General features: G+C 39.4%; 10 protein-coding genes, 1 long non-coding RNA gene, 1 other non-coding gene and 5 pseudogenes across 16 annotated transcripts; 7 read left to right on the top strand and 10 right to left on the bottom strand.

The window, feature by feature from the left end:
- Positions 1 to 8,542: 8,542 nt before the first annotated feature.
- On the bottom strand, positions 8,543 to 25,144 carry pank4 (pantothenate kinase 4 (inactive)). 2 transcript variants are annotated; one of them, XM_061726964.1, is made up of 19 exons: positions 25,020 to 25,144; positions 24,625 to 24,707; positions 23,875 to 24,083; positions 21,684 to 21,867; positions 21,077 to 21,169; positions 20,809 to 20,962; positions 19,547 to 19,728; positions 19,339 to 19,420; positions 18,957 to 19,057; positions 17,101 to 17,256; positions 15,274 to 15,386; positions 14,753 to 14,840; positions 14,328 to 14,479; positions 13,236 to 13,291; positions 12,890 to 12,939; positions 11,788 to 11,892; positions 11,606 to 11,706; positions 10,922 to 10,990; positions 8,543 to 10,705 (listed from the first exon to the last, which is right to left on the bottom strand). In XM_061726964.1, exons 1-19 carry the CDS (start codon positions 25,141 to 25,143, stop codon positions 10,471 to 10,473), a joined length of 2,337 nt encoding a protein of 778 aa, XP_061582948.1. In that variant the 5' UTR covers position 25,144; the 3' UTR covers positions 8,543 to 10,470. The 2 variants fall into 2 exon arrangements, with proteins under 2 accessions (XP_061582948.1, XP_061582949.1); XM_061726965.1 differs by lacking the exons at positions 8,543 to 10,705; positions 10,922 to 10,990 and having other exon boundaries at positions 11,788 to 11,858.
- A 3,298-nt stretch (positions 25,145 to 28,442) lies between these two features.
- LOC133449318 (transcription factor HES-5-like) lies at positions 28,443 to 28,998 on the bottom strand (annotated as a pseudogene).
- Positions 28,999 to 33,189: 4,191 nt separating this feature from the next.
- Positions 33,190 to 34,401, top strand: LOC133449319 (transcription factor HES-5-like). Its single transcript, XM_061728461.1, has 2 exons — positions 33,190 to 33,280; positions 33,394 to 34,401. Exons 1-2 carry the CDS (start codon positions 33,218 to 33,220, stop codon positions 33,814 to 33,816), a joined length of 486 nt encoding a protein of 161 aa, XP_061584445.1. The 5' UTR covers positions 33,190 to 33,217; the 3' UTR covers positions 33,817 to 34,401.
- A 6,855-nt stretch (positions 34,402 to 41,256) lies between these two features.
- On the bottom strand, positions 41,257 to 42,424 carry LOC133449323 (transcription factor HES-5-like). Its single transcript, XM_061728465.1, has 2 exons — positions 42,335 to 42,424; positions 41,257 to 42,222 (listed from the first exon to the last, which is right to left on the bottom strand). The coding sequence occupies exons 1-2, from the start codon at positions 42,395 to 42,397 to the stop codon at positions 41,896 to 41,898; spliced, it is 390 nt and encodes a 129-aa protein (XP_061584449.1). The 5' UTR covers positions 42,398 to 42,424; the 3' UTR covers positions 41,257 to 41,895.
- Positions 42,425 to 45,383: 2,959 nt separating this feature from the next.
- LOC133449320 (hairy/enhancer-of-split related with YRPW motif protein 1-like) lies at positions 45,384 to 46,169 on the bottom strand. Its single transcript, XM_061728463.1, has 2 exons — positions 46,050 to 46,169; positions 45,384 to 45,945 (listed from the first exon to the last, which is right to left on the bottom strand). The coding sequence occupies exons 1-2, from the start codon at positions 46,167 to 46,169 to the stop codon at positions 45,616 to 45,618; spliced, it is 450 nt and encodes a 149-aa protein (XP_061584447.1). The 3' UTR covers positions 45,384 to 45,615.
- Positions 46,170 to 48,646: 2,477 nt separating this feature from the next.
- Positions 48,647 to 51,434, bottom strand: LOC133449121 (transcription factor HES-5-like). Its single transcript, XM_061728253.1, has 3 exons — positions 51,309 to 51,434; positions 50,040 to 50,201; positions 48,647 to 49,940 (listed from the first exon to the last, which is right to left on the bottom strand). Exons 1-3 carry the CDS (start codon positions 51,432 to 51,434, stop codon positions 49,518 to 49,520), a joined length of 711 nt encoding a protein of 236 aa, XP_061584237.1. The 3' UTR covers positions 48,647 to 49,517.
- A 4,949-nt stretch (positions 51,435 to 56,383) lies between these two features.
- Positions 56,384 to 57,066, bottom strand: LOC133449321 (transcription factor HES-5-like; annotated as a pseudogene).
- A 2,535-nt stretch (positions 57,067 to 59,601) lies between these two features.
- On the bottom strand, positions 59,602 to 60,963 carry LOC133449322 (transcription factor HES-5-like). Its single transcript, XM_061728464.1, has 2 exons — positions 60,897 to 60,963; positions 59,602 to 60,786 (listed from the first exon to the last, which is right to left on the bottom strand). The coding sequence occupies exons 1-2, from the start codon at positions 60,957 to 60,959 to the stop codon at positions 60,379 to 60,381; spliced, it is 471 nt and encodes a 156-aa protein (XP_061584448.1). The 5' UTR covers positions 60,960 to 60,963; the 3' UTR covers positions 59,602 to 60,378.
- Positions 60,964 to 67,128: 6,165 nt separating this feature from the next.
- LOC133449122 (transcription factor HES-5-like) lies at positions 67,129 to 71,676 on the bottom strand (annotated as a pseudogene).
- A 3,796-nt stretch (positions 71,677 to 75,472) lies between these two features.
- Positions 75,473 to 75,545, top strand: trnak-uuu (transfer RNA lysine (anticodon UUU)). Its single transcript has one exon. It is a non-coding gene; the product is annotated as a tRNA-Lys (tRNA).
- A 9,373-nt stretch (positions 75,546 to 84,918) lies between these two features.
- LOC133449324 (transcription factor HES-5-like) lies at positions 84,919 to 86,449 on the bottom strand (annotated as a pseudogene).
- Positions 86,450 to 91,531: 5,082 nt separating this feature from the next.
- On the top strand, positions 91,532 to 92,515 carry LOC133449326 (transcription factor HES-5-like). Its single transcript, XM_061728466.1, has 2 exons — positions 91,532 to 91,612; positions 91,723 to 92,515. Exons 1-2 carry the CDS (start codon positions 91,550 to 91,552, stop codon positions 92,143 to 92,145), a joined length of 486 nt encoding a protein of 161 aa, XP_061584450.1. The 5' UTR covers positions 91,532 to 91,549; the 3' UTR covers positions 92,146 to 92,515.
- Positions 92,516 to 94,529: 2,014 nt separating this feature from the next.
- LOC133449327 (uncharacterized) lies at positions 94,530 to 97,206 on the top strand. 3 transcript variants are annotated; one of them, XR_009783026.1, is made up of 5 exons: positions 94,530 to 94,631; positions 94,889 to 94,923; positions 96,144 to 96,351; positions 96,497 to 96,575; positions 96,659 to 97,206. It is a non-coding gene; the product is annotated as an uncharacterized LOC133449327 (long non-coding RNA). The 3 variants fall into 3 exon arrangements; XR_009783027.1 differs by having other exon boundaries at positions 96,662 to 97,206; XR_009783025.1 differs by having other exon boundaries at positions 96,497 to 97,206.
- Positions 97,207 to 100,330: 3,124 nt separating this feature from the next.
- LOC133448438 (tubulin alpha-1B chain-like) lies at positions 100,331 to 101,587 on the top strand. The gene is made up of 2 exons (XM_061726966.1): positions 100,331 to 100,463; positions 100,533 to 101,587. The coding sequence occupies exon 2, from the start codon at positions 100,617 to 100,619 to the stop codon at positions 101,511 to 101,513; it is 897 nt and encodes a 298-aa protein (XP_061582950.1). The 5' UTR covers positions 100,331 to 100,463; positions 100,533 to 100,616; the 3' UTR covers positions 101,514 to 101,587.
- Positions 101,588 to 109,749: 8,162 nt separating this feature from the next.
- Positions 109,750 to 111,345, top strand: LOC133448439 (transcription factor HES-5-like). The gene is made up of 2 exons (XM_061726967.1): positions 109,750 to 109,833; positions 109,944 to 111,345. Exons 1-2 carry the CDS (start codon positions 109,771 to 109,773, stop codon positions 110,364 to 110,366), a joined length of 486 nt encoding a protein of 161 aa, XP_061582951.1. The 5' UTR covers positions 109,750 to 109,770; the 3' UTR covers positions 110,367 to 111,345.
- Positions 111,346 to 113,576: 2,231 nt separating this feature from the next.
- Positions 113,577 to 114,173, bottom strand: LOC133449328 (transcription factor HES-5-like; annotated as a pseudogene).
- Positions 114,174 to 133,421: 19,248 nt separating this feature from the next.
- hmces (5-hydroxymethylcytosine binding, ES cell specific) lies at positions 133,422 to 139,855 on the top strand. 2 transcript variants are annotated; one of them, XM_061726969.1, is made up of 8 exons: positions 133,422 to 133,514; positions 134,867 to 135,077; positions 137,595 to 137,738; positions 137,827 to 138,000; positions 138,583 to 138,737; positions 138,824 to 139,016; positions 139,114 to 139,298; positions 139,692 to 139,855. In XM_061726969.1, exons 2-8 carry the CDS (start codon positions 134,889 to 134,891, stop codon positions 139,768 to 139,770), a joined length of 1,119 nt encoding a protein of 372 aa, XP_061582953.1. In that variant the 5' UTR covers positions 133,422 to 133,514; positions 134,867 to 134,888; the 3' UTR covers positions 139,771 to 139,855. The 2 variants fall into 2 exon arrangements, with proteins under 2 accessions (XP_061582953.1, XP_061582954.1); XM_061726970.1 differs by lacking the exon at positions 139,692 to 139,855 and having other exon boundaries at positions 139,114 to 139,449.
- The last annotated feature ends 3,227 nt before the right edge of the window (positions 139,856 to 143,082 follow it).

The raw sequence follows: 143,082 nt of genomic DNA on the forward strand, positions 1-143,082 counted from the left end.
TAGGATGTATATATTCTTCTTTTTAATGTTCCTCTTTTAGCTGGTCACTGGCAGATTCTTATTCATTTAACATTCATTTAACATATATATATATATATATATATGTATGTATATATATATATATATATATATATATATATATATATATATATATATATATATATATATATATATATATATATATATATATATATATATATATATATATATCCTTAAAAGATAATGAACTTTTTTTAAACACTATATTTATTGACATTTTTTCAATTATTACAACAATACAGTTATATCTGTTAATAAAATGTACAATAAAATAGAAAAAACAAAGAAAAAACACACAAGTATAGCAGACATAAAGATACAGTGACAAAAACAACAGCAACATGAAAAAATGTGTAAATTACACACACAACTAAATAAAAAACAACAGAATCCTCCCTACATTATCATTCAACAGAATCATCCAGTACAGGTCCCAATGGATTACTCCTCATAAAACGCATTAACTGTCCCCAGATTTCCCAAAAGTCATCAGATTTCCCTTTCATGGCATATGTCAATTTCTCTAATGCAAGACAATTTGAGAGTTCTTTGTACCATTGCTTTATGTCTGGTTTGTCTGGGTTCTTCCAAAACAATTATATGTTTAGCCTGGAGAAGAGAGTAGGTTATCATACTCTTCTTTTTACTGTTTATTTTGAAGTTATTAGGAAATCTAAGATACACAATTGTGGACAAATAGGAATATCTTCTGAGATAATCTGAGATAAGATACCAAGTACTTCTTTCCAAAACTTTGCGATCCCTGGGCATTGCCATAAGCAGTGACATAATGTACAGTACCCCTCTCCACGTTGCACTTTACACATTGGTCCAGTATATTAGGATAAAAACAATTAAGTAGAGAGGGAGTAATATACGTTCGCATAAGCCATTTGTATTGTAATAACTTGTATCTGGTATTAATCGTCTGTGTTTTGGCTTTGTAGCAAGCCCTCTCCCAAACTTCAGCACTTATTTCTATATTTAGATCGTTACACCAGGCCAATCTTCTACACTCAGAGATTCCTCAGACAATCTCACAAACATATCATAAACTAGAGATACTTGACCACGACCTTCCGAATAGTTTACAATCATTTTTTCTAAAACTGATAGAGATGGCAGCTGGTTTGAGTTATCCTGGGAACTTAAAATAAAACTTCTTATCTGTAGGTACTTAAAAAAATGGTCTGATGGAATATCATATTCCTTGCGAAGTCCTTCAAAAGACATCAATACATCATTTTCATACATATCAGAGATTCTAGCAACACCCTTGATTTAAACCCCCCATCATGGATTCCTGGTTTAAAATTCTGGTTACCCCATAATGGAGAAAAACATGAAAGTTTATTATCTGACCCAAAGTACCTTTGAGTTTTAAACCAGGATAATTAACTTTTAAATAGCCTCGATTTAGGGTACATTTAAATTGGATAAAGACTTAAAGACATTTTAACTCTTTGCACGTCTTTGCACAAACAAAGTAAAGTGATCTTACAGTTTTTGTATCTGCTTTTACTGTGAGGGTTAATTTGGTCATCTTGAATTAAAGAATTGAAAAAAAAGTATTTACATTTTTTATAGGGAGAAAAAAAGGATGCATCATTTTTTATTGTTTGTTGTACTTATTTATTCATTTATTTTGGTTATTATATCTAATTTCTAATGTGATAGCTTTTTTTGCACTCCAACACATTACATGACAAGCAACATAAAAATGTACTGTACATGCATCAGTGTCCCATTCAAAATGATATTTGTGGAGTCTATCAGAGGCAGCGTCCTATGACACTTTTTGAGGTGAAAGTTTCTGTTTTATCATATTATGATACAGCACAAGACAAATTGATATTGCATGATATGATAGAATAAGATCCAATATAATACATTTAAACATGTGATACATTAAGTGACAATATGATATGATACAATACAAAACTGTATATAATACCATGTTATATAATATAATGAAATGAGCTATGATAAGATACGATGTACGATATAATACGATGCAATACAATACAATATGTTACAATGCAATACTTCTGATCCAGTGCAATAGGATGCAATAAAATATGAAAGGATACTACTGTACAATAGATATGGAAGTACAATGTTGTCTGATATTATACAAAATGATGTCATATGATGTAACATGATAAAATACAATAAGATGCAATGTGATAAGAACGGATATAATATGATGGGATGAGACAGTGGCATAAGGTATGATACATTGTGATAAGACACAATAAGATGTGATGAGACATGATGTGATTCATTACTATATAATGCAATATGATCATGTGATCGTATACCCTCTGAACATTGGGATGAGACATGACACCACAAAAGAAGGAAAAAGAAAAAAGGGGTTAGAAAACCAAAAAGGAAAAACAAAAAGAAAATCTGAATGATTTTAGCTTGACACAGATGTTCAAAATCTCTTCCATAAACCAAAAAGAAGGAAGCCAGCATCCACATTTATTTTTACAGATTTATAGCACCTACTCTTATTTTTCCCTTTCTTGGCATCGTGTTCTTCTAATGGCGAGAAAGAGCCTGCTTTTCTCGTTTGTTTCAACAGCCTGCGTTTGACCTCATTTTTAATCCAACATGACAGTACAAGTGTGGACAAAGTTTAGCACTTAAAGAAATGGTTTGCTTACTTTGATGCGGGTGAATGGTCCGTTTGGAGGGCTGAAAAAGAAACTCCCATCCATCTAGGGATGTAGCCATGATTTTAAAAACTCTAAGGTCAGAAACATATTAAACCCAGGTCACATCTGTATCAGGGCTAAGTGAAGTATTGAGGTCCACCCACATACTCTTCGTGGGATTCATCTTTCAGCGTGAAAATATGCCTTTCCACAGTAGCAGGAATACCATTTGCACGATAAACAGCCTGGATTCATGACCTCTGAGAGGAGAAGTGGACAAGGCCACATCAGTCATCTATATTAGTGGTCAACTTAGATGCTGCTGCTGTAGGTTAATAGGAGCATTTCTCTGCAGCCAATGAAAAGATTAATGATGACAGTTTTGGAATTTGAGCTTCTAAAGTCACATTAAAAAAGTTCTTGTGACTTTGACCAGGCAGTGTACCTGTCAGACCACAGGTAAATGTGTTTGATCGCTAAATTAAATGCATGTTTTTACTGCTCTAAACACTCTTGTCCCTGGTGAGTGTCGAGACAGATGACTGCATCCAGAGTAAGAAGCAATCTTATTGATAAACACCAGTGAGGGGAGTTTTTTATAGTGCATATCATCTGCAGTGAAACTCTGTGACTGAATCTCTAAAAAGACTGTCTTTACTCGAGCTGCGATTTCAAAGTCTGCAGAGGATCCAGATGCCTTCTGAATCTCCGCTACAAGTCTGCAGAGCACTGGCAGATTTAATGCTGCGTGTTTTCTGAACAATCAAGTACAAATTCCTTCTGGGAAATGGTTGACATTTAGAAACTGTGGTTAAAAATGTGCTTGTTAGCTTTGTCAAAAGCGGTGCGTAAACTTTGTGGTGGTTTTCATATGAATGGAGACAATGGTGACATGGAGAGTTGCAGAGGGACTGAGTCTGCAGGAAGAAGATAACAGTCAAGTATTAAACCCCTCTGAAATTAAAACCGCCTGTGCTTAGATATGTTCTTCTGAAAGTCTGATTTTGACTCTGATGCGCTGCATATAAGACATGCAGCCTGTGGGTTCGTTGCTGCATGCTACAAACACTCAGTGTGGTTTTTTATTTAGACACACGTTCATGATCTGCTTACAGGGTGTGACACTTTGTTTGCATTTCATCCTACAATGGACCACATTAAAATATATACTTTCTTTTTTTATATATATATTGCTTTTGCCCTAAAAATTATCAGGCACAGTTCAGAATAATATCAGTGATTTTTTTCAAGATGGCATTTAAGGGGCCCCCTGTAGCTTCAGTGGGACTTCTGTAAAAGTGAAAAAGATTTTTTGGGCAGCATTGCAGGAGCTGGTGACACATTTAGAAGGATCAAAACCTTTTTTTTGCACGAGCATACAGTCACACGTTTAGATTTATATGCAACATCAGCTCTTGAACAGTGGCTGCAGGTACTCCAGGTTTCCTCCACATCAAAGTCCGATGGTTGCTCTTTCTTGTGGTGATGCAATGCCTCCCTGCCAGGGATGCTAGAGCAGCTGCCACAGGATACCTGGAAAGATTTGTCATATTTATGTTTGTGCAAGAAAATAAACACACAAACTGGATCAAAACCTGTGAGGAAGCCAGTAAAATTACACCATTAATGTTATTCTAACAGTAACCAAATTATTTGCAGCTGCAGTATTTTTACCGCTCAAGACACACCTCCTTTCAGATCCAGTCGGTTGTAACAATTAAAGATCCTTCAACTTCCTACCACCAACAAATATTATACATGGTTTGCACTTGCAATGTATATAACATTATTTACCCGTATCAAAGTTTTACAAAGTGCTTTGCAATGTGCAATCTTCCACCCATCCACACACATTCACACAGAGTTTATTAAACATACAGCCGTGTGCAAAGGTAAGTACTTCCTCAGTTTTTTTTGTGTAAAAACATAATCAAATCTGATCAAAGTAGGTGTTAGTATTAGGCAAAAGCAGTTTCAGACGTCAACAACATATAATTTTACACACTGTGCCATAACTTAATGTGTGCAGTACTAAGTAGCACCTGTTTCCATAGAGTGGAAAGTTGTTGCCTGCTACTAGTAATCAACAATCATTGAAGAACTAGTCATCAGCAGGTATCCAGACCTTTATAAAAGCAGACATTTTGGCAGTTTGCTGGAGTATTCAGGTGTGTGTTAACACGATGCCAAGAGGGAAAGACATAAGCAATGGTCTTAGAGAAGCAATACTTGCTGTTCTACAGTGTACAAGATAATTCACAAGTGGAGAGCGTTCAAGACAGTTGCCAATCTCCCCAGGAGTGGACATCCCAGCAAACTGATCTTGAGGTCGAACTCTTCAGTGCTCAGATAAATAGAATTATGCCCAAAGAGATACATTTCCGCCCTGCAGGCCTTACTGAGCATGTTAAATGTTGAACGTCCATGACAGTGCAGTCAGAAGATGACTGAAGACGTATGGATTGTTTTCCAGGAGAAAAACTGCTTCTGTTTAAAAAGAACACCGAGGATCTGTTGAGGTTTGAGCAGCTGCATCTGAACAAACTACAAGACCACTTGAAAAATGTCTCATGGACAGAAGAGACCACAGTGGAGATGTTTGAGCTTCATACCATTGTCTGGTGAAAACCAACCATGGCATTTCAGCAGGAACACCTGATAGCTGCTACCAAGCACAGTGGTGGAAGTGTGATGGTTTAGGGTTGTTTTTCCTCCAGGGGACCTGGGTACCTAGCAGCCATCTAGTCGACCATCAACTCCTCTGTTTACCAGAGTATTGTAGAAGCGAATGTGAGGCAATCTACCAGACAGTGTTGAGAGAAGAGATTTTCCTATTTTACTCTACGTTACTACTCTATGGGCCTGATTTACTAAGATCCTAAATAAAGAGTACTAAATTGCGTGTGCACTGAAAAAGTTTGCACGTGCTGTTGTTGTGTGTTTTGCGGGTGATCAACTAAGAATGCTTGCGCAATTGATAACAGGTGCAAACCGCAGTATTTAAATGAGGTTTTGCGTGTCTTACGGTTTGCGCCATGGAGAGTCTGGATGGAAAGCAGGATAGTCGCAAGCGCAAAATGAAATTTGACGAGTTGGAGTTAGAGATATTAGTGGAAGAGGCAAATAAACACATTCATGAACTACAGCAAAGAAATTTAAACATTACCAAAAGAAACGCAATATGGGAGAAAATCTGCGATAGAATAAATGCAGTTGGTAAGACAAAAAGAACGGCAGATGAGGTTAAAAGAAGGTGGCAAGATATAAGGCGAAGAACTAAAGAAAAAGTGGCCTTTAATAAAACTTGTGCAACCATTTTTAAAATAGCATGCAGCAGAATAAAGACTCTCTCTCTGCGTATTCTTTGATTTTGGCGATGTCGCCTCCTTGCCACAATAACAGCAGCCATCGGTGCGTAATGCTGGGCAGATTAGCACCTTCCTTTCGAACGTATTAAATACAGACGCAATCACAATCCCCACAATTACTCTCAGGCTTGGTAAATCTCATTGCGTGTGGTAAATGAACCTATTTGCATTTTCCCCTCCCAGTATTTAGCGCTTTCTGGCGGGTACGCCCCATATTGATTATTCATCAGGGCAAAAGTACTAAATGAACAGCGTGTGCTATTTTGCTCATTTGAGAGGCGCAGTCCTCTTTGCACGCTGTTAGTAGATCAGCTTGCACATTGGTTTGCGGGTGATGTCAAGTTTGCACACGTTTTTACACACGCAAACCTTTAGTAAATCAGGCCCTATCTCTCTCATCAGCTCGTTGATGTGACAAAAGGAAGAACACAATTATGAGTCACAGACCAGATATTTCAAAATCAATCAACAATCATTTATTGAGAAATTCAGCTGAATGGAGAGCAAACTACAGCTGCGTCGTGTCTGAGCGCTGAATGCAATGCGCATAAACTTATAACCCAGTCTCAGAAACATGATAAAAACTCTAACAATTGGTGCCATACATATAATACAGTATCCATCCCCTTTCCTCCCTTCCATGAAACCTGCCGTTCCTGTTGATAAGCTTGAGAGGAGTTGATTTCCTCTCAGTTATGCAGGGAGTACTTTTCAAGGAGTCCACGACCTCAGTTAGTTGTTATCTGCGTTAAACACCTGCTGAACCTTCTGTCCTGTTGCACAGTTCTGTAACAATTGCTGTATTTATTAGCTGAACATTACATGCATGCAGTCATTCTACATTAACCTTACCTGCTAAGCAATCCTTTTTATAGGGGCCGAAAACAATTATTAATGCATAAGTAATTAGTTAGCAAAGTTAAAACACACAACTCAAAATTGGATGTTTTTCACACACATATATGACTTTTATTCTCCACAAAAGCCTAGTTGAAAATTAGCCATGCAACAGGAAAATGATCTGAAATACACCTGCAAATCTACGTTGTATTGCTTTAGAAATAAAAGAAAAAAGGCTTTGGAATGGCCATATTAATCAAAACCATGGTGTGTTAAAGAAAATGGGCCAAAAGTCCTCCACAGGCAACAATTACTTCCGTTATTAGTTACAGAAGGTGGATCTGTGACCTATTTAATGGGGTTACTTTGGATTGCCACATTTCTTTTTTCTGTTTGGCTCCATTTTTGTTTAGTAAATAATTTCACAGTGAAAAAGTAGATGTGTTGCCATTCATCTGAGGTAGTATCGGCCTAATGTGAAAACTCACCCCAGAAAGACAACATATTCTGTTTTCACACAAAAAACATGATTTTTTTTTTACCTTTTAAATGACGATAAACACTATTATATTGTGCACCTAGTCAACTAAAACCGAAGTTCTTGTCGGTCAAAGTGACAAAAGCTTCAGCTACAATGGGGAAATCAAAGTTCAAAGGGAAAAAAAACCTTCATTGAAATTGTTGTTTAGTGTGACGGCTGTAATTAGCGTTGTGTAAACAGTCGTAGTCAACGTTGCCCTGTTTTCTCAGGGGCGGTGGTAACTGCGTTCTGCGCCCCGTCTATAATTAGAATGTTATACAGTGAGAAGACGTGCGGCGAAGGGTCTGTGCCACTGCAGCTGCAGAAACAATTGAAATTGCCTTGGTGACTTGATGGAAGCGTTCAAGTGAGACACAGAAGGAGATATGAGATAAGTAACCGAGAAATGTAAATGTTAATTTAATGTCTTGCCTTTATTTGCACAAGATTGTTTTCCAACAATATGTCAGTGTTGAGATTTGATTCTCAAGGGCCAAGCAGCTCCTCCGTGAGTTTGTATTCATGCAAGAATGGGAATCACTTGCATTTGCGTTGTATTTCCCCCCCCCCCCCCCCCCCCCAACTATGCTCAATTTGGAAGATAAAAAGGGCCTATTTGAAGCAAAGCTTGAGTCGGTACAAGTCCAGAGCCTAATCCGTGGATATAATCCACATCTAATCCAATATATTACATCTGCAAGAGCGTTATGTGATAAAACTGTTTGACAGTTTTCTCCTCTAGCAGAGAACTGAACAGTTAAGAGTGGGTTTTGAACATAAATCGGCTAAGAAGACGTCTCTTTGACTGACTGAATGTCACTGACAAGTCGTGAATTACAGATAGAAACTACTAGATGGGATTAGATGTGCCCACTACCAAAAAGAATGAGATTTCAATATAATACTTCATAATACCAGCAACAAACAGTCAGATAAGAGAATGATATTATGATTGAAGGGGTTACTGCACTACAACGTGTTTTAACTACTACAAAATAGATGGCAGGACATGAAACATTCATTTTCATTTCACATGCATGTTTAACACACAACTGTTGAGACAAATACTCATTATGTGAGGTGATTACATGAACAAAGGAAGGAAACGTTGATTTATTGCAGGCTCAAAAGAGAGATTTAATGAGTGACTTTTTTAAAAAAAACCTGTATTTTTCATGGACACAGTCACATTGGCATGTCAGAACTTCCATCCATCCATTATCCATCCCTACTGGCTCTTGTTTCAGGGTCACGGGGATCTGCCGCAGCCTATCCCAGCCGTCTCCTGGAGACAGGTCGTCAGAATTTCATAAAACGTAAATGAACAAACACAGAAAATAAAACCAGGGCAGAGCGTTGCCGGAGCCGTGTGTGGTGGGTTTTGGCAGTCGGAGCGTTGCGAGGGAAAAGCAGGGGGGGCCCCCTGCCAGGCCCCCCCTCGTACATTATGGGCTCGCAGCTCCCCAGCAGGTGTCAAGCAGCACATACAGTACAAGGAGCTGAGCTTTCATACTGCCGGAAGCAGGTTCGCTTTTTAATATGGGGCAGCTCTCCTGCACAGATGAAAACTCTCCAGACACACCGACATGAACATGAACACACACACACGCACGCACGCACACACACACAATGATAAAATAAAGGTTTTCACCATTTAATTAAAACTGATTGTCATGAGAAGAATACACAAACATTGTGCTTCCTGTGTGTAACTGCAGAGATGTAACTCAATTATATATATGTATATGTATATATAGTATACATATACATATATATATATATATATTGTGTATATATATACACACACACACACATAATTATGTGTACAACTGTATATCACAAATGTACAAATGGAGATTGCAATATTTCAATGCGAGTCCATGTGTCAAGGATCTCTTAGACGGTTCCACATCAAGGCTTTTTTTTTTTTTTCTAATAAAACGTAGCCTTGAAGTCAGATATTTGCTATGAAGTTATAGAATCAGCCACTTCTCTATCACACAGTGTTTGATGTTTGGTGAAACTAGGTGCTGTGGAATTATTGCCTTCAGACAATTCTTATTTTTCTTTTTCGACAAATTAAAATGTGTGTATACACACACATGCACATGCACACACACACACACACGCGCACACACGCACGCACACACACACGTCGGTTAACTAGAGTGTATGTGTCAAGTCGTATCACTATCGTAATGCTTACAGAGCATTTGACCTGAAATATGCAGTGTTAATTTTGACACCAAGCACCTTAGGACAGATTGAAGATATGAAAAGAAAAAAAAAAGAAAATCGACATGACAGCAGAACACTGCCACCCTGTGGAAGGAAGCGTCCTCACCTCTCTGCTGCTCCGATAAAGTGCTGCTTTGCTTTGCTTTGCTTTCTAAATGAAACATCTTCCCTGATTGGACTTTGACAGCTACATCAGTGACGACAACAGTAATTCATGTAGTAATCCCAAGGAATTTGCTGGCAGTGGGAAAATTAAAGAAACTTTTCCTTGTCTGCAGCAGGTAAACAGAAGATGATGCTTGTGTGGTGCTGGAGCCTTCAACAGTAAGCGAATGGCGCTTATTTAACAATCAGGCCTAAGGCACATTAAAGATAATTCAGTGAAAAGTGTGTAAAGTCTATATCTGCTAATGCTCCGTCTCTCTTCAACATACAAACACACACCAGCCAGAAAACTTTCCCTGAGGTGTGTGTCGGTGACATGTCAATAACTGATGTACATTTATTTAAAGAAAAAAAAAATCAACTCCTGTCAGCGTTTACTGAATATGGCAGTAAACTCGGTGCTGGTGCAGGTTCATGAACTCGATGGAAAAATCAAGATTTAAGCAGAAAATAAAAAGTTAAATCCTATTAGTGATCAGTCTTAAAAACCTGTGTCACTTTCGCGTTCTGCGTTACTACGAATTGTTCATCTTGCTGCAATTTACAATCTCAGAATTTACATTTGGAGTTCAAGCCAAACTGTTCGGGTCGCTCGACGTCGGTGTTGGGTCCCGGCCGAGGGCGAGCTTCGCTGCGCTCATGAGGAGTCCTGGCTGGGCTTCCCGGCCGGCACCTCGTACTTGAACACCACGCTGAAGAGCTTCCCCCCCAGCCGGTCGGCCAGCCAGGAGTTTTTGATGACGGCCATCTTGAGGCTCTCGCAGCTGAGCATGGCGTAGTAGTTGGTGTGGATGGCTCGGCCCATTCCTTCGATGATCACGAGGTCGGTCTGCCGCTCCCGCACCACCGTTGCTAGAACTTTGTCCAGGCGGCTGCAGAATGATGCAGAATGAAGCAACTTTATCAGCACACCTGCCTGTTCACTCACGTACAGTATGCATGAAATCATTTAAGCATTTTTTTCCCCAATGGGGGAAAAAAGGCTCATGCATGTCCATCTCACACTGTTTCTATGGCCAAATTTGCAACTGATATCAATTATATTTATTTATTTACTAACATACAAGGGAAAAAAAACAAAACCCAACCTCAGATCCAAACAGGGTGAACTGGAACCACTCTGCACCAACGTCAACCTGTCCTCCATCAAGCCAGACCTGGGAACCAGCAGTAGACACAGTTCAGCCACAATTACTCACATTTCAGCACCAGTTCGTTAGCATCTGATCAATTACACTATACACTACCGTTCAAAAGTTTGGGGTCACATTGAAATTTCCTTATCTTTGAAGGAAAAGCACTGTACTTTTCAATGAAGATAACTTTAAACTAGTCTTAACTTTAAAGAAATACAGATACATTGCTAATGTGGTAAATGACTATTCTAGCTGCAAATGTCTGGTTTTTGGTGCAATATCTACATAGGTGTATAGAGGAGGATTCTTTGACGAAAGCAGAGTTTGATGTAAAAAAAATCTTATTTCAAATACAAATCATTATTTCTAACCTTGTCAATGTCTTGACTATTTTTTATTCATTTCACAACGTATGGTGGTGAACAAGTGTGACTTTTCATGGAAAACACAAAATTGTTTGGGTGACCCCAAACTTTTGGACGGTAGTGTATATTCTTCAGCTTTGCTGAAACAAAAGTGGAACCATCGATCAAATAAACTGAACTCTGATTGCAGTTGTATGATTACAACATCTCCTCAAGCCTGCATCAACACGTCTGGTTCCAATCGAGTAAAATATTCCTCGTATTCACTCACTTAATCACAGGATCCATAGCAGCGATTCTTTCCGTCAGAATCTGCAGCTCACCATTCGTGACGTCATTTAAAGCGGGACCAGAGTTGCTGGCCAACACGACCTAACGGCGGGAGACACGGCAGAGTTTAGGACACGCCTCGGCAGGCGTAGGGTCTCCGTGCGTGGGCTTTTAGATTCTCACCTCTGTTCCCCGAGAGAGAAGCTCTCTAACAAAAGGCATCACTCCTAGAATGATGTCCACGCCACTGTTATCTACGAAAAACAAGGCACACTTATGAGGAGGACCCTGCAAGACAAAAACACCAAGACGGACTGCATTTTAGCATTAGTCATCAAGAGTACAAAATGTCCAAAAGGCAGGTTTTACATGGCTGAAAACATTATTGTGTAGTTGCAAATGATAAAAAAAAAAAAAAAGGTACTGATGGGATTGTGTAAGTCTGTGGGAGGCGCGCTAAAACTGGCCTGATTAACAACACAAATAGTAGGTGTATGAATTTAAAACAGGTCATTTTCCCAGCCTAAAGTTGCAGTAAGTAAGTTTATTTTTGTCATATTAGCTGAAATGACCACTTCTTCTTTTCCTTTAGGCTTTTCCCTCTAGGGGTCGCCACAGCGAATCAGTTGCTCTTCTGCATCCTCTTCTCTTACACCATCTACCTTCATGTCCTCTTTCACTACATCTATAAACCCCCTCTTCCTCTGGGCCTCCTGCCTGGCAGTTCAAAACTCAGCATCCTTCTACCAATATACCGTATTCATTATCTCTCCTCTGGACATGTATGAACCTTCACAGTCCGCCCTCCCTAGCTGAAATGACCACTATTCTCTGATAATATTACCCAAAGTAGGTAATTTGAGAGAATAATTGGCTCTTCTGGCTCCAACTGCAAAAAAACTGATTTTTTTGGTTTGTTTTTCCTTGAGAGCAGCGTTTTCGCCAGTGACTGGGTTTTCGGAAAGTTTCCAACTGCAGCTTTAAAAAGCGCTGGGATCATGAATATTACTGTAGGAGTGATTTCATTTCCTTGAAATTTGTGCTCTGAAAGGGAAAAAAAGAGCCGATAAACTCTTATGCAACAGGAATCTTCTCATCCTCTCACTAGTCCTCATTCAAACAATGATCACTGCCTCTGTGCCTCAGACACAAACCTGTAGTAATCAACAGCAGCAAAAAGTTATTGTCAACAGAAGACGGTTGTAAATAAATAGCATGTGTGTTCGCTTGTGCTGCGTGCGTTGGAGTGTGATTGTACTGATTAAGTGTAACAAGCAGCTGAGACCTTTAGTCTCTCGAACCACTGGTCGTAGGAATCAACGAGCCACGGCCGCTCTGAGAGGAAACAAAAACAGAAAAAAGGTCAATAAGATTCAATTTGACTTGTTTCTTTGCAATTATTCATGTTGAAAAGAAAAAAGCAACAGAAGCATAAAAGGAGCTGGATGATGATCCAGACAGCATTTTACAGACATTCTCACCCCGACATAAATCCGACCAGAGTTCAAATTTACTATTTCGGGACACAGTTATGTGTTTGGCACAGAAATGGCGCGCTGCAGCTGGCGCTGACGCGCAGCTCGCTACAACGGCAGCTGTGCAGACGGCGTAAGGTAGAAACACTTGGGTACCTTCCAGCTGTCGTTTTGCCTCCTCAAAGCCAAACTCAGGGTCAGATTCCAGGACACTGCACAGGTGAAGACATAACAAGGAAAAGGACATCAGTACCAACATAAAACAAGGTTCACATAGGCCAGAGTGAAGCAAAAACACCCGACTGCTTTCTGGCTTTATGAGCCGCTACAGCCTGGCTAACTATAAAAGGCTTTGTCTCTCTGAAAGCATTAACAACATTTCTTAAAACACCCCAGGACCTAATGTGACAAAACATAAAACATATACTGCATAGTGGAACAAAACTGAGTTGTTAAGGTGACTTTGGAAAGCAGAACCCGTCTTTTGTCAAACCCTGCAGCAACATGAAATAACGGTATAAGCCACTAGAGCAGGGGTCGGCAACCCAAAATGTTGAAAGAGCCATATTGGACCAAAAACACAAAAAACTAATATGTCTGGAGCCGCAATGAATGAAAAATTAAAAGTCTTGTATCAGCCTTAGAATGAAGACAACACATGCTGCATTTTTCTATATTAGTTATAACTTGGGGAAGATTTTTTTTTTCATTATGCACTTCGAGAAAAAAGTCGAAATGTTGAGAAAAAAGGCGAAATGTCAAGATTCATTTTGAAGTACAATCTTGAGAAAAAAGTCGAAATGTCAAGAAAAAAGTCAAAATTTTGGGAAAAAAGTCGAAATGTTGAGAAAAAAGTCAAAATTTTGGGAAAAAAGTCGAAATGTCGAGAAAAAAGTCAAAATGTTGAGAAAAAAGCTGGAATGTCAAGAAAAAAGTCAAAATGTTGAGAAAAAAGCTGGAATGTCGAGAAAAAAGTCAAAAAGTCGAAATGTCGAGATTAAAAAGAAGAAAAAAAGAGAAATAAAGGAAAAAAAGAAGAAAAAAGGAAAAAAAGAAAAAAAAAAGAAAAAATGAAGAAAAAAAGGAAAAAAAAAAAGGTCAAACATTTTTGAAAAAGCTCCAGGAGCCACTAGGGCGGCGCTAAAGAGCCGCATACGGCTCTAGAGCCGCGGGTTGCCGACCCCTGCACTAGAGTGTCTCCTGTACCTGCATTCATCCTGTTGACAAGTAAAAACACGCTGCACTCACTCCGACACGGCCTTGGCGCCCCAGTCGAACACGTTCCCGGCCAGGACGCCCCTGACCAGCGCAAACTGCCTGTCAAGCCAGTCCAGCTGCTCCAAGGACCTCACCGCCTTCTGGTAGTATTTGAGAGCTACGTCATTCTCCCTCTGCTTGATCTGGAACACAAGGAAACGAGGTGACACTGCAGCCGGTTCAAACTCACGTAACCGTGGGCCATTTGGGCGCGTTTACAAATAAAATCAATGCGATTATGATACAGCAACGATGTATTGCCTAAATTAAGCAGGAGTAAATACTCTCCGCCACTGTGAGGCTGTAAAAGCTCAAATGAAGTTATAAAATGGATAGTGAAGGCCAAAACAGTGTAAACACACAAAGACAAGAAAAAACATTGGAAAACAAGAAGATGTGATAGATTTCAGTCAGACCTTAGAGTAGGGATCAGGAAAGTTGAACTCGTTTAAACAGTGTTCCCTGGTGTCTAACAGACTTCTGACAGTGAGGGATCCATAAGCACTAGATAAGAAGAGAAGCACTCTACGTTAGCCAGAGAGAAAACACACACACACACACTAAACGGGGCTGGAGTGGTGGTCTAGCCAGCTTTCTTTTTTCAAACCATTATCTGTGTTTTAATCTTGAGTGAGGGTAAAAATCTGGCATTCGGGATTATTTATTTGAATATACATGCAGATAAAACATCAACAAAAAGACTTAGATGCCCATCCTTCTGACAAAACTGCAGATTACAGTGATAAATCACAAACTAATACAACTGATTGACCTGACACTTTTAAGTGCTTATTCTCATAGTGATAAACTCCCGAGCAGCTGCAGCAAGTAAGAAGACGTGAAACTAACGCAGACAACGAGGAGAAGAGATTGAGTCTGGACTAAAAAGCCAGCGGTCGGTCGAGCGGATGCAGGAGGAAGCAAAATGGGTCCTTACAACGGCTGGTGGCGGAGCGTCTGCAGCTTGTGTCTGTATTTCTGCCGGAACTTCTCGGCCCGCTCGGCCGCCTCCAGCGTGTCCGGCTGGCTCGCTACGGCTCTTTTAACCACCTGCTCGAGAAAAGAACGACAACAATCCGGCTCATTTTCTGGGACTGTGTTGTCAAACAGCCAAACGTGGATGATGCTTGACAGACGACAGCTAAGCTTTTGTTTTTTAATACTGAAACCATCAAAAAAAAAACCCCAAGAACAGCTATAATGCATCAACAATGCTGTTACAAAAAAATAACTCATTTTCTGTGTTGGTTTACGTTTCATAAAACAGAGACATCAACGGTGTGTCCAAGATGCCATACTAAACAGTATATACTCAAAAAGTATACTTAAGTTCAGAAAACATTTGAGTAAATATCAGTAGTATGCATTAATTGGGACAGACTACTCAGAGCCACACGGCACTTCCTGCCGTTGAGAGGGGGAGTTGTTACCATGGTAACAACTCCTGTCACAGCAGCGGTAGCAGCACCGCTCCGCTCTTTCCCTGTTTATCCTGGCCCAAACAAGATGACATTATATAATACTATTATATACGAATATTATAATAGTAATATTATATAATAATATTATTATCCTTAATATTATATTCGTGACATATACGTATCTGCGCAGCACCTAGCAACCAAACACAGCTGCATTGCATTGTGGGAAGTTTCTGCTTAGCTAGTGTCAATCATCAATCCACACTAATACATTTCTCTGGAATGAGTATGGATAGCGCATACTATTGAGTACTGTTCTGTTCTAATGTTTCGGATGCAGTAAAAATGTTCACATACTGTTTTTGCTACTCATTAGGGTGGAAGTATGCAATTTCGGACGCAGCTCATGGCTGCGTCCGAAAATCCCATACTTATGTCATAAGTATAATATTAAGTATAATAATATTATTATATAATATTAATAATATAATATTCGTATATAATAATATTACAAAATGTCATCTTGTTTGGGCCAGGATAAACGGGAAAGAGCGGAGCAGTGCTGCTACTGCTGCTGTGACAGGAGTTGTTACCATGGTAACAACAAAAGTCTGAGTTGTTACCATGGTAACAACTCCCCCTCGCAACGGCAGGAAGTGACGTGTGGCTCTGAGTAGTACGTCCCTATTAATGCATACTACTGATATTTACTCAAAAGTGTGCCGAACTAAAGTATACTTTTTGAGTATATACTGTTTAGTATGGCATTTCGGACGCACCGCAAGTCATCAAAATGGAATTCTAAGGATTAAATAATAACAATTATTAAATATTTTGTTGTTTTATTTATACTGAAGTTGATTGAAAAATCTGAGAAAAAAAAAACTGAAAAAAAATGTAATCTGTGATGTTTTCATAGCCGTTTTTTAGGGGGGACTTTTTGGTCTAATGACCTGGGGAGGCAGTAAATTTGTTCGCAGTGAATTGTTGACTCATGAGAAAATTTTTTACTTGAATATTATGACTTTTCAAGTTAGAAAAAAGTGTCATACCAAGAAAAAAAAGTTTAAAAAAATCAACATGTTGGTCAAAGATTGAGAAAAAATAACAAAAAAATAGCAAAAAAAAAGTCCCAAATGACCTCCGAGGGTTAAACTGAGTACTTGAAATTAAACTGCAAGAACTGTAGAAAAATAAAAACCAATGTAAAATATAAAAGAGCGTATTTTGATTGGTGCAATAATCCTAAATACATTAGTATCAGGCACTGATGCCAATATTGTTTTAGTTTTAGTGTTTTCACCATTATTTTTCCACATGTTGATAACTCGCTGCCATCCTACCCCATCTAAGGCTTCTTCAAAGCAGTACAGCCAGTATTCGCGGGCTGGAGCGTCCTCCGTGAGGTCCATGGTGTCAGGGATGTAAGAGGAAGCGTCTTGCAGCAGAGGTAGATTCACCAGCTGCCTCTCCAGGCGGTCCATCTCCAACATGTCAAACTTCACACAACAGAGAGACAGAAATGAGCACCAACCGTTAGTCTCGGCTACAGAGAAGCTTCTCTCAGCTCTTAGAATATCAAAAGTCTGGCATCACTTGTATTTTGGAAGAAATTTCACAGTTTCTTTAACACACTGACCATTTTACCCACGTTAGCAGTTTTTCGTTAAATTAAACAAGAAAGCCGAGAGCTGCTGTGAAGAAGGCGAATACAGGATTTAATCCTACCAGCCACCAACTGGGCACCCAATCAATAATCCATTACAGGAGGTCAGTTCCTTTTAAAAGAAACTCAAGATTTCTCAGATAGCTAGAAAAGCAACTGTCAGCCAGTGTATTTTCTGCAGGTGTTTATTTGACGCTGGCACTAAGCGAATGCTGAGCAGGAGGTAGGAGCTTCGCTGGTCTGAGCCGGCGTCGAGCTGCTCGCACTGGAAATGAACTAGAGCTGGGTATCGATTCAAATGTCAAGAATCGATTTCGATTCCGATTCTTAAGATTCAGAATCGATTATCACCATTTGATTCGATCCGATCCGATTCGATTCCATATTGATTTGGGTTAGTGTTGCCTGGATTATATGACTGTAAAATAACTATTGAAATAATAATTTCACAATAATTATTATGAAATAACTAAGAAATAAATAACTCAAATAGGCATTTCAATATCCATTTAAAGTGCAAAAAAAGAAAGAAATTGCAACAGCTCATACAGTAAACAAATGATTTTAGCTTGTCTGGTTTATTCTGTCACCAGACACACAGCTTGCCATGAAGCACCCGGCATTTTTCAGGTATTTCATGACAAACCGTGTCCGATAACAGAAACCAAACAAGCTATAGTAAATATAGATTATATGAACTTCATTGAACTAATATAACATTTAGAAATTTAAGCTGAAATGTCGAGCATTTTCTCTAAAGAAAAGTTAATTTAGTTCAGGAGTTTTCAAAACTACTGGGACTACTGGGATTAAAGTACACCAGGCAAAAATGTAATGATGGAAAAAAAAAAAAAAAAAAAAAAAAAAAAAAAAAAATAATAAAAAGAAAATTTAAAAAATAAATCGATCTTTAGACATACAAATCGATTTTTAGGAATTAATATGAGAATCGATTTAGAATCAGAAAATTGATTTTTTTCAACACAGGCCTAAAATGAACAGTTCCTGGTTTCCTAGAGGGGCCTACAGGCTCAAAGTGTTGCATCAAGAAAAACCAAGAAGCGCACCGCACACTGTTATTGATCATTAGACACTTCATAAAATTCGATCAGATAATGATTTAGTTAAACTGAAAACACACACACACATACATACACACAAGTGGATATTTGCCTAAATACTAAACAAAAGGCAGCCACTGCATCGTAAGAGAAAAGCCAGAGAACTGTGCAGGTACTTACAGGAAACTGAAGGAGAGAGTTAAGCGGACAGAGGAATGTGTGGAAAGGAAATGAAAAGAATCACGATCAGACTTTGGAGGCGGATGACATGAACGTGTTTGTATCACAGCATGAATTCAGGGAGGACACCATTGATCGTATCTGATGTAAAAAGTTTGAACACTTGATGAAAAGACCATAGAAAGGAGTGTAAATCAATGAAGTCTCAGCAGAGAGGAAAAGGTTTGGGAGGATTCAAGCGTCATCGCGTGGCACATGGCTTCACATCGGGTCTTATGATCAATTAACTTACTGTTCCACTGCGAGCTCGTTGCATGGGGTTCATATCTGGAGAGACACTCATCAGACCTGAGCTTCCGGCATAATTCTCCCCCCAGCTGTACTGGTTTGGATCTAAACAAAAAAAAACAAAACAAAAAAATAAGTTCTCACATTTGCAACATTCTGATATTTTAATTAAAACTTTAGCCAAGTACTAGTCTTTTAATTGTAAAATATATATATTAATAACTATATCTGCAATATTAGGCAGCTAAATCTATTTATTTCTAGTCTAAAAACAGATTTCACAGCTTCACCACTGAAGTCTGGGGATTTCATATGAGAAAATCTGATTCCTGTTGTATAAAGTAGTAATGAGGTATTCACAGCATCTTTCCCCCCTTGTCCCTTACTGTCTTCCTCTGCTCCTTTAAGAAATGCTCCAATGGCTCCGAGATAGCCTTCGTGTCTCAAAAACAAGGCCTGAACTTCCCCCTACAACAACAGAACACAGGAAGGCTTAAAGAAATAAAAACACTGGACAAAAACCGTCACATTCGGGCAATAAACAAGCCACAGTGCAAACACGAGAGCGTCCCGGTTCAGACGCCGGCCTCTTGCCTTGGTGAAGAAGTTGATGCTGTAGGTGATTGTGTGCATGGTGACGGGGTGTCCTCTGATGAAGAAGCCCCCGAAGTAAACCCTGGACAGGTTGTGCAGCTTGGCGTACAGACAGGCCAGCTGCCCGATGTCGTTGCTGATCATGTGAAGCAAGCTCTTGGCCATGTCTTCTTTGGAGAACTCTACAATGAAGTTACACCGGGACAAAGGATTGTTATTAGCTAGAAATGATCAAATATTGTGTTATCCACTAAATTCGATTTCATTTTCCCCCTCTATTTTGAATACGGGTAACTGAAGCTGCACAAACAAGCACAGCGGTTGCACAACAGCAGCCAACGGACAGTAACGGGCGTTCAGCCAGGAATCCTGTGAAGGCTGAGGACTTTCTCTGAAACGGAGCCGCACCTTCATTTCCTAACAGCTACAGATACGGCACCGGGCGAAAGGTCAGCTTACTTCAACTCTGCTTTTGCAATTTCAATCTGATCAGCACAACAGAAATACACATCTGCATGCACACTTACCAACACTGGCAGCTATTCTGTCTTCATTATTATAGATAAAGATAATAAAGAGAAAGATATACTTTATTGATCCCCCAGGGGGAAATTCCAGTATCACAGCAACATAAAATATACACAGACACACACAGGCATATATGCAATAAAAAATGCAATGAAAATTATTAATAATAATAAGATCGGAAATAAATAATAATGACCTTTCCTTTAATGCATACACTATATATGTAAGCCGTTAACTGATTTTATGGTTTTAATATCCGTGTATAACCAGCTGTTTTAGCACTGATATCATCGTTTTATACTTTTTCTTGTATTAATTATTTCTATTTCTGTCTGTCCTCTGATTCTCAAGGTTTTATCTGCTCCATACTATGATGTTTTACGTCAGGAGTCCCAGCTGTGACGAGCTGGAAAGGACTAAAGGCTTATTTTACTATATACTGGGGAACCATTGGTTAGACTGGAACAATTTGAGGGGAAAATTGTACTGAAGCATCTGAGATTAGGTATAAAATGTTGATACTTTTCATTTTGAGGCCAGGTCCTCATTAAAATCCATCATACTCCTCATAAATCCAGGCTGCACGCAGCTACTGGTCCTCAAATCACACGTGAGACGCAGTGAGAACGCCATTTACATTCAACAATCACCTTTCAAGGTCATTAAAGCTGAGATGTGTGTGTGTGTGTGTGTGTGTGCGATTGAACAACGCACACAACATGCCCATGCGTCACCTTTGTCAGCCGTTGCAGATTTCCCAAAACTACTCGCAATAAGATCCCCGGTCAAGCCCAAACACCCGTAAGATCCTCCGTAGATGTCTTTGACGAGCATGTCCACGCTCGTGTGCTGCCCTTTGGAGGCCAGCTGCAGCAACTCATCGAACCTCTGAAGACAGGAGACAGGACATCATTCAAGATGGTTAAAGAAACAATAAGAGGCCACCTCCACTGAATTTAAAATAACATCATCTGATAAAAGTAAGCTGCCTAATTCAGAAACCTTTGTTTGGGTGAGCAGCGCTCCGAGGCCCCAGAAGGTTCCTCCTCCGATTGAACTGCCTCCTATTCGCTCAAATTTGTCCTCTGATTCAACCTGTTGAAGGCGGAGAAAATGGGAAATGAATGCTCTGAGCATGTGCTGCTTAGAAAACCTGATTCATAATAATAATTTAAGAAAATGTTCAAAGTTCAAGAAGCCAACGAGAGGCTACAGCTGCATGTGTTGCTTTGTCCACACAAGGGGGTGTCTTTCAAGGTTTGCTTTGACCAAATGCAGATGAAGAAATCTGATTTCATCTAATGTGCACCTTCCCCTGACGTGTTTTCCCTCTAATGACGCGTCTACTGCAACTACACAACCCACCCTGTGCTTTCTACTTAGTGCACAAACAGATGATACGATGTGCATCGGTGTGAATTTCCTGGTGAAGTCAACCTTAAATGCAAACATTCAGCCGAGGAGAAAACATGACAGAATGACACATCCGACATCCTAAGGGATTACACTTTCACTAAGCCAATTTATATCAATACTTGAACAAAAATTGCATTTAACAAAGGCAGCTGACTCCCTGAACAACAATAAAACCTTGCGTGTGGATTAGTACCTTAACGATAGACACCCCGGAGCCAATATTTACGAGCAGGTACGGGAAGATGTCGGGATTAGACGTCTGAAAGCGGAACTCGGAGTCGGCGTGCTTGGCATACACAAAAGCCTCATGGGGTATGTTCTTCAGCACAAAGTTACAGCCTTTGATGAGGCAGGTCATCTCATCCTCTTTGTCCACTCTGCAATGCATAAGAGGGAGCTGCCTTGAGTTACTCTCAGACAAACGTGAGATAAAAGTCAGATTAGAAGAGGCTGATGCATGTTTTCTTCTTCTTAATCTTCTTTTCTGCAATATTCTTCAATATACACTTTAATATTTATGTAAGTTGTCTACAGACATTTATGATTAGACCTACACAGTCAGATAATCACAATCTCATATTATCTAATCAAATCAGGGACCTTTAATCTTAACAGTCACACGGGATTAGTATTACCTGGACACCTGCGGTAGTATGCAATAACTACGTAGGACATCTGTCATGATTTAGTAGGTTTTTTTTGTCTCCTCTGACCCTTTTCAGTCTTTTTTTGTGCAGAATTATGGCATCCTTGATACATATAATGACTGACGATATCTTAGGGAAAAAAATTAAAGCTTTTGCTAAACGTGGAGATGCATGAAGAGGAAGACGCACAAGGTTACGTGAAGAGGAAGAAAATCAGAGCCTCTGTTGAGATCTTGAGCCATCAGAGGTGTGACAATGATGCTCAGAAACATGCAGAAATGAGTTTTCTTTTACCATGTTCAACAGAACAGAGTAGTCTGACCGTCCAAAACCTAAAACCCTTACTATAAAGTCAGCCCCTGCTACAATCACTGCTCTGTTTACCATCACCACTATTAAGTGCAAAGGCCACAGTCAAGTGGTGATTTTATTACATCATTTTCAGGTTCTCATCCAACTATGAACTTCCACTTATCCATGTTTGGATAGAGGACAGCAGACTAAGCAAAGAAGCCCAGGGCTCCCCGTCTCTGGTCACCTCTTCCAGCTCTTCCATGAGAAAACAGAAACACGTCATGTAATCTCTCTGCATCTCCTCGGTCTGCACCGAGGCTTTCAGGAAAACCCTGATTAAGAATCCACCTCAACCAGCTTCTTCTGTCTGGGAGAAGGATCAATGGCTCCAGTCCAAGTTCTTCCCAAATAGCTGAACATCTCGCCCCCTTTCTGCAGCAGACTCCTCCCACATTTTCACCTATCAGAGAGGTTTTTTTTACCCGTCAAAATGTGAAATGTTGACACTGAAGTTCAACCGTACAACATATTTCATTAAGACACACTTATGCCCCGTTCACTCTGGATTAAAGTTACCTGGGGACCTGTAGTCATTTGTAATAATCTGTAATATTTTGTAATAATCTTATGATTTGCAAAGCAAAAATACCACCGCACATTACCCAGACTATTTCAGCAAACATTGAAATCATGAGATTAATTTAATCCAAAGTGAATGCACATCTGAGTGATTCGGTGATTTCCAAGTGGGGATATTTTTTTTTTATTTCCCTTTGTCAACTTTTCTGCCTCTTTCCAAGCATAATTATCATAGATGTGGCTCAGAGTGGGACATTATTTTATGACTCAAGCTTTCATCCACTACATATACGTAAGATATTTTGTCAGATAAACATACAGAAATTAATCAGCATTAACCTTTACGCGCAGACTTGTAAAACAAAACAACCAGATCAGCAGATGATGACATGTGTGGCTGCATCACACAGACTTTTATCTGCGATCAAAGCCGCTCTGACAGCACAAAACGTTTAGACTTCAGCAACAGCCTCGGTTAAGTGTACCATTACCATGGCAGCTCAAGCACAGAGGCTGAGACACTATTTTCAGATTTCGTCACTTGTCAAAATGTGATGTGTTGACATTGACATTTTACTGTTGAGTGTTCAATCAGACGCTTTGAACTCTATGTTTAAAGTTTATGTTATATAAAAAGCAATTGTTTTGTAAAATGCAAGGCTTTGACACCAGGTAATACTACTCAAATAGGGTCTATAATGATTTAGTAAACACTAATCTCTAAACTGGAGAAAAAAGTGAGGATTTCTGTTTATTACAAGATTATCATCTGGACTTTAACAGAAATTAATTTCCCTTTTAGTTTGTATGTAAAATTTCAACAGTTTCAACGTATTTCTAAGCATACATACTTAAAATACTCACCTGAGTCCCAGTTTCTTCTCTATCAGCTCCTTGAACTTGTGCGCTCCTCCACCTGTGGCTTTGATTACTTTGGTGTCCGTGTTGACCAGATGGTCTTTGATGAAGTCCAAGCACGTTTCAATGTAAGCATTTTCAAACTTGATGAAGTGCAGGCGTGCAGTGACTTCCTCCTGGACTGAGATCTCATACAGCTTGTCACTGGCAGCTTCCTGCGGTGAAACAAACGACAAATGATGAGGACTCCCAGAGGCTGCTCGGAGAGCAAAGCAAAGCAAAGAGAACAAATCCCTAATTTCCTTCAAGTCTGCCCTAAAAAGCCACCTACAGGAGGCTGCTACTCGTAACTGGGAATAATCAAAGCCTCTACTGCACATCCCGCTGTTCCTTCTGATTATTGCTTCTTGTTTTTTGTTTTGTTTTCTGCTTTTTGTTTTGTATTACCTAGCTTATTCTATTTGTCTCATCACCTTTTTAGTCTCTCTCGGTGCAAAATAACAGTAATTCCCCCCTTTTCTTTTTTTACAATCTTCCCTACAAAGTACTGCTTCTTACCTGTATGTCATTCAATGTTATATGAGTTTAAAAAGGTCTCCAATGTAAACAAGTGTAATGCTTTCTTGGAATAATGCCTTTTAGTTGACTTTGTATCAGCGAATCTGTACTGTCATGAAACCGTACCTGATCCTATGCAATTCTTCTAATAAATTCTTCAATCAATCAATCAATCAATCTCAGTATTAACATCCATACCTTTGTAGTGTGGTCGAAAGATCGCACTTTTGCCACTTTGTGTTGTACAGTTGAGTAATATGCAAGCTTGGTCAGAGATCCACCTGTGTAAGCAAAGGAACATGGGATCTGCACAGTTAGACAACAACAGGTGAAGCAGTGATTTAGGAGTAGATTATCACAGGGATTTAAAATTGATCAGATTATATTCGCCACACACGCTTTATATAAATAAACAAAGCTCGAAAGAATTATTTCTTTGGTGTAAACACAACACTTCTTAAAATAATCAGTATTAGTCGTGCATTCAGGCTCCTAACACGAGCCTGGTCTTGATTACTTTCTCCTAAAGTGAAGTGTTGTCAGTGTTAAGGTCGCGGAACAGACACGAGGCTGAGCTGGTCGGTCCCGGTTACCTATGTCTATGGCGAAGCGCTTGGCATTTTCTAGGTTGCGGAAGATCTCGTCCGGTGGCAGGATAATGCTTTTATCCATGGTGTGAGTGTTTGTGCTGCTGTCAACTCGACCACATTCCGCCATGGTCGTCTATGGGATGACGCTGCGTGCGTAAAGCACGTGGCCGCTCAGCGACCAATCAGCGCTCACGCAGAGGTGGGCGTGGCCTCAGCGCTCTGCTCACTGCTACCCGTAGTAGACTGTGGCACTGATTTGGTTTTGGTTTTATATATGGACAGAGGTGTCAAAAGTATTCACATTCATTACTCAGGTAGAAGTATAGATACTAGAGTTTAAAAATACTCCTGTAGAAGTTTTTTAATCAAGCAAAAGTATAAAAGTACTGGTTTCAAAATTACCTAAAGTATAAAAGTAAAAGTAATGTAAGGGGGGAAAAAAGCCATTAAGGACAAAAGCCATTGAAAATGAATGCATCTTAGTATAATGCAAATATATTAAAGAACCATATATGTGTACTATTGAGCATTAACATGTGTTTCAGAGAGCAGAAGATATGATGACTAGTTGCCTATAAGTATTGTAATGGTGCAAAAAGTCAAACTTCAGAGGCATGTTATCATTTATCCTAACCTTTATTGGAATGTACATCCAAGTTTAGTTGCAGGAATCTGAGGGCAACGGATGTAAGAACAAAACTGGACAAGAACATCTGAAACAACCACAACCAAATTCACTCTATCCGGATGGAGCAATTTAACTGGATAGTTTTTTTTTAAAGGCCGAAATGAAATAGAGTAACGAGGCTGTTTTTAAAATGTAAAGAGTAAAAAGTACAGATAATTATATATATATATATATATATATATATATATATATATATATATATATATATATATATATATATATATATATATATATATATATATATATATATATATTATATATATTTCTGTTTAGTAAAGCCTATAGTTAGTGTTTAGTAAATCTCTAGGTAGTGTAAACTCTAGTGTGTTAGAGTCAGTAGTCATAGTTGCAGCTATAGAACAAGACTATAATAGTTAGTCTCAAATATAGCTTCGTGGTAGATATGCTGCTATAGGCTTATGCTGCAGGGGGGTACCGACATGATCCATTGGGCGGTGCCTCTCACCCTTCTTCTTCTCTCCTCTTCCCTTCCTCTCTTCTCCATTTCCATCTATTTGTCCATCGCACCTGTAGTTTCTTGTGCCCCCCCTTTTTTCTCTTTTGTGCATGTTTGCTTCGGGAGCTGTGTGCTGGCCTGGGGTCCCCACCCTCCCCACTCCCGTTGCTGCTTCCACCTGCCTGCGCCCCCCCTCTGGTCATCCTGTTGTTGCTTCCACCTGCCTGCCGGTATTGGGTCTAGAGCCTGTAATAAAATGTATAATATATTCTTTATTACAGGCTCTAGACCCAATACCAATCTATCCCAGCTAATTTCAGGCAAGAGGCAGGGGTTAACCCTGCACAGGTCACCAGTCCAACGCAGGACCACATATATACAAACAACCATTCATACTCACACTCACACCTACGGGCAATTTAGCATCATCAATTAACCTAGTATGCATGTTTTTGGACTGTGGGAGGAAGCCGGAGTACCCGGAGGGAACCCACGCAAACACAGGGAGAACATGCAAACTCCACACAGAAAGACCCCCATACATATATATATCTATATAACACATACAAAAAAAATCAGTAGCCTACTATAGTCTACGGGTAGCAATATATATATACATATATATACTGTACATATATATGTAACCGCTGTTACATATGTATATACATACATGTATATACATAACTGTTACTGGATGTGAGGAGTACCAGTTACAACAGTTTTAAATTGAATATATATTTACAAAGACAAATGAAAAAGATCAGTATGTTTTCAGTTCTGATGTTCTTCCTTGTTTTTGTTCTGACGTGGGGGAGTGATGGATGTTTTCATGCACATCCACACTGAAGGTGTTTTTGATCTGGTCTTCTCTGGTCCTACAAACAACTCCTCATATACAATTGTTAGCCTGGTGTTGAGATGTCTGTGATGATCTTGAACATCTGAATGCACATCCCACTGAGAGAAATGTGTTGTATAATAGTTGAGGTGGATCTGGGAAGACTTAAAGAGTTCGTTCAGTTTCAAGACTGTTTCAGATGCAAACATCTCAGATTGTACGGAGGTCGTTTCCTTAGATGTGTTTTCCTTCTGTGGTGTTTTTTCTCTTCTTTGGATCTCAAGCTGATGTTTGACCATTTCTGAGGATATTGCCATTTGCACAATAAACACCGGCAGCTTCATTTCCAGATCCTTTGTTGCTTCTTCTTGAGTTCTTAATTCTGTGGACAGTTCAAAGTTGGAGCTACTTGTTCATGGTGTCCACCTCAATAAAAAAAAAAACAACAATTGGACCTCTTCATATCTTTGCACTGTTGTTGTTGAATATGTCACAGGCTAGCTAGCTAGTCTGAGGTTGCAACAGAACCAGTTTATATTCAGCTGTGGGCTTCATTATGTCCATGTCAACGTAAATAAACCCACCACTAGATGGCAGTGGTCAACCACAACAGAGTTGCACTGGCAACACTGGAGGTTCAATGATCTAAACAATCTTAATATCTAAAAAAGTAATTATGTCTAGTTCAGTAGTCTAGTCACTAATGTAATATCTGCTCTGCCACGGCATTCAGAGTTTATTTATTTATCTGGTTCAACACGGACTCACTTTCTTTCTTTCTTTTATTCAGAAAGAATAAGTGCTTCACATCATGTTTCTTCCACTGATCCGTCAATGCTATCGATGCAGCACATGAAAAAAAAAAAAAATAGACATAATAAACTTTTGTACTCTACAATGTACTCCAACCAAGCAGATTAAAAGACTTCGGTATCTTTATAAAAGTTGAATCAAAACTAAATGAAATGACTCTCCTTCATTTGGAGAGAAGAAAATCTATTGACAACAAAATATACCAAACATAAACCAAACCTTAGTCAATAATCTACAACTATCATCAAGTGCATGACAAGACATGTACATTTAAAACAACAACAACAAAATGTATTAAAACTTTATTTAGTCATGCCACTCCATTTATAAGCGAGATCAGTCTGACTAATGATCACCAGATCTTGATCTTTTTGATCATCAATAAGAGGTATATTCATAAAATACAGTTTTGGCAGTTTCATAAGGTTGGGGAAGGATTCTTAAAAAAAATATATATATATATATATATATATATATATATATATATATATATATATATATATGTAAATTCGTGTTGAATAAAAATACAATACCAAGTTTTTTCTGTTAAATTTCAGAATTATAAGATAATAACCTTTGACCAATATGGTCTTCTCAGCTTGTCTGGTTGTAACTCCAGTCTGCAGGAGTCTACCACGGCCTCCAGGGGGCGCTGTTGACTGGACTCTTGTCTTTGGTGTTGCTGTTCTGGGCTGTGGAGCTCAGAGGAGAGAAGTCAGCGTCTCAGGTTCTTCTCAGAGGACGACTTCAGCTGGATGAAGTGTCTCAGCAGTCCTCTCTGGGACTGAGTCTTCACCTCCTCCTTGGACAGGAAGTGCACCACCTCTTGGACACATCTGGAGTAGCCCTGACCAACAGCTGCTGAGTCCACAGCAAGATGTTACAGTCATCTGAAGAAGCAGACCGTCATCTCCAGGATGTCAGCTTTCTCCAGCTTGGAGTCTGGCTGCTGTTTGAGGATCTCTGGATCCAGCAGAGACTTGAGCTGCCCGATGCTGCTGGCTTTCTGAGCTGCACGAAAAATAACATAATCATTAATACAGTTATTGTGGAGTGGGCAGTTTTCTATCAGCACACCAACTCTGATAAATGATAACTTACTTTGCATATATATCATATCTGCCTTGTGTGTCGGTGTCAGATACTCCTGCAAGGTGGCCGTTGCTGCAGTGATTGTAGGTGCCATGGTTGGATCCCTGGTCTGTGGAAGTCTCTGTAGAGAGAATCTGATCTCTGCTGACGTCATCCCTCCTATTTATTGTCCTACATCTCCATATGAATGTGTGTATCTTGGTCTGTGGTGAGTTTCTCACAGTTTGGGAGAATAAAAGACTCAGAGGAGACAATAAGGCAACAACATGCTGAATGCTGTTATACTGCCTGATGGACAATAGTTAGGTCTCAGGGGAACAGGTGGATGATTGGAGGGAGGTGAAAAGAGCTCTGTGTGAATCTGGGAAGTTGGAAATCTTGTAAAATAAGCAGATCTGCTGCATGATGTTGGGATCAATAACTGTATTGTTCATTGTCCCAGTTGTCCCGTATATGTCAAACTTCTACATATTTGAAATGCAGCGTTTTAGTCTCTACGCTGTTGATTCATCAGTTCCTGGTATTGAAGTGAGATTATTTGAACATTAAACATAACACATAACATATAATCTCATTGTGAAAGGCATTTAAAGCCTCGTTATCTAACACATTTGTTAAAGTATACATTTTTTCCTGGTGCAGTATTTATAATAACATATTAAAAGGGTGATTAATTCAAGCTTGTCATACTCATGTGATGTTTTCAGATGAAACAGCTTTACTCTCTGTCTTTTGGAAGATTTTTCTGGAGCTTTCCATGATGCAGCCTGAGGGCTGCAATTAATAAAAACAATAGGAGTTTAACTCACTATTATCTCAGGGTTATTAAGGAGATGTAAATGGAGAGTACAAACCATCTGGTGGAGAACAAAAAGGCTGCAACTGAAGACTAAAACGATTCTAATCATAGATTCCACATCTTTTATCTTTATCTTTTAGACTAATATTCCAAACCGAGAGTTAATTTGTTGTAATTAAAAGTAGATCATGAGCATGAACATAAAATATACAGCATTTGTACTCTTTTCTCCTTTGACATTTCATTCAGACATATATCTGTCCAAACTTCAGGCAAAAGTCTTTACAACCCTTGTTTTAAGAATGACACTTTGGCATCCATCAGTGGAAAACTTAAAAAGTCTTAGAGAGATATAATGACCCGGTACACAGAGTGGAAATGAGGTTGGCAAAAGTAACTGAGTTGGCACGAATAAGAGACGAGCAGAGTGAGGAATACAGAAGAAGAAGAAGAAGAAAAAAAACCTCCCCTGAAGTGTGCCAACTCCCCTCTGAGAACGGTCAGGTGCCGGTGGGGTCGAGGATGCTAATCACACTGAACTGCGACTCTGCTTCTCGCAGCTTTCCCACACTCTGTCCATTGAACGAGCTCCAGCTGAACAATGGACATGTGCCTTGTTAAATGCTAATTCATCCACACACAAGCAGCTCCCGGCTCTCCCCTGAGGCCGAAGTTTGTTGTTTAGACACCGTCTTAAATTGGCGGAAAAGAATAAGACAAATGAGCATAAATATTTTGACTGGGGTGTAATTTACAACTTGCAATGTTTTCAGTGAAATGCATCATCAGAATGCCGGTTTCTTAATTTACTCTTTGAGCAATATTATGTGATGACATTTTCAACCAGTGTTTATTTTACATTTGAATACTTAATCATTATATAGCTCAGAGAAGATGTGAAGCTTTTAAAAGTGTCAGAAATGACAGACATTTATATTGTTATAGAACTATTTTTCAACATAAAATCCCGTTGTCTGCTCTGTTTCATTCTTTTTCAACATGTCCATTAGTTAATTTACTCTAAAATATCTCAATCCATAGGGAGAAGAAACATTTCTGTTGGTATTTAGTCAAATATATAAACATGGTGGGAGAGAAGTTTCAGATATTCATATATTGAATGTACATTATAGGGGTAAATATGCAGCTAAATGTGATGTGTAATCCACTGTTCCTCTTTCTATAATGGGTGCACGTCTGGTGTAGTTGGTAAATAATGGCTTAATAACTCATCTGAAATGTTAATACACTGCTTATGAATATCATTTGGAGGATTTATTGGTTAATTCTAAGCCTGTACTATTTTTTTTTTTAGATGAAATTGAATTTCTTCAAATAATCAGCTTTTTTTTTTAATTCAAGTGTTCATTTGTTTGAGAGTAAAAGACAGAAAGCATCCACACAATGTTATAACAAAAAAATACTAAAACAAGCATTTTCACAGCCCCTCAGCGTAGACTACGTAACCATTCAGGGTTCGGAGGTAAAGAATTCCTCCCCTCCCCAGACGTCTTTGTCTCGTCTGCCTCCATTGTCCCACAGGGGCTCTGTGAGTGAGTTTTCTCTGGTTTCCCACACTCTGTCCATTTGATGCTTTCCAGAACAAAAGAAGTGTGTCTGGTTGCACATCACATTAATTATGGAGTCAGTTTACGAGTTTTGTCTCACTGTGCCTGAATAGAAATTCCTGTCATAAAGACTCGTCATTACCAGGCTTTTTATAAAATGTCTATAAGGAATGCAGACGTGCCAAGGATTAATGAACATTCAAAAGCTCTTTCTCCCCTCCTTTAGATTCAGATGGTCCCTTTGCATTCCTGGCGGTTTATTTTGACGGGAGGATAAAAGGGAGGGCATTCCTGAATTGATCATGTGCTGGTCATGGTGTAGTAAAACTACTCATTTCAAGTTAAATAGTGAATGAAAAAATATGCATTTATATATATAACTTTTATAATTTTTCTAAACAATGAAACAATCATTTCCTTTGCAAATAAATGAATCCTGTATTTCTCCGTCTACGGCGTTTTCTATTTGATTAGGAATACTTTAATAGTTCTTATTGACACAAGCTCAACAATTCAAGTGTAGTTCAGAAAACCGCCTTTATATTTTTAATTTTTTTAAGAATATTTACTTGCTTTACTTTGAGTAAACTTTGACACAACTGTACCACAACTAATCTAAGTTATTAAGTAACTGGTCCAGACAACTTGAATCTTACAATTAGTGGTTGAAAGCACAACACTGCAGCTCATTTTTCCCACCCGACCTTGTAAACACTGGAAAAAGTTGATAATATTAACACCAGTACAACAGAAGTGTACAGAAGTGTTTGGGAATTTAAACACAAGCACATGAACGTTCAGTATGTTGTCCTTAAGTGGGATCCTCAGTCCACATAACCCACTGAGAGCCCCCATTTTGGCTCTAATTCCCCTGCACTCACACACCAATGAACTCTTACATCTAAAGTCTTCCTCAAGGACCCTTCAACATGTGGACCTGGTGTAGGTTGAGACTGAACCGTCAACCTCAAGAACAATCCCAAAACTTCTAATTTAGTTTAGTTTAGTTTAGTTTATTGTTTTGCACAGTTTAAAAAAAATATATACAGGAAATATCAAATATAAATACTATAGGTGCAGGAAGAGGCAAAAAACCCAATGGGCTTATTTGAAGCCTCCACCGAAGATATTAAAATTTCATGTCAAGATTAACATACAAAAAAACAGAAAGTAAAACTACACAAAAGTGATGGCAAACTAATAATGCAATATATGAATAATAAAGAATAAAGACAAAAAAAAAAAAAAAAATTGTGACCGTTGCCATGAAACTCTGCTTGTGAGCAATACTGAACTAGCTGTTGATAAGGAAATTGCAAGATATTTAAAAGGGTTTTTGTCAAGGAGGATCGTATACGCCACTCTCCCCTCATAAAATGAACTGATCACGTTTAGGGAATGTTTTTTTGTATTCGGTTGAAGTGGAGTGGACACGTCAGTTGAAGATGGCTTACTGAATATTTTGCGATAAAGCTTGAATAATCTGCTTAAAAATAAAACAGGGGGAAAAAAAAACATAATGGGCCGTCACTGTCTATTTCTGATGTGCGTGATGGGATCACGAGTGTGTGCTCAGTCGAAGTCATTGATCCCAGCAACAGGCAGCAGATCTGCTCTTTCAACAGGGTCACCGCTTTCCCAGATTCACACAGAGCTGTGTGCGTCTCTCCCCCCCCCCCACCCCCCCCCCCCCCTCGTCCTCCCCACCACCTCACTCCAGTTGTTCCCCTGAGATCTAACAATTATCCCGAAGGCAATAATACCATTCAGTGACTTGCATCCTTTATTGTTTTTCAGAGCTTTCTGATTGGCTGAGACTGTGAGAAAGTCCAGGCAGACCAAGACCCACATATTCATATGGAGATGTGGGAGTATAAATAGGAGGGATGAGGCAGGCAGACACCAGATCCTCTCAACAGAGTCCTCCAGAGCACAGAGACCCAATCATGGCACCTACAATCACTGCAGCAGCGACCAACTCTCAGAAGCAGCTGGCTCTGACACACAAGGTAATTACGAGATTCAAGAAGAGTGCTTCACTCTTCACGTAGGATATTGTATTCCTGCTTATATCATTCTCTTGCACAAGTTTCATACTGACTTTGTTGTTGTTTTATTGCAGCTCAGGAAGCCTCTGGTGGAGAAGTTTCGCAGAGAGCGAATCAACAGCAGCATCGAGCAGCTCAAGTCTCTGCTGGGTCCAGAGATCCTCAAACAGCAGCCAGACTCCAAGCTGGAGAAAGCAGACATCCTGGAGATGACGGTCTGCTTCCTGAGGCGACTGCAGCAGCAGCATCACGCTGTGGACTCTGCAGCTGTTGGTCAGGGCTACTCCAGATGTGTCCAAGAGGTGGTGCACTTCCTGTCCAAGGAGGAGGTGAAGACTCAGTCCCAGAGAGGACTGCTGAGACACTTCAACCAGCTGAAAACTTCCTCTGAGAAGAACCTGAGAGACGCTGACTTCTCTCCTCTGAGCTCCTCAGTCCAGAGCAGCAACACCAAAGACAAGAGTCCGGTCAACAGCGTCCTCTGGAGGCCCTGGTAGATGTTTGAGGACTTGTGTAATTGTTATATCCTGGAAAATTAAGTATCTGAATTTAAACTCAGCCTCATGATTATTATACTTCTTTTCGGAATGTAGTGCCTGTTTTAAAGCATTTTCCTTTTATATTGCCTCTTGTAAAGGCATGATTCTGTAATATTTGTTGATAACAAATTTGATATCCTATTTTTGAAAAATATGCTCATGCTGTATTTCTGTTTCACGTTTTAGTCCGTGATGTCAATACTCTCAATATGAGACCTGTATATTGTTGGCAACACGAACAACGATGTACTGTATGCTTTGCTCCGTTTAGGAGTTACCGTTTTTCATGTTGAACATGTTTAAGATGCCTTTGTGGTGTTCACATATACAGTACTTCTGATTGAACTGTGCTTTAAGGTCTTATCTTAACTGTCTGCGTTTTTGTGACAGATATGTCTGCGTTTTTCAGCAGATAGCGTACGAGACAAAAGTGCTGCTTTTTCAACTCTGTGAGTGACGGCACGCATGCCTTCAGTGAAGGACTTGTCATTTGGAAAATGTCTCACAATGAATGTATCTCTTCAAGCCAAGTGATGCGCATTAAAACAATCAAAAAAAACAAAAGAAAACATCTTGTCTCGTTTTGATTCACTGTTCTTTGGTAAAACAGCCACTCTGTTAAGATGTTATCATGGAATATTTCTCAGTACAATTTCTACTTTACACCTCTCTTGTGCATTTCATGAGGGAATGCTGCACTTTTAATGTCATTACTTTGAGCTACTTTTAAGATGAAGCTCTGACACATTAATTAGTAAGCGTCTCAAATGCATTACACTAATTGCTTCCAACTTTTGCGCCTTCAGACATTTAAAATGCAGTTTGTAGTCTAGTGCTCACATCTCAGAAATAAGATGGTAAGAGCTCTCTGCTGAATATTATTCCCTCTATTCCCAACCAGGTCCATTTTAATACATAAAAAACTAGATTCATTATCGTAACTTAAGATGAGAAAAAACTTCCCACAATTGAAAACAAAATGACTTTTCCTAAATTAAGGAAAAAGATGTAACACGTTTTCTTATTGACTCATCGATTACCCTTCCTGGTATAAAATAGTGAAATAGTTCAAACCAGCTCACCTCCAGCAGCTACAATAATCCCATGCAGCTGCTTTTAACATTGTTATATCAATATATCCTATATAGGGGACTAAGGGCCAATCCCAATACACCCCTTACTTTCTACCACTAGCCCTAAAAATGAAGCCACAGGGCCCTTGTAATCTTCCCTAGGGATTGGGACACCACTTGCTACGTCACTGCGTGGTTTACGTTCGGGTACGTAAGCGACTGCGTAGTTACGTTTGCACATACGTCACACCATATCAGGAAGCCCAGAGCTAAAAGCTGTTTTAATTTCCGCTGTAGCGCTGTTGATATGCCACTTTATTAAGTTTTAATATTTTTTCAGGCGTAAAAGTAACCGTTAAGATCCCCAACCTGGGCTCAGTTTATCCAAATAACGCCTGTTAAGAAATTTGCTCCGATGTTTTCAGGATGAGAACAGTCGCCGGCTCGGGAGCTGATTTATGGTTCCGCGTTAAATCGACGCAGAGCCTATGGCGTAGGGTACGGCGTACGGCGCCCGTCGCGGCGTAACCCACGCCGTCAGCAAGTGATTATGTGAATATTATGAAAGTAAAATATATAGTAGTAAAATAGTAAAAGTAAAATATATATTTCTCGCTAGAAATGTAATCAAAAGGCATTTTTATGCAGAAACTGACTCAAAATATTGATTTTATTCACAAAAAAATAAGAAATGTCCGCCATGTTTTTTTGTTTGATTCAGTCTGCAAATGATGACGTAAAGCATTCTGGGAAATTTCTCTAGTCAGCAAAGAGGAATTGGGACACCACTACCCTCACGGGAACGCGCAAAATTTAGGGGAAGGGCTGAAAAGTAGGGGTAGTGGGTGTATTGGGACTGGCCCTAAATCTCAACTTTTACTCTGAAACTTTAACTTCTGAAACTTTAATTCAGGTGGAATCTTTAATGCTAGTACTTTTACTAAATTATGGCACTTTTAAGAACCTCCAGAAGACACAGATGGATGCCTCCACAGTCACCTGGATTACTGACTACCTGACAAACAAACCACAGCATGTGAAACTGAAGGGTTGTGTGCCTGAGCAGCACAGGAGCACCACAGGGATCTGTACTCTCACCACTCCTCTTCACGCTGCACACCTCAGACCTCCGCTACAAGTCGAATCTTGTCATCTATAGAAATACTCAGATGACAGATGCGGGGTGTATCACAGTGATGGACAAAAGACTGAGTACAAAGAACTGGTGGACCATTTGTGGGGTGTGTGGGAACAATCATCTCATCTTGAATTTAAATAAGACAAATGAGATGCTTGTGGATTTTAGGAGAGCAGGGTTAAGTCAAATAGTTTTATCTATCATGGGAAAGGAAGTGGAGTTGCTGAAGGAGTATAAAATATATTGGTGTTACTATACTATACTATACTATACTACTGTCATTTAGCAGATGCTTTTATCCAAAGCGACTTACATATGAGAGAACAACACAAGCACAAAATCACATAGGAGGCTACAGCTGGATAAGTGCTGGTCAGACTGCTGAGAGTCCAGTTGGACACAGGTGCTAGAATATATATGTTCTTTTTTAAATAAGAAAGCTACGTTCTAAGAAGACACCATCTTGTCGTAAGTGCATGCATCTTACTAGATGCCGAAGTGCTCCTTAAAGAGCTGAGTCGTGCAGACTGGAATTGTGATACATTGGGGGAAATTGATGGTGTTTTTGACAAAAGACAGAGCAGACTTTGGGGACTGTTGTGTGAAGGAGGGTGCTTCATAAAATGAAGAAGATCACGAACAAAACGCTGAGAACACAGTGATTCAGTGTTTCTTCAGATCCGCTAAAACACGGACCTCCTGCCCACAACAATAAACCTGCAATTTACCTCTGATGAAACTTCAATCACGACTACTGCAATAATTAATTTCCCTTTGGGGATATATAAAGTATTTTTGAATTGAATTTGAATTTTTTGAATTTATTCAAAATAGTGGACTAAGCTAAACTAGACACAAAGAAATATAGGTCTCATTATGTAGCCAAAGGTACACTTTATAAATGTACCTTTGGTTCTGCAAGTTGTAGAAACAGTCCTTTTGCTGATCACTGTGGATCTTTTTTATTGGGAGGAAAGATCCAAATTCTCCCACCAAACGGCTGAATGTCACACTTCATGATTATTTAATTTTTCATATTCACACAAAACTGTTAAAGATTTCCTTGGCTCTTAAGGAATCTTTATTCATCACATTTATCTTCTGTATTGTTATAGGTTTAGCTTTATTTTGTCATCTGCAAAGATTTTGTCAAAGATTTTGTCATCCTGAAAAGGAGTGAAGTGCACATGGAAAAATGAATGAATGCTCGTCAACCCCGGGTCTGTCGGGTTCATGGTGTTCAAACTTTGCTGCATTCAGAGATAAACAATGTTCCTCGTAGGTCTAAGAATCCATGCAAATGTAATTGTATTACCACACAGTTGGACATATTGAACATTAATAAAGTCACATGAAAAGATTCTTATCTTCTGATATTTATTTTCTCAAAAATATGCAAAAATACAAAAAAAAAACATTCAATCCACTTTGGATAAAATATTTTTAAAAAGTCATGTGTAAAACAAAATATGCATACACAGCATACGCAAAAAACAATGAATCCCTTTTCATAAGAAAGGTCGGTACTTAAGGATATTACACACAATACCTTGAAACAAGGCAGTAATAAACAGTGTGCGATCACACAAAAAGGCTATTCGGTGTCTTCATAGGGATTATAGAGTTACCATTCTTAAAATAATTATGATAAAGTAGATTTCATTAAAAATGAAACAAAACAACAAATAAAAAAAAAACAATTTTTGCATAGATGAGACACTGGATCTCGGTTTTGTGATCTTATTTAAGCAAAAAACAAAACAAAAAAAACAATGCTTAAACATACTGCTACATGAATATAAACATGTCATTAATTAGCAGCACAACATTAGTTCTTTGCTGTCTTCTGGACAGTCAGTGGCTAAATCCCATAATCTCTCTCTTTCTCTGGCAACTGTTTTAGACAAAAATGTAACCAAATCATAAACTATACAACAATTCTTTCCCCGTAACCTTAGAAAAAATAGGTCTTCTGTAAAATTTCAGAAAAATAATAACAATGCAAATAATGCATTTTCTCTACAATCAGCAGAAATTCAATGCACAGATGTGCAAGTGGCATCACTTGAGCCTGGACTTCGCTGCTCACGAAACTGAAGTGATTTAATCCAGTTCTGGTGCTTTTTCTATCCTCCATCGCTGGCTGTTAAAAGCAAAGCGGAGCCACGTCTTCCTCTGCATCAGGGAAAAGACGTAAGATGTCCCTTGAATATTTGGAGTACCCGTTGTGAGACAGCAGAGCTTTTCTCAAGGTGAGGAAGGACTTTGTTTTCTCCAGGAGGTCGGACACAGGAAAGCCGTTCTGCAGGTGCCCCTCAATCAGAGCCTTCAGCTTCTCCACTCCTGTGCAACATTTCCTCTCCAGCATGTGAAGCATACACCTGAGAAAAACAAAATTGTATATTGTGAATATTTAAAAACTTAATTAAATAAGGACATCTATGCACAATTTCTATGAAATGCTCAGTAGACTAGAGGACACGTAAGCTCACCTGAAGAGTTCCTCCTTCATGGTGTCCTGAAGAGCGAGGTCAGTGTAGGGAGCCATGTCGAGATTTGTTTCCTTTTGGGAGATGGTTCTGCCGTTGCTCAGAGAGGTTCAGATGAGGTCTGTGTTTTCATACGTGTCTCGGCTCTGCATTTATGCTGCCGCTTCTGCGCTCTCTCTGCTGTTTGGCCAATCAGGAGCCTCAACGCTTCAGACAATGGATTGAATTTAATGGCTGTCATAGAGAACAGGTGGGATGCTTTATCTGTATGCCACCCATCACTGAGGTCAGTGGGAAAATGTTTTCCATGAGGTGGACACGGGAAAATATAATGTATGTAATTTGTGGATCGCCACATTGACCATGAGAGAACATAAGGAAGATCTTATAGTAAAACGGAGCTAAAAATGGTAGAAAAATGACTGCAAAGTAGACAAATGGGTTGATGCCAGGACTGCAGCAGCATATACTTGCAGGGAAAGTTAGAAAGTATCTGTTTAATGTGTTAAAAAATGATTATTGAAAGATTCATTCCAGAGAAGTAATGCACTTTTTTTTGGTTTGCATCAGTTTCTCCCATTGAATTAAAAGGATAATGATAATAACTTGTATATAAATGATATTTCATCCCTCTCAGCAGTGAGCTGCAGCCAAACCAGATGGCGTGTCAGTGAAGTGGCCTTCTGTCCTCTCCCTGCCTGAGAACGGATCCCGAGGCTTTGTGGGAGCAGACACACTTCTATTGTGTGCGCGGCCGAGCGGCCTGCATACAGAAGTGTGGGAAGCCGTGTGTCGCTGCGGCTCCCAGCAGCAGAGAAAGAGGAGGGCGTGTGACCGGGGCACGCTCAGGCTTGTGCGGGGAGCCGTGGGGCTCAGAGGAGGGAATGAAGTGGGAAACCTGAGCTTCTGTGCAGACAACAGACTGAAACGCAAACAGATGGAAAGGAGATAAGCAGGAAGGTAAACTAACCTGAGACTGGCTGCATGTCAGCATCCAGTTGCTGTTTGCTGCTAACATTTGACATTCATAGAGTTTCAAGGCTTAGATCAAAACAATAAACTGCTCCCTGTGTTATTTTTGAAAACCTATCTTTTAAACTACACCAATATGCTCATATGAACACTGAAGGAAGATTTATTAATCCATTTTTATTTTTTTTGCCATAACCATTCTGCTTCACATGATTTGAACTTGCATTGAATGTCCCCAGACCACGAAGCTCAAGGTTTGCCTTAGAAATCCCTCCTGTTCATAAAGGGAATTATAATTTAGGGTTAAAAAGTTAAAAGAAGTGACACAGTAAAAGGGTTCAGGCAGTTTAGGCAAGAAAATGTCTGTACTTGTTCCTGTTTGCATGCAATTAAATAAAAGTGAAAGAAAATATAGGGTCATTTTTTTTTTTACCATTTTCCATGTTTTCTAATAGTTAATGTGCGGTTGTAAATTGCATGGGGGAAAAATATATATATTTTTTTTAATGCCCAGTATGAAATGGAGGAATAATTATAGCAAGCAGTGTCTTTTTCAATACTCGTCTGATAGTTGTTTTAAGGCTTTTGGTAAAAATCTACAGGTGTCTCAGGATGAGAAGGGAAACTGGTGAATAAGAGCTTCACCCAGGAGCTGCCTTTGCGTGAATTTACTCGTGGGAAACAAGTTCTGCAGAGTTTATGAGTGTGAATGTTGTCTTAGCAGTAATCAGGTAACAGTTTGCATCTATTCAAGTTCAGAAGTCGTGAGCCAATCAAAGGAGAGAAACGGCTTGTGCACACTTCAAATGGACAATTCAAACAATAGGTCATCAAGTGGACTCAAGGTCTCCCGTCAGTGGTTTCACATCCTGAAGTGAAAGCTATTCAGGAAAAAGGGGAAAGTGGGGTTTATGGTTAGTCGGCAGCACATCTGTTGACTCTGAGTTCATCAAAGAGACACAAAGTCCACACATAATATATGTTTTAATGTGCAGGACAATGTGGAGATATTATTTTGTTCACTTACTGATTGACAGTAAGGTTGAATATATCCATCTCAGAGCTTCAAATGTTAAACATCATTGGATTCATCACAAAGTAATTGACTAAAAAAAAGTTGATTTCACTACATTTCTTTAAGAAATAAACAATTTACTTCCACTACCCAGTAAATCGTGGATCCCTCCGATTAATGAAGGCTGCTGCTTTTAACAAGAACTAGGTGTATGTGATAAACTTTTATATCCCAAGAATAAAACAGATAGGCTACTCCCAGCAAACATTTTGGGAGGTTAATGTGTACATGTGTGTGTTGTGCACAGTGTGTGCACATGCTGATGGGTTCTCAAGGTTTTGGAAGTGCTCATCTGTCAAGTTCTCTTTTGCTCTGTCACAAATGCTTTTCTGCTGAGGATCTTTTAAAGGAACAACAAGGATTGTTCATCTTAGCCTGGTTTTATTATAGCACTTTGAGTAATGGTTCTATATAGTTCTATCTACATTTTAGAAATAATTAAAATGATTTAAAGAACCTCTGGCTGTTTATCCTTTTGCATCTAAAAACCTGGAGGGTGTTTGGAGCATTATATCGTTTTACCATGCATGTTAAATATTGAGCATAGTGCAAAATGTATACAGTATATTATGTCAGACCTGAGAAAAATGTGTATACAGTCAACATTATTCTGTTTATATGAAATAGAAGTAGAAGTGTGTCAGGTGGCAATGTTTGTTTATTTAAGAAGACTCAATGAGCCATATAAAGTTTTTGCAAGAAGGTATCACACATGATAACAACAACTTGTAAATCTGTCACAGTTGCTCTCAGACTGAGAGGGGAAACATGTCTTTATAAAAGACAAACATTAATTTAACTACCTTCATTAAACAAAAGCAAAAGACCTAAAAACAGATCAGAAGTTGTAATCTCAGAGTGATTACACGGATACTCATCCTACACATAAAGACAACCACTGGAAAACTGTGGCAAAGAGATGTTTAACTAACTTTTCAGAGAAAAAGAATAAACATATGGATGTTACAACACATCCCCTTTGAGGAAAGACCTTGTTGGCTTCATCTTGAAGCACGGACAATTAGGAGCTTCTGATCACAAAGATCAATAATGAATAGATGAAAACAAAAGTCAACATGACATCATAATCTTCACACACGTGAAGTACAGAGTAAAATAAAAATAATTGCTTTTACAATTAAATTCAAGCCATGCAATGTGCATGTCATGATGTTTTCTTTCTTTACTTGAAAGAACAGGACACTAGTTCTTCTCTTCAAACAGAAGTACATGAGTATTGAATGTCAAATAGTTCACTCCAGCGTGTTTTGGGCTCCTGGCTGCAGGAGTCTACCAGGGTCTCCAGAGGGACTGGCCGACTGGACTCTTGTCTTTGCTGGCTGGGTCTGTGGAGCTCAGAGGAGAGAAGTCCACCTCTCTCAGCTGGGTCTCTGCAGGAGACGGCTGCCGGTTGAAGTGGTTCAGGAGTCTCTTCTGCTGCTGGTTCTGCCGCAGCAGCTGCGTCATGAAGCAGACCGTCATCTCCAGGATGTCGGCTTTCTCCAGCTTGGATTCTGGCTGCTGCTTGAGGAACTCTGGACCCAGCAGAGACTTGAGCTGCTCGATGCTGCTGTTGATTCGCTCTCTGCGAAGCTTCTCCACCAGAGGCTTTCTGAGCTGCACAAACAAAGAAAAAAAAGTTGTTAATGACCTATTTTTGGCAATGTTATAAAGGAAACAATGTCCCACAGGAATGACAACACTGACTCTTCACGGATATAATATTTACCTTATGTGTCAAAGTCAGATGTTCCTGAGCGTTGGTCGCTGCTGCAGTGATTGTAGGTGCCATGCTTGGATCTCTGTGCTGTGTGGTCTCTGTAGAGAGAATCTGATCTCTGCTGGCTTCATCCCTCCTATTTATACTCCCACATCTCCTCTCCAAAGTGTGGGTCTTGGTTTGGATGGAGTTTCCCACACTCACAGCCAATCAGGGAGCTGAGCGAGACAATACGGCATGTGGGGCAGCAACATTACTGTCATTACAGCCTCGGGGATAATTGTTAACTCTCAGGGGAGCAGATGGAGCAGGCACACTGAGCTCTGTGTGAATCTGGGAAAGTGGTGACCCTGAAGAGAGCTTATCTGCTGCCTGATGCAGGGATCAATAACTCTGACTGAGCACACGTCTTCACCCCAGCACACACGTGGGGGGGAAAAAAATCATGTAATTTTGTATTATATGCAGAATAAAAACTGGTAAATAGACAGAGATATTAAACAATTGACAATTAGCTCGATGAGTCTTTCTTTTCTCCAGCTTGATAATTTTTCTTCAAAAAACAAAAAGATCTAAAACATTACTATTAAATAGTACAATATCATCCAACATCAAGTATCCATACCCCAAGATAATATTCCTGTTGATGTGCAGATGCTGGTTGAGGTTTTTGGCACGTGCCTCGTTGTCAGTGTGGGTAACAAGTTCATCCCAGTTTCCCACACTGCCGGCCGGGGCTGTGATCAATAAACCACAAAGGGAGTTCTGTGACAGATGCTGGCTGTGTGCTGTTAGAGGAGCAGGGCATTATGTCATAAACCATCTGGAGGGAAACCATCCCATTGGATGGATGTGTGAGTCTGTCAAATTTTGACTCGTGGTAAAAATGATGACATAAAGTACATGTGAAAACGCTCCATGTGACATGTATTTTTAGTATTTAATCTCTAGTCCTAAACAATTCACAATTATGCAAATTACTGATTTTGATTTATTTTTATATGCTGCATTTATTTTAATTTTTTTAAAGGAAATTCCAAAAGTATTCGGTTTGTCAGAGTGGGAAATAGACAGGTCTTTTTTAAAACTTGCAAAGAGTGTGGCTGACAGTGATGATGACTTCTGTTTTACCACTATTTAACTGAGAGTCATCTGCATATAAATGAAAAGAGATATTATATTTTTATATCTTAGATCCATTAAGATCAGGATTGCATTTTCCCCTGAATCTAAAGTACGCGGCAGATCATTAGTCAATTTAAGTAAGGTTGTGTATGTTTAAAAGCGTTTTTGGTGGAGTGTTTCGAACGCTGAGGCAGCAACATGTTGTCATTTTAGCCTGGGGTATATCGATTAAATCTCAGCAGGTGGAACATGCTCAGAATTCTCTGTTTTAATCTGGGAAAGTAGTGACTGTACAGAGAAGAAATATGTTTAAGAATAAGAATATTTAGAATAACATTTATGATTAAAAAAATTAAGAAGAAATTTTGCTGAATAATGTCTTGCAATAATAGCATGCAGGAATAAAATAACAGGTTTACTAACATGGTGATGTATTTTCATGAGCATGTTGTGCTGATCCAAACCCTGAAATACTGCATAACTCCTAAAACAAAAAGGCTGTATTTAGAAGAAAATGTACCACGTAGTTGTCATGAACAACATCGTTAGTGCAACAGGATGGTGACATGTGGATCCCGAGGATGGTGGAATCCAAAAGCACACAAGTGTGCCGGCACGTGCCACAGAGGATGTGTGAGGGGGAGGATGTGTCGAACTTCCCACCAAGTCTCCCTGAGCTGCCGTCAGTGACCCGTAAAGGGCTTTCACAGACAGATGCTGGCTGTGTGTTTTTTTTTGGTAAAAGCATCGACTCATTAACCTTCTGGAGGGAAAGACTCCCATTGGTTGAGAGCGTACATTTTAAAATTCTGACATGAAATCTGTGTGGCTTAGTGATTAGCGCTGTTACCTCACAGCAAGAAGGTTCCTGGTTTGATTCATGGGTCCGGCAGGAACTTTTCTGTGTGGAGTTTGTATGTTCTCCCTGTGCTTGTGTGGGTTTCCTCCCAGTCTGAAAAGAGGGGTATGTTTGTGTGTGTGTGTGTGTGTCTACCTGGTTGCTGCAGGAAGGGCATCAGACCTAAAACTGGGCCAAATGGATGTGTGGTATATGATCTGCTGTGGTGACACCTCCAAGAGGGACGAAGAAGAAGAGGTTGATGATGATGTGGAATCTGCAAATAAGTATTTGTATATCTTGTTGTTCAGTCAGTCAAGTGATAGGAAGTATTCTACTGACCCAAATGAGTTGTGATGATATTTGTTACAGTAATCATTGATCTGTAACCACATAAATTTCAAAGGACAGTCTCCTCTCCAGCCGCCGTCCCTGGAGGGCAAAGGTCTGGATCTATTGTCTTTTAATGACTCTGTGAAGGGGTTCATTCTGGTTTCCCACACTCCACCCTTCCACTGCTTTCACTGGTGGAACAATAGGAGTGCATCTTCTTTCATCAATCTTTTTTCTTAAAAAATAAAGTTAATTGAACCTTGTTACTCCGTTTTGAACATGTGTTTTTCTTTTAAAGATTTCCGCAAACTGAAACGTAGATTTTTTAAATGTATTTATTTATTTACTCATCACAACAATTTGTACATTTCTATGAAACACAGTTTATGCAGAGTAAAGGAACGACATCGTTACAAAAGATGAAGAACTCACACTGTTTTTTATCAGCCTTGTATAAAACATTCTGTAATTTACAAAATGAAATGAAACTGTGACCTCAAAATAGATCATACAAGTCTTTCAAAGACATTTTTTAAAAATGTATCCTTTAGAATTAAAGGATGAACTGGTTGATCTTTGAACAGATCAGTTTGTACAAACCAAGACGGTTACATCAGATAAAGTCCATTAAGACAGTTTGTCTGTTAAGAAGGACATTTACATTTTTGATCAAAAATAATCAAAAGGTAACTATATTACCATAGCATTCCTACTACTTTTGTAGTGGTAAACAAACACTTTTAAAGTGAGATATAGTGGCTAATGCATTCAGATTACGTTCATGCAATATGCACAGTAAAATGTTTTCTTTCTTAAAATGAAAGAAATTTACAGTAATTTCCATTGGAAATATAATGGGGGGAAAGGGATATAAAATGAATGTCTTCTGTACAAACAAAAGAACAAGTCCATACATTTTCATAGAATTTAGTCCAGTAATCTCTGACCAATGTGGTCTTGTGAGGATGGAGTAGAAACTCCAGTCTGCAGGAGTCTACCACGGCCTCCAGAGGGCGCTGTTGTCTGCACTCCTGTCTCTGGTGATGCTGCCCTGGTCTGCAGGGCTCAGAGGTGAGAAGTCAGCGTCTCTCAGGTTATCGGAAGCAGGCTGCAGCTGGCTGAAGTGGTTTGGGAATATTTTCTGCTCTTGGTTCTGCTGCTTCAGCTGTGTCAGGAAGCAGACCGTCATCTCCAGGATGTCTGCTTTCTCCAGCTTGGAGTCTGGCTGCTCTTTGAGGATCTCTGGACTCAGCAGAGACTTGAGCTGCTCGATGCTGCTGTTGATTCGCTCTCTGCGAAGCTTCTCCACCAGAGGCTTTCTGACCTGCACAAATAAAACAAAGCCATTAGGAAACTTATGCAACAGAATGATATAATCAGGAATACAATGTCCTACTATAAGGTGTTAAACTCTTCTTAAATATTCACCTTGTGCGTCAGAGTCAGATTTCTCCAGTTAGTTAATGCTGCAGTGATTGTAGATTCCATGTTTGAATCTTTGTGCCCCAGAAGTCTCTGTAGGGAGAATCTGATCTCTGCTGGCTCCATCCCTCTTATTTATACTCCCACATCTCCATGTGAATGTGTGGGTCTTGGTCTGACTAGAGGTTCTCACAGTCTCAACCAATCAGAGTGCTCAAAACAAATAATGGGGGATTTTTAAGTGGCAGCATGCTTCTATTCATGCCCGGGGAATAATAGATCTCAAGGGAACAGGTGGAGAGCTGGAGGGAGATTAAAGAAAATAGGAACGAAAGAAATAAAAGAGACTCCCCAACGCCTTTATGAATCTGGGAAAGCGGTAATGAAAGCTGGGATCAATGGTTTTGACTGACCACCCATCATCGTCCAGTCCATTGTGTATCAGCACAAGGTTAATGGTATTAGTTCCATATTGATCAAATTACTCATATGCATCCTAGATTAGAGTAAAATTGAAATATTTCTGTATTCACTGACAAAAAAAAAACAAACAATTTTAACTTTCGATATTAGTTTGAGAAATGTTTTATCTTCAACAGTGACCAATCTTGTAAAATGGTGCTAGAGCATGGTAAGTGTGGTACTTATCCATCCTAATTACATAAATCTACTCAAAGCTGTCAGAGAAGCAGACAAGTGTGCTGACACGTGTCTCATAAACTGTGTGAGTAGCGGGATGATCTGAGGTTTCCACACGTACTCCCTGTGCAGTGGTCAATTAAGAGACAGATGCTGGCTGTGCGTTGTCATAGAAACATGGGACCGCATCACTACCCATCTGGAGGGAAGTGATTTGCTGACTAAGAGAGTGTGTCAAATTTGAAATTTGAAATGTTAGTATATGAGACGGCAGTTTCATGCAACATCTTGGACAAATACAATATATTAAGCTTCGACAACTTCTGCAAATTCTCATACAGTTGTCTAATGTATAAAATCCTACATGGCCTGGCACCAATTTGCCTCCAGGAATTTTTTAAATACCGACAGTCGCGGGTCACTCGAGCAGTGTCCAACAGAGACGTAGAGGTTCCGTTCAGAAAAACTGCTTTTAGCCATAACGCACTATCAAGGGTAGTGCGTTATGGAATTCTATAGCTGTACACATAAGGGAATGCCCCTCTTAAACAACTTTTAAAAACCAGATAAAAATGTGGCTCAGAGGTCAACAAATGTGTACACACACCTAATGTGTGTTTGGGCCTCCTCCTACCTATTAACTTTTTTTTATCATTCTCATTTTACTAATTGTACTTGTCTTTACTAATTGTACTTTGTTTCTGTTTTCTTTTTCTTATTGCATTTTTACCTTTTCTGCTTTTAACACCTTACCTGCCTATATTGGACTACAGATGGAAACTAGCCTTGTGCTACAATCTGGCACATTTACATATGTATATATGCTCATCAATGTGCATTGTCCTGAAAAATAAATAAAGTAAAGTAAAAGTGTTTCAGATCTCTTCGGAGAATTGCTTGGTTACGTCTCATTCACCTCCTTCCTTCCATGTCAAGTGAACGTCTGTGTCTCTTCAAACTTTGATTTCAAGGCTTTCTTAGGACAAAAGCGTTTTTTTCAAATTGACAATAAATTTAAAGGTTGCTTTTAGCACGTGTGAGAATTAAACCAATAATTTTCTAAAATATATTGATGTACTTTCTGTATGTATATGTATGTATGTCTGTATGTTCTGTATCTTCAGGCATTAGAAATCAAAGAACACCATATGTTTATTCTTCTGAAAAACTGCTTTTGGCTATTACCTCCTGGAGCAATCTTGAGCCACAATCCACCTGATCAGCTTTCATTGATTTCATTTTTTCAACCTAATACCTCGGAGTCTACCAAGATATTGATAATAATGACAATTATTTGTACTATTTAATTATGGCTTTGATGATTATTGCTTCTCTTTATTCACTAATTTCTGTCTGAGTGCCAGTTATCCTCACTGATACCAGTATTCACACTTGTGTACATTCACCCTCACACACAGTCTGCTCATCTCCTCCACTCACCTGTCCCTGCTCTGCTCTACCTGTTAGCCACGCCCCCTCATCAGGCCAACTCTCCACACCTGTGACAGCCCTGGCGCCATTTAAGCCTGTTCCTGTCTCTGCTTTAACTGCTTTACCTCAAAAACTGTGACACATATTTTTTGCTGTAATCAATATGATGATCTACATCCACATAGGTTGGCGAGGGACAAGACAAAGCGTTCATATTTTCTGTTGTTGTTGATTATCGTTATCATGCCAGTCAAGTATGACTTCTGCTGCCAGTGTTTGGGAGTGTTTGTAGGGTGTTCTCCTCAATCAGCATTTGTCCAGGTGGAGGTGAACCAGCGCATCTCTCTGCCCGGTGGAGTTTAATTCAGTATTAGTCTCAGAAGGGAAAATATGTGTTGAAGTAATTTAGACTACCGGTAATTTAGAGTCATTAGAAAAAATTATGAATCACTGTCTTGTGATGGATATAAATTTTTTTTATTAGATGTTTTTTTTTCAGTTTATGAAGCATGAAGCACAGTCATGATAATATAATATTTCATCATCATGAAACATTTTGCTGTAACATAAAGTAGCGATAATAAATGACACAAGAAAAAGGAAAGTTTCATCTGTCTCTGTTCATTTACTGAAATAAGTCAAAGAGTGTTAAAACTCCAACTCGACGTGATGATTCATCACAACAACAACTTGTAGATTTCCACAAGACACTGTACTCCAAGAGAGTAAAGGAACAACGTCTTTACAAAAGACAGACAACTCACAGTACTTAACGTTGGTCCAACTTGGAACACTTTTTTTTACATGCGATGAACAGAATAAAAAAAAAAGCATGAACTCTGACCTTAAAACAGATCAAAACATTTCATATACGTGACTAAATTCATTGGAATTTGTAAAGACAACCTTTGTCAGAATGAAACTGACATTGTGGGTTTAAATATTAATCATGAAGCTGATTATTTAAAACATTTGATCAAAATGATCAATGTATGTATTGACATGTCAGCACCTTTTAGAATGAAAGGATAAACATCTGGATCTTTAAACAGATCAGTTTTGCCTTATCAAAGAGATTAAATCAAGTAAATGTAGTAATGAAAATGTGTCCATAAAAAGGGCATTTTACAATTTTGATCAAATTTTGATCAGTATTCCTTCAAATGTGATAAATGCTATGTCATATCGTTACGACAAAATACAATAGGAAATGAAAATTGCTGAGCAATCAAAAATGAATTTGCAAGACAAAACATTTTCCTCCTTAAACGAAGATATCACTCTCAATTCTTCATGGAACATTATGGTGTAATAAGAAGAAGTTATTGAGATAATTCAGTCCGTTAATCATTGATCAGCACAATCTACTCAGGTTGTCTGGTATTAACTCCAGTCTGCAGGAGTCTACCACGGCCTCCAGGGGGCGCTGTTGACTGGACTCTTGTCTTTACTGTTGCTGCTCTGGACTGAGGAGCTCAGAGGAGAGAAGTCAGCGTCTCTCAGGTTCTTCTCAGAGGAAGTTTTCAGCTGGTTGAAGTGTCTCAGCAGTCCTCTCTGGGACTGAGTCTTCACCTCCTCCTTGGACAGGAAGTTCCCCACCTCTTGGACACATCTGGAGTAGCCCTGACCAACAGCTGCTGAGTCCACAGCGTGATGCTGCTGGTGCAGTCGTCTCAGGAAGCAGACCGTCATCTCCAGGATGTCTGCTTTCTCTATCTTGGAGTCTGGCTGCTGTTTGAGGATCTCTGGACCCAGCAGAGACTTGAGCTGCTCGATGCTGCTGTTGATTCTCTCTCTGCGAAGCTTCTCCACCAGAGGCTTTCTGAGCTGCACGAGAGGAAGGACAAAATCATCAGTCAAGTTGTTCAAAAGCATTAAAAGAAGCTGTTTAACTGTGGTTGAATTTCCGTGCATCAAAAATGTTACCTTGTGAGCCGGAGTGAGATGTTCCTGACAGGCAGTCGTTGCTGCAGTGGATCTCTGCTGTGGAGCGAGAATCTGATGTTCATCGGTTTCAGCACTCTTATTTATACTCCCACATCTCCATATGAATGTGTGGGTCTTGGTGTGGCTGGAGTTTCCCACAGTCTGAGCCAATCAGGGAGTTTTAGCCACACAATGAGGCATGTGGGGCACCAACACGCTTCCGTTAATGCCTGGGGGATAATTGTTAGATATAACAGGGGAGCAGGTGGAACAGACTCAGAGCTCAGTGTGAAGCTGGGAAAACAGTGACCCTGAGAGCTGATAAGCTGCCTGGTGCTGGGATCAATCGCTTTGTTTGAATTTGTATCATTTGCATATGGAATAACAAGTAATTACTACATGTAGAATGAAGCATGGTTTTATTAATAAAAACAATGGGTTTTGTTTTAGTTACGATGGTTAAAATAATTTTTACTGCTACATCGTGTAGTTTGAGTTTACACAACATGCACAACGATGCATTTCACACTTAGGCCTTCAGTCATGTCCAACTTAGTCAATAAATACCTTTAAATTATGCCAGTATTTATAACAGCAGGACTGGGGAGTAGTTAGAAACACACTTAAGCACTACTAGGCATTACATCATCTCAGTTGTGTACAAAATGGGCTTTTACCTGGCGCCTTTTAAAAATCAACCAACCTGCATCAGCAATTAAAACATATCTGGTATGCTGCTGTCAAAACCTAAAAATAAATGCCTGTTATGGCCTGTACATCTGAGTTATGAAAAAATAAAGTGATCGTTCCAAAAAGTTTTATTAAATGAGTTCACAAATAATATGCAAGTTTTAACAATATTGTACAATAAATGTCAAAATCGCAGTTTAATATCAGAAAAACACTAACAAAACGGCAATACTTTGGCAACAGCGACCAATAAACAAGTCTCTTTGTGAAAAACTATTTCATGTCAAAACGTGACGTATCACGGCTTTCTGAGACCTGTTGCTTTGAGTACAACCACACAGCTGCGCTAATGCACCAGATTATTTATATACATTGCAGAAGGGCGAGATTTGTTTGTTCCATTTTCAGTGTATAATCGATGTTTAAGAGAAAAGGAAACAATTATCCATGAGCATTTAAGAATACAGCAATATGGCAACAGATTTCATATGATAAACCTCCGGCCGTCACGCAGATGATCACTTCAGCACAAGCCTCTTTGTCAGGCCGGACAGCAGCACAATTATCCTTGACACGTGCCTTGTAGTTAGTGTGAGTAGCAGGTTGCTCCCAGTTTCCCACACTGACTCCCCATGCTGTGATGGCGCTCCATAAAGGGACGTCTGTGACTGGTGCCGGATGTGGGTTGTTCTCCAGACGTTGCATCACCAGCCATCTGGAGGGAATCAATGCGAGTGGGTGGCTGGGATTTTATATAAAAATTGAAATGATGATAAAATGTCTGTTCTGAACAACAATCTGAAAGACACGAAGAGTCATGTTTTCAGTGTGAAGGCGTTTTGTAACATTGTTACATGATAATCGTGTCCAAATGGATCAAGATTCACCCTCAGTGTTTTCGTGTGGGGGAGGCAGTTTTGTGATTCAGGCCATATTTCTGTGGATAAATTGTTTGATGGTTGAGTAACTCTTGTGGACGTTGTGCTATGTAACATGTCCACCCCCAACAAAGTGATTTGAGAGCCCTGCTTGGACAGAGCACTGTTTATATCTATCTTAATACATACATAAAAAGAAAAACCTCCACCCTCGCCCATCCCTCTGTGGGCGCTTGTCCTCCTCCAAGCACAGGTTGTCTACCAGAGGCCTGGGAGTAGGGCTGGGCGATATATCGAGATTTTAATATATATCGATATATTTTCAAACGCGATATGGTACGAGACAATATCATTTATATCGATATAGCTTCTTTTTTTTATGATTTTGATATAGTTTATTTTGTGACAAATTGACTTGAATGTTTTATTTGAGATTTGCACAAATGTTTTGTTATTTGCACAACTGTCAACCTCAGTGGAAAAGTCTGCCTGTTACTGTCTACATTGTATTAATTGCACAGTGTATTTTAATTTAATTGTTATGCAGGAAAGGGATATTTGTTTTATTTTATTCAAGAAGCATTTTTATTCTATATATGCAGGCATTTTATTTTTATTTCATTTGTTTTATAGATTTTGATATTGTGCAGACCTCTGTTAATAAAGGTACCTGTGTGACATTTGGCACGAGGCATTGTATTAAAACTGACTGTTTTTTTAAGGGTTTGCCTCAGAAAAAAATGAAGCTAACAGAGATGCTATGCTATAATGCTTTGGGGGAAACCCCAATTATGGCACAGAAAAAATATCGATATATATCGAGTATTGCCATTCAGCTAGAAAATATCGAGATATGACTTTTGGTCCATATCGCCCAGCCCTACCTGGGAGCATGTTTTTGTTGCTCCTGCATCTGCTGGAGCCACCCGTCCAGCTCGGAGGACACAGCCTCATGTCCTCCAGCCACGGTTGGCACCACTGCTGTCTTTGCTAAACTGTCATTTGAGCTTCATCAATTCATGTGAACTTGACCTTTGAGCTCCTGCAGAGCAGAATCACTTTTATTTGAATAATAATGACTTGTTAAGTGTGCTGTTATCTACTGTATTTATTAATACTCTACTATATTAGCATACTGCCTGAAACAGTGCATACTGCCTGAAACAGTTGGTCTTAAAGGGTCCATGGACAGAGCTGAGAGTACCTTCACTCCCAGCTAAAAGCTGCTAGCTGAGGTTAATAAGAGGACGGCCACCAGAAATGACCGGAGGATTTTTGTTTGTTTCTTTGTTTGTTAGTTTACATATACTCACACACACCAGACGCTGACACATAAACGTTTTGCAGTGGCATAGTTACAAAGTGTGGGTTTAATTTTTTAACATAACTGTACAACCAAGGACAACATTAAGAGTAAAAGATAACTATATTCCAGGAGGTTTATTTATTATGATTTTTTATGTTTATTACTACTTTTTTTCTTGAGCCACGCTAGTTGCTCGTTTTTGTCATTGATTTTCTTTGAAATGTATTAATACCTGTAGAGGAGAATTTGAAACTAAATAGATCGAGTATCAGTTGGCTTTTGAGAATAACACATTTGCTTATTAATTCTCATCTACTTTGTTTACAATGGTACATTTATTATTTAGTGATTATTATTGTTCTTTTTAATGTGTTTGATTTATTGTTCTGCTGTTTTATTTAAAAAAAAATGTGTGCTTATGTTTGAAATAAAAGGTATCAATCAATCAAAAAAAGACTCACATTTCTACATTGTATGTTGTTCCTTTTACTCAGAGATGCTGCATCACAGCTTATGCTGGCTTGATCATTTTTCCCCGGTATGTTATTTTTGCATAATTGCTAATGATTTTTTTGTTTTTGTGTATATAAATATTTATCTGAGGGTTTTAAGCTTTTCAGATGCAGCCCCTTGTATTATCTATCAACTATTTAGAAAAGAATCAGACAAGTGTGGGTAAATCTCACTTGAAACTGTTTAGTGAAATAATGCACATGTATTGTAACATGACAAAAAAAGGGCAATGCTGATTATTTTAACAAATAAGGAGTTTGATATGTTAGTTTATTCGGTGTCATCTTTAGTGTTCCTTCTACTTGTAAAAGGACAATACAATACAATAGTTTCGGTATTTAAAAGCTGTAAAGAACTATGTGCATTAGGTCTCGTTTGAGGTTTCTGCTGTCAAGAACCTCTAAAGCATGAGTCTGCAGCTCATTTATGAAGTAAGGATTAACAGCATACCAACCAGAAACGTGTACTTGTTTAAGTTGTTTCAGTGTTAGCAAGATGAAGTGATGACTTGAGATTTTATGATAAAGCTGACAACAGTCGCTACCAACTAGTAAAGTTTCTGGAGCCAGGCTCCCTTTAATGTTTCCCTGCAGGGCAAAGGTCCGGGTCTTTTGTCCCACAGCGGCTCTGTGAGTGAAGCCTTTCTGGTTTCCCACACTCCATCTTTTCACCGCAGTACAATAGAAGTGTGCCTCATTATGCATCCCATTAGACATGCAATTATTGACATTATCAACATTGAAAGTGTCACTTTAAAACACATGAAGTGAGAGGAAAGCTACAAAATTTTCATTTTGTTTGAATAGTTGCATAAGTGCATATAAGAAAATGAAACGATACAAATAACGCCCCTCAATGAAAAGGACAAATAAATGAAATGACAGTACTGTCTTACACTGAATAGGGAAGTTGTAGATGAACAACTGTTGGGTTTAAGTAAGATGATTTAAAAAAATAACGATTTCTAAATATACAACTGACTAAGAAAAACTTTATATTTAAATTTTAAGGAGTGTTTGCTAAATATATTGTGAGCATTAAATCAAAAAGCGATGACACATCAAGACCCCGGTTTGGTGATTTCTATTGGGAAGAAGGACTCTAACAGTAAGATAAGAGCTGGGTTTGTGTCAGTCAGAATTTTTACAAAAGAAAATATAGCGAAAAGCTACTTTTAAAAAGCTTCAAGACTGATGTTAAACTAGCTCACGTCATTCTTTAAAAAAAATGTCATTCATACTTTATTCAAAGGGTCACTAATATTCTCCCTTTAAAACAGTGAGAGTTCATCATTTTAATAACCTCAGTCCTGTTACATGTTATTTCCGTTTAACGGTTAAAAATACAAATCTTCAAAAGACTTACTTATCTTTAATCACATAAAATCTTAAATGTTTTTCTCTCAATCTCCCTGAAAAAGGAAGATAAATATTTTAAAGTTATCTGTATAGAAACTAGTATTTTTCTTTTTGGAAGAAAGAGATTTCACAACAGATTTGAAACTAAATCATAAAATGTTCTCTGATTTCAGTCTGAACTGTCCCGTTTAAGCGTCCAGTCCTTTATCTCGTTCTCTTTTTCTTCTCCTCTGGTTTTCTACAACCGGTCCTTCATCCTGCGTTCACTATAGGATCAACACACGTGTCTCATTATACATGACAGCTGCCTTTACGAGCCTTTGTAAGAGCTTGTCATATGTTCACGTTCCAGCACATTAAACAGAATTTTTGTCTTCGACAAGACCACAGAGAAGATGTCCTGAGAGGGAATTAGCACTTGTGTTAATGAATGTGTAATTACAACAACCTGAATTTAAAAATGAGTGACCAGAATTTTGTCACTTCGTTAAATATTTCCTTTAATTAAAACAATTATTTTGTTCCCATGATGTGACCAAATGTCTTGATCAGTCAACTTTTTAATTTGATTTAAAGTTTTTAAACTCTCCAGAGAACTTAGATTGTGTTCCAGATTTGAGTCTTGATAGTAAGAAAAACACAATTCGGTGTCATAAAGTGCCAGAATCCCCAATATTATCTCACCTTTGCCACCGCAGGATGTTACAGACAGACAAACACGAATGCATCGGATTAGTTTTTGTGTTTATTTCAAACAAAGTCAGTCAATAATACGAAAACTCCAACTGGAGTCACCAAAGTGTGATGATACATCACAACAGTAACTTGGTAAAATCTCCAAGACACTTTACTCAACAAGAGTACAGGAAGTCAAAGTAGCTGTCTTTACAAAAGACACAAACATTGAGGGATAAAATATCACTGTTTCACATGAAACATATTTTATAATGAGCATAAAATGCACTTTATAATAAAGGCAAAGAAGAAAACTGATCCTGGAACAGATAAAAATAGAGTTAACTACTCTTACAGTCCATGCCAAATTATGGCAATAAGTTCTCCTTTTAGAGAAAAGTACAAAAAATATCTGATCTGACTAAAGATCAAGGCTGAGGTCATCAAACAGAGGAAATTAACTCAAAATGAAAATATCCCAGACAGTTAAGGACAATATGTTTTTTTAAGAATCATTCAATTCATCATGTTTCACTATAGTATAGAGTAATGTATGGTTATATAATAACAATAATCATGGCCCGTATGTGTTTTGATCTTAGTTTCAATATCAAGAATGCTGATGGTTCTTCCTTAACATTTAACATAAGTTTGTTGTTTTTTCTTACACCATTTCCATAGGAAACATCACATTCATGGTGGATTAAACAACTGCTGCACTCACAGAAGAATACATTTTTAAATTTCATAAAATTCAGATTATATCTGACCAATGTGGTCAGATATATATAATTTTTTTCTCAAAAAGAGAAATATTGTCGTTATATATTCTCTTCAAGAATGTAATACAAAACACCAAACTAAACCTTCTGCTCATACAGAAAATTCAGTTCAGTCATTAATGACCAATATGGTCCCCTCAGGTTGTCTGGTTGTAACTCCAGTCTGCAGGAGTCTACCACGGCCTCCAGGGGGCGCTGTTGACTGGACTCTTGTCTTTACTGTTGCTGCTCTGGACTGAGGAGCTCAGAGGAGAGAAGTCAGCGTCTCTCAGGTTCTTTTCAGAGGAAGATTTCAGCTGGTTGAAGTGTCTCAGCAGTCCTCTCTGGGACTGAGTCTTCACCTCCTCATTAGACAGGAAGTTCCCCACCTCTTGGACACATCTGGAGTAGCCCTGACCAACATCTGCTGAGTCCACAGCGTGATGCTGCTGGTGCAGTCGTCTGAGGAAGCAGACCGTCATCTCCAGGATGTCTGCTTTCTCTATCTTGGAGTCTGGCTGCTGTTTGAGGATCTCTGGACCCAGCAGAGACTTGAGCTGCTCGATGCTGCTGTTGATTCTCTCTCTGCGAAGCTTCTCCACCAGAGGCTTTCTGAGCTGCATAAAAGAAGGACAAATCCATCAATAAACTTATTCTGGAGAATTATATTTGCAGGAATATAATGTCTGACAGTAATGATAACCCTTCATTAATCTCATATTTACCTTGTGAGTCAGTCCATTTCTCCTGAGCGTTGGTCTTTGCTTCTGCGGTTGTTGGTGCCATGGTTGGATCTCCGCGGTGCAGACGTCTCTGCAGAGAGAATCTGATCTCTGCTGGCTTCATCTCTCCTATTTATAGTCCCACATCTCCATATGAATGTGTGGGTCTCGGTCTTCCTGGAGTTTCTCACAGTCGTGGCCAATAAGGGTGCCTGACAGAAGAAAGAGAAGATCTGGCCCTGCCACATGGTCTGCAGTAAAACTAGAGAACAATAGTTGACTCTCCAGGGAACAGCTGGAGGAACTCTATGAGAATCTGAGAAAGTGGTGACCTTGGTCAACACACGCTCATCACAACATCACAAGTCTCAAAATGGTTTAAGTTTATAGTTACAATACATTCTCGTTCGTCGAACACCACTGTTGAATCCTCATTTTCTGGTACAATCTTAGTGGGATTAAAGTTCTGTAACGCCAAATATTGTCTTTTAATTCTGGTTACTGTTTCCATTTCTTTTAAATTTTGAGCTATATCCATTCAGATTTTAAATCCCCCCCTTAGAAAACAACTATCTCTGCTGTATTTTTAGCCTACTGTAATTTCCATGTAGATTGTAGATTACATTAAATGCAATGTATAGGTTATGTGTAGGGTAATGACTCTCACTACATACTTGGATAACACCACAAAATGAGGTAAGTATACAGTGAATATAGTAATTTTGGACAAATCTAGTGTTTATTTTGTTGTTGAGTGATTTAGAAATCTGTATTTTGTTTCCCAATCTGGTTTATGAGATAACATAAGCAGTGATTTTAAATTATTATGAATATTTCATAACAATTACACATGTTGTCATTGTCTTAGTTTGCACTTTGAGCTTAAACTCATAAGTGCATTTTCTGTCAGCTCAGGGTTGAGGTGGGGCTGCTGAGGCAGCTGCTTTTTGACGCGTGCCAAATCCCCCTGGAGGACCGTGGAGCGCCGGTCGGGGTTGATGATCGCCGCGCTAAACCCTGGTCTCCTGAGCTTTCCCACACTCCGCTCATTAAACAGAATCCAGGCATGTGCCGGACACTTTCAGGAGTCTCACTCACACTTTTGCTTTTTACACTTTGCAGCTAATCAAAGTTAAAACTGAAGGCTGACATTGTTTGTAGTAGAAACAAATCTCACAAAAATGTTTTAATTTTTAACAGATGCAGACTTCTTCCATCTGAGATTTATTACTTTCTTTATAAACTCTTGCATAAAAGTATGACTTTAAAGCTTTGGTTCAAGATAATTAGATTAAAAATACATGTATATGTTGTTTTGTATAGAGATAGATAGATAGATAGATAGATAGATAGATAGATAGATAGATAGATAGATAGATAGATAGATAGATAGATAGATAGATAGATAGATAGATAGATAGATAGATAGATAGATAGATAGATAGATAGATAGATAGATAGATAGATAGATAGATAGATAGATAGATAGATAGATAGATAGATAGATAGATAGATAGATAGATAGATAGATAGATCGATCGATCGATCATAAATTCAAACTCTGAAGGAATTGAACTGTTTATTTTGACATGAATATCAATAAATAAATCCTTTTTTAATAATTTGTTTCTAAAGAACGATATATAAAGAGCCTTAAAAGGTAGAACTTTGTCAAATAAGAGCAAAATCCAAGCTGAACACCGTTTTTGTCATATAAGATAAAATTTAAATGAATATTTCTAAGTAAATTTGAAGGCCGCATGTCTTGGAGGTCAGAGGTCCGAGCTATTGTCCCTCAGCGCCTCTGAGACTGAGTTTCCTCTGGTTTCCCACACTCTGCCCCTCCACTGCTTTCACCAGAGGCACAATGGAAGCGTGCCTCATTATACATCACATTAGACACACTGTCAGAGCAGCCTCACACCATCACTTCCTGTTGCTGCACACCTGTGGCGGACCGTCCTAAACACTCCCCACGTCGGCTCCACACTCCGACATAAAAGCAGGGTCCAATAAGCTGCTGTCAGTCAACAGGGTCTTTTTAATACAGGTACACATGAATTAACTACATCCTTATTCACATCGAGCGGAATCGGTATCTTTTATAAAACATTATTTTGTTTTAACTATTTTGTTCATACTAAAGACACAAAAAAATTCTAAATCTTGTATTTTTGATTTTTTGCCAGTTTTTTTTAATTCTTTGATTTGGCAAAAACTTGCAGGAATCCCTTTGTTGCAGTATTTAGTTTGATGCTTTCATTTTTTTTCATCTTTGTGAATCACCTGTTTCATTAAAAAAATGCCATCTTTGATCCAGCGTTACTGTTGTGTCTAGTTTCAGTTAACGGCGATCGTGTGCTCTTGGTCTAAATCTTTACACACTGTGGTTATGTTCACCTCGTCCTAAAGAACAGGCTGTAACACAGCTGTAATTGCACACAGTGACATAAAACAGAGTGCATTACTCATTAAACATCTACTTGAATTATCTGTACACAGTTAGTACCTGTCACATTATTTGCATTTATCATATTGGCTTGAATACTGATTTAATGCAGGTAGCATATTTGGAAACTCTTCGTTATACCGTTTAAGGGCATGTAATGAGACAGAGACACAGTATTTTCATCTGGTAGTGTTTGTTTATTCATAAAGGCACATGTGCATGCAAAGCATAAAATACCAAAACAGGATGTTGTCCTGCATCACAAAAACAACTCGTAGCTTGTTTTTTTACAAGACACAGGATACTCAGAGAGTACAGGAACAGAAGTCTTTATAAAAGATAAATCAGTTTCAGTATTTCCAAACTGAAATTACTGAACATTTTGAATTAAAACAGGCTCAAAAATGAGCAGAAGAGAGGGATCTTACAACAGATCACACGTGAAAGTGAAGTAACTATCGAAGCGTTGTAATTGGACTGTCACAACAGTGACAATATAGAAATAAAACTTTTATAATAAAAGATTCAACATTTTGGTCTTAGAACAGATCATGTTTTTTTCACCACATAAAATGAAATAAACTTCACAGTATTGTAACTATACAATAGTTTTAACTGGAGTTTCAAAATAAGAAAAATGTCATTACAACATCCCCCTTGAACGGGGAAACTTTAATTTTGGATCAAAATCATTAAATAACGGACAGCAAACGCTACCATATAAAGAGCCACACTTATGATACACTCATAGGTAATAACTCTGACTGATGCAGTTAGATTAGCTTCATGCAGCATGCACGACTACATTTTCTCAAAATGAAAAATGCAGTTTCTGTCATCTCCTCTGGAAATATAATATTGTGCTTAAAAGGGCACAAAGACTATCAAGCTCTCTATTATTAGAGAAGAACAAGTCCATTAAAATTACATTTAATTCAGCAACGTTTAGCCAATATGGTCTTCAGAGTTTCTGCGGTCTGCAGGATTCTACCACGGCCTCCAGAGGGCGCTGTTGACTGGACTCTTGTCTTTGGTGACGCTGCTCTGGACTCTGGAGTCAGCATCTCTCAGGTTCTTCTCAGAGGAAGACTTAGGCTGGCTGAAGTGTCTCAGCAGTCCTCTCTGGGACTGAGTCTTCACCTCCTCCTTGGACAGGAAGCTCACCACCTCTTGGACACATCTGGAGTAGCCCTGACCAACAGCTGCTGAGTCCACAGCGTGATGCTGCTGCTGTAGTTGTCTCAGGAAGCAGACCGTCATCTCCAGGATGTCGGCTTTCTCTATCTTGGAGTCTGGCTGCTGTTTGAGGATCTCTGGACCCAGCAGAGACTTGAGCTGCTCGATGCTGCTGTTGATTCGCTCTCTGCGAAGTTTCTCCACCAGAGGCTTTCTGAGCTGCAAGAGAAAGGAAAGCATCATTAATTAAGAGGTTCAAGAACACACATTTGGCAAGAACTACAGAGCTGTCTTAACAACGACTGTCAGTCAAAGCTTCTCATATTTACCTTGTGTGTCAAAGTCAGATGTTCCCGAGAGTTGGTTGATGCTGCAGTGATTGTAGGTGCCATGGTTGGATCTCTATCTTGGTCTGATCTCTGCTGGCTTCATCCCTCCTATTTATAGTCCCACATCTCCATATGAATGTGTGGGTCTCGGCCTGGTTGAAGTTTCCCACAGTCTCCACCAATCAGACTGCTGGACCAGAGAGAATTGAAGCCTGTCCTGCCACACGTTGAGTGGTCTATTGGTCGTGGACAATAGTTAGATCCCAGGGGAACAGGTGGACAACTGACCCACTGGGTTTTGTATGAATCTGTGAAGGGAGTTTGTAGAAAGAGCAGATCTGCTGACTGATGCTGAAACGAATAACTTTAATTGAGCACAGGAGCGTCTCATTCCATCACATCACATCAAAGAAGATGCAAACTTTATTGTTTAAGCAAAGCACTCACTTTAAGCTTTATTTTCACTCTTTTTAATCATATGCACAGTAGACAGAGGTGTCAAAAGTATTCACATTCATTACTCAGGTAGAAGTATAGATACTAGAGTTTAAAAATACTCCTGTAGAAGTTGAAGTATCAACTCAAGTTTTTTACTCAAGTAAAAGTACTGGTTTCAAAACTACTTAAAGTATAAAAGTAAAAGTAATGTAAGGGGGAAAAAGCCATTAAAGACAAAAGCCATTGAAAATGAATGCATCTTAGTATAATGCAAATATATTAAAGAACCATATATGTGTACTATTGAGCATTAACATGTGTTTCAGAGAGCAGGAGATATGATGACTAGTTGCCTATAAGTATTGTAATGGTGCAAAAAGTCAAACTTCAGAGGCATGTTATCATTTATCCTAACCTTTATTGGAATGTACATCCAAGTTTAGTTGCAGGAATCTGAGGGAACGGATGTAAGAACAAAACTGGACAAGAACATCTGAAACAACCACAACCGAATTCACTCTATCCGGATGGAGCAATTTAACTGGATAGTTATTTTTAAAGGCCGAAATGAAATAGAGTAACAAGGCTGTTTTTAAAATGTAAGAAGTAAAAAATACAGATAATTGCGTGAAAATGTAAGGAGTAAAAGTAAAAAGTCGTCTGAAAAATAATTACTCCAGTGAAGCATATATAACCAAAATTTCTACTTAAGTAAGATGAGCAAGTATTTGTACTTTGTTACTTGACACCTCTGACAGTAGATACTACTTACTATCGCTTCTGCAGTAACTATTTTGTTATATGCTTGAATCAAACCACATTCAAATTTAAGAAAACCTCTGAAGAACGACAGGAACATTTGATATTTGCGCTCCCAACTTGAGGTAAAACCTTTAATTTCCCGCCTTAGCAGGTGTTTTCTTTAGTTTCTTGTGGTTTGTCGCTGGGGTGAGGAGAAAGTTGATCTCACTTTCCCACACTCAGAGTGTGAATGATGTGGTCAGCGGCCTACAAAAGGACTTTGAAAGGAACTTTTGTGACAGATGCTGGTGCTGGTCCTCTAAAAAGGGACCGCGCTGACATCCCCAACCATCTGGAGGGAAACTATGCGATTGGCTGCCGCCGAGGCTGGAGTCAAACCTGTGGCTGTAGAAAACGTGAAGATTGACGTCTTCGGCTCATTCAAAGTTACAAATTCTTGAAGAAGTTGTGACAGCTGGTCTTGAAGCGTGCCAAACCCCTCTGGACAATGGCCTCCTGCTTCAGAAATACTCATCAGTTGTCAACAGTTGTCACTCACAAGCCCACGGACACCGGTGTAAGTGAAGCTACCACAGGTGGTCCAATAGCTTCCTGAGAAATAATCACAACATTACTCATATTTAAGTTTTATATTCCTGAAGATAGAAACGTAAAAATTTTGGTCAAAGTATCTTACTTTGCAATATATTCATAGGGCTTGTGTTGTTGACTGATAGGAGCCTCAAAAAGCACTAACCCTTGTTTTTTTTATTGATCCCACCGTATTCCCTCGTCTGGATTAGGGTTAGAGGACAGAGGTCAGCATCTTTTGTCGTGCTAGGGCTCTGTGAGTGAGTTTCCTCTCTTTTCCCACACTCTGTCCTTTCACATCCTTAACTTGAAGAATAATAGAAGTGTGTCTCATTACCCAGCGCATTTAAGGGGGGGGTGTCTTTGAGGTTTTGGCATTTACAACCCTGATGACTGCTCAAGCATGAAGACTCCACTGCTGATTTAAGTCGTTCCAGTCGTTCACATAAATACGAGACGAAAGCTGTGTTTGTTACTTACTGCATGTGGTAAATTTGAAGCAGATTCAGTAATGTAGCTTCAAAAGATAGGGTTTCCCAGCTTTATGAGTGTGTTTTTTCCTCTATGTAAGCAAGTGTTGCAGCATTAACCCCTGTCACACCTTTATTCTGAGCCCTTGTACTGCACGGCGAAGGTGTAACATTTCGCTCTTCCATGTTTCAGCTCGGGGAGTTAGTAGAGACATAACAAGGCAGGAGGAGTGCTGTGTGACTTCACGATGTGGAAAAGTGTAACAGGGGTGCTGGACTAGCCATGACATGAACTTTGTGTGAACAACCAGGTTGAAATTTGGATTTGCTGTCTTCTTTTTTGTCAGTGCTGAATGAATGATATCGTCATTGACTAATGGCATTTGGGACTTCTTGTTTCTGACTGAGGAATGCAAAGTTAAGGGAAGAAACCCTCCTCAGATTGGGGAGATTTGTACTATTTAGTGAAAGCACACGCTGCAGAGAGGGCGTTGTGTCTTCTGGGGCTGAATGTCAAGAGAATCTCCAGCTAATTGTTCATCGGATCAATCCACTAAATCACATCTATCTGATTCACTCAAGGCATTTCTGTCTGCTTTCATCTATGTCGACTCCTTTTTTCTTTCAAAAGGACCAAAAATCATCTCATATCTGTTTAAAAGCTTGTTTCTGTGTTTTGTTCTGTTATTGTTTTGTTATTAATTTTGCAGTTTCCCATACCACTGTTTTTATTATGCAGCTTCAAGATGTGCATCAAAACATTTGGTCACAGATTTTAAGAGATCTTTCTATTTATTACTTTATCAATCTGAAAGTAAACTATTTATCTAAATGTATGGATGGGAGTATTTCTGAAAAGACCCTTATCCCTTACACGTGAAGTCAGATGTTCTTTGCCACTGAATTACACAGAAATTGCACCCTTAGGCTATATGCTAATGAGGTCACATCCTTTTTCGCAACACAACAATGTATGTATGCATGACAAGTGAATACAATAATTATTTTTGTTTTATTTATCTTTATCATTCCAAATGGGTCAGTGTCGGGGTGGCGGGGTGATGCTGCTGCTTTTTCACACGTGCCAAATCCCCTTGGAGACCAATCTGCTGGTGGAGGTGATGCTAATCATGCTAAACTGGGCTCTCTGGAGCTTTCCCACACGCTGCTCATTACATCAAGGCATGGGCCTACACTGCAAAAAATGTATTTCTAAGTGAGAAAAGATAATTGTTTCTAGAACTAGACTATTTTAGACTATTTTGCTCGTTTTAACAAATCTAGTCAAGAAAAAAAATTCCTTACTTGTCCGTCACGGACAAACACTTGTTTTTGTGCTTGAAATAAGACAATTTTGACTATATTTTTTCTTTTAATATTACGTTTATTTCTAGAGGGGCTGTTTTTGTCGTGGAAATTGACAATTTTTGTGGTATCATTTATTCACATTTATTCACTTAGTTTACAACTGTTCAGCTTTCAATTATAAGCACAGAAAAAACAAATTAAGTACAACAGAAACAATTATATCACTGAATCATATTTATTGTACAAATCTTCGATCACTTATCTAAGGTCAACATGTAAAAACAGGTTTTTGTCTTCTTTCCTTTAAATAATAACCCATGTGGTGTCTTGATTGAACAGTTCCCAATCACTTCTGAAGATGCAAGCCAAAGAAGAACTTGGATGAGGTACTGAGGTATGCAGCCGTTTCCATTTCAGAAGCCAGGCTCCCCGTTAGCGCGAGTCTCTAAAGGTCGGAGGTTGGGGTCTATTGTCCCTCAGCGCCTCTGAGAGTGATGTTCCTCTGGTTTCCCACACTCTCTCCTTTCACTGCACAAACAATAGAAGTGTGCCTCATTATACATCACATTAGAGACACTGCCAGGCCGACACAAAGAGGGGAACCGCGTTGGGCAGGCTTTGGCAACGTCACGTTCTTCTTTTAGTAGGCGTAACCATGGCGATGTCTTGGCCAGTAAAAATGCTAATTTAGGCCCATTAACAAAGTTCACCCAGATTTAAGACTGGCGGAGGGCCGTATACAGCATCAATTTAAAACTGTTCATAAACACTAGTCAGAACATGTCACACACGGATATTTTGTGGCTCTTATGGTTACACATGATGTTATTATCTCATTCAGCGTGTTCATGGTCACAATATTTAAATTCAGAGTTGCATTGGTTTTATTGATATTTTTCTGCAGAGGCAACACAGTTATTGAATCCCATGACCTGTAGCTACTTTTGGTGACACTATTCTTTCATATTTTTAAACATTACTGTGAGTTCTACATTTGATTTTTTATTTTTGTCCCAATTACACTTAAATGTAAATGATCTGCAGTCAGAATCATTCAGAGATGGCTCTCTACTATCCCAGCCAGCTTTATGAACTTGTGTGTGTAAAATATAGATCATTGATTTGAACTTCTTGAAACCAAGTAGCATATTTTCCACAACCACATGATTTATCTTCTGATGTGGCTGCTTACGTCAGTTAAGGTGAACTTAAGCTCCTACCTGGTGAAACATTCATTCACTGCTGTGTTTTGTTTGAAAGGAAAAGCTCTTTGGTTTACCTTTGTTGAATCCACGTGTCGTTAAAAATGTGACACAATATTGGATGTTAATCCAGAAAAAATATCCTTTTGAATATTTTGTGACATTTAGGCATTAATGGTGATGTTTAAATTATATCAACGGGAAGAAGGTGTATTAAGTGATACAGATGTAGGTCTCACTACGTACCAGTTTCTCTTTCTTTGAAGGGAACAGTCACCCTCCAAGTTGTCGGATTCAGGCATGTAACAGAACTTATTATTTTATCACACTCTCGAAGAAAAATGTGAATTCTTGATTTAAATGTTCAGCAGAACTATCAGTAATGTAGAAGACAGACAAACACACATCCATCTGATTAGTTTATGTATTTGTTTATTTCAAACAAAATTCAGTCAAAACCATGACAACTCCAACTGGAGTCTCTAACATGTGATGATGCATCACAACAATAACTTGGTGAAATCTCCAAGACATTTCACTCACAATGAGTGGAGGAACAGTCGTCTTTACAAAAGACACAGGCATTAATAGAGAGAAAAACCTTCTGTTTTACAGAAACACATGTTTTACAATGGTCCTTATTGCATTTTATAAAGAAATGCAAAAAAAAAATCTGATCCCAGAACAGATCAGGTGAAGATCATCACATAGTAATGAAGCAGGTTCATAAAACGTAAAGTCGATATGTTTTCTTTCAAAAGAAAAGTTCAGACTCGTCCTTTAAGTCCCAAGAGGACCATTTTGATAAGGTTTCCCTTTAAGACAAAAGGAATACAAAAATGGTAAGATCTGAATATAGATCAATACACAATAGGGGTGTAACAATGTATCGTGCCACAAAATTTCGTGATACAAAAACGTCACAATACGTGTCGTGGAGGTGACAAAGTGTATCGCGATATTGGAATATTAATATTAATCTATTGTGTTGACTAGTAACGCGCATCCGAAAAAAGAAAAAAGTCAAATCATACATGAGAGAAACTATTCAGTTTGTGGCAAAATATTTGTACTTGTATGAAACTGAAGATGCATAATGCAAACCTGACATTTACTTTTAGTTCAGTTTGTGGAAAATGGTTGGCCTGGCTTTCTCTTTAAAACTTAAACAGTTATAAAGCATTACAAACTGTAACAATAGGGCAAATGCACAGCATTATTTTGTGTCTTTCAAATAAAAGACACAAGATTTTTTCCAGTCATATGTTCCTCATGCAAGGTTGTTAAAAAAATACTGCTATAATATCGTATCGTATCGTTATCGTGATCTCAATATCGTGTATCGTACCATATCGTGAGATTAGTGTATCGTTACACCCCTAATACACAATAATCGAAAAGATCAAAATTCATTTAGGGAAGATTTCCAACCAATGGACGATTAAATGTTTTATCAAAATGATAAATATCAAGGTTTAACAGGCTCTCTCTCTGAAAAAAATTGTGTTGTTTTACATAAAACAATAGTAGATGCTTAACTTGATTTTGATTTCATTTAAACATCTAAAACATTTTTGCAATATGAAAGAATATTAACTTTTCATTGTTTCAATAGGATTATTTTACCCCTGAAACAGTAAAATGATCTGAAAATGAAACTTTCTGTGCAAACAGAAACATAAACACTTGAATGTCATGAAACCCAGTTCCATTAATATCTGACCAACGTGGTCAATACAGGTTATCTAATGACAGGGCATTTTCTTTCTAGAAAAATAAGAAAATTGTTGTCATTCTTCAATGAAAAGAAAAAAAGAAAAAAAAACGTCACAAAATAAGACCTTTTCTTTAAACAGAATTGAATTGAAGTCAATAATCAATGACCAATTTGGTCTTCTCAGCTTGTCTGGTATTAACTCCAGTCTGCAGGAGTCTACCACGGCCTCCAGGGGGCGCTGTTGACCGGACTCCTGTCTTTACTGTTGCTGCTCTGGACTGAGGAGCTCAGAGGAGAGAAGTCAGCGTCTCTCAGGTTCTTCTCAGAGGAAGATTTCAGCTGGTTGAAGTGTCTCAGCAGTCCTCTCTGGGACTGAGTCTTCACCTCCTCCTTGGACAGGAAGTGCACCACCTCTTGGACACATCTGGAGTAGCCCTGACCAACAGCATGATGCAGTCGTCTCAGGAAGTAGACCGTTGCCTCCAGGATGTCTGCTTTCTCCAGCTTGGAGTCTGGCTGCTGTTTTAGCATCAAGGACACACTTAAGCTGCTCAATGGTGTGGTACTTCTCCACCAGAGGCTTCCTGAGCTGCACAAACAACAACAAAAAAGCCATTAAGAAACATATTCATGAGAATTACACTACCAGGAACTCAGAATGTTATTGGAAAGCTGACAAACTCTTCATAAATCTCATATTTACCTGGTGAGTCTGACTCAGATGTGCCTGAGGCCCTCGCTGCAGCGACTGTAGGTGCCACGGTTGGACCTCTCTGGATCTCTGCAGAGAGAATCTGATCTTCACCAGTTTCATCCTCCTATATATACTCCCACATCTCCATATGAATGTGTGGGTTCTGGTCTGGTTGATGTTTCCCACAGTCTCCACCAATCAGACTGCAGGACAGGAGAGAATGGAAGTGTGTCCTGCCACATGTCCGGTGGTCATGTTAGTGGGAGATAATAGTCAGGGGAACAGATGGATGACGAGGGGTGGGGGTGGAGATGGAGGGAGACTCACAGTATGAATGTCAGTGAGAACCTGAGAAAGTTGTGAATCTGGAGAGAGGAGATGTGTCTGTTTTGGGGATCAGTAACCTACTTCTGTCATTTAATCGCTCACGTGAAGGCGGAGTACATCACACGAGCCTCAAATTTCTAACTGCATTAAATCAAAGAAGAAAGATTTGACATTTCCTACACCGCTTTAGGTAGGGTTACCACCCGTCCCGTAAAATACGAAATTGTCCTTTATTTGAGAAAAAAATGTTGCGTCCCGTATTGAACTAATACGGGACGCGATTTGTACCGTATTTTCATTAACTTTTACACCATATTCTAGTTGAATTATTGAAATAAATTAACCTTTACACCAAATTCTAGTTGAATTATTGAAATAAGTAACTTTTACACCATATTCTAGTTGAATTATTGAAATAAATGTACTTTTACACAATATTCTAGTTGAATTATTGAAATAAGTAACTTTTACACAATATTCTAGTTGAATTATTGAAATAAGTAACTTTTACACCATATTCTAGTTGAATTATTGAAATAAATTTACTTTTACACCATATTCTGGTTGAATTATTGAAATAAATTAACCTTTTACACCATATTCTAGTTGAATTATTGAAATAAATTAACCTTTACACCATATTCTAGTTGAATTATTGAAATAAATTAACTTTTACACCATATTCTAGTTGAATTATTGAAATAAATTAACTTTTACACCATATTCTAGTTGAATTATTGAAATAAATTAACTTTTACACCATATTCTAGTTGAATTATTGAAATAAATTAACGTCTACACCATATTCTTCACCTGTAGGCTATATTACATCTGGGCTGATGTGGACATATGTAGCATAGGAGGCTATTTCCGTTGCTAGTATGGCTGGCTGTCTGTACAGTCATGAAAGTTCAATGCTATTAAAGCACTTTAAACTTTAAATCAAAGCATTTTGTTTTTTCATATAAAATAAACACATTTTTATTCAGTTTAGAAGTTTAGGGGCTTTTTTTTGGCTCCTGCGCTGCTGAAATCAGGGCGTCCCTTATTTCTATTTCTGAAAGGTGGCAACCCTAGCTTTAGGTTTCATGAGTTACATTATAATAATAGGAGTTTTTACTACAATACAAGAAAGAAACGCATCACAGAGCATTTCTTTTGTCTTGTGTTATTTTCTTCAGAAGAGGGATAAAGGTTTAAACTGGAGGTCACCGTCTTGGTGTCCAGATGAAGCAGGTGCGTCTTGTGTCTTTCTTGTGGTTCGTAGTGGGTGTGAGCAGAGAGCTGCTCTCACTTTCCCACAGTCCGTCTTTGATTGATGCCGTCCGTCCCCACAAAAGGAGCTTTAGTGACGGTCGCTGGTCGTGTGCTCCAACAGAGACTGAGCTGACATCACCAACCATCTGGAGGGAAACGATGTGATTGGCTGCCTACAGTTTTTTAATAAATGCTTGACTCACTCATCCAAACTACATCTCTATTATTTCCACTGTTTCAGTTTTTGTCATGTCGGTATTTCAAAGGGAAGCTGCAGCAGCTGCCCGCTGAAGTGTGCCGGCTCCCACTGGACAGACGGCCGCAGGGGTCGTTGAAGATTAACGTGAACTTTGGCTCTCCTCCTCACAACTTTTCCCACAAGCTCTCTAAGTTTCATGGTGCACTTGCAGCGATGTTTACACCACTTTAACATTTTAACAGTTTTGTAGATGTCTCAGATAAATGGTGAACAAACTGACATGAGTTTTTTTAATTTTAGTAAATTTAGTAATCCCCACAAATGAATGTATTTTGAACATTTTTATTATTATATTATGAATGTTTTTGTCTGTGTGTTTTTTATCCCTTCATAACCCAGCCATTTTTTCTTTTCCATTCCTGTTCAGGAATAACACACCAAATACAAATATAAGTACATCTCAGAAACCGCAGGAGGAATTTGGTACGAAAGCAAAGCTAATGGAAGATTAAAACAGAAATGTAATATTAAGTATAAACATTATAAGACTAGAGTAAATCAAGATTTAATATCCAGAATATTAAATGAATAATCTTATCTTATTTTAAATGAACATTATATTCCCTTTAATCTGTGTTTGTTCAGGACAAAGGAGGGCAATCATTTTCCCACGAGATCCAAACTATTTAGATTTTTCTGAAGGTTTTTCATTTCTATATTTAAACATACTTTACTGAGCAGATCAATGGACCTGTTGTGTGATTTATTCTTCACTGCGTGGACTTTTAACGTGCCATTCTTCTTATAATGAAGCTTGTGTCATTATAAAGGTTTCAGGTTTGTCGTCTTCAAGCTTGTCAGTCCAGCAGTTTCCCACCTTAAAGAATCATGACAGTTTATTAAATGTGCCGTATGATGAGCCACACTTCTATTGTTACTGAGTGTGGGACACGAGAAGAGACTCAGCATCGGAACCGCTGAGGGACAGTAGACTCCGACCTCTGACCTGAAGACACACAGCCAACAGTGAACATCAGAGCAGGTTTCAGCGATATCACACAGATCTGAGCTGCTTTTATCGTGAAGGTTTCACATGTTGCTAAGTATCATCAAGGTTAGATTATATTTCCAGATGTATTTCATGTTTGTTGTCACGCAGTTCTCCTGCTTTACTCAAATCTGACCAGCTGTGATCTGAAAGAAGGAAGCAGAGATCGCTGAATGGATTCAGGCACATGCCTTCACTTCACTGAACGGACGGCGTGGGAACCTTCCTCAGAGCTGCGTGAGATGATTGGCAGCATGAACCCGACCAGCAGGTCAGTGTCCCCACAGGGATTTGGCACATGTGAAACAGAAACTGGCTTAAAACGCCGTCCTCGTGTACACAGCTTGAATCAAAGTTGGGGGATGGTCAGAGTGCATCAATGCTATCAATACTATTGATAAAATTGATCTTTCAATTAAGTCATTTCAAGTTTTATATTTGTAAAAGACAACGGTGATCATTCTTTTGATTATTTTTGAATATCAGTTTTTGCAAAATACACATTTCACAGGTATCAGTGAAAAAATTTAAGTTTTATGAATAAAAAAAAGATCACAGCACATGTTGCAGCTACTGGATAAAGAGTTATAGGTTAAAAAGACACATTTCAGAGGAATAAAGCAATAGTCTATGTAAAGTGCTGTTATACATTTACTTTTGTCAGAGTTGAAATAACATGACTCTCCATCGTGTGCTCAGTGAGAATCATTGATTAAAGCAACAAACAGCGGATTTGCTGCCTTCTCAGAGTCACACTAAAGACTCGTCCACCTGTTCCCTCGAGACATCATGATTGTCCCTGATTACGGTGGACATGTGGCAGGCCAGGTTTCCATTCTCTCTGTTCTTGCACTCTGATTGGTTCAAACTGTGGGAAACCTCAACCACACCGAGACCCACACATTCATATGGAGATGTGGGACTATAAATAGGAGGGATGAAGCCAGCAGAGATCAGATTAGACTTCTACCACGCAGAGATCCAACCATGACACCTACAATCACTGCAGCAACGACCAACTTTCAGGAATATATGACTCTGACACACAAGGTAAATATGAGAAGCTTTGAAAGACAGTCATTGTTAAGAAAGCTCTGTATTTCTTGCCAAATGTGTGTTCTTGAACCTTAATTAATGATATTTCCCTTTTCTCTTGCAGCTCAGAAAGCCTCTGGTGGAGATGTTTAGCAGAGTGAATCAACAGAAGCATCGAACAGCTCAAGTCTCTGCTGGGTCCAGAGATCCTCAAGCAGCAGATGAGATGAGACACCATGATAAAGAAAACAGACATCCTGGAGATGACAGTCTGTCTTCTGAGAGGCCTACAACAGCAGCATCACACTGTGGACTCAGCAGCTGTTGGTCAGGGCTACTCCAGATGTGTCCAAGAGGTGGTGCACTTCCTGTCCAAAGAGGAGGTGAAGACTCAGTCCCAGAGAGGACTGCTGAGACACTTCAACCAGCTGAAAACTTCCTCTGAGAAGAACCTGAGAGACGCTGACTTCTCTCCTCTGAGCTCCTCAGTCCAGAGCAGCAACAGTAAAGACAAGAGTCCAGTCAACAGCGCCCCCTGGAGGCCGTGGTAGACTCCTGCAGACTGGAGTTACAACCAGACAAGCTGAGGAGACCATATTGGTCATTGATTACTGACTTGAATTATTTCAAATTCAAATTCTGTGAACTTGTTCTTCTGTACAAGCAGATGGTTTTAGGATTTTTCTATAATATGTCATTTTCTGAGAAAATATTGATAATATCTTTTAAGTGGAAAAGAAAAAAAAACGACTTAACTCTGCAAACCACATTGGTCAAATATTAACAAACTGAAATCCACAAAATCTTCCATGTGCACAGATAGTTGTTTAATTTCCTTTTTAGTCACAATTTCTTGTGCAAATTGGTAGGAAAACCTCATTATCGTTCATCTTAAGGAAGATCAATTTTTATTATTGATGTATGAATCGTACATCTTATAATTACAAAAGTATACATGACTCTTTGAGACATGATGGAAGGAACTTGCTTCTTTGAATTTTATCATTCTGATAAAATATATTTAATTATCCATTTGTTGGATATTTTTCTTACAATATACTCAGAATTGAGTTCAGATCTGAACTTTATTTGCTTCTGTTTTGCCTGAAACCTGCTCACATCACTGTGTGATGACACTAACCTGATCCGTTCAAGGATCCTTTTTTTCTTAGCCTTTGCTATAAAGTTCCGATTATGATCTGATTATACAGATTATTCACTGAAATATGTGTTCTGAAGAAAGGACGATGTTCCATTTCTAAAATTACTGCTGGCATCACTTTGTGATGATTTTAACAGACCTGTTGTTGGGTCAGATTTTTATTGGCATTTGTTATAAAGTGCAGATTATGCTCAGTATGAAACGTTTTTTATGTAAAACAACAATGTTTCAGCTCTTAATCTTTGTGTCTTTTGTAAAGTCTTGGAAGTTTTACCAAGTTAATGTTGTGATGTATCGTCACATTTCTGTGACTCCAGCCGGAGTTTTTAGTTTGTTTTGTTTTATTTAATTTGTTTCAAATAAACAGAAGTAAAAACTAAATCAAGTGTAATTGTGTTTGAGTGTTTCTCCTTTTAACAGATGGATTCATTGCTGTACGAAAGACAAATATTTTAAGGCTTAGGCTATTTACAGCCGGGTGCAAGTACTGATGCGTAGGCTATTTACACCCTGCTACCAATATCAATGTATGCTATTGTAGGTTAAATACCCCATGTAATGCAACATGGAATGGCTTCAAACCTACAAGCAGCTCAACAGTGATTGACAGGTATTCACACCACTTTTGATAAACTTAATTTAATCACTTCAAAATATCTTACAATGACATAAGAGCGAAAATTGTTCATACAAAAGTGTGAGAGCAGACGTTTGCCTGGCTCTATTGTTTGACTTGTTCCAATTTTAGAGTGCTGCACATCGTTCCGGCAACGCATTTGTTTTCATATGTCAATAGGGTATGAATAGCTCAGCTGATGGGGGCTTGCTATTTGTACCCGGGTGCACTCTGATAATTTAATCTATAATATATGCCTTTACGGAGACTTTTATAGTATATAATTCTGTAAAAGTATGTTTAACAGTCAAATTGTTTGATCGAGAGTTGAAATAGTCTGAAAACATACTTGTCCTTTTACTTTTAAATGAAGAATTGAGGCAAGTGGTGTTTACAGGTCATGTGGTCAGAGACAGACAGAGACTGAGCTGACGTCACCAAACCACCACCTTTGTTGTTGATTTGATTTGATTTGATTTGATTTGATTTGTATGTAAATGTATGCAGTCTGCGTAATAAGTATCATGATGTAGAGCGTATTATCACAGAGAACTGTATCAATATCATTGCTATTTCTGAGACCCACCTTGATGATTCCTTCTCTGAGAGGAGAATTGGCAGACTGGTTCAAGTTGATGGAAAGGCAACAGGAACGCTAATAACCACTTGTTACAACACATCGGACCTTGAAGCAGGTGGACTCCAGCAGGAGAAGACCACACTCCTGTCAGCTAAGAACAGGGAACTGAAACTAAGATTCACACGGACTCATCAAAGTTGGACTTTCAGGAGGTAGAATCAGAAAAACCATGAACGCATGGATCCATCCCACCTTGCATCAACAGTTCAGGCTGCCAACGGTGTAAACGATGTGGGGGATACTCAAATAATCTCAAATTGGCAACAGAAATCAGTCCAATAGAGCTCTGTTGGGGCGTGGTGGAACAGGAGCTTCTCATCATGGATGTGCAGCCAACAAGTCTGCAGCAAGGGCATGATGGGATCTTAAGAATACAGACCAAACTCTCAGAGAAATCCCTCCAACACCTGCTTGAACTCAACAAGAGTTTACTGTTAAATGCAGACCGAATCGGTCAGAAATGGGAAGTTTATGCGTCAACATGAAACTGAAAAATCACTATGATGTGATTGAAAGTAAAAGCATGATAACAGGGCAAGAAATCAGTGTCATAAAGGACAATAATGAACCGTTTTCTGTCCTTCAACAATTCAGTAACAAAGAAAAACATAGCTGACGTTCTTTGTGATTTTGTTTAATTCCACAAAAGAGAAATGCAGCTGATTACATTCTATTTTTTAATGATGATAATAATGAATAATAATAATAATGTAACATATTCTGTCAAAGCTATGAAAACTCCAACTGGTCACAAAAGTCAAAAGTCTCCAAGATACTTTACTCAAAAAGAGTAGAGGAGCCGTCGTCTTTACAAGAGACACAAACGTTAAGATATGAAGCATCACTGTTATACATATTTCATAATGATCTTTCACTTATTAACACTTATTGACAAAGGCAAAGTAAGAACTGGTCTTAAAACAGATCACAACGAAGTTAAGAACGAAAAAGAAATGCACACAAAAGAAATGCACACGTAGTGCACTGGTAAAGCACTACCGCTTTTGTCCAAAGGAGTCGCCAAACTCAACAAAAGCTGAAAGTTACATTGTGCTGCTTTAAGTCTTTACATATTTGGTTTACTCTGGTGATCCAAGCGCCAATTTTTGTTGACTAAATCAGCCAAATAGAGCCCGGATAGCTCAGTCGGTAGAGCATCAGACTTTTAATCTGAGGGTCCAGGGTTCAAGTCCCTGTTCGGGCGTCAGTTTTATAGTGGCTACAGAGGTGGGCTACAGTCTGGAGGCATGGAGGAGCACGGATTGCAAGCAAGGTGAACCAGGGCCCCGGAGCAAGACCCCAAAAATCTTACTGTGCATTCACGCCGGAAGCGTGAAGAAAGAATAATTTATTTTTAGATCTTAATAAAAATCAATAATGAATAACTGGGGAGATAAAAATTTAATCATTTTGGATGGACATTTAAATGTTTTATCAAAATGATAAATCTGCAAAATGATCTAACTGTCTTATGTACTAAGGGCCTGATTTACTAAAGGTTTGCGTGCGTAAAAACGTGTGCAAACTTGACATCACCCGCAAACCAATGTGCAAGCTGATCTACTAACAGCGTGCAAAGAGGACTGCGCCTCTCAAATGAACAAAATAGCACACGCTATTCATTTAGTACTTTTGCCCTGATGAATAATCAATATGGGGCGTACCCGCCAGAAAGCGCTAAATACTGGGAGGGGAAAATGCAAATAGGTTCATTTACCACGCGCAATGAGATTTACCAAGCCCGAAAGTAATTGCGGGGATTGTGATTGCGTCTGTATTTAATACGTTCGAAAGGAAGGTGCTAATCTGCCCAGCATTACGCACCGATGGCTTCTTAGTTGATCACCCGCAAAACACATAACAACAGCACGTGCAAACTTTGTCAGTGCACACGCAATTTAGTACTCTTTATTTAGGATCTTTGTAAATCAGGCCCTAAGAGTACTAACATTTGGCAGACTTGAAGAAACACTAGTCATCATTATACTTCAAGTGTGTTCATGATTAGTTAACTTGAAGCAGGCTATTTTAGAACAACTAATTTTGTACTAAATTTATTTTAATTGACTGTTTGTCCATTGAGATGATCCAGGGATTACAGAGAGAAAATGATAAGGTGAAATTGATGGTTTATGGATGTTTTTCCAATAAAATATTAACTACGAAAAAAAAAAAAAGAACAGACAAATTAGAAATTGTAAAAAAAATTCACTGGAAAACGCGGGAATCAAATTTGAAAGAATTGCAAAGACAGCAACAGGCTCTGAAAAGAAATGAAGATGCGCTTGAAGAAGTGAAACGCAAATATAAGTCCTGACCACTTCGTGGCAGAGACTAGGTTTTATTGAGTTTTCAAGGTCAGGAGGATGAAACCTGTTATCTCTTGTTTAGTACATCATGTTCTTTTCAGTGATCTTCAGAGTAAACTCACAGTAAGCTTGGCACATACACACATTCAGTTGATCAGCACATTCAGTTCAGTTATGAATTATTTTATTCAACAAGGGCATACGCAAACAAAGAGAGAGAAACGGGTTAAGTAAAAGTGGAAAAACTATATTTGGGACCGGTGAATATGGATCCGTTGGAGAAAATTTTTAATTGTGAAAAAGATCACTGGAAAACGCAGGAATCAGATTTGATAGAAATGTAAAGACAGCAACAGGCTCTGAAAAGAAATGAAGATGCACTTGAAAAAGTGAAACGCAAATATAAAGAATCGGTGAGATGGAGGTTAAGAAAATTGTTCTGCCGCTTTTTTTAGTTTTTTTTAAGCGAATTCATCAATTTTATAAAATGTTTAAATAAATAGTTCCTTGTTCAACACTGAATGCTTCCTTTTTTCATAACAGCAAATATAACTTAGTTCAGTCCAGTCGTTCTCAAACTTGTTCTGCCCTGACAAACTGGTGAAAAAATAGTTTTTAACTTTATTGATACAACATCAAAAAAATGAACACTAGCATCCCGTTAGCAACGGCAATAACTAGAGTTTTGAGAGGATGCATGTATTCCATGTGCTTTCGCACATGGAATACTGGCAGAAAGCTGTCACGCGGCTGCCAGGATGGGAAAAGTGACGTGAGGCAATCATCCAGCACATCTGTACTCGCAGTCACCGGGGAGGGGATGGGGTGGTAGCCCTGCAGTTGTAACACTTGACAGGGTCCTTATAGTCTCTGCTGAAGCTAATATATTAAGTAAAGTTGTTGCTTCAGTCAGGGTTTTTTTTTGCTGCTTAAAAGACATTGCTCTATCAAGCAGTCAAAATTATACTGGCAATTATTTTGATAACTGCCGGTAAAAAAAAAAATTATTTCACCAGTGTGTGTATGAGGGAAAGATTTTCAACTGTATATATGAGCAGATTTCACTAGTTTGTGTAAAAGTTGTATGTATAAGAGCATTTCACCTGGGTGTATGAGAGATTTCACAAGTGAGTGTGAGAGGTTTTCAGTATGGTGTGTAAAAGAGTTGGATTTCATATGTGTTTATGAACGCTAATTCAGAATTATGTCCCTCATGGCACCTCATAGACATGCACCTTTCATAAACAGCACTCAGTTCAGTAATCGCTGACAAAGATACTCTACATCAGGGGTATTCAACTAGATTCGGCCGGGGGCCACATCTGCAAAAGGACTGTATGGAGAGGGCCGCACAATTTGAAAATGTGGGGGTTTTCAAAATGTATTTTGCACTCAAAGACGAAGACTTATGTAAATATAATACATTTGTATTATACATTTGAATATATCTAGTTTACATATGAATTATGTATTAATTGTCTCCAGATTTAGTAATTGTGAATGTTAAATATAATATTCAGATAGATAGATAGATAGATAGATAGATAGATAGATAGATAGATAGATAGATAGATAGATAGATAGATAGATAGATAGATAGATAGATAGATAGATAGATAGATAGATAGATAGATATGCTTTATTCCAGACTCAAGGTCCATACAAAAATATAATCAAAAGACACACAGTACAAAAAAGATTAAAAAAAACAAAGATAAAAAATAGTCTAATGACTCATTTTAAGAGACACTTATACCAGTGTTCCCAAAACTGAGACGTGCAGCGTGTGGCACTGTACATAATGTTCACCAGTACCACAACAATTTGATTTTCAGAATCATTTAACCGACAAATAAACCTGTACATTATATTTCTCAAAACAGATTGCAGTGTGTTCACTCCAGCACTCCAAAACATCTCACTTGCGCTAGTCCATCTGGGCCTTTTTAACAGTATCCTCAGAGCATCATTGTATGCCACTTGTAGTTTCTGAAGGCTGGCTTTTTTATAGGTCAACCACAGATGTGCAGTGTACAAAGGTGAACAATACATTTTGAACAGAGTCAACTTCACTCCAACAGTACAACAACCGAATTTACGTGACAATACATTTGCTCTCACATACAACATACGACACTGACGATATATGTCCTCGTCATCTGTCAGTTGGTCTGTGATCACATGACCAAGATATTTCACTTCACTACAGATATTCAGGACATTACCTGACAGTTTAAAGTCAGGAAAAATCATATGTCTATCTTCCACGGTTCTGCAGATCATAATAACACTTTTTGAATCGTTATATTTTACATCCTGTTGTTCTCCATACACAGAACACACATTAAGGAGCTGCTGCAGACCAGCTGAGCTCGGGCTAAAAATCACACAATCATCTGCGTACATAAGATGATTCATCACTGTACTGCCAACCATACAGCCAGTTTTACATAAGCTTAATTTATTTGATAGATCGTTCATGTAGAAATTAAATAAAATAGGTGAAAAAGATAAAAAAATATTATTTTGAATGCAAGTTCATTTTGAAACCATGCATTGTGCAAACTTGAAATTGATATTGACCTACTTTTAATAAAACACGCCATAATGACAAAGCACCACTTTCCACCAAGATTTCCTTATTTGAATATTATATTAAGCATTGAGCACAACCATTTTAGTCCATAATAGCCAGTTATAAAAATATTATAAAAAAAAAAAAAGATTATTATTTTTTTTTTTCAACAAACACCCCCTTTTTTGAAATATGACCAGGGGCCACATAAAAGCTCCTGGCGGGCCGCATGTATATCCTGAATATCCCTGCTCTACATGTTATTCTGTTAACTCCAGTCTGCAGGAGTCGACCACGGCCTCCAAGGGGCACTGTTGACCGGACTCTTGTCTCCGGTGATGCTGCTCTGGACGGTGGAGCTCAGAGGAGAGAAGTCAGCATGTCTCAGGTTCTCCTCAGGAGAAGACTGCTGCAGTGATGAAGGCGCCATGTTTGAATCTCTGTGGAGAAAATCTGATCTTTACCAGTTTGATGTCTCCTATTTATAGTTCCACATCTTCATACAAATGTGTGGTCCTTGATCTGGTGGATGTTTTCCACAGCATTAACCAATCAGAGGAAGAGTTAGAGTGGGAGTCTGTGCTGCAAAACGTCCAGTCGTCATGGCCAAAAGTGAGATCTCTGAGGAACAGGTGGAGGGATCAGGAAAGATGAATCTTAAAGTTCATTAGGGTAGTTTCAAAGTTCCTCCAAGAGACCCAGGTCTGCTGTCTCATGCTGAAGTCAGGAGCTTTGGAGGAACTCGTCATCTCTTTCCATCACATGTGAAATGGTGGAGTGTTTTCAGTCTGAATGTACGTTATTTTGAACATTTTACCATTTCAATTTAGTTTCTTTTAATTCCGTGCATCTTTGAGTCTTATAGCTAGAATAAACTCAAAAAGTAAAACTTGTTCTTGTACATTCAATTTCCTGAGTATTATATTTAGAGTTGTAGGGTAGTTAATTGATTTTTTTTTTTAGACATCATCACAGTTTTGAGGCAATGCAGACAGCTTTCTCTCTCTTTCTATCTCTTTTTTTATTCCAACCCGCTAAATATTTAAACATGGTCTTGGTGGCAGGTGTGTCTTGTGGGTTGGAGTTGGTGTGAGCAGAAAGTTGCTCCCAGTTTCCCACACCCTGCCTTTGAATGATGAGGTCAGCGCGGCAAACAAGGAAGATAAAAGGAGCTTTTGTGACGGATTCTGGCCGTGTGCTCCGACGGAGCCTCAGCTGACGTCACCAACCATCTGGAGGGAAACTGTATGACGATGCTGCCTTCAGAGGTTATAAAAGAATCACATATTTATTCATTTTTTCTTATCGGCTCCATAAAATCTGCATTGCTTGTGAATTCCAGTGATTTTCCTGTTTGTAGAATTGTTTGCAGACAGTTAAATAACTTCTTGAATGCAGCTTTCTTCTCCCCAGAAGAGTCAGATATCATGTTTGGTCATGAGAGGGAAGTTGCAGCAGCTGCTTGTTGAAGTGTGCCAGCTCCCTCCGGACAATAGTTTGACTGCAGGTGTCGTTAAAGATGAAGATTAACTTGAACTTTGACTCTCCTCTTCAAAACGTTCCCACACACTTTCACACACGATCTTAAATCAGCTCAGTGAGCATTAGTTTGCTGTTTTCCCGCCAAAAGATCTTGGCTTTTTTCTCAGATAAAACCATCTCAAGATTTATTTTGCAAAGTGTGAAAAGAGTTACTTGAGTTTTCATTTATTTGGAGAGATTATTAAATAGATGGTTAGTAAAGTCTTATTTTAATTACTTTTTTTTCTTAAATGTAAATGGATTTTTCACAACTAGCCTCACTTGTCTTTATTGTGGCAAAACCTGATCTTTTAAAAGAAATTATTATTCGTACATCAACATTTGCTGGTTTCGTGTGTAACCTCAGTTCACTTCTTGCACGCCGCTCTTTAACGAATCGTGACAGTTTATCTAATGTGACGTATGATGGGGCACACTTCTGCTCCTGCAGGGGAGGACGGAGTGTGGGAGGACGGACTGTGGGAAACCAGAGGCGCGTCCGTCTCAGAGCTCCTGGGGACAATAGATCTGACCTCTGACCCCAAGAGACGCAGCTAACTGCAGGAATTTAGGAGCATAATGTGTGTGATTGTAAAATTAATGTTATTTCTCATAATGGAGGTCTCTCTGGAGGTCGGTAGCCAAAAATAGAAAGTTGGTACTATAGGATAGGCTTTTATAAGCATTTTGCTTCAGCCTATGCCTTTTCAGTTATTGTTTAACACATTCTTTTGGTTTTGTATGAAATGTTAATGCTGTGTACAATGTTTTTTTGGTGTTGTTTTGTGTTGCAATGACTGAATAAACTTCATTCATAATAATAGAACAAAAAAAATCCTTATGTGATTTTCTGTCTGGCACCAGAAATATTAAAATTATTAAGGCTGGAACTAAGAGTAAAAATAAACCAATCTTATTAACTAAAATAACTAGAAAAACGAAAGATTTTTATAAAACTAAAATTAACAACGGAAATGACATGTAATTGGGGGCAAATTTTGTGCCATGTTTTTTTATGGTTGCAGCTTCATTTTTCTAATTACTAATTATTTTTTCTAATTCTAATCACTCAAAATGAAGAATAAAGGATTTCTGTTCTGTATCCCACTGTTGGTAGGATTCTTTCATCCTACATTATCTGTAAGTCAAGACGTTAAAACATAAACTGAACTAAAACTACTGAAGCACTTGTTAAACCAACGAAAGCTACTCTGAAATAATCAAACAAATTTAAATAAAAATTGAACCTATAGAAAAAAAATTCAAAACTACTATAACTGCCACATTAAAAAGTTAGCGGAAGTGACAGAAGAAAGCAGACAGATATTCTGGCTTTCACACTGCAACAACTGCTCTAATAAGCATCTTGGCAAATTGTCTCATATCAAGCAAAAATATGTGTCAGTGTCAGAGGTAGTTTTTTTTTTTCTATTGACAACAACAACAACAACAACATCTTTGTTTTCAAAAGAAAATGTGTTGTCAAAGAAATTGTAAAGACCATGTTGGTCAAATAATATCAGAGCTGAGGTCTAAAAATATCTGTTTTTATTCTGTATGTACAGAAAGTTGTTAGTTTTGTGTTTATTCACAGTTTCAGGAACAAAATACAAAAAAAACTTAATTTTCTTTCATTTTAATAAAGACGTGAATCTTTTTAATTTTATATTAAATCAATGTAAGTCAAACAATATTCATACATGTAAAACTAGATTGCAATGAGATGCAATGAAGGATTTTTGTTGCTTTATCAAATTTAAATGACAATTTAATGGACTTTTTCCTGTATTGATTCAATTTGAATCATTTTTGTTATTCATTCTTGATTTTTATTCACATCTTAAAATCGATTACTCCTAAGGAGATCTTATCAACATGGTCCTGTCTGGACTGTATAAACTATTAACTTTTCTTTTTGAAGAAATTATAGTGACTTCACTTGTTGTGAAGCTGCTCCCATCACTTTGTGATGATCTCGACCCGATCCGTTCCAGGGTCAGTGTTTTCTTTGCTTTTCTTATAAAGTGCCGTTTATAAATCATTATGAAATATGTTTCATTTAAACCAGGATGTTTCATCTCTCAATGTTTATGTATTTTGTGAAGATGATTGTCCCTCTGCTATCTGTGAGTTAAAGGTCTTGGAGATTTTACCAAGTTTCTGTTGTGATGCATCGTCACACGTTTGTGACTCCAACTGGAGTTTTCTTTGTCTTGAGTTGTTTTCAAATAAAATGAAACTCATTCTAACTCAACTATATTTGTGTTTAAGTTTTTACTCTTAAAGAGCATATTGCAGGTTAGAATTTTTTCAAAAATTATAAGTTAATGTAGGATTTAATATGTTTTACAAGACATAAGGGACATCAGAGGAAAAAGTGGCTGATTTTAGCCAAGCTCCTACAAAAGCTTTTTTTTTCGAACACCGCGTCATATGACGCAGCACCAGGGAGACGTCTCCACAGCTCTGCCCCATCTGACTGTGCAGACCCCGTACACACGTAGCTGGTATCTGCAAAACCCAAGATATTTTCCTACGTTTTGACCTGTCATCCACATGAAAACGCAAATAAACGAATGTTTAAAGAAAACTCAGTTTATGTAGATGCGTGTAGACAGAGACAGAGAGCAGTTTTGCGTTTTCGAATATCACATTATGCTCCAAAACAACAACAAATCTGCTCTGAGTCTGACGTCTAACGTGCGACCCAGAACTACAGATGATCCACCATCTGTCCTCCAAGCTATTTATTAAATAAATGGTCTCTGCTCTGGACAGCCGCGTACCCTACGGCGTAGGGCTGCGTCGATTAACGCGGCAGCTCCGTGGTGGGACACGGGGGGACTCGAGCTCGTTACCCGAGAAGGAGACGCCGCTCCCGGGAAAGCTGCGCCGCAGAGGCGGCCCGGAGGCCGGAAGACCAGATGATCTACAGGTTTGGAATGCTTATGAATGTGGTCGAAAATGCAGATCTTCGGTTATGTGTGGAAGGTTTTTATTTTTTAACAACGATGTAATGTGGATACACATTTTTATATAAACGAAGGGGGGGAAATATTCGGTTTTAAAAATACCCGGCTATTTCGGATGCATTTAATCAGAAAAAAGAGAAGATAATAAGCCTGTTTTCTGTTTAGAAAGTACAAACGTAGACAGATTACAAGTACTCACCCATTTTTAAGGAGTTTCGGAGTTTCTTTCAGGAGCACGGGCGGGTGCTGCAGTGAATAAAGGCGGATTTATTGTTCCGCGTAAAATCGACGGCGTAGCCTACGGTGTAGGGTACGCGGCGCACGCAGCGTTCTGTGCCTCGCCGCGTAACCTACGCCGTAGGGTCTGCGTTGGTGTAACGCGGACCCATAAATCAGCCTTTTAAAAAGCGAGTTTCAGCTGTCAATCAAAAGAACGTGGGGGACCTAACGGGTTCGTAATTATAAGGCTGTGGCCTGTCATATTGGTGTGAATACACATTCACAACCTCTTCAGTGTCACAACTAACATTAAGATCCATTATTTTTCCTATTGAAATTCACTGCGCTCCCTGGTGCCACGTCACTTCCGGTTCAGCTTTTTCAGATGCGGAAGTAAAATACTCTCACAAAAACAACTCCGGAGGTCACTGTTGTATATATTTATGCGTATTTCAATGAAAATTCAGTTCCTACATTATTTTCCTACACATTGATTCACAGGGGTCTCCAACCTGCAATATGCTCTTTAAAGGCGGTTGGTGACATCATCACAGCTGCTGTCAGTGCAAATGACCAACATCCATTGTAACTATGCATTTAAAAGTAATTGCAAGTGTTTTAGATTCATTTGAACTATTTTAGTCCACATAAATGGTCAATATAATTTGATTAACAAAAAATACATGAAAGCAGAACAAAGTACCTGGTTTGAACTGTGCAGAAAAACAAGATTGAATATCATATCAGTGTCAGAAAAGGCAAAACATTAATTATTAATCTTTCCTTCACTGCTGCAGTTTTGCTGTGTATTAAGAGTAAAAACCTAAACACAAATATAGTTGAGTTAGAATGAGTTTCATTTTATTTGAAAACAACTCAAGACAAAGAAAACTCCATTTGGAGTCACAAACGTGTGATGACGCATCACAACAGAAACTTGGTAGAATCTCCAAGACCTTTAACTCACAAAGAGCAGAGGGACAATCATCTTTACAAAAGACACAAATATTGAGGGATGAAACATCATCCTGGTTTAAAAATGAAACATATTTCATAAAGATTATAAATGGCACTTTATAAGAAAAGCAAAAAAAACACTGATCCTGGAATGAACCGTTCCAGGATCGGGTCAAGATCATCACAAAGTGATGGGAGCAGCTTCACAACAAGTGAAGTCATTATAACTTATAAAGTTAATTTTTTATACAGTCCAGACAGGACCATGTTCATAAGCTCTCCTTAGGAATAATCTATTTTAAGATCTGAATAAAGATCAATAATGAAAAAATGAAAATGACAAAAATGATTCAAATTGAATCAATACGGCAAAACTCCATTAAATTGATATTTAAAAGGATCAATTTCAATTTGATAAAGGAACAGAAATCCTTCATTACATCTTATAACAATCTAGTTTTACATGTAAGAATATTGTTTGACTTCATTTTGATTTAATATAAACTTTAAAATGATGCATGTCTTTCTTAAAATGAAAGAAAATTACGTTTTTTTTTTGTATTTTGTTCCTGAAACTGTGAATAAACACAAAACCAACAACTTTCCAAAATGAAAACAGATATTTTTAGAACTCAGTTCTGATATGACTGGACCAGTATGGTCTTAACAATTTCTTTGACAACACATTTTCTTTTGAAAACAAAGATCTTGTTCTTGTCAATAGAAAAAAAACAAAACAAAACAAAAGAACAACATCTGTGGAAACAGAGGTGAGAGTTCTTCTAAAAATCCCAAAATAAGACCTTCCGTTCATACAGATGAAGGACTTCTAAAAGGACTTCAAGTCAGTGATCATGACCAATATGGTCTCCTCAGGTTGTCTGGTATTAACTCCAGTCTGCAGGAGTCTACCACGGCCTCCAGGGGGCGCTGTTGACTGGACTCTTGTCTTTACTGTTGCTGCTCTGGACTGAGGAGCTCAGAGGAGAGAAGTCAGCGTCTCTCAGGTTCTTCTCAGAGGAAGTTTTCAGCTGGTTGAAGTGTCTCAGCAGTCCTCTCTGGGACTGAGTCTTCACCTCCTCCTTGGACAGGAAGTTCCCCACCTCTTGGACACATCTGGAGTAGCCCTGACCAACATCTGCTGAGTCCACAGCGTGATGCTGCTGGTGCAGTCGTCTGAGGAAGCAGACCGTCATCTCCAGGATGTCAGCTTTCTCTATCTTGGAGTCTGGCTGCTGTTTGAGGAACTCTGGACCCAGCAGAGACTTGAGCTGCTCGATGCTGCTGTTGATTCGCTCTCTGCGAAGCTTCTCCACCAGAGGCTTTCTGAGCTGCAAGAGAAAGAAAAATATCATCAATTAACAGGTTCAAGAAACACACAAGTGGTTAGAAATACAGAGCTGTCTTAACAACAACTGTCTTTCAAAGCTTCTCATATTTACCTTGTGTGTCAGAGTCAAATGATCCTGAAAGTTGGTCGTTGCTGCAGTGATTGTAGGTGCCATGGTTGGATCTCTGCGTGGTAGAAGTCTAATCTGATCTCTGCTGGCTTCATCCCTCCTATTTATAGTCCCACATCTCCATATGAATGTGTGGGTCTCGGTGTGGTTGAGGTTTCCCACAGTTTGAACCAATCAGAGTGCAGGACCAGAGAGAATGGAGGCCTGGCCTGCCACATGTCCACCGGTCATAGAAATCAGGGACAATCATGACGTCTCAGGGGAACAGCTGGACGTGTCTTTAGTGTGACTTTGAGAAGAAGCAGATCTGTTATTTGTTGCTTGAATTAATTAGTCTCACTGAGTACACGCCATTTAATTCTACATGATGGCGAATGGCGCGTCACTGCATATGACAAAATGAACTTTTATTAGCAGTTTTTGTTTCTTGTTTGTTTTGAAAATGTTCTGTTTAACGCTACTCTTAACCCAGAACATTTAGTCTGATAGAAATGAACCAAATATGGTTTGAAGATTTGTCCTAATAAGATATGACAGGTTTTTCCAGCTAACAGCAGATGTGAAATGTCAAACGTAGACTAGAGGGTGGGACATTGAGGCACTTGTGGTTTGACACGTGCCAAATCCCTCTGGTGGGGGTTCACAACCGCAGTCATGTGATACTCTCGTAGAAAACGTTCCCACATTAGTTGATTTTGACGTGTGTCTCCTGATGCATGTGGACATTTTCAGGATTTCAACACACTTCAAAAAGCCTTGTTCCATAAAAGAAGTCTTACTTTTGTCTAATGGCTACACTATTTTGATAGTTTTAAGAAGCAAATCATTCCTACTCCACTGATGGTTATTTTTGCTTGATACAAGACTATTTTCCAAGATTTAGGAATATTAGGCTTATTTCTAAGAGCAGTTGTTGCAGTGTTGAAAGTCTGAATGTGTCTGCTTACTTCTGTCAGTTCAGCTCTTATGAAGTTTCAGCGTGACAATGTTGTAAATACTGTCTAACCTCTGTACCATTTATAATATCTAAAACCTGATAAATCTCTCATGTCTCTCATGTATAATTTTTGGGAAGTTGACCCTTTCTTCAGCTTCAAAATGCTGTAATCCATAACTGTACATTAGATTAACAAAAAATATATGAACTTTTTAACGTGCCAGAGTTATAGTAGTTATGATTTTTTTTCTATAGGTTGAATTTTCATTTATTACAGTTTGTTTGTTTATTTCAGTTTAGTTTTCGTTGGTTTAACAAGTGCTTTATTAGTTTTAGTTTAGTTCTAGTTTTTGAGGTGTTGATTTACAGATAATCTAGGATGAAAGAATCCTACTAATAAGCTGCAAACTTAAAAAACAAGGCACAAAATAAAAATGTTGCATCCAATTCCATATCATTTCAGTTATTTTTCCATTGTTGATTTTAGTTTTATAAAAATCTTTATTTTTATTTTAGTTAATAGGATTATTTTTCACTATTAGTTTCAGTTTTAATCATTTTAATGATTCTACTGCCAGACAGAAAATCACATAAGGATTTTTTTTTCCTATTATATGAGAAATAACATTAATTTTACAATCACAAACATTATGCTCCTAAATTCCTGCAGTTAGCTGCGTCTCTTGGGGTCAGAGGTCAGATCTATTGTCCCCAGGAGCTCTGAGACGGACGCGCCTCTGGTTTCCCACAGTCCGTCCTCCCACACTCCGTCCTCCCCTGCAGGAGCAGAAGTGTGCCCCATCATACGTCACATTAGATAAACTGTCACGACTCGTTAAAGAGCGGCGTGCAAGAAGTGAACTGAGGTTACACACGAAACCAGCAAATGTTAAATACGAATAATCATTTTTTTTAAAGATCAGGTTTTGCCACAATAAAGACATGTGAGACAAGTTGTCAAAATTCCATTTACATTTAAGAAAAAAAGTAATTACTTTTTTTTTTTAAATTAAAGTTTTCTCACCATGTATTTACTAATAACCTCTCCAAATAAATGAAAACTCAAGTAACTCTTTTGACACTTTGCAAAATAAATCTTGAGATGGTTTTAGTCTCTGCCAACTCTCCGCTTCTGCGCACTCCCGCTGTCCCGTCTGTCTCCATCACACTGAGCACGACGTTAATCAATCTCAGCGGTGCCTCCAATATTTGTTGCACACTTGGACACAAAAATGGACGTCAAGGCGTGCATGGGTTTTTTATCAAGAACTCTTTACTCTTTCTCTGTCTGAAAATACAAGAACACAAGCACATCAGCACCTTAACTGCTCACTGCAGGCTGTTCGTTGGCTGAATCACATATACATTTTGCTCATAAACATAACCAACAATAACCATAAAATGTCCATGTCCGTGTCCTGTCTACAATCTACAAAATAAACTTATATTCACAATATTCTGCACACTCACTCAACTTATAATACTCAAAAACAAATTAAATGAAAAATATTCAAGGACAAATTAAAACAATGAAAAATAATACATGAGAATGAGGGGGTGTGGGGCATCCAGTGTCCACCAACATGCTCAAAACCACTATGGGTCCCACTGTGGGAAACTTGCTCTCAGTTTCCCACACCCTGCCTTTGAATGCTGAGGTCAGCGCAGCACAAAAAGAAAATAAAAGGAGCTTTTGTGACGGATGCTGGCCGTGTGCTCCGATGGATCCTCAGCTTACGTCACCAACCATCTGGAGGAAAACTATATGACGATGCTGCCTTCAGAGGTTAAAAAAGAATCACATATTTATTTATTTTCTCCTGTAGCTTCTTATCGGCTCCATAAAATCTGCATCACTTGTGAATTCCAGTAATTTTACTGCTTCCAGAATTCCAGTTTTTGTTTGCAGACAGTTAAATAACTTCTTGAATGCAGCTTTCTTCTCCCCAGAAGAGTCAGATATCATGTTTGGTCATGAGAGGGAAGTTGCAGCAGCTGCTTGTTGAAGTGTGCCAGCTCCCTCCGGACAATAGTTTGACTGCAGGTGTTGTTAAAGATGCAGATTAGCTTGAACTTTGACTCTCCTCTTCAAAACTTTCCGACACCCTTTCACACACGATCTTAAATCAGCTCAGTGAGCATGAGTTTGCTTTTTCCCGCTAAAAAAATCTTGGCTTTTTTCTCAGATAAAACAATCTCAAGATTTATTTTGCAAAGTGTCAAAAGAGTTACTTGAGTTTTCATTTATTTGGAGAGGTTATCGTTAAATAGATGGTGAGTAAACTCTTATTTTAATTACTTTTTTTTATTAAATGTAAGTGGAATTTTGACAACTTGTCTCACAGGTCTTTATTGTGGCAAAACCTGATCATAAAAAAAATTATTATTCGTATTTCAACATTTGCTGGTTTCGTGTGTAACCTCGGTTCACTTCTTACACGTCGCTCTTTAACGAGTCGTGACAGTTTATCTAATGTGACGTATGATGAGGCACACTTCTGCTCCTGCAGGGGAGGACGGAGTGTGGGAGGACGGACTGTGGGAAACCAAAGGCGCGTCCGTCTCAGAGCTCCTGGGGACAATAGATCTGACCTCTGACCCCAAGAGACGCAGCTAACTGCAGGAATTTAGGAGCATAATGTTTGTGATTGTAAAATTGATGTTATTTCTCATATAATAGGAAAAAAAATCCTTATGTGATTTTCTGTCTGGCAGTAGAATCATTAAAATGATTAAAACTGAAACTAATAGTGAAAAATAATCGTATTAACTAAAATAAAAATAAAGATTTTTATAAAACTAAAATCAACAATGGAAAAATAACTGAAATGACATGGAATTGGATGCAAATTTTTTATTTTGTGCCTTGTTTTTTTTAAGTTGGCAGTTTATTTTTCTAATAACTAATTATATTTTCTAATTCTAATCACTCAAAATGAAGAATATAGGATCTCTGTTCTGTATGCCACTGTTGGTAGGATTCTTTCATCCTAGATTATCTGTAAATCAACACCTCAAAAACTAGAACTGAACTAAAACTAATAAAGCACTTGTTAAACCAACGAAAACTAAACTGAAATAAACAAACAAACTGTAATAAATGAAAATTCAACCTATAAAAAAAAAAATCATAACTACTATAACTCTGGCACGTTAAAAAGTTCATATATTTTTTTGTTAATCTAATGTACAGTTATGGATTACAGCATTTTGAAGCTGAAGAAAGGGTCAACTTCCCAAAAATTATACATGAGAGACATGAGAGATTTATCAGGTTTTAGATATTATAAATGGTACAGAGGTTAGACAGTATTTACAACATTGTCACGCTGAAACTTGATAAGAGCTGAACTGACAGAAGTAAGCAGACATATTCTGACTTTCACACTGCAACAACTGCTCTTAGTAATAAGCCTAATATTCCTAAATCTTGGAAAATAGTCTTGTATCAAGCTAAAATAACCATCAGTGGAGTAGGAATGATTTGCTCCTTAAAACTATCAAAATAGTGTAGCCATTAGACAATTTAAGACTTCTTTTATGGAACAAGGCTTTTTGAAGTGTGTTGAAATCCTGAAAATGTCCACATGCATCAGGAGACACACGTCAAAATCAACTAATGTGGGAACGTTTTCTACGAGAGTATCACATGACTGCGGTTGTGAACCCCCACCAGAGGGATTTGGCACGTGTCAAACCACAAGTGCCTCAATGTCCCACCCTCTAGTCTACGTTTGACATTTCACATCTGCTGTTAGCTGGAAAAACCTGTCATATCTTATTAGGACAAATCTTCAAACCATATTAGGTTCATTTCTATCAGACTAAATGTTCTGGGTTAAGAGAAGCGTTAAACAGAACATTTTCAAAACAAACAACAAACAAAAACTGCTAATAAAAGTTCATTTTGTCATATGCAGTGACGCGCCATTCGCCATCATGTGATTAAATGGCGTGTGCTCAGTGAGACTCATTAATTCAAGCAACAAATAACAGATCTGCTTCTTCTCAAAGTCACACTAAAGACTCGTCCAGCTGTTCCCCTGAGACGTCATGATTGTCCCTGATTTCTATGACCGGTGGACATGTGGCAGGCCAGGCCTCCATTCTCTCTGGTCCTGCACTCTGATTGGTTCAAACTGTGGGAAACCTCAACCACACCGAGACCCACACATTCATATGGAGATGTGGGACTATAAATAGGAGGGATGAAGCCAGCAGAGATCAGATTAGACTTCTACCACGCAGAGATCCAACCATGGCACCTACAATCACTGCAGCAACGACCAACTTTCAGGATCATTTGACTCTGACACACAAGGTAAATATGAGAAGCTTTGAAAGACAGTTGTTGTTAAGACAGCTCTGTATTTCTAACCACTTGTGTGTTCTTGAACCTGTTAATTGATGATATTTTTCTTTCTCTTGCAGCTCAGAAAGCCTCTGGTGGAGAAGCTTCGCAGAGAGAGAATCAACAGCAGCATCGAGCAGCTCAAGTCTCTGCTGGGTCCAGAGATCCTCAAACAGCAGCCAGACTCCAAGATAGAGAAAGCAGACATCCTGGAGATGACGGTCTGCTTCCTCAGACGACTGCACCAGCAGCATCACGCTGTGGACTCAGCAGATGTTGGTCAGGGCTACTCCAGATGTGTCCAAGAGGTGGTGCACTTCCTGTCCAAGGAGGAGGTGAAGACTCAGTCCCAGAGAGGACTGCTGAGACACTTCATCCAGCTGAAATCTTCCTCTGAGAAGAACCTGAGAGACGCTGACTTCTCTCCTCTGAGCTCCTCAGTCCAGAGCAGCAACAGTAAAGACAAGAGTCCAGTCAACAGCGCCCCCTGGAGGCCGTGGTAGACTCCTGCAGACTGGAGTTACAACCAGACAACCTGAGGAGACCATATTGGTCGTTGATCATTGACTTGAAGTCCTTTTAGAAGTCCTTCATCTGTATGAACGGAAGGTCTTATTTTGGGATTTTTAGAAGAATTCTCACCTCTGTTTCCACAGATGTTGTTCTTTTGTTTTGTTTTTTTGTTTTTTTTTCTATTGAAAAGAAAAGATCTTTGTTTTAAAAAAGAAAATGTGTTGTCAAAGAAATTGTTAAGACCATACTGGTCAAGTGATATCAGAACTGAGTTCTAAAAATATCTGTTTTCATTCTGGAAAGTTGTTGGTTTTGTGTTTATTCACAGTTTCAGGAACAAAATACAAAACAAACTTAATTTTCTTTCATTTTTAGAAAGACATGCATCATTTTAAAGTTTATATTAAATCAAAATGAAGTCAAACAATATTCTTACAAGTAAAACTAGATTGTTATAAGATGTAATGAAGGATTTCTGTTCCTTTATCAAATTGAAATTGATCCTTTTAAATATCAATTTAATGGAGTTTTGCCGTATTGATTCAATTTGAATCATTTTTGTCATTTTAATTTTTTCATTATTGATCTTTATTCAGATCTTAACATAGATTATTCCTAAGGAGAGCTTATGAACATGGTCCTGTCTGGACTGTATAAAAAATGAACTTTATAAGTTATAATGACTTCACTTGTTGTGAAGCTGCTCCCATCACTTTGTGATGATCTTGACCCGATCCTGGAACGGTTCGTTCCAGGATCAGTGTTTTCTTTGCTTTTCTTATAAAGTGCCATTTATAATCTTTATGAAATATGTTTCATTTAAACCAGGATGATGTTTCATCCCTCAATGTTTTTGTCTTTTGTAAAGATGATTTTCCCTCTGCTCTTTGTGAGTTAAATGTCTTGGAGATTTTACCAAGTTTCTGTTGTGATGCGTCATCACACGTTTGTGACTCCAATTGGAGTTTTCTTTGTCTTGAGTTGTTTTCAAATAAAATGAAATTCTAACTCAACTATATTTGTGTTTACGTTTTTACTCTTAATACACAGCAAAACTGCAGCAGTGAAGGAAAGATTATTAATAATACATGTTTTGCCTTTTCTGACACTGATATTATATTCAATCTTGTTTTTCTGCACAGTTCAAACCAGGTACTTTGTTCTGCTTTCATGTATTTTTTGTTAATAAAATTATATTGACCATTTATGTGGACTAAAATAGTTCAAATAAATCTAAAACACTTGCATTTACTTTTAAATGCATAGTTACAATGGATGTTGGTCATTTGCACTGACAGCAGCTGTGATGATGTCACCAACCGCCTTTAAGGAAACAATGTGGTCGGCTCCCTACCCTAAACTTTTCATCAATTAAAACTGACAGATAAACCAGCAGATAAATAATATACTTATACTTCATTTATGAGCCTGTTGATAAAACAAAATCAACAAAACACACATGGAGAGCCATCTCCCCATGAAAAAACACTTGTGAACTCTCCCTTCATCAACTTTGCGCGTATGTCACGCTTTACACTAAAACAAAATACCAAACATGTGAGTTAGACGTAAGTGAGGTATTTTTAGTCTGCAGTGACCTCTGTGGGTGACACACCGAGACCTTAAGTACCTTATTTAAACACATGAATAAGATGGACCAATAGAAATAAACCACAGAGATGCTGAACAGTAAGGATGAATCTCTCTGCTGGACATGACAGTGTGAACCAGTCCCCAGCATTCATACCTTTGAAATAGTGACCAGAACCTTTAATTTTGTTTAACGATAAGAAGAAACATTTTTTTCCGCGTCGACTGCACCGTCACATTAGCTTCCGGAAACGGAGTAAAACATTTTTATGACTAAGTTCGAGAAAAAAGGATGTATAAATATTCTCAGATATATACCACATATTTTAATATGTAAAATTAGGAAATCTGATAATTTATGTATCAAGGAATATTTTTAACCACAAAATACATTTGTAGGTATTTTATTTTGAAGCCTGTAACCGGAAGTGTGTTTAGTTGTAAAACTAGACTTAACTGTTAAACTGTTAAACGGCAACAACTTAAAACGAAAGATATTATAAATCAACAATGTGGCTCTTTGTTTCATGCTGCAGCAACCAGGGAACTACGAAGCTGTTTGTTAGACGCAGTGTAAATGTAACTAACTATAACGTAACTAACGTGTAACTAACGTAATGCAATTAACGGCCGTTTCTCAATATGCGTTCTTGTCCGTTCTTGTGTTCTTGTGTCCTTGTGAAACGTCATCAGTCGCCGCCCAAGTACTGTCCCAATACACAAGTTCGCATTTCGCCAAGAACGGATAAAATTCCCGGAAGTGTTCTTGACACGCCCCTTTTACCGAGGATGCATCGCTCGGTAACTTGTGTGAACTTCTCAACACAAGTATCCCAGAATGCATTTCGGCAGTCGGCGAACAGCGGGGAACCGGCGGACAAAAGCTGTAAGTTGTTTACAATTTTCGTATCCTATTTCATTACTAAATTCACTTCTGAATTCACTGTACGCTATAAATCAACTGTGTAGATTTCAAATATCGGCAGTTTTACTAAAATTGATGGCGATTGAAACCTTTGCTCCTACATTTTGGGAGATGAGAAGCTCCATAAAGGGGCTCTCCTGCCGGCAGCGCCTGCGGGGCGAGCTCGCTCTCCAGTCGGCCAGTCCAACGCTCTCACACCCGTCTGCTTTTCCCCACAGTTACATGATGGCAGAAGGCAGGCAGACCCACAACTGTAAGATATTTTTTTATAACTATTCGTAACACTGTTATTCTGTCATTACATTGATTTCTGAGAAAATGTAACTTTAAGTAACGTTAGTTGCAGAACTCGAGTCGTAAAAAAAAAAATCAGGGGGGATGGTGGATTTTATGAAAATTTGTGCTGATTACAAATAATATAATATATTACAAATAATAGACCAAAACAGCTGCAGAAATACTGCAGGAATGACATAGCAACAGTTAAATGCAGCCTTCTGTAAGCTTTAAATATCCACTGGGCTTACATCAAAACACAAAAATAAAAAACACTTTTCTGAACTTATCAATATGACTCTGTCCTTCACAGGATAAGTAAAATGGATCACTGCAAAAACTCAAAATCTTAACAAGAATATTTGTCTTATTTCTAGTTAAAATGTCTCATTTTAGTAAAAAAATCTCATTACACTTAAAACAAGACTCATCACTGGAAAAAAACAACAGTTTTCACCTGTTTCAAGTAGATTTTCACTTGAAATAAGTAGAAAAATCTGCCAGTGGAACAAGATTGTTTTGCTGTAATAAGAAGATAAATCGTGTCCCACTGGCAGATTTTTCTACTTATTTTAAGGGAAAATTTACTTAAAACAGGTGAAAATTGTCAAATAAGTTATTTTTCTGGTGATGACTCTAAATGTTGAAATAGCAGTAAAACCACATTCATTGATGAAATGACAAGGAAAGGGGGGATGATTATGACTGTTTTTATTTCAGGGGGGGATGCCATCCTCCCTCAACTCGAGTACTGGTTAGTTGTACTCGGCCTAGGGTTATAGTTAACTTCAGGTGAGGCGTCAAAGCTTATAATGGTGGTCAGAGCAAAGAATTCTTCTGAAAATGACATCTGTTACATAGAACACTTTTTGACTTAACTTGGAGACAGACATTCAATTTGGCATGATTCTTTATAACTAAAATAGCTGGTGATTATTAGAGGCATTTTTTCAATTTTCATTGCCATTGTATGAGATATGTAAAAAATAAATAAAAGTTAGTCGCCATATAATAATAATTTTTCATTAATCAACAAAACAAATTGATAACTTTTCATCATAGATAATTCAGCTAATATAATGATTATAATAATGATTGTAATAACTAATTTAACAGTGTTCATTGGACATTTAACTATATGCACAATATTTTTGAATTAGTCAACAAAACAATATTTATAACAATTTAACATCACAGGTCCTGGATGTCTCCTGTCAGCAGACAGAGATTGTGCAGGATGCAGCAATCACTTTGGGGGCAAATAGAGGCCGGATCTCCAAAGCCCAGAGGAAGATGGCTCTCCAGCGGGTTTTGAGCATCCCGAAGGTTCCGCTCAATCACGTTCCTGGCCTTGGCATGGTGCCTGTTGAATCTGCTTCAACTTGGCCTGTTGATTAAAATACAGGTAACATAAAATACATGTAGGGTTTCAAATGGATAGATAGAAACTTCAGTGATCCCGAGGGAAATCCAGGAATGCAAATGCAAAGTAACAACTGTAATAAATAATATTGTAATATTTATTCTGTGTTTTTTCTTACTTGCTACAGGATGGTGGTATGGGGTCATGAGGGTCACAGGATGCTGCAGGCAAGGGTAGCCCTGTCTCCAAGGAGGAAGCAGCAGCTGGTGGGTAGAGGGACTCCTTCTACAACTCCTTCACACCGAAGGGAAGAGCTTGCGGTTCAAACAGCACTTCTTTTGTGGTTCAGCAGGTGGGAGGATTCTGACATGGCACCATCTATGCCACCAGCCGCACAGTGGAGCCCCCACCTCCTCCATCTCTCCTGCCCCACCTCTTCCATCTATCCTGGCTTGGGGAAATGGATGGCCATCATCTCCTCCACTACACTGTGGACTATCCTGCCAACTGTGGCTCTGGGTATGGTGAAGATGTCTGCTGACACTCTGTAGGAGGTGCCTTCATGCCAGCCAGTACAGACAGACAGCCACCTCCATGTCATGGCACAATCCATGTGGCTGTTGCCGAGGCAACATCTGGACCAGCACGTTGATGGATCTCTGGAGTCTAAAATCTGGTTTCAGGTCGGCCTCAGAGAAGAACGTGCAGAGGATCGGCACATGGTTGTTTATTTGCACGTACCTCCTAGGATTTTGATCCTGTTTAAAAAAAAAAAAAAGAAATGTATATATTTAATATCTATTCCACTTATTTATTAATTATCAATTAACATCCCAATATTCATTTATTTTTATCTTTAACTGTTTACTGTGTTTGTTCATGATTATTTCACCTACAGTAGATGTATTTAATATTATGTAATGTATATGTCTCATTAAACGTTATGTATCATGTATTCCTATTGTTTCTATTATAAAAATGTCTGTTCCAACTGCTCTGGTTATTTATATTTCATTTAAAAATATGTACAGATGTATAAAGACAAATATTTTAGTCCAGACACATTTGCAGATAAAACCAATCTGATATCTTAAGTTATCTTTATAAGATAATAACTTACATAGCCAGAGACAAAGGCTAATATTTCACGATTTCACCATAGGGTGGTGCTGGGGCATCAACACTATCAAATGTCAGATGTCAAGTTGGATTGAAGGTTGGAAATGTATGAATGAAAGGGTTGGATTTAAAGCATCACTATTACACAGTTCGGGGAGGATCCTGTTAATCATGTTTCATACCTTAATATTTCTAAAGTGTATCATAATCATTTCGTTAACTTTAATAATCATGGAAAACAAAGTGCTGCTTTAGGGAAACTTTGTGAGATAACTTACAAAGCCAGAGACGCTAGGATAGCGCAACGTATTCCTCCTGGCTCTTCTCAGCTCCAGACTCCTCCTCAGATCAGCAGCCTCCTCTTCTGCTCCCAGTAAAGCTGCCGACGGCGACGATAGCTGATATGGCTGCCGGTCCATATTTGCCAACAATGCAATTCCATTTGCTCTCTTAAATACTATTAAATAACGCGATCCACAAACAATAACCTTTACCGGGTTTTTTCCCCCCCGCCGTTGCGTCGTGATGTACAGAAAATTCTTGGCTCGTGAGACTTAAAAGCACTTAAACTAAACAAATTAGAATAAATAACATGTACTATTAAAGGATATTGTTGCTGCTTTAATAACAATAGGCATAACATTGTTAGTATACACTTGTGGCAGCCTACATCAGCGCATCAGAGTATTGTATATTGACTGTTTTATTTATTTATATATATATATATATATATATATATATATATATATATATATATATGTATGTGCGTGTGTGTGTATATATATATTATATATAATGTGTACATATCGCAAAACCAACTATTTTGGTTGATAAAGCCCAGGAGGCTGCGTCGGGTATTGCGCAATACCAGCAAGAACGCATCGTCTCAAACTGTTCGTGTGCTCGTGTTCTTGCGAGTTCATTCTTCCAAGAACGACTTGCAAGAACGTACTCTCCAAGAACACAAGTCTATACTTGTGTTCTTGGACATTGAGAAAGGCCCACAGTGACCAATCAGGTGAAAGAACGAACTTCCGGTTGTTGGCGAGTATAAATATCTCCGCCGTTATTATTATAGATCCATGATCTCCGCCCAACGGTTCCAGTCACAGTTGCCATAGAGACGCTTTAACGTCTGTCTGCGTAGCGAAACTTTTATCTACTTGCCTTTTTTCCACCTTAATCAGCAAACATGGTAAGTGTTTCTTAATTGTCAGGTTTATTTCGATTCAAAAGTTGAAACTTTCTCACCTTGTGTCAATTTCTTTGTTAAAATCCGTCATCAATTTTTCTTTGACATTGAGTCTGATAACGTAATGTAAAATTAAATTCCTCTGCTGTTAAACAGGGTTCGTGTTTGATACAGAGATGCTTTTCTTTTCATGTATATGTGTATTTTTTTAAATCAACACCCAAAAGGCCGAAGCCTAAATTTCAGTTTAGTCATGAGAACTTTCCTACAGAAATGTATTACATTCACTTGAGAAAAAACAAATTGCTCTGTTTTTCTGAATTAACGATATAACATTTTAATGGGAAAAAAAATCTGCTGTTTTTCCTCACTCGGCGAGACGCCTTCAAAATAAAAGCACTAAATATCTGTCTGCTTAATACATAACAAATAAAAGCCTGGCTTTAAAGAACGTTAATGAGAAAACATAAAACACATTTATAGAAATACTCTACTCATTTTAAAGGCCGTTTACATTATTAACTCCTTAACGTTCTTTAAAGCCAGGCTTTTATTTTATTATGTATTAAGCAGACAGCTATTTAGTGCTTTTATTTTGAAGGCGTCTCGCCGAGACCTTGTAAAGTGAAGCCTAACTGACACAAAAAGCACCTGCTGATAAAATGGGAACAAGGTTTGTTTTGTTTGCTACTCCAGCAGATCAGAATGGGCTTTCCGTCTGAACATCCGCAAAGTCCTGAGGTTTCTGCGCAAAGTCGACAAACTAATAACAATACCATCGAAATAACTTAAAGACAAGAGTATCTCCTAATGTTTCAAACCAAAATAAAACTGGATTAAACTGGACAGGAACATGTTTGCTTCCATGAAATCGAGCTCTCAAGTGAATGAAGCTTCTTGCAAGTTTTGAGGAAAAACAGAGCAGATTTATTTTTTAATTAAAATGTTATATTGTTAATTCAGAAAAACGGCAATTTTTTTTAATTTATTTTTAATTTTATTATTTTTTATATATGTGTGTGTGTGTGTGTATAATTTTTTTAGTTATTAAATTTTTTTGCGTATAATCTTTTAATTTTATATAATGTATGTATATTTTTTCTTTTTATAGTTATTTAAATTTTTTGCGTATAATCTTTCAGTCTAAAGTGTTTCTCTTGTCTTCTGCTGAAATTCCCAGCGTGAGTGTATCTCGGTGCACGTGGGCCAGGCCGGTGTTCAGATTGGAAATGCATGCTGGGAGCTTTACTGCCTGGAGCACGGCATCCAGCCCGACGGACAGACCCGAAGTGACAAGACAGTCGGCGGAGGAGACGACTCCTTCAACACCTTCTTCAGTGAAACTGGAGCTGGAAAACACGTGCCGAGAGCCGTCTTTGTGGACCTGGAGCCCACCGTCATCGGTGATGATCAGTTCTGCTGCTTTTCAGTCTGAGCAGATCACATTTTAATGATTTGAAACTGCTGACCAGGGGTGAAAGTAGGATAAAGTTCTTGTAGGAACTAACCCCTCCCCACGGGCCCAACCTCAGACACAAATTCAATTTTACAATTTTAAAATGACTATTATGAATTAATACACAGTGCATAACTTATTGGAAAACATTTACAGAACAGAACAGAATTATTGTGTGTGTGTGTTCTGAGACAGTAAAGTTTAACATTTTCAGGCCTTTGTCCCCCCTCTCTTTCAGATGAGGTGCGGTCGGGGACCTACCGTCAGCTGTTCCACCCCGAGCAGCTGATCACTGGCAAGGAGGATGCTGCCAACAACTACGCCCGCGGACACTACACCATCGGGAAAGAAATCATAGACCTGGTTCTGGACCGGATCCGGAAACTGGTGAGTTCCTCTCAAGTGGTTTTCACCTCCAAGCATCGACTGTTTCCTCACGGTTTTCTCTGTGGACAGGCGGACCAGTGCACCGGCCTGCAGGGCTTCCTGGTGTTCCACAGCTTCGGCGGGGGCACCGGCTCTGGTTTCACCTCCCTGCTGATGGAGCGTCTGTCCGTGGACTATGGCAAGAAGTCCAAGCTGGAGTTCTCCATCTACCCGGCCCCCCAGGTGTCCACGGCGGTGGTGGAGCCGTACAACTCCATCCTGACCACCCACACCACCCTGGAGCACTCCGACTGCTCCTTCATGGTGGACAACGAGGCCATCTACGACATCTGCCGCAGGAACCTGGACATCGAGCGTCCCACCTACACCAACCTGAACCGGCTCATCAGTCAGATCGTGTCCTCCATCACCGCCTCCCTCCGCTTCGCCGGCGCCCTCAACGTGGATCTGACGGAGTTCCAGACCAACCTGGTGCCGTATCCCCGGATCCACTTCCCTCTGGCCACCTACGCCCCCGTCATCTCGGCGGAGAAGGCCTACCACGAGCAGCTGACAGTAGCTGAGATCACCAACGCCTGCTTCGAGCCGGCCAACCAGATGGTGAAGTGCGACCCTCGCCACGGCAAGTACATGGCCTGCTGCCTGCTGTACCGCGGAGACGTGGTGCCCAAAGACGTCAACGCCGCCATAGCAACCATCAAAACCAAGCGCAGCATCCAGTTCGTGGACTGGTGCCCCACCGGCTTCAAGGTGGGCATCAACTACCAGCCCCCCACCGTGGTTCCCGGGGGAGACCTGGCCAAGGTGCAGAGGGCTTTGTGCATGCTGAGCAACACCACCGCCATCGCCGAGGCCTGGGCTCGGCTCAACCACAAGTTTGACCTGATGTACGCCAAGCGGGCCTTCGTCCACTGGTACGTGGGGGAGGGGATGGAGGAGGGGGAGTTCTCCGAGGCCCGGGAGGACATGGCGGCTCTGGAGAAGGATTACGAGGAGGTGGGAGTTGACAGCGTTGATGATGGAGGAGAGGAAGAGGCAGGGGAATATTAAGACGTAAGCGGCAGCGTCGGAAAGGAGGACGAAAGAGGAGAATTAGATCCCTTGAACATCCGTCAGCCAGTTCTCAAGTTTTGTGTTCATGACGGAAATGCAGTTGATGTTTGTTTGTGTTCATGACGGAAATGCAGTTGATGTTTGTTTTATGTTCATGACGGAAATGCAGTTGATGTTTGTTTGTGTTCATGACGGAAATGCAGTTGATGTCAGTTTGTTTGAGTTTGGCATCTGAAATGTGTTAAGTGTTGAAATCTAAATTAAAGTGAATTTGTAAATGTTTCACTTTTAAGCTCAATCACGCAAGTGCTGAAATGCTACCGTTTCATAATAGCAGCTTTTAGGGGGGGGTCTGACACTTGACTCCACCCTCTCTGTAGGCTCTTAGATCAGTGTCATATTACAGTTTTTCTCAATTGGTTTGGTACATTTCTCACATCAGAATTGAAATTCTCAAAAGTTCTTGTTCAGTTTTCACATCATCATGCCATTTGTGCAGATGAAAAAGGCAGTTTCTCATTGCATTGAACAAATTGCAAATGCTTTTGTCCATCCATGCAAATGATTGTGTACAATTCTCAGTTTTTTCGTACATTATCAATTGCTTTTGTCATGCTAATCAAAATGCTTTGTTATAGGAATCTATCAAATAGTCTCTTTCCCCAAAACATTTAGGCTATAGTTCATCATATAAGTCTTCACATGCAAAATGATTTACCAAGCCATCATAACATGTCAAGCATATATACATTTCCATAAGACATTTGTCTGTAAATATGATCTAAATTGGTAAATTCCTCCCAGGTGAATCTAGACTTTCTCTAATGAAAAGAGTTGATCAACCAATGATCGACAGTTTTCTGAATGAGCTCAAGGGAGCATCTCATGAACAATCTACTGGGGAGTATATAGGTAACCAGAGCACATAGAAAGTTACAATGTCTGACAATGGAAGGACAACAGCCAAGAAGAAGGAGAGGAAGAGGGGTGAGGCTGCGTGGTGGAGGAGTAGGAAGAGGAAGAGGCAGAAGAGGCGGACACATGCGTGTTCCTGATGAAATCAGAGCAACACTTGTAGACCATGTTTTGAAATATGCCATAATATGGGACAATGTAAGCTTCCACAAGTCAAACCTAGTAAGGCAGTGGTACGCAAACCATAACAGAATGGTGATGGAGTTCTTACCACCATACTCCCCATTCCTCAACCCCATTGAGGAATTTTTCTCAGCCTGGAGGTGGAAGGTGTATGGCCGAGAGCCACACACACAAGTGACCCTTCTGGCTGCAATGGATGCAGCATGCCAAGACATTACTGCAGATTCCTGCAGAGCATGGATTAGGCATGCAAGAAGATACTATCCACGCTGCCTTGCACGGGAGGACATCAGGTGTGACGTGGATGAGAATTTGTGGCCTAACAGACAGGAACGGGAAGAAGCTGAAGATCAGGATTGAGATTAGAATTTGGGGAGTTGTTCATATTCTTTTGTTTACCTACTGTATGACCTATGTTTATATTTTTGACCTATGTTTACACTTACGTATTGTATTTCACCTTTGTTTTGTGCAGTGCTGTCTTTTTTTTTTCTTTACGGACTGCAATGTCAATGTTTGCCAATGAAGAAGTCATTCTGTAAATGTGAATCTTATCTTTTCCAATCAATCTTACACGTATACATTATATGAGGTCAAATGTACAACACTTGTCATCACACCTAAACCACATTTTACATCAACATGTCCCTTCAAAGTGCCTTCAATTGCCAACATGACTAATGAATTTGACTGTCTTATCTGTACACAATGACACAATGATTAAACATTCTGATGGCACTGACAAGTATATTGACACAAAAACTTGCTTTTGAGGGATGGACTAAGGATTTTGAGCAAGAGACTGGCTTTTGCAGGTGATCCACAGTGTTTTGCTATTTGTTCAAACTGTTTTGAGAAATGCACTTGATCTTCTGCAAATTGCAAGAATGATTGGAAAAATGTACCAAAGTGATTGAGAAAAACTGTAAACAAAACTCACTTTAGTCCCCCTTCAAAATCTGAAATCAGTTAACCTTTCACTGATTTCTGCTGCAGATCTAACTGTAACTTTCACATTGGATTAATGAAGGCAGAAATACACACTTTTGTGAAAAATTTACCATTTTATGAAGTGGGAATTTTTTTTTTTTTATTTGTGTTCACCTCGTCAGCGCAAACTCAAACTGTCCTGGAAAGGAGAACAAAGGTCAGATTAATTACACTTGGATGAACCCTCAGCAGCAGGTGATGAAGCTTTTTTTCCCCTGATGGAAGACACCAAGGATGGATTCTCAACATCTGACCCCACCAGGAGTTTGTTCCTCGTTTCATCTTTGCTCGAGTAATTAACACAGATCATCCTTTTTCTATTAAAAAGGCACAATAGTTCTGTTCCAAATCCAAGGTCAACCATAGACTAAAACTGGACAAACCCCCGGTGACGTCACTCAGGCTTTAAGAGTCCTTTTGAAGCCTGTTTTTATTTTTGTCACTGAAGGTGCAATGTTGATAGAAACTGAGATCACCAAAATCTCAGATCATCTAAAAATATCCAGGACGTGCAGACCTTTGAACCAGATCTAACAAGCCCACTTTAGCTCATTTACTGCGGATTAAATATTTAATCCAGACAAGAGTAACACACATGAACATCCTCACAATCACAAGCTGTATACAGCTTTTCCTGTGAAGCAGTCAGTGCAACAGACAAAGCACAAATATGCATGGACCAGTACTGAGTTAACTTCTCACTACAAGATTCTACACGGTACCAAAGTTGTTCATATTCATTATCACCCCAACACTGATATGTGAAGTGCAATGGAGTGTAACGTTTGACACAAAGTACTTGTTGGTGGGACCGCGCTCCTTGTAGCCCAAAGCAGATGCTCTGCAGCTGAAACTGCCACTGGGAAGCAGACAAGAGTTCTCATCATTTGCATTCAGTTTTTTTACCTTAAGACCTTCAGGTGTCGAAATGAGTGACAAACCCAAAGCATGAATTAAATCTTGTCCCATCAGAAAAAGTGGGCAATGTTTAGAAACCAAAAGGAGTGATCCATCTCAACGCACCACATGACCAGATGCAGAAACTGAATGAACAAACCGTCCACTGCTTTGGCTGCAGAGGACAATCCCCTCAACACGGAGTCTGTTGCCCCTGAATCTACTTAAAGTTATAAAGCCAATAACACCAGTAATATTTGCGGGAGCTTATGGTAAGTGGAATATGACAATGGGGAATTCACAGTTGTAGTACCTTTTTTCATCCAGGAGAGGCCGCCAGAAAGCTTTGCAAGCAGATATTCATTGTATTATCAGTGGGGGCAATGTGTGAGTCCCAGCGGAGTCTGCCAGTCCCCGCTCCTGTCTGGAAGCTCGTTCAGATATTTCTGTAGCAACACTTGAAATGAGGAGGTCTGGACAGGTTTGAACAGAGCAGATGGATACAGTGATATTAGCATCAAAGGTTAGCATGAAAAGAGTCAGCCAAACTAAAATAGCTGAGAGAGATTTACATAAGGTGAGCAGGTTCCAGTCAGCTGCCTGATCTGTTTTTCCTGCCAAATGACAACATGGTGCAGCAAAAAAATAAAATAAACAAGGCTTACAAAAAATTAATTACTGGATGACATAACAGGAGGGTTTGTCCAGTTGGGGGTTCAAACTCACCTTGGTGCCCCATCCCAGGCCTCTCGTCTCTGACGGGCTCCAGGGTCACAGGGATGTCCATCTCTTTCACAGCTGCAAGAAAAACTTGGATTAAGATATACTTGTCACCACTTTTGAAATTAAACTGGTTTAAAACAAATTTCCTGATCAGAAAACAGACAAATATGAAAACATAACCATCCAATGTGAAAATCGTTACTGCTGCAGGGACTTTAAATTAGTCATCTGTGAGATTACTTCTGATGTACAACAGGCAGTGAGTTTAAATGGAGATAACATAAAACAAGCAGATCAATGTCTAGTCTTTGCAGTAGTTTAATTCAAGAAACAGTTGTTTACTGCAAAAATCTCACTTCCTGTCTTTAACAAAGATTTACGTTCAGTGGGGAAAAAAAGTATTTAGTCAGCCACCAATTGTGAAAGTTCTCCCAATTAAAAAGATGAGAGAGGCCTGTAATTTTCATCATAGGTTCACTTCAACTATGAGACAGAATGGGGGGAAAAAATCCCAGAAATCACATTTTCTTCTTTTTTTCTTTTTACTGAATTAATTGGTAAATTCCTCAGTAAAATAAGTATTTGGTCACCTACAAACAAGCAAGATTTCTGGCTTTCACAGACCTGTAACTTCTTCTTTGAGAGGCTCCTCTGTCCTCCACTCGTTACCTGTATTAATTATACCTGTTTTAACTCGTTATGAGTATAAAAGACACCTGTCCACAACCTCAAACAGTCACAGTCCAAACTCCACTATGGCCAAGACCAAAGAGCTGTGAAAGGATGAGAGAAACTAAATTGTAGACCCGCACCAGGCTGGGAAGACTGAATCTGCAATAGGTCAGCATCAGCAGGGCATTGAAGATGAAACGTGGCTGGGTCCTTCAGCATGACAACGATCCCAAACACATCACCAGGCAACCAAGGAGTGGCTTCGTAAGAAACATTTCAAGGTCCTGGAGTGGCCTAGCCAGTCTCCAGTCTCTGCATATTCTGGCTTTCACACTGCAACAACTGCTCTAAGCATCTTGGAAAATTGTCTCCTATCAAGCAAAAATAACTGTCAGTGGGGTAGGAAAGATTTGCTTCTTGCATCCATCCATTACCTATACCTGCTTTATTCTTTGCAGGGTCACGGGGTCTGCTGGAGCCTATTCCAGCTAATTTAGGCGAGAGGCAGGGGTTCACCCTGGACAGGTCACCAGTCCATCGCAGGGCCACATTTACAGACAAGCAGACACACTCACACCTACGGGCAATTTAGAATCATCAATTAACCTACTAGGCATGTTTTTGGACTGTGGGAGGAAGCCGGAGTACCCGGAGGGAACCCACGTAAGCACGGGGAGAACATGCAAACTCCACACAGAAAGATCCTGCCAGTCCTGGGAGTCGAACCGGGGACCTTCTTGCTGTTTTTTCACAGAGGTAGTTTATTTTGTTTGTTTTGTTTTTTTTCTATTGACAACAACATCTTTGTTTTCAAAATAAAATGTGTTGTCAAAGAAATTGTAAAGACCATGTTGGTCAAGTAATATCAGAGCTGAGTTCTAAAAATATCTGTTTTTATTCTGTATGTACAGAAAGTTGTTAGTTTTGTGTTTATTCACAGTTTCAGGAACAAAATACAAAAAATAATAATTTTCTTTCATTTTAATAAAGACGTGAATCATTTTCATTTTATATTAAATCAATATTAAGTCAAACAATATTCATACATGTAAAACTAGATTGCAATGAGATGCAATGAAGGATTTTTGTTGCTTTATCAAATTTAAATGACAATTTAATGGCCTTTTTCCTGTATTGATTCAATTTGAATCATTTTTGTTATTCATTCTTGATTTTTATTCAGATCTTAAAGTCGATTACTTCTAAGGAGGTGTGTCTTGTGGGTTGGAGTTGGTGTGAGCAGAAAGTTGCTCCCAGTTTCCCAAACCCTGCCTTTGAATGATGAGGTCACAAGGAAGATAAAAGGAGCTTTTGTGACGGATGCTGGCCGTGTGCTCCGACAGAGCCTCAGCTTACGTCACCAACCATCTGGAGGAAAACTATATGACGATGCTGCCTTCAGAGGTTAAAAAAGAATCACATATTTATTTATTTTCTCCTGTAGCTTCTTATCGGCTCCATAAAATCTGCATCACTTGTGAATTCCAGTAATTTTACTGCTTCCAGAATTCCAGTTTTTGTTTGCAGACAGTTAAATAACTTCTTGAATGCAGCTTTCTTCTCCCCAGCAGAGTCAGATATCATGTTTGGTCATGAGAGGGAAGTTGCAGCAGCTGCTTGTTGAAGTGTGCCAGCTCCCTCCGGACAATAGATTGACTGCAGGTGCTGTTAAAGATGCAGATTAACTTGAACTTTGACTGTCCTCTTCAAAACTTTCCAACACCCTTTCACACACGATGTTAAATCAGCTCAGTGAGCATTAGTTTGCTTTTTTCCCGCTAAAAAATCTTGGCTTTTTTCTAAGATAAAACCATCTCAAGATTTATTTTGCAAAGTGTCAAAAGAGTTACTTGAGTTTTCATTTATTTGGAGAGGTTATCGTTAAATAGATGGTGAGAAAACTCTTATTTTAATTACTTTTTTTTCATAAATGTAAATGGAATTTTGACAACTTGTCTCACAGGTCTTTATTGTGGCAAAACCTGATCTTTAAAAAAAAATATTATTCGTATTTAACATTCGCTGGTTTCGTGTGTAACCTCAGTTCACTTCTTGCACGCCGCTCTTTAACGAGTCGTGACAGTTTATCTAATGTGACGTATGATGAGGCACACTTCTGCTCCTGCAGGGGAGGACGGAGTGTGGGAGGACGGACTGTGGGAAACCAGAGGCGCGTCCGTCTCAGAGCTCCTGGGGACAATAGATCTGACCTCTGACCCCAAGAGACGCAGCTAACTGCAGGAATTTAGGAGCATAATGTTTGTGATTGTAAAATTGATGTTATTTCTCATATAATAGGAAAAAAATACTTATGTGATTTTCTGTTTGGCAGTAGAATCATTAAAATGATTAAAACTGAAACTAATAGTGAAAAATAATCCTATTAACTAAAATAAAAATAAAGATTTTCATAAAACTAAAATCAACAATGGAAAAATAACTGAAATGAAATGGAATTGGATGCAAAATTTGTATTTTGTGCCTTGTTTTTGCAGTTTGCAGCTTATTTTTGTAATGACTAATTATATTTTCTAATTCTAATCACTCAAAACGAAGAATATAGGATCTCTGTTCTGTATGCCACTGTTGGTAGGATTCTTTCATCCTAGATTATCTGTAAATCAACACCTCAAAAACTAGAACTAAACTAAAACTAATAAAGCACTTGTTAAACCAACGAAAACTAAACTGAAATAAACAAACAAACGGTAATAAATCAAAATTCAACCTAAAGAAAAAAAAATCAAAACTACTATAACTCTGGCACGTTAAAAAGTTCATATATGTTTTTGTTAATCTAATGTACAGTTATGGATTACAGCATTTTGAAGCTGAAGAAAGGGTAAACTTCCCAAAAATGATACATGAGAGACATGAGAGATTTATCAGGTTTTAGATATTATAAATGGTACAGAGGTTAGACAGTATTTACAACATTGTCACGCTGAAACTTGATAAGAGCTGAACTGACAGAAGTAAGCAGACATATTCTGACTTTCACACTGCAACAACTGCTCTTAGAAATAAGCCTAATATTCCTAAATCTTGGAAAATAGTCTTGTATCAAGCTAAAATAACCATCAGTGGAGTAGGAATGATTTGCTTCTTAAAACTATCAAAATAGTGTAGCCATTAGACAAAAGTAAGACTTCTTTTATGGAACAAGGCTTTTTGAAGTGTGTTGAAATCCTGAAAATGTCCACATGCATCAGGAGACACACGTCAAAATCAACTAATGTGGGAACGTTTTCTACGAGAGTATCACATGACTGCGGTTGTGAACCCCCACCAGAGGGATTTGGCACGTGTCAAACCACAAGTGCCTCAATGTCCCACCCTCTAGTCTACGTTTGACATTTCACATCTGCTGTTAGCTGGAAAAACCTGTCATATCTTATTAGGACAAATCTTCAAACCATATTAGGTTCATTTCTATCAGACTAAATGTTCTGGGTTAAGAGTAGCGTTAAACAGAACATTTTCATAACAAACAACAAACAAAAACTGCTAATAAAAGTTAATTTTGTCATATGCAGTGACGCGCCATTCGCCATCATATGATTAAATGGCGTGTGCTCAGTGAGACTCATTAATTCAAGCAACAAATAACAGATCTGCTTCTTCTCAAAGTCACACTAAAGACACGTCCAGCTGTTCCCCTGAGACGTCATGATTGTCCCTGATTTCTATGACCGGTGGACATGTGGCAGGCCAGGCCTCCATTCTCTCTGGTCCTGCACTCTGATTGGTTCAAACTGTGGGAAACCTCAACCACACCGAGACCCACACATTCATATGGAGATGTGGGACTATAAATAGGAGGGATGAAGCCAGCAGAGATCAGATTAGACTTCTACCACGCAGAGATCCAACCATGGCACCTACAATCACTGCAGCAACGGCCAACTTTCAGGATCATTTGACTCTGACACACAAGGTAAATATGAGAAGCTTTGAAAGACAGTTGTTGTTAAGACAGCTCTGTATTTCTAACCACTTGTGTGTTCTTGAACCTGTTCATTGATGATATTTTTCTTTCTCTTGCAGCTCAGAAAGCCTCTGGTGGAGAAGCTTCGCAGAGAGAGAATCAACAGCAGCATCGAGCAGCTCAAGTCTCTGCTGGGTCCAGAGATCCTCAAACAGCAGCCAGACTCCAAGATAGAGAAAGCAGACATCCTGGAGATGACGGTCTGCTTCCTCAGACGACTGCACCAGCAGCATCACGCTGTGGACTCAGCAGATGTTGGTCAGGGCTACTCCAGATGTGTCCAAGAGGTGGGGAACTTCCTGTCCAAGGAGGAGGTGAAGACTCAGTCCCAGAGAGGACTGCTGAGACACTTCAACCAGCTGAAAACTTCCTCTGAGAAGAACCTGAGAGACGCTGACTTCTCTCCTCTGAGCTCCTCAGTCCAGAGCAGCAACAGTAAAGACAAGAGTCCGGTCAACAGCGCCCCCTGGAGGCCGTGGTAGATTCCTGCAGACTGGAGTTAAAACCAGACAACCTGAGGAGACCATATTGGTCGTTGATCACTGACTTGAAGTCCTTTTAGAAGTCCTTCATCTGTATGAACGGAAGGTCTTATTTTGAGATTTTTACAAGAACTCTCACCTCTGTTTCCACAGATGTTGTTCTTTTTTCTTTTGACAAGAACAAGATCTTTGTTTTCAAAAGAAAATGTGTTGTCAAAGAAATTGTTAAGACCATACTGGTCAAGTGATATCAGAACTGAGTTCTAAAAAATATCTGTTTTCATTTTGGAAAGTTGTTGGTTTTGTGTTTATTCACAGTCTCAGGAACAAAATACAAAAAAAAACTTAATTTTCTTTCATTTTAAGAAAGAAATGCATCATTTTAAAGTTTATATTAAATCAAAATGAAGTCAAACAATATTCTTACACGTAAAACTAGATTGCTATAAGATGTAATGAAGGATTTCTGTTCCTTTATCAAATTTAAATTGATCCTTTTAAATGTAAATTTAATGGAGTTTTGCCGTATTGATTCAATTTGAATCATTTTTTTCATTTTAATTTTTTCATTATTGATCTTTATTCAGATCTTAACATAGATTATTCCTAAGGAAAGCTTATCAACATGGTCCTGTCTGGACTGTATAAAAAATTAACTTATATATTATATATATATTATAAATTATAATGACTTCACTTGTTGTGAAGCTGCTCCCATCACTTTGTGATGATCTTGACCCGATCCTGGAACGGTTCGTTCCAGGATCAGTGTTTTCTTTGCTTTTGTTATAAAGTGCCATTTATAATCTTTATGAAATATGTTTCATTTAAACCAGGATGAGGTTTCATCCCTCAATGTTTGTGTCTTTTGTAAAGATGATTTTCCCTCTGCTCTTTGTGAGTTAAAGGTCTTGGAGATTTTACCAAGTTTCTGTTGTGATGCGTCATCACACGTTTGTGACTCCAATTGGAGTTTTCTTTGTCTTGAGTTGTTTTCAAATAAAATGAAACTTATTCTAACTCAACTATATTTGTGTTTAAGTTTTTACTCCTAATACACAGCAAAACTGCAGCAGTGAAGGAAAGATTATTAATAATACATGTTTTGCCTTTTCTGACACTGATATGATATTCAATCTTGTTTTTCTGCAGTTCAAACCAGGTACTTTGTTCTGCTTTCATGTATTTTTTGTTAATCAAATTATATTGACCATTTATGTGGACTAAAATAGTTCAAATAAATCTAAAACACTTGCAATTACTTTTAAATGCATAGTTACAATGGATGTTGGTCATTTGCACTGACAGCAGCTGTGATGATGTCACCAACCGCCTTTAAGGAAACAATGTGGTCGGCTCCCTACCCTAAACTTTTCATCAATTAAAACTGTCTTCAAGTTTCACTCGCTCAGCATTTGTCCCGTCTTTGATTAAATGGTCCAGAGGGGCTCAAAAGCATCAGTTTCCTGAATCATGCCAAACATGTCTTTACAGAAGCCGGCAGATAAATCATTTACTTATACTTCATTTATGAGCCTGTTGATAAAACAAAATCAGCAAAACACACATGGAGAGCCATCTCCCCATGAAAAAAACACTTGTGAACTCTCCCTTCATCAACTTTGCGCGTATGTCACGCTTTACACTAAAACAAAATACCAAACATGTGAGTTAGACGTAAGTGAGGTATTTTTAGTCTGCAGTGACCTCTGTGGGTGACACACCGAGACCTTAAGTACCTTATTTAAACACATGAATAAGATGGACCAATAGAAATAAACCACAGAGATGCTGAACAGTAAGGATGAATCTCTCTGCTGGACATGACAGTGTGAACCAGTCCCCAGCATTCATACCTTTGAAATAGTGACCAGAACTTTTAATTTTTTCTCAATTTTTAATTCAAATTACAGAAAAAATGTATTCACATCAAGTTTTTTTTAATCAAATCTGTTCATCAGTCAAAATTAAAACCTCCACTGGTTTCAATTTCAGCAGATTCCCTTAGGATCAATAAAGCTTTCTGGTTCTGATTCTTAAGTCAAACAAAAGCTTTTAAAACAGTTTCATGTTTCAAACTAAAGCCACGTGGCTGAATTTAATTCCAGTTCAAATTCAAAAATATTTTATTCAAATTACGGAAAGTAAATTAAAACTATCCTCTCTCTTTTAACTCTTTTTCATCTGAAAGTTAAAAAAAAACAACACATAATGAAGTTAATTCGTTTCTCTATTGTTTATTTAAAATAAACTCAAAACTGTGAAAACTTCAGCTGAAGTCACAGAAGTGTGACGATGCATCACAACAATAACTTGGTAAAATCTCCAAGACACTTTACTCACAACGGGAGGAGGAACAGTCGTCTTTACAAAAGACACAAACATTAAGAGATGAAACATTGTTGTTTTACATAAAACACATATTTCCTAATGAGCATAGTCTGCACTTTATAAGAAAAGCAAAGAAAACACTGATCCTGGAACAGATCAAGTGAAGATCATCACAAGGTGATGGTGCAGCTTCACAACAAGTGAAGTCATTATAATATATTTAAAAAGAAAAGTTCACTGTCTATACAGTCCAGACAGGACCATGTTGATAATGTTTCCTTTAAGAAAAAATAAATAAAAATGTATTTTAGAACTGAATAAAGATCAACAATCAATAATAAAACACATTCATCAATTTAGGAACAATATCTGATCAATGGACATTTAAATGTTTGATAAGAAAAAGGTAAAATCTTTAGTAAAAGTCTACTTTTCATCACGTTTCACCAGAAACTGATTTACATGCTATAAAAACAAATGTTTGATTTAGTTTTGATTGAATCTATTCATGAAGAATAATGAGGGGAGCTTCACAGAACTCATTTTCATTCATATCTGACCAACATGGTCTCTAAACTTTCTCTCATGGCAACATATTTTCCTTCTGAAAATGAAAGACTTCATTTAATACTATGAGAGAGAAAAAAATAAAAATAGAAACTTTCTGTTCATACAGAAAAACAAGTCCAGAGAATGTTAAAACATTCATTCAAGTAGAAAGTTTGTCCTTCTTTCGAGAAATTTCGTTTCGAAAAATATTAAAATAATAGACCTTCTGTTGGTACAGAAGAATTAGTTAATTTAAAAAAATCACTGGGGTGATCTTTGACCAACATGGTCTCCTCAGTTTGTCTGGTATTAACAGCAGTCTGCAGGAGTCTACCACGGCCTCCAGGGGGCGCTGTTGACCGGACTCTTGTCTTTGCTGACGCTGCTCTGGACGGAGGAGCTCAGAAGAGAGATGTCAGCGTCTCTAGTGTTGTTCACTGAAGACGACTGCAGTTGGTGTCTCAGCAGTCCTCTCTGGGACTGAGTCTTCACCTCCTCCTTGGACAGGAAGTTCCCCACCTCTTGGACACATCTGGAGTAGCCCTGACCAACATCTGCTGAGTCCAGTTTGATGCTGCTGCTGCTGCTGCTGCTGCTGCTGCTGCTGATGCTGATGCTGCTGCTGCTGCTGCAGGTGCAGGTGCATCAGTAGACAGATTCCCATCTCCAGGATGTCTGTTGTCTCCAGTTCGGAGTCTGGCTGCCGTTTATGAATTTACTCTTTGTAAAACATCTCCACCAGAGGCTTTCTGAGCTACAAGAGAAAGGGAAATATCATCAATTAAGAGGTTCAAGAGCACACATTTGGCAAGAAATACAGAGCTGTCTTAACAACAACTGTCTTTCAAAGCTTCTCATATTTACCTTGTGTGTCAGAGTCAAATGATCCTGAAAGTTGGCCGTTGCTGCAGTGATTGTAGGTGCCATGGTTGGATCTCTGCGTGGTAGAAGTCTAATCTGATCTCTGCTGGCTTCATCCCTCCTATTTATAGTCCCACATCTCCATATGAATGTGTGGGTCTCGGTGTGGTTGAGGTTTCCCACAGTTTGAACCAATCAGAGTGCAGGACCAGAGAGAATGGAGGCCTGGCCTGCCACATGTCCACCGGTCATAGTAATCAGGGACAAAAGTGAGATCTCAGGGGAACAGCTGGACAAGTCTTAATTGGGACTTCTTTTTCTAGAGCGACTAGAGCTACTGTTTGTTGGTGTAATCAATGAGTCCCACTGAGCACACGTCATTGCATCATGATCAAGATATGATGCGTTACCTCAACTCTGACAAAAATAAATTGTAACAAATCAGTGTACGTTTCGTATTAATCATTTTATATTGTGTTTGAAATTATTACAATGTTTCAAAGATGATTCAATGATGATTCTTCCAAATAAGACGATGACAGAGTTTTTTTTTGTTTTTTTTTTCAAGTTTTAAACACATTTTGATCATCAACTCAAAATAAATCAGGAGATGATTCAAGATTACAGGCGTCTAAAGAGGTGGGATACATGCTGGTTGACACGTACCAAATACCTCTGGAGAACCAGCGCCGGCTTCCTGATGTCAGTCGTGGCATCTTTGCTTGGAAATGTTCCAGACTGTTCAATATTAGCTCCAGGCATAAGCTCAGATCCATGTGGACATTTTCTATATTTAAACAATAAAAGTCTTTAAGTTTGTCTGCTTTCTTATTTGACTTTACAGTTTTTCAGAATTTGGTGCATAAAAGAAAAGCAAATTATTTATAAAGTAAAAAAACAGTGTTGGGGACAGGTGCAGCTGATGAGACAGCTGACAGGGGGAGAGCCGTTGTGTTTTTGGACCGCTCTCTTTATTTCCGTTTACAAAGCTAAGTATAGGCCTAAGTTTACTTATGTTTTGTTGTGGACACTGAACGATCGAGAGTTTAATAAATCTCTGTTCAACACAAGCCAGACAGTGATTGTTTTGTTGTAGCGCGCCAAAACCACAGGTCTACTCTGAATTAGGAAGGCGGCTGGAAGACAATAGAAAGGCCGCCAAATCCTATCGCCTTTCTATTTATATGTAATGTAGTAGTTTGATTGAAACTCTTTAACTTTTAATGTCTCATATAGTACTTTACCTTTTTTTAAAACAAAATTTGAATGGTCTGTTAGAGAACACAGGAATAATTGATTGATCATGTTTCTGAATTCCTCTCCAGGCTCCTTGTTAGTTGTGTCCCTTCAGGTCAGAGGTCTGGATCTATTGTCCCTCGGCGGCTCTGAGAGAGACGTTCCTCTGGTTTCCCACACTCCGTCCTCTCCCTGCAGGAACAAGAGACACGTGCCTCATCGTACATCACATTAAATCAACTGTCACAAGTCTTTAAAGTGGGAAACAATGCAATTTATCAGAGGATGTATAAAAATCCTATTGCAGCAAAAGTTGGAATGTAAACGGTTTGGGTTTGGTTGATTACATTTACACAAAGAGGGATAAGGTTCATTATAGCACTTTATCTAACAAAGCAATAGATCTGCTCTAAATGTTTGCACTTCCCCAATCGAGTTATCAATACATAGTTTGAATTCATAAGCACTTTGTGATTGAATGTGACATGGTTTTATGGTTTTATCAAAAGCTCTACTTAAAAAGGTAGAGAAAGAAATAGGGAGAGGGAGAGAGAATGTTATTGCCATCTTAAATTAAAACCAGTAACAGTAACAGTGTTCTGCTCATGGGCACTTCAAAAGGCGGTGGGACAGATTCTGATCGGAGGAAGACACACACACACACACACACACACACACACACACACACACACACACACACACACACACACACACACACACACACACACACACACACACACACACACTCACTCAAGCATCTTTCAGTAAAGTACGTTTAAGGACATGAAAACTGCTAAAAACTGATATCAAGAAGATCTCATTCGACAATAAGTGCAGCCCTGTGTCCTTAACAAACATAAGTTAAAAGAAACATGATTAAAATTAACTTGTGAAAATTATTTACAGATAATGAAAAGTTTGTGAGAAGCTTTTTAAACATATGAATACTCAAATTATGATTTTGACACACTTAAAAAAGAAAATCTTGAAGATTTTTTTTTTAGATTAAAAAAATAAATAAAATAAAAAGGCCACTGTGCTGATTGAACAGTGCATAAGATCAATATAGAGAGTGTGGGAAAGTTCTGAAGAGCCGGGTCAAATGTCAAGTAAATTTGCATCTCTCAAAACGCCTGCAGCCGACTATTGTCCAGAAGGAGCTGGCACACTTCAACAAGCAGCTGCTGCGGCTTCCCTTTCAAGGTCAAACATGATATCTTCTGGTCAGAGAACATGTTCAGGTAGAGCAGTTATATAATCGTCTGCAAATAAAAATGTAATTTCTGGAAAATAGAAAAAGCATGATTTTTTAAATAGAAATTGTGCATCTTTGGCATTTCAAAGATTGAAAATAAGAAATGCTACAGCCAGCCAATCACATGGTTTCCCTCCAGATGGTTGGTGACGTCAGGTCAGCCTGTGTTAGGTCACAGCTCTCCCTAGTCTGCTGACAACTCATTGTCAGTACCAGCTCCACACAGCATGTGGCAGGCTAGAACTCCAGCCTGCTCATCCTGCTCTCTGATTGGTTGATACTCTGAGATACTTCCATTCGATGATAACCCACACTGCCATGAGGAGATATGGGACTATAAATAGGAGGGATGAAGCCAGCAGGGATCAAAATGAACACAGAGATCCAACCATGCACCTACAATCATTGTGGCCACGACCAGCTCTCAGAATCATCTAAATCAGATTCACAAGGTAAATATGACTGACCTTCACAGTCCAGAGCAGCAGAACCAAAGACGGAGTCCAGTCAACAGTGCCCATTGGAGGGTGGTTGACACCTACAGGCTCGAACCGAAACGATCACGTGGGTCAAAGTCTGATGGACAATATTCTTTTTGTGGTAGAGTTTGCTGAATAAAATCAAAATCTAATCTTACATTTAATTTTGTGTAAATATGTGAATGAATGAATGAATGAATGAATGAATGAATGAATGAATGGTTTATTTCGGACAGAACACATTGAAACATTTACATGTTCATTTTACAAACAAAACAAAAGGTAAATAGAAATGCCCGAAAAAGGAGTAGGCTGAAGCCAAGGGCTTATTATAGCCTATCCTGTGCAGTGTGTATCATTCACACAATATGGCATCCGGTGGATGATAATACACAAATAAGAAAATAAATATTATTTCTGCATGGATTAGTTATTCAGGTCTGTCTGATGCGAAGGTGGTGAAAGAAAAGAAGGTACATTTTCATCATCTGTCACATAAAGTGGAATTACTGTAAAGTGTTTTGGAGAAAGACTTTCTGAGGCGTTCTTTGTGATAAATGTAACCCAGTTAAAAAAGGGTCAAATCTATCATTATATCCACTATTTGTTATATATTATTAGGTTCATTATTTGTTTTCTACTCTTACTTTCTTTTCTTTAATCAGAATGAAACATGATCACTATATTAATTTAAATATGAGAGAGAGATAGATTTATGTATGGGAGCCCATTTCCGCCAGTAAAAGAAAAAAAAAAGATGAAAACTTAGCCTTAAAAATAAAAATATCCCCACAATAAATCATAATTATGAGATAAAAAGACATAATTATGACTTTTCTATCTCATAATTATGACTTTTTAATCTAATAATTTCGACTTTCTATCTCATAATTAGGACTTTCTATCTCATAATTTCGATTTTCTATCTCATAATTTCGATTTTCTATCTCATAATTTCATCTAATTTTTTCTTTTACTGGCGGAAATGGGCTTCCATAGTTTGTCAGCCAATCAGCAAAGCTCTAGCCAGCTCTTTCCCTGTCAGATCCGCGTAGTTGCTCTCTTGCTTTCTGCAGCCGAGCAGAGCAGACGTGTTCAACTTTTCTATCGGTAAGATGGATAAAATAACTTCTAAATGAGTGAAATCCCACCCAAACAGACAGTGTTCGCTAAATATGGGTTTGAATTTGTAGTCATAAAGAAGACAGAGCGAAAACGGAGGGTTTATTGAGCTGTGATGATGTCATACAAGCATTGAGCATCCCACTCTAATGCTAATGCCTGCTAACGGATGCTAATTAGTCACGTGGCCGTGCTGAGCTGCGCTCGTTACTATGTTAATAGTTGGTTAATGTCTTTGAAAACGGACTATTGTGTTAATTGGATCGTTAGAAAATATAAGATTTATGGAAGATAATTTTAAGCTGGCTTTATGCTGCTTCCTGATATAATTTTGATGTTATTTGTTATTTTACCATGCTCGGTAATGAATGAATGGAGGTAAATTTTTAGTGTATCCCACCTTGTACTAGTAGGCCTATGGTACTGTGGGGATTAAGCACGCCTATCTTAAAACTCCTATTCATAGACTGAATTGTTTACATTTTATATAAATTGAGTATTTGCACTTTGTTCATTTTTGATAAGCTTTAAAGGGGTAATACACTCATTTCTTTGAGTTTATCACTGTTACAGTATCCTTCTGTGATTTAATACATTTTTGAGCCAGAAATTCTAATTGATCCAACAATAATTTGTATAATTTAGTTTGCTATGTCTTTTTGTCCGTTTTTTTTTTTTAGCTTTTTTTAATTACTTTACATGTTTACATGAAAGGAGTCGCCGAAACAGCTTTACTATTCTTTACGCCATTTGTTTAGCAGACCTTACAGACCAATTGCATACGAGTTAAGCCATCCCACATGATGCTGCCCAGCCAATCAGATCCGTGTAATTAGCTTGACTCTTTATACAGAGATGAGAGGCGCGTAACGGGTGGAAAGGGAAGTTAGCAATAGAGGGAGATGACACGGAGAGAGGAGTGAGCTGGAGACGAGAAGAAAGACGGAGAGAGGAGTGAGTGCGAGACAGGGAGACAAGTAATGGTGCTCTCTAAAGGCTGATTTATGGTTCCGTGTTACACCAATGCAGAGCCTACGGCGTAGTGTACGCGGAGACGCGCACCGTACAAGGTTCGTCGCCACGTACCCTACGCCGTAGGCTCTGCGTTGGTGTAACGCAGAACCATAAATTAGCCTTACGGCGTAGGGTACGCGTTGACGCGCACCCTACACCGTAGGCACGGCGAAGGCTCTGCGTCAATTTAACGCGGAACCATAATTCAGGCTTAAAGGGAAAGTTCTTTTTTTACAACCTGGACCTTATTTCTGGCATTTTTTATGGTCGTATACTCACCCAGGCAAGTTTGGTGTCATTTGGAGTCCTTCGGAAGATATTAGGGGTTTTTTTGCGAGCCGCTTCTCCATATAACGGTAGTGAACGGGGCACAGCGGGACACAGACGATGCAGCGTCTAAATAACACATGATTAAACTCTTCATTTCTTTATGAATCACTAGAGCTGTGTTCGAAATCATCCACTCGTTCACTCACTCCCTACTCCCTACATAGGGCCTGATTTACTAAAGGTTTGCGTGTGTAAAAACGTGTGCAAACTTGACAGCACCCGCAAACCAAAGTGCCAGCTGATCTACTAACGGCGTGCAAAGAGGACTGCGCCTCTCAAATGCGCAAAATAGCACACGCAATTCATTTAGTACTTTTGCCCTGATGAATAATCAATATGGGGCGTATCCGGCAGAACGCGCTAAATACTGGGAGGGGAAAATGCAAATAAATTAATTTACTACACGCAATGAGATTTACCAAGCCTGAAAGTAATTGCGGGGATTGTGATTGCGTCTGTATTTAATACGTTAGAAAAGGAAGGTGCTAATCTGCCCAGCATTACGCACCGATGGCTACTGTTATTGTGGCAAGGAGGCGACATCCAAAATCAAAGAATACGCAGAGAGAGAGTCTTTCGGACTCGTGTAAATTTGTTTGGAATGAATGAAAATCAGATAGTTGAAACATATCGACTATCTAGCGATTCCATCTTGGAGCTGTTGAATGAGTTAAGGGCTGATTTGGAGCCGGTCACAAGCAGGAGTAACGCCATACCTGCCTTGCCGAAACTGCTCTCAACTCTTCATTTCCTCGCATCAGGGTCATTCCAGCGCACTGTAGCCATTTCTGCTGGGCTCTCCCAAAGCAGTTTTTCAGGTGTGCTGTCCACTGTCCTCAACGCTCTGTTACGCAGGATGGGCAGGCACATACGGTTCCCATCCACTCGGGACGCACTGAATGATGTGAAACACGGATTTTATGCAGTTGCTGGGTTCCCCAGAGTAATAGGAGCGATTGACTGCACTCATATTCAGCTGGTTCCCCCATCAAACACGGAGCATGTGTATAGAAATAGAAAACACACACATTCATTAAATGTGCAGGTTGTTTGTGACTCCGAAGGCATCGTAACAAACGTTGTGGCTAAATATCCTGGGTCGGTGCATGACTCCTTTATCCTGAGGAGCTGCATTCTTTATTCCAAGTTGCGAGATGGCGAGTATGGAGATAGCTGGCTTTTGGGTGAGTTTTATATAATTTGTACTTTGTAAAATCATTCCTCACATTAAAGAAGTGCCATGCATTTATGCCATATTGATTTATATTTTCTGTCATTAGGTGATAGCGCATACCCCCTACACCCCTTCCTCATGACTCCTGTACTATATCCGACCACCCCAGGAGAGAATCTGTACAATGCAGCCCATATACGCACGAGGAACATTGTGGAGCGCACCTTTGGCGTATTGAAAAGCCGGTTCCGCTGTTTGGACCGCACTGGAGGAGCACTGCTGTACAGCCCGGAAAAAGTGGCCAAGATTGCAATTGTCTGCTGCATGTTGCACAACATCGCTAAACGTCATGGGTTGGAGCATGCTGCTGTGGAAATGGAGGAGGATGATGATGATGATGACCACTACCATGGGCTCCCTGGGGGGCAACAACCCAATGCTGCGGGATTGCAGACACTCATTCAAGGCCATTTCTCATGAACTGTGAGTGGAATACATTAATTCTTAATTTTCATTCAATAATACACAGAAAAAAAACACAATTAATCATACATTTATTTAACCAAACAAATTAAATCTGAGCCACTGCAGTTAACAAAAATTTAAGCTACGCTACTTCCTGAAATTAAAGAAACACTTTTATAAAATATAAGACAGGAGGTAGTGGAGCCTGTTGTGGGTTATTTCCCTCTTTTTGCCTTCACATTTGTATTTGTTTTTTTTCTCTTTCTCAGGTTACGCGTCGCTCCAACGTGGCTCTCCTCTCCTCCAGTGCGTGCCTCGCCAATGCTCTCTCCCTCCTCTCCAGTCTCCGGCTGCTCCACTCTGGGACCGCTGGGAATGAGAGCCCTCCCCACCGCCTGAACTCCATCCTGGATCCCTCTCGCCAGGGTATTTACAGCCATTGTCAGACCAGATACAGCACTGACCAGCTGCCGAGTGTGCGCAGCAATGGCCCGAGTATCCCGCCTGAGCGCTCGCACCATAGAGGACATAGCTCGCACCTCGTGCGCAACGGAAGATAGGGCTGTTGACTGTTTTTTCTGCTCTTGGAGCAACTCTGTCAATGTCCTCAACTGGCCGCTTTTGAGGCTCTGCAGTTTGCAGATTGTTGGGTCCTGATTTGAGGACTGGGGTGGGGATGGCTCAACTTGTGAGGATTCTCCACATGCAAAAGGAGAAATATTTTATTTGTGTTGTGTTGAATCGAGTATTATTCAGCAAAAGGTTGCCACAGGAGGCACATTCATTTTTTTTATTTGTGATAATGAATAAATCACGTGTTTTCATGGAGAAAAAGGTGTTTCTTATTGTGCGCTTACCTTGTTCTGCAGGGGGCTCTAGCGTGTCATACCCTGGTATCCCAGTTATCCGCTCCTCGCAGAAGGTGAGCTGCACCTGCTGCTCAATGCTGGTTAGAGGCATCTCTTCTGCAGGCCCTCCACCTGTCTTGCTTGCTGACGTTTTATTGAAGGCCACTTTTTCCTTTGGTTCTTCGCCTTATATCTTGCCACCTTCTTTTAACCTCATCTGCCGTTCTTTTGGTCTTTCCAACTGCATTTACTCTATCGCAGATTTTCTCCCATATTTCATTTCTTTTGGTAATGGTTAAATTTCTTTGCTGTAGTTCATGAATGTGTTTATTTGCCTCTTCCACTAATATCTCTAACTCCAACTCGTCAAATTTCATTTTGCGCTTGCGACCCTGCTTTCCATCCAGACTCTCCATGGCGCAAAACCGTAAGACACGCAACACCTCATTTAAATACTGCGGTTTGCACCTGTTATCAATTGCGCAAGCATTCTTAGTTGATCACCCGCAAAACACACAACAACAGCACGTGCAAACTTTTTCAGTGCACACGCAATTTAGTACTCTTTATTTAGGATCTTAGTAAATCGGGCCCATAGTGTACACTGTCGTGTTATTAAATAACGCTCACGTGAGTCCAACTGTATTTTGCAACGTGGATCGTGTTTATTAAGCCTTTCAGAGGATAGCCTGTTCCTGTCTCTCTAGTCTCCGCGTGTGTAAACAAACATTCCCTGTCCCGTCGCGCACTGATGATGTCATCCCGCATCGACTCTGTAGTCTTTTCTACAAAAACACTCACACCACATCTCCCCTTTCTAGAATCATTGGGTAGACTACCAATGATTCAACAGACCTTGAGGATTATTCTGCCTCGTGGTTGAAAGGTCTGCTCCTATCTGCACCCGTCCCAGACAATCAAGCACACACACAATATTGTAGCCTTACTGAACAATCCACTTAAAAATCAACAACTCAAACAACCATCTACACCGGTTCTAAACCCTGCAGCTGACTCAACATTTACAGTGCAATAACAATACCTAACATATTTCCCCCCTTTTTTTTTTTTTTTTTTTTTTTTTCTCAACGTCTTTGAGTCTCTGCAATGTCTCTCAGTAAACAAAATTATAAGTCCAACCTGGTTGGTCTTACCACAGCACTCCCAGACCTGGTTCTGAGAGTAGGAGTAGATGGCGGGTCTGGACGACTCTGCTGCGGCGGTTCTGGTGTCGGTTGGCCTGGAACGCCCCCTGGGGAAGGCTCCGCTGGAACAGGGCAACTCTGCTCTGGCGAGGCTCTCATGGGGATGAGATGACGACGGTTCCGTCTGATGGTCCCGTGGGGTCCCTCCACCAGGTACGATCGTGGGTTGGTGTGACTTCCGATGATGGCACCTGCTGTTCTTTGATCCGTGATCCACACGTCCTGTCCTGGGTCAAGTGTGTTGAGATGGCGGGCACGATGCCGCTGATTATAGCGTCGGGCGTCTTTTGTCCTCTTCTCACCTTCTTTCAGCATACCAGCTTCACGATCTGGAACAGCCGGGCTTAGCAAGGCAGGAAGAATGGGCACCGTTGTACGAAGCCTCCTCGCCATGAGAAGCTGAGCTGGACTAAACCCGTTCTCCAAAGGCGTAGTCCTGTAAGCGAGCAAAGCTAGATAGGGGTCGTCTGCTTTCTTCAGGAGGCTTTTCACCGTCTGAACCGCACGTTCAGCCTCTGCATTACCTTGAGGGTATCTTGGGCTGCTGGTGACATGGCGGAACCCATAGGATTCGGCAAACTCAGAGAAAGCCGCTCCTGAGAACTGTGGCCCCCCATCCGAAACGAGAAGGTCCGGAATCCCGTGACTTGCGTAGATCGACTTAGTCGGCGGTTCCGGGCTTCCTCTCCCGGTCCGAGGGGGTGGGGGGGAGTAGGCTCGGCTGGACGGACCCCGGCGCGAGTTTGGCGTTGGGGGTGTGTGGCAGGGTGGAGGAGGTGCAGCCACTCAGGCTGACGGGACACAGGTGTGGCTCGTCAGCCTCTCCACCCTGCCAGCCTTATAAGAGGAGAAGCTGCTGCTGAGACTGTTGGTCAGACTGAAGCTGCTGAGTGAAGCTGTGCTTGTGCACGTGTGTCCTGGGTGTTTGGCAATAAAGGGTTCTGCACAAAACTCCGTGTCCTCTCTATCCTGTCGGTCGGGCCCCGTAGCACTCGCCGTGCTACACTGTGCATGACAGACCACAGCAGGAGTGTGTGTGGCTTCAAGTCCAAACTCAGTCTTTGGCGGTCTCGTGTGGAACAGGGGAAAGTTGAGATGTTCCCTCATTACAATGAACATCCCAACACCAGAAAATACTGCGACCTTATCTCTCGGCACCTGCAAATCCTGGAGGAGAGATTTAACACGTACTTTCCAGCCGAGACCTTCGCTGGGTTTGACTGGATCCGTGACCACTAGCGACGCTGGCGCGGGTTTCCGGGTTATAAAAACCCAATGTCAACAACATTTCAAAGTAGAGGGCCCCCCCTCTGCCCTAAGGGGGGCCCAATGAGAGGGCCCCGTTTTGTGTGATACATTCATATATAATCGTAAAATTTGTAGGTTATAATAACGATAACATGTGCATTGTGCGGCCAGTGTAGGTTCATTCTTACTTTACAACTGTCCTGAACGCATCAGGGCTGTGAGCCAACCTGATTGGCTGGAACTTAACTTGTTTCGTTTTTTTTACATTTGAACTAACTCGTCTTGTATGTGAGACTGCGGCGTTTTGGAGGGAACTTTGAAAGAGGAAAAATGGAGAAGAAAAAGCACCAGTCTGGATCGTTAAAAAGAAAGGTAAAAGAGAGAAAGGAGAGGCTAGTTGCTTCCTGTCCGCGGCGGAGGTGTGAGGAGAGCGGCGGACAGTCCGCCGCTCTCCTCACATTTTGCAACGGCGCCGGTGGCTGATGAGGAGGCTAGTGTTAGCTGTAGCGGCCGTTACATTGTTTTCAACGTTACTTGGAATATATTGTTCGAGCCGAGGATGATGTTCTGGAGTTCGGAGTCTGTGAATTGGTGCAGCGGCAACAAGCGCAGAGACAGCAATCGGTGAGCACATAAATAATGATCAGAATGTTGTTATTGCCTTGACCACCTTAATGTACCTTGTGTTGTTGTCAACTGTAATAGACCGCCGAGTCTATTTGAATGCATATTGTGTGCAGTTGATACATTTTTAATAGGCTATGCGTTTTGTTGTGTTTAGACCGCAGTGTCTATTTTCTATTTATAGATCTCATTAATGGCCTTATAGACAATTGTGTCTATATTCTATCTGAATAGATTGTGTAATTGTAGTTTACATTTTATGTTTTAAGTTGTATTAAAGATGGTTTGGTTCAGACCCTGTGAGTCACCGTCACACCAGCACCAAGGACAGCGATGCTGTCAGACTGACGGCTGTCAGGCTGCGTGTGTGTGTGTGTGTGTGTGTGTGTGTGAACTGGTTTGTGGCTTTCTGAGGCACCTAGGCTTGCTTAGCTCAGTAAATGTGAGCATTTGTGTTGTTTGCTGGGTATGATGAGGTGTCCGTTATCTTTGTTGGTATTTTGCTGAATGCAGCAATAAAATGAGGAGGATAATAATTATAATTGTTGTCATGACACTTTCTGTGGCTTTCTCGTTTCTCATTAAGTTTTTACTCCTTATATTGTCTAAAATTGAATAGGGGAATACACAGAGCTTTGCCCTGTTGCACTATTCACCACCCTGCAGTTATTATTATCCTGTGCTATGCATTCATCTGCTGATCTGGAATGGTCTTTTTTGTTATAATCATTGAAGCTGCTTGTGGCTGTCAATCTGTTTCTAAACGACTTAAAGTCATGCAAAGTTAACCAATCCGACCCGTAAGATCCCAAAAATTTTGCACGCACGCGCACCGGCTGAGATGAGAGATGTCGGACATGACGGATGCAATTTCAAGATATGCCACGGGATAAGTTTTGGATATCTGTGGAAAAGGATTACCCGACATTGTCAAGGAGTGCTGTTGACATGCTGTTGATATTTGACACGACGTATTTGTGTGAACTGAGCTTTTCGAGCTTAACTTTAATCAAGAACAAGCACAGAGAGCGCCTGAGGGCTTTGGATGAGGAGTTACGTGTGTATCTGTCATCCATCCCAGCAAGAATAGAGAAGTTGTGTTCGTCCACGCAGGCCCAAGTCTCTCACTAACTGTAAGTCACACGTGTGTGTGTGTGTGTGTGTGTGTGTAATAATAATTATAATAATAGGCCTACGTTTAAGTCCTTATTTTTGAGGGATGCAACTCATGGTGTGTGTGGTTTGTTACATGTGCATTGTATTTGTTGATCCTCTGAAACGTGTGTGACAATGTTAACCTACATTAAAATAGAAAGAAAAAGTTTGGGGTGCCCTCAGATTTTTCATGAATTTAAAGGGTGCCTCGCCTGAAAAAAGGTTGAGAAACACTGCTCTACGCCAACCCTGACCCTCCGGTAGGAACAGTCTGAAGATATGGGGAACTGGCGACGCAGGCGGTGAGGTGGTGAAATGAAGCCAGATTCATGTCATACTCCTAATGTCATCTCATATCAGACTCATAGATCCATGTACACCCAAGCCGGCAGCATCATAGATCCATGTGTTCCATAAGTGAGCCATTACGCAGGTATGTGCAGGTACTACGTTCATATATCATACTTCCATCTTCAAATGAGTGGTGAATAGCACCAGATTAATTATTAATCGTGACAAGGTGTGTAACAATCAGTCTAATTACTGAGTAAGAATATAAATTGCGTGGTGACAGCTGTGCGTAATGCTGCACAAAGGATGCGCTGGCACTGCTTGAGGATCACGCAAATGGTAGGATCAGGATGGAGAGAGCATTCAGGGATCATAACGATTTCCTGGCCCATGATGATGACTGGCTAATAAGCCGATTTCGATTCCCTAGAGCATGGATCTATGTGCTGAATTGGGACCAGTGTTAGAGAGACCGACCCGCCGGAATCGCGCCATCCCGGTGCACATACAGGTGATGACCACTCTTGGTTTTCTGGCAACCGGCTCTGTCCAGCAGGAATTAGCCGACAGGTATGTGTTTGATTAACAATAAATAATGTTACATGTTCTGCCTAAAGCCCCTTTTGAGGTACGATATAATATCTAAATTCTGTCTTTAGGTCTGGGATATCACAGCCGTCACTGAGCACTATAATGCCAGCCGTATTGGATGGCATTATTAAAATGAGCGGTCGATACATCTGGTTTCCACACTGTGGGTGAACAGGCCAACATTAAAAGGCAATTTGCAGCAATGGCAGGTTTCCCAAATGTAATCGGTGCTATTGACTGCACTCACATTGCTATAAGGGCTCTGAGCGACAATTAATTTGTCTATGTGAACCGTAAAAATTTGCACTCCGTCAACGTACAAGTTATTTGTGAGACGAACATGGTTCTTCTGACGAATATAGTGGCACGGTGGCCTGGCTCCACGCATGACTCATTCATCCTGACGCACAGCAGTGTAGGAAGAAGACTGCAGGCCGGCGCTGCGCATGATGGCTGGCTCCTTGGTAAGTACACCATTGTAGAGATTCTAACTAAAGCCTGACTTATAATTGCTCTCATGTTATACATTTCAGGTGACAGTGGCTACCCCCTGAGGCGATGACTCCACCCCATTTACCAACCCGCAGAGCGCAGAGGAGGTGCGCTATAATGTCACCCATGCTCATGGGCGCTCCATTGTGGAGCGAGCCATCGGCCTCCTCAAATGCAGGTGGAGGTGTTTAGATCACTCGCGGGGCATGCTTCGGTACCACCCAACAAAGGTGTGCAAAATCATCAGGGCGTGTGGTGTTCTGCACAACGTGGCACTGAGGAATACCATTCCACTGCCACCTGGCCTCCCTCCCCAACAGCACGAGGACCCTGACCCACAGCCACCACCCCGACATGAAGAATACCAACAGGGAGCAAGGCTCCGTGAAGGTGTCATGCAGCGTTTGTAAGAAGACAAGTATGTTACATTTACTTCACATGTTTTTTAATTGAGCCGGCAATGTCGGACATTACGTCACACATGGTGTTCATCACAGCACGCATTTGTAGCAGTTCATTCTTCACGTCGTTAACAGCGCTGATCATGTCCCTCTGTGCTTGCAGCAAAAAAGCATGGATTTGCTGGTGTTAGGTTAAAAAGTCATCACAATATTAATAACTTTAGAAAAAGACACCGGAAACTGTCAGAAATGATTTTCAATGGCCTTCTGCAGAAGGTTGGAGAGGAATCCTGAGAAGCTTTAGGCAACACGGCCCTTCTCTTAGCTCGTCAGAACTTCTCTCAACTGGCTGTCTGCAGAGCTGGCGCTTTTATTAAGCAAAGGATGACAGGAATGACCATATTTGGAACAGTGAATGTATAGATGGACGATTGACAAAAACAGATGGTCACACACATGACTTTTCAGTTAAAGAGGCTTGGTATGAAGAAAACAAACAGACATCCTTAAAAACAAGGGTTCAATGGGTCAACTAAAACAGTACCTCTGTTGGTGGTTTGAACAGATGGTTTTTAAAAACACTGGGTTATTTACAAACCAGAAGTCACCAGGCCAAACTTCATGGGGGCCTCGTGTTATCAGATGGTCCAACTAAACCTAGCTAACCTTTAAGTCAGCTTAACGTCTTGAAATCACATGAAGGGTCAATAAATGAGCTCCTTCTGGAACTCTGTGAGGCTTTGCACAGATGTGTCTAAAGACACTGCTCAGCTGTTAACAAAGCCCTAAATACCTAAATACCATCAGGGAATGGCCTGTCTGTAACTTCTGTTCCTATTCTGATAGTTTTTTATTTTCATAATGACAATTTAATTCAAAAACGTTGATTAACTTCACAGCTGGAAAACAACCTTTTCAATGATTTTCCCCAAAAATGGCAGATTTGTTATATAAATGTTTTCATCCATCAGCTGAGATCAGATATGTGTGGCGACTGCACTACTGCTATTTCTACACTATTGGAGGATTGACTCCAGAGCTTTTAAGGATTGACACGACTGCAAACTAGTCCCAAAGTCCTCTAACAGAATAACCAGCTCCAACACCCCCCTCCACCTCAGAAAAGTAATGAATAGTAAATGTTACTGATTTAAATTGGACTGAATTTGGAGATGAATTTTAAATATTAAAGATTGAAATTACATTATTTACCATTAAAGTAATCAGATTACACCGTATATTAGCATCACTGAAATGGACCTGATGCTTAATCAATCACGATATGCAAATATTATTCATATATTTATTCAAACAAAGCCGTTATAAACACAAAACTGTAATTAAAGACACATGCAGATGCACCAAAACATTAAATCAAATGTAAAATACAAATAGTTTACAAAACTGTACATTACACAAGAGGAAGAACTGCTGATCACCAGATTCTGTCACCTTGTTGTGTAACGGCATCTCAGTTATCCGAGTCGGAGACCTGGAGAGACCTAGAGACCCGAGACCGAGAAAAAACCAGGACCACAAAAAAGTGGTCTTGAGACTTACGTCTCTTCATATCATTGCGACTAGTTTATCAGCTGTTTGGTGGCTGGGTGACGGGACTCTTCACCCCGTTAACCCCTGCTGATGTACAGTCTGTTCCAGCAGGGTCCGACCCAGTCTGACTTCTCCTCAGGAGGACGTCCAGGTGATGAAGCAGCTGGTCTCCACGGCGGATTGGACTCGACTCACCGAAATCATCGTCCAGGGAGAAGCCTTCGACAAGAAGCTGAAGGCTGTGATGGCCAAGGTGACGCCTCTCACCCGTCCACTTTCTAAGGGCTGGAAACAATCCAGGCTTTATGAAGTAGGAGGTCTAGAAGTTCTGACTCTCTATAGTCACAGATTCTCACACATTTTTCACATTTATAAATGTGCAAATCTTCCTGGAAAAAGTCATAAATTCTGGCTTTGTAAACTCAAAAATTTAACCACCAAACTCTGATGAAAACTCAGAAACTTAACAAAACTGCAGGTTTGTGAGAAGCCCGTCTCAGACCACCTCTCAGACGGTTCTGATCCGACTCAGGATTTCAGCTCACAGTGAAGCTTCTCTGTTTCCACTCGAGTGTTTTCACTGCAGCTGAGAACAAATACTGGATTTGGAGGTAGATCTTGTATCTGTGGGCCTCTGCGGGTTATCTTATTATTCTATTATTGTTACCTTATAGGCCACATGACCCCCGGGACAGGGGTCAGGCCCCGCTGACCTGCTCCCAGCCGCCCCCCCGAGCCCCTGAAGGACCACCAGGATCTCTTGAAGAACCACAGGATCCTGAAGAACCACCAGGCTCCCTCGACTCCCTTTAATCAACTCCTCCCCTGCCCCTGGGGGGGCTTCAGGGTTCAAATTTAAAGCAAATTAAATATTTGTGTTGCATTAAAGAATAAAATAAAACAATAATTTGTTTTACAACTTAAGTCGAGTTTACGTCTATCATTTGTACATTTGCACATATCTCAGTGTTATTTGCATTTGTGTGGTTGCTAAGCAAGCTAACCGTTGCAGAAAATACGGGGAGCCGTTGAGGGTCTTGGCCAATGAAGAGAGCCTGACACGTCGGGCTTATGCACACATGCCCCCGGGAGTGCAGAGCGAGCTAGCCCGGTGTTCTGCCAATTTCTGCTACCTGCCGGGAAATGCTACTTTGTGGTTCTGCGCATGCGCACAATCGATTTTCAAAGTTTGCATCATTTCTTGCACGATGTAAAATAGATAAGAGATGTTGAGTATTTGATCCTTCAAAATACACTACCCATGACATGAATGCATTACACTTTGTGAACATTATGTGATAAAGAGAAAAAACTATTCTATCGCTTTATTTGATATTCTTTCAGTCATTGGCCTTTATTTAAGCAGGCAAGTCATTAAGAACACATTCTTATTTACAATGACGGCCTGGCAAGAGACAAGGACCACTTGGGTGGAAAAGGAAGTGGTTTAGGGGGTAAAACACAGTAAAATTGTAGCTGTACAAAGGTAGAAAACCATTAGGTAGCATTTTTTGGGAAAGCAGCTAAAAATGGCAGAACACCGGGACCAGTTCATCCGAGCTCTGTCCCCCACTGACTTGCGTGTGCAGGTTCAGCTGCAGCTTCCTCAGACCTTGCAGTCGGCCTTGCAGCTGGCCATAGAGAGAGCGCAGTGGTGGGGCGGAGCTGCGGAGAGCAGAGGGTGACTTCACCTTCGGCCCGGGCTGCAGTCGGGAGCTCCCCAACGGAAGTGAGACCAGCAACTCCTCCCCTGCCCCTGGGGGGGGGCTTCAGTGTTCAAATTTGAAGCAAATTAAATATATTTGTTGCATTAAAAAATAAAATCAAGGAAAAAAGGTGGAAAAAGAAATTAAAGCTGCAAGCAGCGATGAATGGGCACTCGCACCCTTGTCCACGTTCAGGCGTGCTGCAGTGGAAGCGCTTGTATGACTTGCATTTAGATGTCTTCAGGCCTGGACATTTAGCGGATGACACCACCCATGACTCTCTATGTCAAACCATTCAAAAGTTATGGCAGAAAGTAGGAACTATCAAATATGGACCAATTTAACTTATTTAATCTCGAATTAATATTGTCAATTTATGTATCTACTTTCATCAACTTATCTACACACACACACACACACACAAACTGATGTCGTCTTTTGTTGTTTGCACTGTATGTTAATAAATAAATGTAAAAAAAAAAATGGACCAATCAGATGAAGGGGGGGCGCGCTTTTTGGCGTCTATCATCACCACACTAACGCTTTTGACTGAGAAAAGTAATACGCATCGTCGCAGGATCGAGACGCACATTTTGATGTATAACACACCTGGGTGCACGTTACGATTCGGGCGAAGAAATGGCCGAAGAAATGGCATAAATTGCGGCAAAATTACACAATTCAAAATGGCCGACTTCCTGTTCAGTTTTGGCCATGGCGCCAAGAGACTTTTCTTTAAGTTGCGACATGATACAGGTGTGTACATCAACTGTATTGTGGGGCTTGAGGCACAAAGTTTTCTAGGGGGCGCTGTTGAGCCATTAGGCCACGTCCATTAATGCAAACCATGAAATATCAAATTTATCGCCAGGCCTGGCTTGCGTGCAAAACTTGGTGACTTTTGGGGCACGTTTAGCGGGGTAAAAAGGCCCTCCTTTTGTCAGAAGAAGGAAAGAAAAAAAAGAAAACGAGAAAAAGTGCGAAGGCCCTAATAAAACATACCACCAAGACCAAAGTATAAAAAAGTGTTGCCACAGTACTGGGTATTAAAAGCCACCCTGAATAAATACGTTTTCAGTTTAGATTTAAAAAGGCCCAACACTTTTGGTGCATGTTTAGGGGGGCAAAAAGGCCCTCATTTCGTCTGAAAAATAAAAATCTGAAAAACAAGGAAAACATTTTTTAAAAATAAGCTACCTAGGAGTGATAGAGGCATGGCAAGTAACATGAAGACCTGTGGCCTACTTATAATCTCTAATATTATTATATATAATATATAATATTATTCACTCTTTCTTTTTTTAAATATTTTTATCACGGTTTTTTTCATTTTTATCTCCCAGTGCTCCTACCTAAGTCAGTCCCGGCATTGCTCCCTCTACCAACCCCGGGAGGGCCATACTGAGCTCAAATCTCCTCCTTATTACTCACTCTTTCAACTCAAATAACGTACTACTAACAAAACTGAATTCAACTCACTGGTTATTACGATTATTATGGACTGAATTTATCAAATTAAAAGTTGAAAGTCCCTATTGAATAACTTACAGAAGTGGTCCTTAAATCAGGCCTAAAAACATTAGTTTACTGAAGTGTACTGCTAAATTAAATACTTAGCCTACCTGCTGTACTCTACTGTCTTTATTTTTAACAACTTGTGCTTTTTATTATTGTACCTCTTTTCTTATCATTTTATGTCATTTATTTGTTATTTAAGCATACTCATTAAATTGAATACTTTCTGAAAACCGCGAGTGAGATGTGTACCTGCGGTACTCTACTGCCCTTAGTTTTCAACAACTTGTGCTTTTTATTATATTACCTTCTTTTCTCATAATTTTATTTCATTTTATTTGTTACTTACTGTCTAATTATGTCTTGCCGCTTTTAATGTTGATGTAAAGCACTTTGAATTACCTTGTGTTGAATTGTGCTATATAAATAAACTTGCCATGCCTCGCCTTGCCTTTGAATGATGAACCCAAAACCCCACAACACGCTACTTTTGATATTTTAAAGCGATTTCACAAAACAAACGCCCAAAGTCGCTTATAATAGCGGACCTGGCAACCACGTGGAGACTCGCAGGGGCGCGCTTCTCGTCATGACACCGGAAGTGACGCGGTGAGCTGGTCTCGCTTTCATAACTGAAGTCTGTTGTGTTTTCCTCCTATTCATATTCAGCTGTACTTTGTGACAAAACACAACATTTTAAACCAGGTAAGCCAAGTATAGTTTCTAGGATGCGTCGTTTCAGCCAGATAGAGTTAAATGCGTTTTTGTGTTGGACTAACGGCGCCTTAGTTGCCACTTTCATCATTGATTTTTACTGTCTGCATTACTTTTATACTTTTATTCTTTTATTTCCTACATTGCTTTTATTCAATATCATTGCACCTAAATGTTTCTATATGATCATTTTTATCTCTTATTCTTATTTGTTGTTATTTTTATCTCTATATTTCGTTTGTTCTTATCATGTCTATATTTAATCATGTTTTTTACTGCTGTAAAGCCCTTTGCTGCCAGTAATGCACACCTGCTGCAGCCACACTGTGATGGTTGTACTATGAATTAGAGCTACTATATGACTCACAGTGCACAACAGTGTGTGTGATAGGACCTACGACTCAGTGCAGTATTTTTACCTTTTTATATTCAACACTGTTTTTATCCTATCTTAGTAATTGCTCTATAAAGGAATTTAGAACTGAATTCTGTCAAAATGATGTATATATCATTGCACTTAAATGTTTCGATATGATAATTTTTATCTTTTATTTTTATTTGCTATTATTGTTTATTTCTCTATTTCTCATTGTTCTTAACTAGGGCTGGGGATCGATTCAAATGTCAAGAATCGATTCGATTCCGATTCTTAAGATTCAGAATCGATTTTCAAGATTTGATTCGATCCGATTCGATTCAGATATTGATTTGTTTTAGTGTTATTAAAACTGTTTTTTCAGCTGTTGCATGAATGATATGACTGTAGTTATGCAACATATTAATACTAGTATTATATTGAGATTCAACAGCAAGTATTGGCAGCTAATGATGCTGTAAAGACCAATCACCTCCCAGAATGCTGATAGAACTGCTTTCAGAAACATCTGTGGGTCAGAATTATCAAACAGATCCAGGGCAAACAGAAGACGAATGAAATCTGTTTTATTTTTTCGCATATTCCGTTAAAAGTTTTTCCATTTTTTGTCTATTTTGGTTTTTAGCATGTTTGTAGTAATGTAGTAATGTTTTCATACCTTTAAACATATTTAAAGGCAAAAACATGGCACCAGTTATTCTCGTGTCGAACAAAACATTCCTTTTTTGGGCATAAACAAAAAAATACTAAAAGTTGTAATGATGAAAAAAAATCAATCTTTAGACATACACATCGATTTTTAGGAATTAATTATGGGAATCGATTTAGAATCAGAAAATAGATTTTTTTCAACACTATTCTTAACATGTTTATTGCTACTGTGGCAGCACTTTGAGCTGCAATTCTTGTATGAAAGGTGCTATACAAATAAAGTTTATTACTATTATATTATTATTATCTTCCCCAGGTGTGTGCAGGGTGTTGTTGACATGTGCGGGAGAACCGCCTGCACCCTCGCCCCCGACGAGCTGAGCCGAGCCTGCGTGTACACGGCCCGGGGAGGACGCAGGCTGCAGCCCCGCTGGAGGGACGGAGACGGAGACAAGTACCACGTCTCCTACAACAAGAGCCCACAGTCCCGCAGCCCGGTGCTGCTGTCACGCAGGCACTTCGACGAGGTATCTACACGTCTGCTCAAACCTAAAAGGTTTTACTTGCTTTTATGAAAACGTTAAAGGTCAATTATATTCAGTAAAGTGCAAGCTCAGGAAGGGTGACTGATAATCAAACTGTCCTGTCTGGCTGAAAGTGAAAACACTTTAGGAAATCACTCACTGGTGGAAAAAACTAAAACTGACACTGGATGTGACTTCTAATCATTCATTTTTGAGTAGTAGGCACGGCAAGGCAAGTTTATTTATATAGCACAATTAAACACAAGGTAATCCAAAGTGCTTTACATCAACATTAAAAGCGGCAAGACATAATTAGACAGTAAATAACAAATAAAATGAAATAAAATTATGAGAAAAGAAGGTAAAATAATAAAAAGCACAAGTTGCTGAAAACGAAGGGCAGTAGAGTACCGCAGGTACACATCTCATTTGCGGTTTTCAGAAAGTATTTAATTTAAGAGTACGCTTAAATACCAAATAAATGAGAAAAAAAATTATACGAAAAGATAAAGTAAATAACAAATAAAATGAAATAAAATTATGAGAAAAAAAGGTAAAATAATAAAAAGCACAAGTTGTTAAAAATAAGGGCAGTAGAGTACAGCAGGTAAGTATTTAATTTAAGAGTACGCTTCAGTAAACAGTAATGTTTTTAGGCCTGATTTAAAGGAGCTTACAGTTGGAGCAGACCTCAGGTCTACAGGAAGAGTAGAATATTGCTTAAATAAGGATTTAAAACACATCACCAGGCAATTTTGCCAGGACTTCAGCCCCCAGCAGGGGTGGCCAACCCTGGTCCTTGAGGGCCCCTATCCAGCATGTTTTAGATGTTTCCCTGCTTCCTCACACCTGATTCAAATGAATCATCATCATCATCATCAGCTGGGCATAAAGGTCTAGACCAGTGCTTCTCAATCCTGGTCCTCGAGTACCACTGTCCTGCATGTTTTAGATGTTTCCCTGCACCAACACACCTGATTCTAATTAAAGGTCCTAATTAGCTTGTCACCAAGGTCTGCACAGTTCTGTTGATGACACAGGTACTTGTATCACGGTGTGCTGAAGCAGGGAAACATCTAAAACATGCAGGACAGTGGTACTCGAGGACCAGGATTGAGAAACACTGGTCTAGACAACTCTGTTCGTGACACAGCTACTTTTATCACAGTGTGGAAGAGAAGGGAACACACAAACATGGGGCCCTCGAGGACCAGGGTTGGCCACCCCCTAATGTCATTTCATTTCAATTTGAAACTACCTCAAAATTATGATATTAAAATTGATGTCAACTATATTATTTATTTACTACTACTATAATTGTCATTTAGCAGATGCTTTTATCCTAAGCGACTTACATCTGAGACACACAAACTCACCAAGGTGGTTTATCTTGGTTGCCATTCCAGGGCTTGGACCCGGGACCTCCAGACCCAAGCCCACCTCTGTAACCACTAGACTATAAATTTAAATGTACTTGAGGCAGGGTTTATGTCCTATTGAAGTTAGTAAGGACTTAAACATTTACTATATTTTTGGACATTTTTAAAAAGGGCAATTTTCCCACTACTTTTGTCAAATAGAGCAGCTTATACCATGTCCAGTTCAAACGTGTTAATATACTGAGACTGCTTAGGTTTAATTCCCTCTTGGATAGTAAAGAGTACAAATCCAAATATAGAAATAGAGTTTGTACTTTGTAAAAGGCCAACTTCCTGAGTCATCAAAAATGAAATTACTTTATATTTTAGATGGTAAAATCTATAAGTAACAGATAATAAAGGCATGATAGCTAGATAATAGACTTTATTCCATAGTCTTTAGATTATACAGACTATAGATAAAAGGTTTCACAAATCTCAATCTGTTTTATATAGTGTACATTGTGATTTTTGAACTGGACCTGGTCTTTGGCGGTCTTACTGCCAAACCAGTAAAATGGAAATGGCCCTGTTTTGCATATTCACAAATAGAATAACGGTTTCACATACCACAAACTGATTTGTATAGTCTGCAAGCTATTTTAATCCGTGTTTGAGAAAACGCAGTGTTGCGTTTTTTTTAACTGCTAAAGCAGGGAAAGTGATATTTACTGACTCAGTAATGTCACTGGAATTGCAATATTAGGGTCCTTTTACAAAATTGGAAGCTAACTGCAATGTCGTGCAATACGAGCAACACGACAACCGCAAAATAACGTGAGGGCGCCAACCTGGGTGTTTCTGAGAGAAAATGAGGAGTTTACCTGTCAACATGACTTTCAGAAAATCCAGGAGAGAGTTGGAGGACATTTTATGGAAAATGGGATGATAAACTTGTAGGAAGAAAAAAACTAAAGCGGGTGGCTTTTGCTGCGAGAGGTGAAGCGTCATAAAGTCAACTGGAAGATGATAGAACGGGTGTGCGTTTCACAAAAATAATGTCATGTTGATGGGTAAACTCTAATATTATTGTCTTCAGTTTTTGATGTGATATGTATTTTAGGTGCCAATGTTACTTTTTCCGTTGTTCATGTTCCCTCAGAATGCCCCTGTGGATGAATGCATTTTGGCGTCCATGCGTTGGGGTTTGATACCGTCATGGTTCAAGGAAAATGACCCGAGCAAGATGCAGTACAGCACCAACAACTGCCGCAGTGAGAATATACTGGAGAAGAAGTCATACAAGGTGCACGCAGTTGTACAGAACAGTACTATCTCCTTTTAATGAGTTTCTCTGTGCACGGTTGTCTCACTGCCTTGTTTTCTCTCTAAAGACCCCCTTACTAAAGGGACAGCGCTGCGTTATCCTGGCTGATGGGTTTTATGAGTGGCAGAAGACAGACAAGGGGAAGCAGCCGTTCTTCATCTACTTCCCTCAGACTCATCCTCCCAAGGAGAAGTCGGAGACGGTGTGCCCTCCAGAGGATACATCCCCTGCTTTGTCAGAGGTTTGGACTGGATTTCCTGTGACAATTAAAACAATCTGTCCTATAAGAACAAAGACAAAACATTTGGACAGTCGTGTAAAAATTGATGATGATTGTCTATATCCTGACTTTAAGTTTTTTTTTTTTTTAAGGTGGCATTCCTTTTCACATAATTGCATGTCCCCTAGTTTCTTTAGTTCAAAATTGCATATAAGATACAATTTTCCTGTTTCAAATCCCAGTTTGCATGTTCTCCTCGTGCTTGTGTGGGGTTTTTTCCTCCCACAGACTAAATGCATGTATTTCAGGTTAGTTGGGGATGGGAGCAAGTCTGTGAGGTCGGTTTGTTAAATGTGGCTCTGCAATAGATTGACGTGAGTGGGGTGTAGCCCTCCCTTTTGCTCAAAGAGAGCTTGTATACGCTCCAGCAGAACACCGTGACCCTGAATAGGAATAAGCAGGTATAGATAGTGGATGGATGGTGTGTTATCTCCACTCCTCTCCTCTGGTCTGTCCTCTGGTCAGTGAAGAGGTGGAGTTGTGATGATAAAAGATGCACGGATGTAAGGGGACTTGACCTTCTGCTCTGTTTGTGTTTGCAAGGATGGAGAAGCACCAGCTGAGTGGACTGGATGGAGGTTGCTGACAATGGCCGGAGTGTTTGACTGCTGGACACCACCTGATGGTGGAGAACCTTTGTACACATACACTGTAATTACTGTGGATGCTTCCCCGAATCTGAAATCCATTCATCATAGGTGAGTTTTCTGGCAAGAAAATATGTGCCGGTTCTCTTTTTGGATGTAGCTACATGATCTTACAATTCTTTCTAATTGTTTTTAAGGATGCCTGCGATCCTAGATGGAGAGAAAGAAGTGAGAATGTGGCTGGATTTTGGGGAGGTCAAGTCACTCGACACCCTGAAACTGCTTCAGTCTAAAGACATCCTGACGTATCACCCTGTGTCCACTCAAGTCAATAACTCACGATGCGACTCCCCTGAATGCCTGCAGCCAGTGGATCTCAGCATCCAAAAGGTAATAACAGATGTCGTTTCACTGTGTTTGTAACATGTGACGATACATGTAGTTACCAGCTGCAATAAGCCAAAACATTTTAACCTTTGATGTCTAGAAACCCAAATCCACTGCAAGCAGTATGATGATGGCCAACTGGCTGTCAAGCAGTCCCCAATTAAAGAAAGAGGACTCCTGCACCAACAAGAAGAAGGAAGGGCAAGACGGCAAGATGGGCGCGAAGCGCAAAGCTACAGGACTTCAGCAGTGGCTTCAAGGAACAAATAAGACTCCAAAATCAGAGTGAGACCAGTGAAAGCTTGGCTGGCCTTAGAAGTCCATCTGTCTTTCAATTGTATATTTAAAAAAAAAAAAAAAAACATGTTCTCTTTTTTACTGCAATGATAAATGCATTTTATATTATAAGACAATAAAAGTGTGTCATGGAAATTTACTGTGGGCCCACAAGTGATTTTATGAAACGCAAGACATTATGACACAAGATGCTGTGCATTTATCAGGATATAATGATGAAAACTGTACTCTACACTGTCTCCTGGCCGGAAAACCCAACTTCCAGTTACAACGTGTAACCCTTAAGATTTTGGCATCCAGAGCTTCATATGTTTGCAAACACAAGCAAATTGCAGAGTCAGATATAAAGATTTATAACACATTTTTCTTTTCTTCCCCTAGCTCAAGTGGCAGAGCGGGTCGTCCAATGATCAGAAGGTCAGCGGTTCGAATCCCGCTCTGTCCCAGTTTGCTGTCGTAGTGTCCTTGGGCAAGACACCTTACCCACCTTGCCCCGTGTGAATGTGTATGAATGTTGGTGGTGGTCGGAGGGGCCGTTAGGCGCGATATGGCAGCCACGCTTCTGTCAGTCTGCCCCAGGGCAGCTGTGGCTACAATGTAGTTTACCACCACCGGAGAGAATGTGTATGAATGAATAATGATTTCTGTAAAGCGCTCTGGGTGCCTTGAAGGGCGCTATATAAATCCAAGTCATTATTATTATTATTATTATCATCTTGATATTTGCAAACATAGAAAAGTTTTGCAATAGTTGACAACAAAGGCATACCTGTTTATAGTAATCACGTATGAATGACATATATTAATACAGGTATCTGATATAACTCCAAGTCTATCAGCTAAATTGACACTGATGTGGTTCAATTCCATGTCAAATGGTTAATAAATAGTAATAGCTTAAAACTGTTTCCACAACCGAGGAAAAAGCTGAAGCTTTTTTTCATGTGATGTTCAAAACCTGAGCAGAAGTGGCTTTTATCGTGGCAGAAAAAAAGTCTCGAGACATCAAGCATGAAAAAAAAGTGCAAAAATTAATAAAATCTACACACATCGTTTGCTCGCCTGATTCAAGGACTTCTCTCTGAAGGTATTATGCAGTCGCATCACACACCAGAACACAACAATCTGCTCGCCGGTGTAACCTAAGGACTGGAACGTCTCCTGACCTGCTGCGTCCCGCTCAAATAAATAAATGTACTCTAAAACTTTTCGTCTTTCACGTGAGGTCAGACGTTTTAAAGTTTTATGTTTTATGTATGTATGTATTTTATGTAGTTTATTTATACAATTGTGTTTCAACGATATTCATGTTGGTGGGTCTTTTGTTTGGTACTATTTAAATACTTCATCAGCATACAGATGGAGTTTTTATAGTATTTACTGAATTAATTTGAAATAAGCAAAAACCTAAATTCATCAGCTGCATTTGTGTTTGTCTGAGTCTCCCATGATGCAGTGTTAGAGGGGAGATACAAGTGTTAATTATTTTCTGCTCCCCTCTCTACATCTGCCTCTAATTACAGCCATCATATATAATAATATGTGTAATGATCCTACAGTAACAGCAATACAGGACGAGATTGTTGGAAACCAGAGCAAACTCTCAAACTCACATTGCTGATGCTAATTAATACCTTTTTTACACTTCGAAAACTTTACACTGTTAACTGTTGATATAATTACTTTATCGTCTATTTTTAATTAAATCTTGAGGACTATTTTTTGTAGAAAACAAATTAGCAATCAGGAAATAAGGTCAATGTGATGCTCGTGACGTGAGGACTGCAGAGAGAGAGGCCACACTTTCAATTATCGAAAGAGTGCGGAAAAGCTCAGGGGAAAAGTCAAGTTCAAGTTTATTTGCATTTTTTAACACCAAATTATTTTGAGGACACAGCTGCTTTAAGCTCCTCTCTGAGTAAACACGTGGACCCTCTGATCAAAGAAAGGATTCGTCCTGGTTCGAAACAGAAACCGCAAGCCAAAGGCAGTTTACTGAAGACAAGTTTTCTTTTTGGTTATATTTTGAAATGCTTGCGTTGTTTCTTTCCAGACGGTTGGTGACATCAGCCCCGGTTCTGTCAGAGCCAGAACCAACAGAACCCGTCGATCATTTGATTGTGTAAAAGAAAATTGACATTAACATTGTTGAAGCGTCTTCTAGTTCAATAAATATATAAACGCTGACCAATTACAAACTTTGAAATGACATTGAAACAACATTGAACATCTTTTTGTGAAAGATAAATTCAGTTAATTAGACTACTAATTTTTTTTTTTTTTTTATTGATGCAATTTGACAATCTAATCCAAATTTTGACCCCAAACCAGGATTCAACATTTCTGTTTACACGTGGGATATTGAGGCGGCTGCTGTTTGACTTGTGGTTGCCTGCTGACGGGTTCATGATGCAAAACATGTCATCTCTGCTCTGAACACAAAAGTCATCTTAGATGTTATTAAGTATGTTTAGGTTCTTCTTTACAGCTAATCAGATTTTAATATGAAAACACAAAGATACATTGTATGTATCCTAAGAATGCACATATTCAATGCAAGGGGGGTGGTAGTCTAGTGGCTACAGAGGTGGGTTTGCCCCGGAGTGGCAACCAAGATGAACCACCTCGGGCCCCTGAGCAAGGCCCTTAACCCTAATTGCTCCATGGTGTATGTGTCTCAGATGTAAGTCGCTTTGGATAAAAGTGTCTGCTAAATGACAGTAGTAATAGTAGTACATTATAAAGCCTCTAACCTCTCTGCTTTCAGACAATATGTGATACCAGGTTGGACTCACACAAAAAGAGCAGTGGTATCATTTTTCAATCAAAAAGCAAAACATGAAACTGAAAGCGGCCGCTACGTGTCCAGACTCCCTGTTAGCTCACTCGTCAGGTCAGAGGTCTGGATCTATTGTCCCTCAGCGGCTCTGAGAGTGAGGTTCCTCTGGTTTCCCACACTCCATCATCTCCCTGCAGGAACAAGAGAAGTGTGTCTCATCATTCATCACAGTAAATCAACTGTCATGACTCTTTAAAGGGAGGAATTGGAGTCAAACACTCATACACAGTTTTTGTTGTCCTAAGTTCACATGTCTTTTAGTTTGTAGTTTAACTTGTACACATTTCTAGTATTTTCCAGAATTCCCATCTTATATAGACGTTATTAAAATGTGATAAATTTGACCTTTTTTAATTTTTATATAGCCTTATTTATCCTGGTAAGTCAACTGAGAACCATTTCCCACTAAAGACAGCATGGGGTAGGTCTAGCAGCTGTCTTCTGCCTTGTGGTTTGTAGATTTGTATCTTAAACTAAATAAATTACCGTACCTTTTTTTTTTTGTCTGCATATATATTAATGGTTAATACAATGTTGGTAAGAAACTAAAGCATACATGCGGCCAGGAGGCCCACACCCCCCAGGCCAACGACCCCCACCCGGCGAGAGGCCAGCCTGCCCGGAGAGACGGGACCACCCCGACCGCCGATGCGGGCAGGTGCACCCGCCCCTACGAAAGCGGCCCCCCAGAACCAAAGGAGCGCCCCGCTGCAGCCTGCACGGGCAGCGGGGGGGGCCGGAGACGAGCCCGGAGAGAGGGAACCCCCCCCCCAACAGGGCGACACCCGCGCAGGCCCAACAACGGAGGGCCCCAGACCCAGGCACACCCATTCATCCATCCATCCATTTTCTATAATAGTAATAGTATAATAATAATAATAATAATATTTTTTTTGTCCTGCTGATGGAGGCCCAAAATTTTGTGCATCTTCC

Source organism: Cololabis saira, chromosome 8, assembly GCF_033807715.1.
Source record: "Cololabis saira isolate AMF1-May2022 chromosome 8, fColSai1.1, whole genome shotgun sequence".
NCBI classification, from domain to species: domain Eukaryota; kingdom Metazoa; phylum Chordata; class Actinopteri; order Beloniformes; family Belonidae; genus Cololabis; species Cololabis saira.

Excerpts from the sequence above, each read along its gene's own strand:
- LOC133449319 (XM_061728461.1), top strand. The coding sequence starts at position 33,218 with ATGGCACCTACAATCACTGCAGCAGCGACCAACTCTCAGAAGCAGCTG. Across the intron at positions 33,281-33,393 it reads AGCTGGCTCTGACACACAAG|CTCAGGAAGCCTCTGGTGGA; the intron begins GTAATTACGAGA and ends GTTTTATTGCAG.
- LOC133448439 (XM_061726967.1), top strand. The coding sequence starts at position 109,771 with ATGGCACCTACAATCACTGCAGCAACGGCCAACTTTCAGGATCATTTG. Across the intron at positions 109,834-109,943 it reads ATTTGACTCTGACACACAAG|CTCAGAAAGCCTCTGGTGGA; the intron begins GTAAATATGAGA and ends TTTCTCTTGCAG.
- hmces (XM_061726969.1), top strand. The coding sequence starts at position 134,889 with ATGTGCGGGAGAACCGCCTGCACCCTCGCCCCCGACGAGCTGAGCCGA. Across the intron at positions 137,739-137,826 it reads TGGAGAAGAAGTCATACAAG|ACCCCCTTACTAAAGGGACA; the intron begins GTGCACGCAGTT and ends TTCTCTCTAAAG. Across the intron at positions 138,738-138,823 it reads CTGAAATCCATTCATCATAG|GATGCCTGCGATCCTAGATG; the intron begins GTGAGTTTTCTG and ends ATTGTTTTTAAG.
- pank4 (XM_061726964.1), bottom strand. The coding sequence starts at position 25,143 with ATGGCGGAATGTGGTCGAGTTGACAGCAGCACAAACACTCACACCATG. Across the intron at positions 24,708-25,019 it reads GCGCTTCGCCATAGACATAG|GTGGATCTCTGACCAAGCTT; the intron begins GTAACCGGGACC and ends TTGCTTACACAG. Across the intron at positions 14,480-14,752 it reads TTCCTGATCCCTACTCTAAG|ATCAAGCAGAGGGAGAATGA; the intron begins GTCTGACTGAAA and ends CTTGTGTTCCAG.
- LOC133449322 (XM_061728464.1), bottom strand. The coding sequence starts at position 60,959 with ATGGCACCTACAATCACTGCAGCATCAACCAACTCTCGGGAACATCTG. Across the intron at positions 60,787-60,896 it reads ATCTGACTTTGACACACAAG|CTCAGAAAGCCTCTGGTGGA; the intron begins GTAAATATGAGA and ends TTTCTCTTGCAG.
- LOC133449326 (XM_061728466.1), top strand. The coding sequence starts at position 91,550 with ATGGCACCTACAATCACTGCAGCAACGACCAACTTTCAGGATCATTTG. Across the intron at positions 91,613-91,722 it reads ATTTGACTCTGACACACAAG|CTCAGAAAGCCTCTGGTGGA; the intron begins GTAAATATGAGA and ends TTTCTCTTGCAG.
- LOC133449323 (XM_061728465.1), bottom strand. The coding sequence starts at position 42,397 with ATGGCACCTACAATCACTGCAGCAGCGACCAACGCTCAGGAACATCTG. Across the intron at positions 42,223-42,334 it reads ATCTGACTTTGACACATAAG|CTCAGAAAGCCTCTGGTGGA; the intron begins GTAAATATTATA and ends TTGTTTGTGCAG.
- LOC133449320 (XM_061728463.1), bottom strand. The coding sequence starts at position 46,169 with ATGGAGCCAGCAGAGATCAGATTCTCCCTACAGAGACTTCTGGGGCAC. Across the intron at positions 45,946-46,049 it reads ATCTGACTCTGACGCACAAG|GTCAGAAAGCCTCTGGTGGA; the intron begins GTGAATATTTAA and ends TTATTTGTGCAG.
- LOC133448438 (XM_061726966.1), top strand. The coding sequence starts at position 100,617 with ATGGAGCGTCTGTCCGTGGACTATGGCAAGAAGTCCAAGCTGGAGTTC.
- LOC133449121 (XM_061728253.1), bottom strand. The coding sequence starts at position 51,434 with ATGCAACGTCTGGAGAACAACCCACATCCGGCACCAGTCACAGACGTC. Across the intron at positions 50,202-51,308 it reads CTACTCACACTAACTACAAG|ACTGTGGGAAACTCCAGCCA; the intron begins GCACGTGTCAAG and ends TGATTGGCTCAG. Across the intron at positions 49,941-50,039 it reads ATCTCACTCCGGCTCACAAG|CTCAGAAAGCCTCTGGTGGA; the intron begins GTAACATTTTTG and ends CCTCTCGTGCAG.